At 53.4% G+C, this 140,561-nt stretch overlaps 3 protein-coding genes and 1 long non-coding RNA gene across 14 annotated transcripts; 3 read left to right on the top strand and 1 right to left on the bottom strand.

The window, feature by feature from the left end:
* The first annotated feature begins 21,066 nt into the window (after positions 1 to 21,066).
* Positions 21,067 to 42,638, top strand: LOC140897667 (butyrophilin subfamily 1 member A1). Of its 3 annotated transcripts, XM_073310571.2 has the most exons (10): positions 21,074 to 21,197; positions 27,668 to 27,798; positions 28,674 to 29,015; positions 30,092 to 30,373; positions 31,598 to 31,714; positions 34,562 to 34,582; positions 35,827 to 35,847; positions 35,930 to 35,956; positions 36,618 to 36,695; positions 41,295 to 42,638. In XM_073310571.2, exons 2-10 carry the CDS (start codon positions 27,717 to 27,719, stop codon positions 41,390 to 41,392), a joined length of 1,068 nt encoding a protein of 355 aa, XP_073166672.1. In that variant the 5' UTR covers positions 21,074 to 21,197; positions 27,668 to 27,716; the 3' UTR covers positions 41,393 to 42,638. The 3 variants fall into 3 exon arrangements, with proteins under 3 accessions (XP_073166671.1, XP_073166672.1, XP_073166669.1); XM_073310570.1 differs by lacking the exon at positions 41,295 to 42,638 and having other exon boundaries at positions 21,067 to 21,138; positions 36,618 to 37,906; XM_073310568.1 differs by lacking the exon at positions 41,295 to 42,638 and having other exon boundaries at positions 36,618 to 37,906.
* A 2,210-nt stretch (positions 42,639 to 44,848) lies between these two features.
* On the top strand, positions 44,849 to 57,995 carry LOC140897453 (butyrophilin subfamily 1 member A1). Of its 7 annotated transcripts, none has more exons than XM_073310168.1 (8): positions 44,849 to 45,123; positions 45,840 to 46,016; positions 47,289 to 47,630; positions 48,602 to 48,883; positions 49,301 to 49,414; positions 50,405 to 50,425; positions 53,020 to 53,043; positions 54,638 to 56,923. In XM_073310168.1, the coding sequence occupies exons 2-8, from the start codon at positions 45,893 to 45,895 to the stop codon at positions 55,273 to 55,275; spliced, it is 1,545 nt and encodes a 514-aa protein (XP_073166269.1). In that variant the 5' UTR covers positions 44,849 to 45,123; positions 45,840 to 45,892; the 3' UTR covers positions 55,276 to 56,923. The 7 variants fall into 7 exon arrangements, with proteins under 7 accessions (XP_073166269.1, XP_073166267.1, XP_073166273.1 ...); XM_073310166.1 differs by having other exon boundaries at positions 45,568 to 46,016; XM_073310172.2 differs by lacking the exon at positions 44,849 to 45,123 and having other exon boundaries at positions 45,130 to 46,016; positions 54,638 to 54,834; positions 56,831 to 57,995.
* A 4,660-nt stretch (positions 57,996 to 62,655) lies between these two features.
* LOC140897830 (uncharacterized) lies at positions 62,656 to 65,488 on the bottom strand. The gene is made up of 3 exons (XR_013634669.1): positions 65,026 to 65,488; positions 63,869 to 64,486; positions 62,656 to 63,289 (listed from the first exon to the last, which is right to left on the bottom strand). It is a non-coding gene; the product is annotated as an uncharacterized LOC140897830 (long non-coding RNA).
* A 5,201-nt stretch (positions 65,489 to 70,689) lies between these two features.
* Positions 70,690 to 139,511, top strand: GABBR1 (gamma-aminobutyric acid type B receptor subunit 1). 3 transcript variants are annotated; one of them, XM_073311979.2, is made up of 24 exons: positions 70,709 to 71,070; positions 76,976 to 77,090; positions 88,611 to 88,686; positions 89,080 to 89,283; positions 89,869 to 90,057; positions 94,916 to 94,936; positions 97,930 to 98,090; positions 100,885 to 101,019; positions 102,307 to 102,477; positions 103,125 to 103,226; positions 103,923 to 103,988; positions 105,875 to 105,985; positions 106,303 to 106,545; positions 118,654 to 118,717; positions 119,552 to 119,629; positions 120,268 to 120,418; positions 131,668 to 131,800; positions 132,287 to 132,403; positions 132,713 to 132,820; positions 134,446 to 134,539; positions 134,888 to 135,015; positions 137,021 to 137,149; positions 137,911 to 138,054; positions 138,308 to 139,511. In XM_073311979.2, exons 3-24 carry the CDS (start codon positions 88,611 to 88,613, stop codon positions 138,557 to 138,559), a joined length of 2,877 nt encoding a protein of 958 aa, XP_073168080.1. In that variant the 5' UTR covers positions 70,709 to 71,070; positions 76,976 to 77,090; the 3' UTR covers positions 138,560 to 139,511. The 3 variants fall into 3 exon arrangements, with proteins under 3 accessions (XP_073168081.1, XP_073168080.1, XP_073168079.1); XM_073311978.2 differs by having other exon boundaries at positions 70,710 to 71,070; positions 105,794 to 105,985; XM_073311980.2 differs by lacking the exons at positions 137,911 to 138,054; positions 138,308 to 139,511 and having other exon boundaries at positions 70,690 to 71,070; positions 105,794 to 105,985; positions 136,992 to 137,081.
* The last annotated feature ends 1,050 nt before the right edge of the window (positions 139,512 to 140,561 follow it).

Genomic DNA, 140,561 nt, shown 5'->3' with positions numbered 1-140,561 from the left:
TCTGCAAACCAACTTCCAGGAGCATCAGATGTGCATCTGACAAGGCCCTGCTCCCTCCTCATGTCCAGGCCACTTGGCCAGTGGCTTGGCATGAGTAAATCAAATGCTGGACTGCCATTTTCCTACCCCTGCCTCTATGTGCATTGTGAGCAGCTGCACTGCTGCACATCCAAGTGGCTAAAGAACCATCAACAGGCTTCACTCTTCTTTACTCTCTGGTCACATAATTACAGACATGAAAGTTGCGATAATACAACAGAAAAACTTCAGAAACAGACTCCAACCAGAGACTGCTGAATTGCAATTCATTTGCAAATTGGATACAATTAACTTAGGCCTGGGAGTGGTTGAGTCATTATGCAAGGTAACCTATTTCCCCTTGTTTATTCCTTCCCCCTCCCCCACACTGTTCCTCAGACATTCTTGTTAAACCCTGGATTTGTGCTGGAAATGGCCCACCTTGATTATCATACACATTGTAAGGAGAGTGATCACTTTAGGTAAGCTATTACCAGCAGGAGAGTGGGGTGGGGGGAGAGAAAATCTTTTGAAGTGATAAACACCCATCTTTTCATGGTCTGTGTGTATAAAAATATCCTCACTGTATTTTCCACTTTATGCATCTGATGAAGTGAGCTGTAGCTCATGAAAGCTTATGCTCAAATAAATTGGTTAGTCTCTAAGGTGCCACAAGTACTCCTTTTCTTTTTGCGAATACAGACGAACACGGCTGCTACTCTGAAACCTGACTACACAGAGTGCTGTCATTTGCACAAAGATAAAATGGAGAAATGTTGTGTGTGTTTAACCTCTTTCAAACAGCGGGCTCTTAAATGTTGCAAATAATTTCTAGCTCAACCAGAAGTTAGGGGCTTGAGGTAGGAGTCTCCCAGGCATTGTCTTCACTGCAAAAGTGTGTTTACACGGAGATAGCTAACTTGATGTAAAATCCGAGTGGAGACATAGAATAGAAACATAGAATATCAGGATTGGAAGGGACCTCAGGTGGTCATCTAGTCCAACCCCCTGCTCAAAGCAGGACCAATCCCCAATTAAATCATCCCAGCCAGGGCTTTGTCAAGCCTGACCTTAAAAACTTCTAAGGAAGGAGATTCTACCACCTCCCTAGGTAACGCATTCCAGTGTTTCACCACTCTCCTAGTGAAAAAGTTTTTCCTAATATCCAACCTAAACCTCCCCCACTGCAACTTGAGACCATTACTCCTTGTTCTGTCCTCTTCTACCACTGAGAATAGTCGAGAACCATCCTCTCTGGAACCACATCTCAGGAAGTTGAAAGCAGGTAATATCAAATCCCCCCTCATTCTTCTCTTCTGCAGACTAAACAATCCCAGTTCCCTCAGCCTCTCCTCATAACTCATGTGTTCCAGACCCATAATCATTTTTGTTGCCCTTCACTGGACTCTCTCCAATTTATCCACATCCTTCTTGTAGTGTGGGGCCCAAAACTGGACACAGTAGTCCAGATGAGGCCTCACCAATGTCGAATAGAGGGGAACGATCACGTCCCTCGATCTGCTCGCTATGCCCCTACTTATACATCCCAAAATGCCATTGACCTTCTTGGCAACAAGGGCACACTGCTGACTCATATCCAGCTTCTTGTACACTGTCACCCCTAGGTCCTTTTCCGCAGAACTGCTGCCTAGCCATTCGGTCCCTAGTCTGTAGTTGTGCATTGGGTTCTTCCGTCCTAAGTGCAGGACCCTGCACTTATCCTTATTGAACCTCATCAGATGTCTTTTGGCCCAATCCTCCAATTTGTCTAGGTCCCTCTGTATCCTATCCCTGCCCTCCAGTGTATCTGCCACTCCTCCCAGTTTAGTATCATCCGCAAATTTGCTGAGAGTGCAAGCCACACCATCCTCCAGATCATTTATGAAGATATTGAACAAAACTGGCCCAAGGACCGACCCCTGGGGCACTCCACTTGACACCGGCTGCCAACTAGACATGGAGCCATTGATCACTACCCGTTGAGCCCGACAATCTAACCAACTTTCTACCCACCTTAGAGTGCATTCATCCAGCCCATACTTCTTTAACTTGCTGACAAGAATACTGTGGGAGACCGTGTCAAAAGCTTTGCTAAAGTCAAGCAACAATACATCCACTGCTTTCCCTTCATCCACAGAACCAGTAATCTCATCATAGAAGGTGATTAGATTAGTCAGGCATGACCTTCCCTTGGTGAATCCATGCTGACTGTTCCTGATCACTTTCCTCTCATGTAAGTGCTTCAGGATAAGTGCTTCAGACAAGGCACAGGTGGCTTTAACCTCTGTGTCACTTGTCCAGGTAAATACCAGGCTGAGCGTATAGCATTCCTGGACTAGCTACATCAAGGTAAAAGACACCTCTCTCTCACCTCTACTAGTACTTTACATTGAGTTCGCCAGCTGAGTGTAAACACATACGTTTTGAGCTGGGAGGTTGACTTTTTTTGTTTGTTTTGCTGCTTTTTGGTGGTGGTGGTGCGGGGGGGAGGGCACTGAAGCCATAATAGTGACATTCTCTAGCCGTGATATTTGTATTACTGTAGCACATAGGAGCCCCAGTCATGGATCAGGACCCGATTGTGCTAGGTGCTGTACAAAATAGTACAAAAGACAGTCCCTGCCCCAAAGAGTTGACAATCTAAGTATAAGACAAGAGACAGATGGAGACAGACAGGCAGGGGAGTGCAAGGAAATAATGAGACTGTATCGGTCAGTATGATAGGCAGTGGTCTCAGCACCCCAGGAGACAGGCTGTTGAATTTTTGGTAGACACCAGGGCAAAGAAGAGCATTGATTTGGGAATTGGAGGTGGATAATGAGGTAGGTTTGCGAATGTTTAAGGGGCTCTCCTCCCAAGCATGTAGGGCATGTGGCAGAAAGCATGAAGGTGGTTGTCTGAAAATTTAACAAGTGGGTGTTGCTGGCAGCATGGACCGATTGGAGGTGGGAGTCAACACCTTGGTACGGTGAATGAAAGATGTCCAGTTGGGAGAGGACAGTACGTGAAGGGCCTTGAAAGAGAAAAGAAGCAGCTTCTGTTTGATGCAATAGAGAAGGGGGAGCCAGTGGAGGGATGCAAAGAGGGGTGACATGGTGAAAGCAGTGGGCTAGGAGAATGATCTTTGCAGCTTGCAGCAATATTCTGAATGGATCTGAGCTGGCAAGAGGGAGAAGAGAAGCATGTGGCGGTAACTGAGATGTGATGTGATCAGAGCCTCGATGGGAATTTTAGCTGTGTGGATGGAGAGGAAAGGCTGTGTCCTCTCCATCCACACAGGAAAACTCCACAAGACTTAGGCACAGTCCTGGATGTGAGGACCTAGAGCAGAGATGGGCAAACTATGTCCCGCGGGCTACATCTGGCCTGTGGGACTGTCCTGCCGGCCCCTGAGCTCCCGGCAGGGGAGGCTAGCCCGCGGTCCCTCCCCTGCTGTCCCCCCGCCCCTGCAGCCTCACCTCACTGTGCCGTCGGCGCTCTGGCCCGCTGCTCCTACCGGGCAGCGGGGTGGTGGGATTGCGAGCTCCTGCTGCTCTGAGCAGCATGGTAAGGCGGGGGGGGGTGGTGTTAGATAAGGGGCAATCAGGGGACGGGTGCAGTTGGATGGGGTGGAGGTTCTGGGGGGCGGTCAGGAGATGAGGAACAGGCGGGTTGGATAGGTGTGGGATTCCCGGGGGGGCTGTCAGGGAGCAGGGGTGTGGATAGGGGTCAGGGCACTCAGGGGACAGGGGTTGGATACGGGATGGGGTCCCAGAGGGGGCGGTTAGGGATGGGGGTCAGTCAGGGGGCCCACCTCAGGGCCAGGGGGCACAGGAGGAGGAGGAGGGGAGGGTGGCGTGGCGTTGATAGCCATGTAAACAGAGTATTAGGGAAGGTTTCTGGCTGTAACAACCGTAACACAAAATGTCCACTGGAAACCAAAGGACAGCACATTGTTCATCACAGAGAGCAGGGCTCCCCTTGAAAGCCTCCTATCCCCACACCCAGAGAACGGGCTGCATGCAGAGCAGACTCAGGAGACGGGGTGGGGAGAACACGCGGGGCGGGAGGGGAGAGATTGAAATTGAGGAGAGGAAAGGAAGGAGGGAGGATTGAGAAAAGGGGGAACAGGAGAAACGCAGGAAGGGGATGGGGAAGAGAAAGAACTAGGGTAGAAGCAGGTACTGGAGAAGGAAAGAGAGAGAAGAGAGGAGGGAGAAGAAGAAAAACCTGAAAGAATCAGGGAGGGAAGGTGGGAGCAGCTCCCAGTGACTGCGACAAAGAAAACCCAGAGGTGGGAATGAAACCCACAGTCACGGCCCCTGGAATCAAAGTGCACCTCTGAGAGATGAACCACTGAGGGGGGTTGGGGGTCAGATTGCACCCTTCAGCATGGCCCCCCTCCATGCACCATGTAACCTAAACCAGCTCCCCACATCTGCCTGGAATCAGGGAGGTGTTTGCTGCTAGCCAGAGACGCCCAGGTGGGATATGTGAGCCGTGGCTCCAGGGCTCCCTGGCTGGCCACCAACCAGTTGGTCCAGCAGCCCCGGGGCTGGATCGGTTAGCAGGAGGCGCTCGGGGGAGGGGCGGAGAGGAGCAAGTGGCAGGCGGGGGAGGGGCCTTGGGGGAGGGGATGGAGAGGAGTGAGTGGCGGCCATGCGGGGCGGGACCTCGGGGGAAGGGGGCAGGAAGAGGCGGAGCGAGGGCTGGGCCTCGGGGTGGAGCACCCACCAGGAGAAACAAAAGTCTGCACATGTGACGGGCCGGGCCTCCTCTTCGACCACACAGCCTCGTGCCTGTGTCACGCTCTGTGCTCCCCCCTTCCGGGGGACCTGCAGGCCACTGGTCAGCCACTTCCCTTAGTGGCTACTGCAGTGTATTGTCTGGCCATTTTCTCATGGCCCCAGCATCCTCTTTGCCCTCGCCTCAGGGCCTCAACCTGCAAGCCCCAGCAGCCTCTCTCACTCCCCCATTCCCCGCACACTGCCCCCTAGGTCAAGTGGCTGCAACGCGGCTGTTAGCCCATCCTGGGTCTTTGTCCCAGCCCTGCAGCCAGCCAGCCATGGGCCCTGCATAATCCAGCAGGTTTTGGTCATTGCCTGATCTGCATGCTCTGGTCCTCTTTGGCTCCTGGCAACAAGCAAGCAAGAAGTGGCCATGAGCCGCGAAGCTCCTATCATGGCTCTAAATCACGTGCTTGACCCCCTGGGTCCTTTACTGCCGTGGCAGGTTGTTAGACACTGCAATGGCCCATGCTGTCTGTTCCCTGCTGCACACGTAGGAGGGCTGAACCAAAGGGCTCTGTCCCCCTGAAGGGATTTGGCGCGCTTTGTGCTAATCTGATCAGTGCCATTACAAATGTCCCGCCACGCCGGTCAAGTTTCATTCATTTCAACAGCAGATGTAGTTAAGGCTCTTGGGGCCTTGTCCAATCCAGGATCAGGATGCTAATAGAGTATATGGCCACGCCCCTGTGTGTATTGCAGTCCCCTTGCGGCTGGCTTTTTTCGCGGGTTTTTCCTTGCCCTAGCAATGGGGGAAGACATGATGTGTGTGAAGGGGGGAGTTCGGGCTCCCCCCTCAGCGAATGCACACAGCGGGGGAGATGGAGCAGGGACCTGAGCTGCAAGGAGTGCTGCAGCCGTGAAGTCCCTGGATGAGGGAAGCTGTGATCTTCCTACGTAGCAGTGGCTTGTGACACTGACTCCCAACCCCCTGCTCTGCAAAGAGGGACATGGGCTTGGGTGGAGATCAGAGGTTCTTTGGGAGACCCTGATATTGCAGCAGCCCTATTGTTGTTTTTACAGCCCCCAAAGGTGGGCTAAAGGGCCTCCCAGGACACATGAATGATGTACTATTATTTGCAGATTTAATAATTTTATTAAAATGATGTTGAAGCAAAAAGAAAATGGTACAGAGTTTAAGCATAGAAGTTTCTGGTTATCAGGGAATAAGGTACAGATTACCAAGGGGTGCGAAATTTGATTTAGGAACAGATGGCGTAAGGAATACATAATCTGCAATCTCCCCGATTGGGGGTAAAAGTTTAACGGGTCAAAGTACAGACATTGAGATATGGGGTCATGTTGTTCATATAATGAGTATGTTCAGGTGTGGAGTATAATGAGTGGATACCATGATGAGGCTGGATTTACCCTCATTTGGTGGGATTTAATGTTCAGTGATTTATGGCTCCCAGCAGAACAGAATCCCATTGTGCTCGGTGCTGTATCTGTATGTAGTAAGAGACTGTCTCTGCCCTGAAGAGCTGTGCTAGGTGCTGTAGAGACACTTAGTTAGAACTGCATGGTCTCTATCCTGAAGCTGGTATGATCCAGTTTCACATGTGTCACCAGGAAAGGGATGAACAAAATACCTGAAAGGAGGATAGGTGTGTTACTGCCTCAGTTTCCATAGATACAGGTTTTTTAGGTCTACTTCTGAGTCTTCAGCTTGCCTAATCCCTATGGTATATCACAGCCCCAGTGCATGAAATGCAGCCACCTCTGGGTTGGGGCAGCTGGCAATAGCCATGCAGCAAGGTTGCCCAGGGATTGTGTAGGCATATTCTTTATATTTGTGATCCTGTTCATAATAAATTGTAAACCTGCAATATTGATTTATAGTATTTGTAAATCTGCATTTATAACATTTATAATTCTTCCATTTGACATAATTGTAAATCTGCAATATTGATTTACAATTCTGTGTTAAAGCTTGCAAACCGTACCTTGCAAACTGCTCAATTGGTTCTGCTTTCTCTGAAGTGATACTTTCTCTCACTTGTTATTAAGACTGACGCTTGTAAAACTAAACCGCTCAATTGATTCTGCTTTCTCTGTATTGAGGCTTTCCATTGATTGTAATTGAGATTGACGCTTATAAATGTAAACCAATCAATTAACGTGACTTTCTTAAATGGTTATGTTCAATTGGCTCTACTTTGCAAACGGATATTTTGTGATGGAGATTGACATGATTTTTTGTAACACGGCGAAGAGCCACGATTTGGAGCGGCGCTCATAGAAATGCCACATAGAGACTCCCACCCTCTATAGTTTGGATCAGGAATGTTAAAAAATGGGGAGTCTTAAATAAATAACACCTTTGTATGATAAAAGAAAGTCAATACCGAAGGAATGTTAAGAGACAGGGAGTCTCAAATAAAATAACAATAGTCGGTGAAATGAGAAATGTGTTTTTATTAAAGTAAGGAATGTATGTGAATGAATGGTGGGTTTTGAATAATCAGGGAAGTGCCAGCCTAGGAATTTAACATCAATTGGCCGAAGAAGACGCCAGGTGGAGACAACCAGAGAACCCCACCGGAGGGCAAACTAGGATCCACCCGACCAATTCAAAGGATGAAGAAAGCTGATGAGCACCTGACAGCCGTCCTGGAGCAGTCATGACTAACAATATGACAAAGCAAATTCCACGGACTGGCATAGGAAGAAATTCCTACAAAAATGGACACTAAGGACTGAGAACTTTGAGTCTCCAGTTCTGCCACTACCCTTCAGGAGCATCGGATGCGCATCTGACACGGACTCGGCTTCACTCTCGTGTACAGGTTACCTGGCCAGTACTCTGTCACGAGCAGCTTCTAGGCTGGTAACTATAACCCCTATGCAGAACTGGTATATATATATACGTAAATATATATATTTACGTAAGGAATAAGTAACAATACAACAGTGTGAGTTTTATATTTCTTTTTATTATATTTACAATAAATGTGGCATTTGGCCTTGTCCCTTTTATAAGATCCTGCTGGTTTTTATTTTATTGGTACAACAATTGCTTGCCAAGTACTGAAATATAACTGCCTCTGGGGTTGGGTGCAGCAGCTGGTTGACAGCCATATAGTAACAATGCACAGCGATCATTCATCCAGTGCTGAAATGCAGCCATCTCTGGGGTGGGACTCATCAAATGTTTAAATGTATATCAACATTTTTTGCAAAAAAATTTAGTTGCATTTTTTCCACTTAGAACAAACACAGGTTTTGGGTCAAAGGGGGTAGAGGCATGAAAGAGAGTATATAGTGAACAAAAGATTGATTTTAAAAGTGTCAGAACAATATTGTGAAAACAGGAAAGTCCTATAGTCTTGACAATCTTTCCTGAAAACCCTTGCATTCCAAAAATAGTCACTTTTCTACAGACAATCCTTCCTTTGGAAAAGATTTTCAACCGTGTCTAGAAATTGCTCCCAGGTCAGTGTCTCTCTGAGCGTGGGCTGCACTCATTTGCCCTCTCCTTTCCCTGGGGATGTGTATGAAGCACTAGTTAGAGGGGTACAGAAGAGGTATAAATAAAGATGATTAGGTCTTGATGAATACACATGTGGAGGGTGTGGGGGGAGAGAGACATGACTGATTGTATTGTCCTGAAGCAGTGCACAGCTTCCAAAGATGTGATGAATACTTCTCTGGGGGAAGCAGTGAAACTGACTACACAGAGTGCTGTCAGTTGCACAAAGATAAAATGGAGAAATGTTGTGTGTGTTTAACCTCTTTCAATCAGTGGGCTCTTAAATGTTGCAAATAATTTCTAGCTCAACCAGAAGTTCGGGGCTTGAGGTAGGAGTCTCCCAGGCATTGTCTTCACTGCAAAAGTGTATTTACAAGGAGATAGCTAACTTGATGTAAAATCCGAGTGGAGACAAGGCACAGGTGGCTTTAACCTCTGTGTCACTTGTCCAGGTAAATACCAGGCTGAGCGTATAGCATTCCTGGACTAGCTACATCAAGGTAAAAGACAACTCTCCCTCACCTCTACTAGTACTTTACATTGAGTTCGCCAGCTGAGTGTAAACACATACGTTTTGAGCTGGGAGGTTGATTTTTTTTTGTTTTGTTTTGCTGCTTTTTGGTGGGGGGGGGGGGGGGGAGGAGGGCACTGAAGCCATAATAGTGACATTCTCTAGCCAGTGTTATTTGTATTACTGTAGCACATAGGAGCCCCAGTCATGGATCAGGACCCGATTGTGCTAGGTGCTGTACAAAATAGTACAAAAGACAGTCCCTGCCCCAAAGAGTTGACAATCTAAGTATAAGACAAGAGACAGATGGAGACAGACAGACAGGGGAGTGCAAGGAAATAATGAGACTGTATCGGTCGGTATGATTTTACCTAGGGAGGTGGTAGAATCTCCTTCCTTAGAGGTTTTTAAGGTCAGGCTTGACAAAGCCCTGGCTGGGATGATTTAACTGGGAATTGGTCCTGCTTCGAGCAGGGGGTTGGACTAGATGACCTTCTGGGGTCCCTTCCAACCCTGATATTCTATGATTCTATGATTCTATGATAGGCAGTGGTCTCAGCACCCCAGGAGACAGGCTGTTGAATTTTTGGTAGACCTCAGGGCAAAGAAGAGCTTTGATTTGGGAATTGGAGATGGATAATGAGGTAGGTTTGCAAATGTTTAAGGGGCTCTCCTTCCGAGCATGAAGGGCATGTGGCAGAAAGCATGAAGGTGGTTGTCTGAAAATTTAACAAGTGGGTGTTGCTGGCAGCATAGACCGATTGGAGGTGGAAGTCAACACCTTGGTACAGTGAATGAGAGATGTCCAGTTGGGAGAAGACAGTATGTGAAGGGCTTTGAAAGAGAAGACAAGCAGCTTCTGTTTGATGCAATAGAGAAGGGGGAGCCAGTGGAGGGATGCAAAGAGGGGTGACATGGTGAAAGCAGTGGGCTAGGAGAATGATCTTTGCAGCTTGCAGCAATATTCTGAATGGATATGAGCTGGGGAAGAGGGAAAAGAGAAGCATGTGGCGGTAACTGAGATGTGATGTGATCAGAGCCTCGATGGGAATTTTAGCTGTGTGGATGGAGAGGAAAGGCTGTATCTTAGAGATGTTATGCAGGAAAACACCACAAGACTTAAGCACAGCCCTGGATGTGAGGACTTAGAGCAGAGGTGGGCAAAGTACGGCCCACGGGCCACATCCAGCCTCTTTACACAATGTCACTTTACACAAAGTCACTTTGGATGGGCTATCACCAGCAGGAGAGTGAATTTGTGTGGGGGGGTGGAGGGTGAGAAAACCTGGATTTGTGCTGGAAATGGCCCACCTGATGATCACTTTAGATAAGCTATTACCAGCAGGACAGTGGGGTGGGAGGAGGTATTTTTTCATATTCTCTGTGTATATATAAAGTCTGCTGCAGTTTCCATGGCATGCATCTGATGAAGTGAGCTGTAGCTCACGAAAGCTCATGCTCAAATAAATTGGTTAGTCTCTAAGGTGCCACAAGTACTCCTTTTCTTTTTGCGAATACAGACTAACACGGCTGTTACTCTGAAACCTGTCAAGAATGACACATTCATCCAAATAGGATGAACACACTCAGTAGATTTGTAAGGTCTCATTACAAAACTTATAGAGACCTTTTCCATAAAGCATATTCCAGTTACATCATATTCACACTTAAACATTTTTATAAAGCTTATGAAGTGCAATGTCACAGGGTCAATACCCTCAGAGGATACCTGCAGATAGAGGCTTCCCTGGCTGGTGGAAAGGCCTCAGCTGCCCTGCTTCCCATGGCCAGAAGGCATTGTAGTACAGCTATTCTCAGCTTACCCGGGCCTATGTGGAGCGGAATGTACATTAGAGCAGCCCCAAGGCTGCTCTGACTTAAACCTGGTCAGCACAAAGCCTGACGATCATTTGTCTACTCTCCGATCAGCATGGGCTGCCAGTGAGTTGGCCACCCAGGAAGCCTAGCCCCTGGCCCTTCCCCTTGTGCCTGAGGTCCCGCCATTCCCCTTCTGCCTCCCTCCCTCCCCTTCTACCTACCTCTCCCCCGCAGGAGCCCAAAGCACCATCACCACAGCCCACAGCCCCAGCACTGGACAGCAGAGGTCGGGGGGCAAGACCTCAGCCCCGGGGCACTGTAACCGCAGTGCCCACAGCCCCATGATACCTGCTGCCCATGCTGATCACGCTGTCTGGATTGAAGAGATTTGATGCACGTTACCCTACTGTTCCCGTATCGTGTCTGAATCCCAGAGCTGTTAGCATGAAGACACCACTGGAAACGGAACATTCATTCATCCCTAAATCTGCTCAAAGTTTGTAAGTGCAAAGAAGAAAGGAATAATAAAATATATATAAGAGAACCCCTGAGATGCCTAGCTCTGTAAACAGTGAGAGGTGAGGAAGCCCCTCTCGTGTGGGTGCATTGTATGGTGCCATATGCACACCCAGCACTTCTCAAATCCCAGATGTTCTAATCCACATCCATCTCCTCGCTCTCCCATTCTCCCATCTCCTCCACCTCCATCTCCTCCATGTCGCTGCTGTCAGGGTCGTCTTGGGGCTCCGTCGGAGCCCTGGCTTTTGGGCTATCTGCTGCTCCATAGAAATCCCTGGCAGCTGCAATGTGATATTCACAGCAAAGTACGAAGCATGGTTGAAATCTACAAGCACAGAGCCCCGCGGCTGGGTTAGAGGCCAAGTGCACAGAGGTTTGTGCTGCTCATGCAGGTGGAGGGATGAAGGCAAAAACATCAAACTAGGAACCGAATTGGACAACCGTTTCACTGTAGACAAAGATCTCATGCCCCTCAATCCCGACCAGCAGCTCCCTGCTAGCCCAGTTTTGTCAATATTCCTTTGCCACCCCAGAGCCCCCTGCGGTTCTGGCCTTAGGTCACCCCAGACAGCTCTCTTGATTCTCTTCACTCCTTCTGTGGCAGATACAGGATACACAGCGGGGCGGTGTGCGGGTTTCCTTGGCACTCACTTCGAGTGAGCTCCATAACTCAAGGCTTCACTGTTCATTAGTAACACTCCAACTGCAACCCCACACCAGCCAAACCCATTCCCAGCGCCAGCAGGGCTTCCTTTCTGTTCCTTACCCGCCTTACAATTCTTGTACTGATCCCCATCTTCTCTAATTTAGCTAAGAATTTCCCACGTGATACCGTATCAAATGCTTTACTGAAGTCCAAGTATATTAGATCTGCTGCATTTCCCTTCTCTAAACAACAAGTTCTCAGCTCAAAGAAAGAGCTCAGGTTAGTCTGGCCCCATCTACCTTTGGTTACATCCCCTTTTCCATTTACCTCTGTTGGAGACCCCACGGCATGGCCACTAGTTAAGTTGAGGGGATAAAAGGCCATAAGGGTCGAGGAGGTCTCTCTGCTAAAGGTCTAAGGGCTTCTTCTCAACCCCCCTTAATAGAATTTAGGCCTGGCTGGTTTGAGTAAGCTCTTTTGCTCTTAAAACAATGTTGCAGATGCAGACAATGCCCCATAGTGTAAGGTTTGCTGACGCCAAGTTAAAGATAATAGGAGAGAGAGCTACAAGGCCAGACAGGATGTGCTGGTTCTTTAAGTTGCTAGGAATGCTTGTTAGAGGTTGCAGGAAATAAACATTGTTCTAACCCATATAAGAAAGGCAGAGTATTTGTGCAAAGTTTTGATTGGCTGATGTGTAGTGCAGTAGCATTAAGGAATATAAAAGTGTGTGTAATGACCTGCTCTGATGTGCAGGATTTGAGATTCTATTCTCCCTGTACCTTGTTTGCAGCTGCAAATAAACTTTTCTGCTTCTCCACCCCGTTGTGATTATTGAGTGACGCACACCGGGTAACGAACCCCCCCTGCTGTTGTTTGCCTCTGGCACTGGGTGCCGGCAACAGCTTTTGGAGTCCCAACGTGGGCTGACGAGGATGCAATTTAGCCTTGCCCAGATCCCTTCTGGAGGTCGAGGATTGCAGCGACAACCGACGCCCAGCACACACCAGTGAGTTCATTGGGGGCCTCAGAGGAGACGCAGTTTGATCGACCCCGGAGGGCACGAAGGTGCTACGCACTCACATAGTGGAGAAGCAGCTGTGGGAGACGGTGAGGAACCAGTTCCTTGGATATAGGGGAGGAGCAGCTGCGGGCGATGTTGGGGAACCGGTCCTTTGGATAAGGTAGGAACCTTTTGAAATCCGGAAAATATGCTCTGTTGGAACCTGGGGACGCCCACAGTTACCCTGTAGGTATGGGACAGGAACAGAGCACCGGAGATACGGTACGATGCACGCCCCTAGAGTGTATTTTAGTAAATTGGAAGATATTTGGATCAGATCCAATGGCTAAGGGTAAATTGAAGCGATTTTGTACGGTTGACTGGCCTCAGTACCAATTAGAGGACCAAGAACAGTGGCCTCCCGGAGGATCACTAAATCATAATACAATCCTCCAGTTACTCCTGTTCTGTCAGCAAACGGCGAAGTAGAATAAGCATTCGTATGCTTACTTGTTTATAACCTTATAGTCTCGTACTGATATTTTACAATGCTGTAATTTAACCCCGATTGGCCCTGTAGCAATTAATGTCAGTCCCCGGATCCCCACCCCAAATGTAATGGCAGATCCGGTGTCTCCTTCGGCCCCTACACCCACACAGAGCGAGGCTCAAAGTAAGATTCCTAGTGAAGCTCATAGTGAGGTTCAGGCTCCATCTGCTGGATTATACCCCTTACTTACCAAGACTAAAATCGCCCCTAGTGCAATAGAAAGGACAAGCTCTTACCATGCAGGTCTATACTCATGCACCTTTTAATCCTATGGACCTGGCCGCTTTCAAAGCACAGGCTGGAGAATTTTCTATCAACCCAAGCAAGTTGCTATCGGTCTTTGAGGGATGTCTTAGCAGCTACAGGCCAGACTGGGATGATTGTAATGTCCTTCTGCAAACATTATTGACTGAGGTTAAACAAGAACAGGTCATAGCTAAAGCAAGGAAAAAAGCGAAAAGGCGATATGACCAAGACGATATGACCATGGCACAGATTTTGGAAGCAGCAAATCAAGTGCATAGTTTCAAAAAAGTAAAAAAAACACAGCGCGCTTCTCTCCAAGAGGAGCTTGAAGAGGGCCTCCAGCCCCAGCAGGAGGAAGCGTCTGCAACAGCCCCGGGGACCCAGCACAGAGACTCCCCCGACCCCAGTGAGCTCCCCTGGGGCAGCAGCAGCCTCGCCTGAGGGGAGAGAGGGAGAGAGACACAGCAGGGGAGAGTAATGGGATAGTTCTGGTTTTGCACCGTGCAGCGAGGAAGAGCTCAGCTGAGCACCCAGGGCAGGCAGGGTGTTAGGGCAAGGGGCTGACAAAGGAGTAACTAGAGAATGCCTGAATCCTGTACAATCCTCTAGTAAAGCTCAAATCTTGACCGCCTCAGGAAGCAAAGCATGGCTCGGAAAACTCTCCTCCCATTGCAAAGCCATTCCAGAGTTGTTAAATGAATCTCTAACCGGCTCTGTTGATCGTCTGGTGGAACTGCCCATGCCCCGTTTACACCACCAGCTTACTGCGCTTTCGTAGAGTCAGGTGACGGGGGGCTGGCCTTAGCTTTTGGTGAAGTTGCCGCCGATCTCGCCCGTTCCTTTTGCGCCTCTGCCATGCCGTGGGTCGGGGTGTTTCTGGGGCTCTTCCTTCCAGCCCGCCCCTCTGGGTTTTTGGATGGCACTTCAGGGAAGAGATTCCATCTCCCGTCTGGACTGTTCAGTGGGGCTGGAGTCCGAAGCAGAAAAGGGGAGGGGAAGGTGTGTTGTCTGGGGGTTAGAGAAGGTAGAGCTGGGGCGGGGGGGGGCATGGCGGGGGGGCAGCTGCAGGGCCCATGTGTTCCCAACACCTCCGCATGCCCCTTTCTTCAGGCCCTGTCCCGCCCAGGGGCGCTGGAACCATTTGTACAGTGAGGGGGCAGAGAGCCACTGAGCCAAACTGTAAACCCTGGATAAGATGGAAACCGCTTCAAGCCGGGGGTGGGGGTGGGGGCAGCCCCGCTAGGTCCAGCACTGGTGGTCCTGCCCATGTCGATTTTACAGAAAATATTTGGGGGCTTTTTTGTCCAGTTTTTTTATTTTTATTTATTGATTTGCAAATCCCCAGCTGCTGGCTGAGCAGGCGAGACTGAGAGGTGCAGAGAATAGGGACGGAGGGAAGAGCGCGTGGAAAGAACACACAGAGGAGGGGGGAGGGATTATTTTGTAAACTTTCTTTGAATGCAGTTTAGCAGCTGGAGACAGAGAGGATTGGCCAGCGCCTTGCATCCAGCCAGCCCCACTTGATCACAAGCAGAGAATCCCCTGGCAAGCCCCAGGTTAGGGAACTGGGGGTGCGGGGTGGGGCAGGGTTGAAGCGTGTGTCTTCTCGAGCAGGGGGAGTCGACCTTGGGTTTTAAGGTCTTGGGGCTGGGGGGAGCATGTCCTCACTGCAGAGTTAACTGGAGTTATGGACACTGGGGGTTATAATCTGCTTGCAGAGATGTGCTGTGTAAATGCATGAGATGAAATCAGATCTGGTGCCGGCGTGAGAGGTGTGCATGGCGTGATGGGGGGTGTGTGTGTGAGTATGAGAAGCAGCCCTTGTTAATTGCACGCTGCCCACTCATGGCAGGGAAACCCCAGCACTCACCTCTAGATCTTTCTGTGATCTACCTACAGGAAGGAGCAGGTGGATGTGACACCCCTTCATTCCCTGTCTCAGGATCTTCCCAGGCCTTCCTCACCTCTGACTCCGCTCTCCCGGTTGGTTGTTAGGGCTGAGCTCTGGCTCTTTGTCCGGCCAAGCCCCAGCAGAAAATGCACAAGCCCCATGCCTGTAGAACAAATTGTAAGAAGCTTGGGGTCACATTCTTTTAGATCAAAACCCCCTTTGTTCTGCCACAGCAAATATCTCAAACTTTTTGGTAGCAAGTTGTTCGTTTAAAATCATTTTGTTTAAGAAGAGTCCTACCTCTCTTCGAGCCAGCATTGTTGATGTTCCTGGAGATGTTTTGCTCAGTCATGGAATGTCGGGGTGTTGCGGTTCAGTGATGAGACAGAACACAGCTTTATGCAAGCAAACAGGCTGGTCAGCGGAGATGGGCTGTTCTGCCCCCCCTGCCTTCCACCTTCTCCTTTTATTATATTTCTCCCCCTAAGCATTACACACTGCTACACAAAGGAATGTATGACGTTGATTCATATGCTTAGTTACCATCCTCTATCTACTACAATCCTGGTTCTCAGGCCTTGAGCCCAGGCTAAAGAAACCTCCCACAGTTGCTGTCCAAACAATCAAGTTCTCAGGGTTCATATCTAGCCCTTGTCCTTGGATAGAGCAATGTGTGCATTGCTCCTAGGAAACAGTCAGGGTGTGCCCCGCCTGCTTCCAGGTGGAATAGCTAGACATTAACCCTTCATCGGGGGTTTAAAAAACGCCATGGTTTGCTTCGAAAAAGCTCTAAAAGTCTTGAGCAGGTTTTGCAAAATAATGCCCAGAGTTCGGCTCCTAAATCCAGGTATAAATGGGCAGCGCCCTGCAAATCTGCAGAGATCCGCTTCGTAGCCGTGGATCGTGTGCAGAAACAAATGTTGTACTCGCACAGGGCTCTATAAACGTGGCCTGATGCACAAGAGTGTGAGACCCTCTCGCTCTAACTGCAGCTGCTGAAGGCCTGGCACTTCAGTGTCCTTACAGGACCAAGAATGGACGGAAAGACATGAGAATGATTGCATTGCATGCTTCCCGTTGTGCTGCCCTGCAGCAGAATTGCATGAAGTGCAATGGGTGGGGAGTGGAGGGTTGTCAAGGGGAGAGGTACCTTCAGGCACAAGACCACTGATGTTCCTGGGGTACCCATGCCCTCTACCTCCACAGGGGGAAGAGCTAAAGAGCCTAACGATGCATTAATTAGAGGATTCCCTACAATTAGTTCCCTGTGACTTAGGCAAATATTCCTCATTCCCACTGTTGGCAACTCCCCTGATCTTTGTCATGCATCTCACGGTATTTGGTGTTTGATTTTGTAAAAGCCCCAGAGACTGGAGTCCTGTGATAAGCACATCCATTTGTTTAAACCAAAATATGGGGTTTATGTAGGACAACTTGAAAAAAGTGACTTATAGAATCATAGAATCATAGAATATCAGGGTTGGAAGGGACCCCTGAAGGTCATCTAGTCCAATCCCCTGCTCGAAGCAGGACCAATTCCCAGTTAAATCATCCCAGCCAGGGCTTTGTTAAGCCTGACCTTAAAAACCTCTAAGGAAGGAGATTCTACCACCTCCCTAGGTAACGCATTCCAGTGTTTCACCACCCTCTTAGTGAAAAAGTTTTTCCTAATATCCAATCTAAACCTCCCCCACTGCAACTTGAGACCATTACGCCTCGTTCTGTCATCTGCTACCATTGAGAACAGTCTAGAGCCATCCTCTTTGGAACCCCCTTTCAGGTAGTTGAAAGCAGCTATCAAATCCCCCCTCATTCTTCTCTTCTGCAGGCTAAACAATCCCAGCTCCCTCAGCCTCTCCTCATAAGTCATGTGTTCTAGACCCCTAATCATTTTTGTTGCCCTTCGCTGGACTCTCTCCAATTTATCCACATCCTTCTTGTAGTGTGGGGCCCAAAACTGGACACAGTACTCCAGATGAGGCCTCACCAATGTCGAATAGAGGGGAACGATCACGTCCCTCGATCTGCTCGCTATGCCCCTACTTATACATCCCAAAATGCCATTGGCCTTCTTGGCAACAAGGGCACACTGCTGACTCATATCCAGCATTTCCCCCTCCTGCTCTGTCAGGCAGAGTTTTTAGTAGGTATAGACTTTTGTATTGTGTAAGTCCCAGCACGAGCATGGGCACAGAAGTGTTATAGAGGTAAAAGAGATTTATAAAGAAATATGTTTAGGCGAAAGGAGTCCCCTAAGGACAAAGCTCAAGAAGCGCAGAAAAAACTACCATTCATACAGGAAATGACTTCTTTTAAGACAATTTTGGAAAAGTTTGGGCAGAGCTCATGGACTGAACAAGCATTAGCTGATGTCCATACTATAGCTGTTTTGGAAGATAGATTGGCAAAATATCTGTTGGTCTACAGGCCATCGACCCCGATAAAAAGAGACTCGACTGCAATCTGGCTATTGTGAGAAGCATGCAATGAGGCATTCCTTCGCTTGGCTAGCTGCCAGGAGGAGCACGCTGCACTGCATGAGAAAATTGATGTATCTGAAGGAGAAACTGATAAATGGAAAATACTGGCCGCTGGAGTTCAAAGCCAGTTAGACATTCCCAAAGATACCCTAAGAGAAGTTAAAATAAAAGAGAGGGGATTATCTTAACAAATAGAGGGAAAAGATAAAATACAAAGAGAGAATCAGGTTTTGTAGGGAATGAAAAAGAAATTAACATTAGAACAAGGTTGAGCCCCTGCCCATCACAACCACTGTGAATCTATTATTAAGCATCTTAAAACAAAATTGGGGTTTGCCACCCACCAAGTAGCGGCTGTGACAGTAGGAGAATGGGGCCAAGCCCAAGATAGTGAGGTCCCCGAATGGGAGGGAGAATGGGACCGTAGTAAAGCTTGGAATGGAGATATATGGGATGAGCCCCAGGGATTGAAACCTATTGAACAAAACCCTGTCACAGCCATACGACGAACTATAGTCACAACACCCGCAGAGGGAGGGGGAAGTACAACTGTTACCACTGTCCCTGTATCAGCCTGACTTAAAAGCATGGCTGTTAGTTTGGGACCCCTAAAAAAGGACAATTTCTCTGGATGGTGTTCTAATGTGTTTTTGCTTGCTATAAGGGAAGAGCTGAACGCCATTGAAGTCCGCCGCTTGATGGGCGTCTGTGTGGCTTCAGAGATTTGGCGGGTCCTAGATAGGATTAGAGTCGATGAGAATAACAGCATATTGACTCTAATGGGACTTTTTGGAGAGCAAATAGACAGGGGCAATTTTACAGCACCAGCTGTAGCCACAACCCAGGAGCCCAATGAAAACCCCGAGAATTATTTAACCCGATGGGGTCTGATGCAGATAATGGCCGGCTTAACACCGTTGGGAAAGGCCATAGCGCTGGATATAGTGGCATTCAGTGTACAGTCCTTAAGAGACTGTGCTGCTTCCCTAACCCCCTACTATTCCAGGAGACTTGGAATTTGGCAAGAGGGTCGCCACCTCACACCACCTGGGACAAAATGGCTCCTAGACCCACATCCGATGCATCAGTCTGTAGCAGGAACTCGGTGAAATCGGGGCTGTGCAAGACGGGTTCTTCAGGGCTTGAAAAGCCTCCTCACAAGCTTTGGTCCACTGGATCATGTTTGGGCTGCTGTTCTAGAGCAGATAAGTGAGAGGGGCCACAACGGTTGAGAAAACCAGAATAAATCAGCAGTAGAAACCAAGCTAGTCCTAAAAACTGGTGTACCTGTTTCCTCAAGGAAGGGGCATGGCACGTCTGGAGGGCCTGAACCTTATTGACCAAGGGTTGCACCGTACCTTTTCCTAAAGTGTACCCGAGGCAGGTTGTTTCATCCTTGCCCAAGTGACATTCAGCAGGATTTGCTGTCAGGCCAGCCTCCTGGAGGGATTGTAACATGGCCATCACATGCTCTAGGTGGTCCTGCCAGTTTCGACTGTAGATACCTGCAACATCGTCTAGGTATATGGCAGCATATTGGCTATGGGATTGGAGGATCCGGTCTGCTAGCCGCTGGAATGTTTCCAGAGCCCCATGCAACCCAAAGTGCATTGTCCAGAACTGAAAGGGGACGGAAAAAGCTGTCTTTTCCCTGGATTCTGTGAGGGGGATCTGCCATCACCCCTTTGTCAGATCCAGAGTAGTGATGTACTCTGCTTCCCCTTGCTGGTCAAGAAGTTCATCAACATAAGGCATCAGGTACGCATCAAATTTTGAGACTGCATTGAGCTTCTGGAAATTGATACATGACCAGGTGGTCCCACCAGGCTTGAGGAGCAACATTACAGGGCCTTTCCAGTTGCTGCATGATTCTTTGATTACTCCCAGTTCTAGCACTGATTGGAGTTCTCACTTCATGGTTTCCCTCAACTTCAAGGAAAATTGTCGAGGGTTTTCTCTGACTTTAAGCCCTGGTTCCATCTGACTGTTATGGGATATTAAATGGGTCCATCCAAAGTAGGTAGAAAACATGGAAGAGAAGGTGGTGATCACCTGTCGAGCCTGGGTTCTCTGGTTTGGGGTGAGGGTGTTTCCAGTCTTGACCATCCCTGGCTCCGAGTCTTCGACAACCTGCAGGCCTAATTGGGGTTCAGGTGCGTAGGGGGCAATTAGTAGACTTCCTTGGGCTTTCCATGGTTTTAAAAGATTCACGTGTGCCTGTCACTTGTCTGGTTGTCAGATTTCATAACTCACCTGCTTCACTCAGCACACCACCTCATGGGGCCCTTCCCAGCGGGCTGGGAGTTTTGATTTGGAGCTGGGTAATAACAAGAGAACATGATTGCTGGGTTGGAACTCCTGGAGGCCAACCCTTTAATGATAGGTAAGGTTAAGGTTTTATCACGGACAAACATGGGGACTGCTCCAGCCTGGGCCCACCGAGCCCTGGGGGGCTGACCTAGCCCCAGCTGCTGCTCCGGCCTAGTTCCTTCAGCTCCTCCATCCCTATACTCATCCCCAGCTACTGCTCTAGTCCTAGCTCTAGCCGCTGCTCCAGCCCCAGTGACAGACTGCTGGCCACTGCTTCAGCCCCAGCCTCTGCCCCGGCCTCTGCCCCAGCCCTGGTGGCTGACCACCAGCCACTACTCCAACCCCACTACTACTCCTGCAGCGGGGCCAAGCAGGGGGCTGAAGCCAAAGAAGTCATTGAGGTCCATTAAAGTCACAGAAGCCCGTGATCTCTGTGACAAAATCATACCCTTAATTATAGGCTGAGTCCTGGGTGCTCTGGGTCTGTAGAAGGTTCTCCCTGGCAAATGAGCCCAGGGTGTCAAGCTTCTCCCATAGGGCCAAGACATATTGTATGATGTTACTGGCCCAAGATGGTTGTTCTTCCCACATGTTTTGAATGCTGGGATCCACACTAACGCAGGTCATTGTGTCTTTGCTTTTTTCACTGTAGTATCTGAACACCTCTTACCAAAAGGTGTGTTCACTCACCACACCCCCTGTGGGGCAGGGAGCGTGCACTGTCCGCACAGAGCATTCAGGGACCTTGCCCAAGGTGATCCAGGCAGTCTGTGGCAGAGACTCAAAATGCGGGGAAATAGCCACTGGGGGGCAGCAGAGGCTAAGGAAAGCGAAAGCGAAAGTTACATTTGTAACCAGAGGGGAACCGCCCCAGGAACTGCAGTGGGGTTGCTCCTGATCTGTGCGAGGTGAGTGCGGGAGAACCAGCCCCAGGGACTCCAGTGGGGTTACTCCTGATTTACACCAGGTGAGTGCGGGAGAACCAGCCCCAAGGACTCCAGTGGGTTACTCCTCATTTAAACTGGGGGGAGCGAGAGAGGAGGGCAGGACTGCCACGGCCCAGTTGCGTTCCACCCCTGAGGGCATTTGCTGAGGCTGGAGCCCACTTTCAGGACAGGCTCAGCAGGTGCATATGATGGGAAATCCTCCACCCGGTTCACAGGGATGGAAGACAACTGGCTGAACTGGGAGTCCTGGGCCCTCGGAGTGGCTGCAGACAATAATCGCCCCAGAGCTAGGCCTGGCCAAGAGTGGCAGTGGGGGACTGGGCGCACCCTCTCACGCACTAGGGGATCAGCTCCACTGCACTGCCAGGGGCTGCAGGTGCCGAGAGGGACTCCTGGATCACTCCTGATACTGTCTGTGCATCCCATACACCCGTCTGTCTGTCTGTGAATCCCATACACCCTGTCTGTGCATCCTATACTCCCCTCTGCCTATGCATCCCATACAACCATCTTTCTGTATGTGAATCCCAAACACCCCTCTATCTGTGCATTTGAAACACCCCTCTCTCTCTGCATCCCAAACACCCCCCTGTCCATCTTTACATCCCATACACCCTGTCCCTGTTTGTTAATTGAATACACCCCTCTGTCCATCTGTTCATCCCATACACCCCTCTGTCTGTCTGTGCATCCCAGACACCCTCTGTCAGTCTGTGCATCCCATGCACCGAGTCCCTGTCTGTGCATCGAATACACCCCTCTCTCTGTGCATTCCATACAACCCTCTGTCTGTGCATACCAAACATTCTCTGTCTGTATGTATATCCTATCCAACCCTCTATCCATCTGTGCATTCCATACACCCCTCTGTCTGCATGTATATCCCATACAACCCTCTGTATGACTGTGCATCCCAGATACCCCTCTGTCCATCTGCACGTCCCATACACCCTGTCCCTGTCTCTGTATCGAATACACCCCCCGTCTGTGCATCCCATACACCCTCTGCCTCTCTGTGCATCCCATACACCCCTCTGTCTGTCTGTACATCCCATATTCCCCTCCATCTGTGCATCCCATACTCCCCTCTGCCTATGCATCCCATACAACCCTCTTTCTGTCTGTGCATCCCAAACACCCCTCTGTCTGTGCATCTGAAACTCCCCTCTGTCTGTGCATCCCAAACACCCCCCTGTCCATCTTTACACCCCATACACCCTGTCCCTGTCTGTTAATTGAATACACCCCTCTGTCTGTGCATCCCATACACCCTCTATCTGTCTGTGCATCCCAGATACCCTCTGTCGGTCTGTACATCCCGTGCACCTAGTTCCTGTCTGTGCATCGAATACACCCCTCTCTCTGTGCATTCCATACAACCCTCTGTCTGTGCATACCAAACATCCTCTGTCTGTATGTATATCCTATCCAACCCTGTATCCGTCTGTGCATCCCATACGCCCTCTCTCTGTGCATCCCATATGACCTCTCTCTGTGCATCCCATACACCCCTCTGTCTGCATGTATATCCCATACACTCTTTCCCTGTCTCTGCACTGAATACACCCCCGTCTGTGCATCCCATACACCCTCTATCTGTCTGTGCATCCTATACACTCTATGTCTGTCTGTGCATCCCATACAACTCTCTGTCTGTCTGTGCATCCCAGACATCCTCTCTCTGTCTTTATATCTCATACACCTTCTGCCTCTCTGTGTATCCCATATGCCCTCTGTCTGTGCATCCCTTACACCCATTTGTCCGTCTGTACATCCTATACACCCTCTTCCTGTCTCTGCATCCCATACACCCCTCTGCCTGTCTGTGCATCCCATACACCGTCTTTCTGTCTGTACATCCCAAACACCCTCTGTCCGTCTGTTCATCCCACACACACCCCTGTCTGTGCATCCCAAACATTCCTCTGTCTGTGCATCCCATACACCAGTTTGTCCGTCTTTACATCCAATACACCCTGTCCCTGTCTGTGCATTGAATACACCCCTCTGTCTGTGCACCATCTACACCCCTATGTCTGTCCGTGCATCCCATACTCCCCGCTGTCTGTGCATCACATATACCCTTCTGTCTGTCTGCACATCCCTCTGTTTGTCTGTGCATCCCATACACGCTCTTCCTGCCTGTGCATCCCATACAGCCTGTGTGTGTCTTTACAGCCCATGCACCCCTCTGTCTTTCTGTTCATCCCATATACCCCCGTGTTTGTCTGTGCATCTGAAACACCCCTTCTGTGCTTCCCATACACCCTTTGTCTATTTGTGCATCCCAAACACCCCTCTGCCTGTCCGTGCATCCCAAACACCCATCTGCCTGTCCGTGCATCCCAAACACCCCTCTGCCTGTCTGCGCATCCCAAACACCCCTCTGCCTGTCTGCGCATCCCAAACACCCTCTGCCTGTCTGCGCATCCCAAACACCCCTCTGCCTGTCTGCGCATCCCAAACACCCTCTGCCTGTCTGCACATCCCAAACACCCTCTGCCTGTCTGCACATCCCAAACACCCCTCTGTCTGTCTGTGCATCCCAAACACCCTCTGTCTAACTTGCATCCCGTACAACCTCTGTCCATCTGCGTATCCCATACACCTCTCTGTCTGTGCATCCCACTCACCAATCTGTCTGTCTGTTCATCCCATACAACCTCTCTCTGTCTGTCTATGCATCCCATACACCCCTCTACCTCTCTGTGCATCCCATGCACCCTCTGCCTGTCTGTGCAACCCTATATTCACCTCTGTGTCTGTCTGTTCATCCCACAGATACTCAGCCTTCACGATACCACGCTCTGCCCACACAAGGGTTGAGAATCATGGCCCCAAACACAGCCCCACACAGCAGATTTGTTCTATCCATGGCTCCTGGGCCCCGTGTGCCTTCAAAACTCTGCAGCCACTCCAGCACAAAAGGCCGTCCAGCATCAGGCCTGGCTTAGCCCTTCCTGAAATCTGGGCACGCTGACAGGCCATGCGGTGGGGCTGGTTCGGGAGCCAGAATTTCCTTTCCATGGGGAATTCTGACAGGCTGAATAATGTTTCTGATCTAAACTGGTGTGACACCCCCCATTTCTCCCCTGCCCCAAAATCCCCATGAAATGAAAATTCTGCAAAATCTCGATGTGGGACTGTTGAAATATTTTGTTTCGTTCATCATTTCTTTTCTATACAAATGCCTGCATTTGGGATGTAAACTGGTTCATTTCAACCTTATTGTTTCAATTTGTTTCATTTAGAGTGTCCTATTGTATATTAAATTGACTATTATAAATATTGTTAGATTTATTATGATATGTATACTATGGTCTAGATTATATTATATTGACTAATATATAGTGCATATTACATTGATTATTATAATAAATGCTAAGTAGGCTCAGAAGGATTTGATTTGTAACTGTAAATGTCAGTAAACGTCGATTCACTAAACACACACACACTTATGAAAAAATATTTCCCTCGATGATACTGGAAATTTGCAGATAGGCAAAATAAGAATACTGCTGCTTGAGAACTTATTAGAGTTATTTAAACATGCTTACTTTGTATGTTTTGCCAAGTGATGTGAACAGTTTGTGTTTTACCAGTTATAAAGTGTTCACTTGCTATATCTCAGTGCCTACTGTCGTTAAATAATTATCTGACCCCGTCCCCAATAATTTCCCATTGCTGTGAAAATTAAAATAAATAAAAATGGGGAAAAATGTTTAAACCCATGATTTGGCACAACTGTGAAAAGTTAAATCGATAAAAACTGAAAAAAAATGCTTAAAAGGAACTTTGATTTCATCCATCGAAATTATAAAAGCAAAAATTGAATTGTCCCAAGCCTATATAAGTATTATTTTATAATATATTACATTTATTAATCTGTATATGATATACATTATTAAATACTGTGCATTATATGGAATATTAAATAATATATATTTGATTTCAGACTTTAATGTGATAAAAGTCATAGTGAAATTAATTGAAACAAAACATTTCCAAGGCAGTATTTGACATGTTGACGTAGAATCATAGAATCATAGAATATCAGGGTTGGAAGGGACCTCAGGAGGTCATCTAGTCCAACCCCATGCTCAAAGCAGGACCAATCCCCAATTAAATCATCCCAGCCAGGGCTTTGTCAAGCCTGACCTTAAAAACTTCTAAGGAAGGAGATTCTACCACCTCCCTAGGTAACGCATTCCAGTGTTTCACCACCCTCCTAGTGAAAAAGTTTTTCCTAATATCCAACCTAAACCTCCCCCACTGCAACTTGAGACCATTACTCCTTGTCCTGTCCTCTTCTACCACTGAGAATAGTCTAGAACCATCCTCTCTGGAACCACCTCTCAGGTAGTTGAAAGCAGCTATCAAATCCCCCCTCATTCTTCTCTTCTGCAGACTAAACAATCCCAGTTCCCTCAGCCTCTCCTCATAAGTCATGTGTTCCAGACCCCTAATCATTTTTGTTGCCCTTCGCTGGACTCTCTCCAATTTATCCACATCCTTCTTGTAGTGTGGGGCCCAAAACTGGACACAGTACTCCAGATGAGGCCTCACCAATGTCGAATAGAGGGGGACGATCACGTCCCTCGATCTGCTCGCTATGCCCCTACTTATACATCCCAAAATGCCATTGGCCTTCTTGGCAACAAGGGCACACTGCTGACTCATATCCAGCTTCTCATCCACTGTCACCCCTAGGTCCTTTTCCGCAGAACTGCTGCCTAGCCATTCGGTCCCTAGTCTGTAGCTGTGCATTGGGTTCTTCCGTCCTAAGTGCAGGACCCTGCACTTATCCTTATTGAACCTCATCAGATTTCTTTTGGCCCAATCCTCCAATTTGTCTAGGTCCCTGTGTATCCTATCCCTGCCCTCCAGCGTATCTACCACTCCTCCCAGTTTAGTATCATCCGCAAATTTGCTGAGAGTGCAATCCACACCATCCTCCAGATCATTTATGAAGATATTGAACAAAACCGGCCCCAGGACCGACCCCTGGGGCACTCCACTTGATACCGGCTGCCAACTAGACATGGAGCCATTGATCACTACCCATTGAGCCCGACAATCTAGCCAACTTTCTACCCACCTTATAGTGCATTTATCCAGCCCATACTTCTTTAACATGCTGACAAGAATACTGTGGGAGACCGTGTCAAAAGCTTTGCTAAAGTCAAGAAACAGTACATCCACTGCTTTCCCTTCATCCACAGAACCAGTAATCTCATCATAGAAGGTGATTAGATTAGTCAGGCATGACCTTCCCTTGGTGAATCCATGCTGACTGTTCCTGATCACTTTCCTCTCATGTAAGTGCTTCAGGATTGATTCTTTGAGGACCTGCTCCATGATTTTTCCGGGGACTGAGGTGAGGCTGACTGGCCTGTAGTTCCCAGGATCCTCCTTCTTCCCTTTTTTAAAGATTGGCACTACATTAGCCTTTTTCCAGTCATTCGGGACTTCCCCCGTTCACCACGAGTTTTCAAAGATAATGGCCAATGGCTCTGCAATCACAGCCGCCAATTCCTTTAGCACTCTCAGATGCAACTCGTCCAGCCCATGGACTTGTGCACGTCCAGCTTTTCTAAATAGTCCCTAACCACCTCTTTCTCCACAGAGGGCTGGCCATCTATTCCCCCATGCTGTGCTGCCTAGTGCAGTAGTCTGGGAGCTGACCTTGTTCGTGAAGACAGAGGCAAAAAAAGCATTGAGTACATTAGCTTTTTCCACATCCTCCGTCACTAGGTTGCCTCCCTCATTCATTAAGGGGCCCACACTTTCCTTGGCTTTCTTCTTGTTGCCAACATACCTGAAGAAACCCTTCTTGTTACTCTTGACATCTCTAGCTAGCTGCAGCTCCAGGTGCGATTTGGCCCTCCTGATTTCATTCCTACATGCCCGAGCAATATCTTTATACTCTTCCCTGGTCATATGTCCAACCTTCCACTTCTTGTAAGCTTCTTTTTTATGTTTAAGATCCGCTAGGATTTCACCGTTAAACCAACGTTCCTGCAAAATATTTCAGTTATGATTAAACTGCTTTTTTCTATGGAAAAGGCGTCCCTCCCCACAAACTTCCCACCCACTTTTCCGCTCAGGCCCCTGATTCCTTTCTGCTTCTTTGAAACATGCAGCCCGTAGTCCCAGACATGCTGCCTGCCCAGCACGGCTGTCCAGCATCCCCCAGCATGTAAGTGGACTGTGGGGTTTGACCCCCCCGGCCTTCATTGCTCGTAGCAGGAGCCTCATTTGCTGGAGCTGAAGGAGTAGCTCCTCCAGGTGGTGGCAATAGCAGGCTATTATCCTATTCCATGAAGCGGAGCCCAAAGGGACACATGCCCAGTGCTTGTGTGGGATCCCCGTGCAGCAGCTTTCCCTTGTGGGATGAACTGCCCTCCTGGTTCCCACTGGCACAAGAAGGAGGTCTTTGGGTGAGCAGCTATTCCCCTTCTCATCCCTTGTCTCCTTGGTTTCCCTTTAGTTCATTGGCTTCTGTCCAGCCCTGAGGCCAGGAAGAGCCGCCCTGCCAGATGCTGGGAGCCCGTCGCCCACACTGCAGTGCTGCCCTGCTCTCAGCCATCCTCCTCCTGCACGTTCAGGCTGCAGCGACCGGTAAGGAGGCTTTGTCCTTAACAGTGCTGGGTGGTCACAGGGCCCCAGCTGGCTCTCACGTATGGCGGGGACAGTCTGGGGTGACTGCCCTGGTAATGCACCAGGCTCGGGGGTAAGAGCGCAGGATCTAGTGCTCACTCATATGCACAGTAACATGTGACAAATGGAGTCTCTGTCCATCCCTCCTCCCATCCCCCCCACATCCATCCCCATACACACCCCTCTATCCATCCCCCACATTCATCCCCATATACACTCCTCTATCCACCCACATCCATCCATCTCTCCATCCATCCACCCACATCCATCTCCATACATACCTCTCCATCCATCCCCCCACATCCATCCCCATACACACCCCACCATCCATCCCCCACATCCATCCCCATAGACACACCCCACATCCATTCCCATATATACCCCTCTATCTACCCACATCCATCCATCTATCCATCCATCCACCCATCCATCTCCCCACATCCATCCCCATACACCCCTCCATCCATCTCCCAACATCCATCCCCATACACACAAGCCTCCATCCATCCCCATACACACCCCTCTATCCATCCACCCGCATCCATCCCCCCATCAATCCCCCCACATCCATCCCCATACACACCCCTCCATCCATCCACTCCTTCATTTCCCATACACACACCCCTTCACCTTGGCCTCCACATACACACCATCCCTCCCTCCCTGCCTCCTTCCCCCCACTCTACCCCTCCCCCTCTTGCTCACAGCTCTCCCTGAGCCCCTCTCTCCAGGATCCGCTGGGGTGGCAGGTCTGGGGTCTGAGTTGTGTGAGAGGCAAAACCACTTCCCGCCAGTCCCCTCTGACCCCAGGCTTGTCTCTCTGCCCCTTTCCCCAGTGAGTTTCCAGGTTCTGGTTCCCGCCGGTCCCCTCTCTGCTCCACTGGGGGGCACCGTGCTGCTGCCCTGCCACCTCTCCCCCGCACTCAGTGCCCAGGCCATGCAGGTGAAATGGAGCCGGCCCCAGCTAGGCCAGGATGTCCACGTGTACCTGCCGGACGGGAGCGAGGTGCAGGGTGAGAGGTACCGGGGCAGGGCAGAGCTCCTGCGGGATGGGATCCAGAGTGGTAGCCTGGCCCTGCGGATCTGGAACCTCACCCTGCGGGACGAAGGACACTACCTCTGTGACTTCCAGTCTGACACCTACTTCAGCGTTGCTGCGTTGGAGCTCCGCCTGATGAGTGAGTGATCCTGGGGTGGGGAGAGCCGGATTCAGCCTGCGCAGCTCTGTGATAGGGAGGGGTGGCTGGCGGTGGGGACCTTCCCACGCAGCCTGCTGCAGTCACAGGCCAGAAAACTTCCCCCAGTGACTCCTCCGTCCAGCCCAGAGCAGAGTCTGTGGGGCAGAGACATCCAGGCTGCATGTAAGGACCCCGAGGTATGTGGGCTCCACCACAGCCCAGCAGAGCCTCCTTCCATAGAGGACGCGCTGCAATGGCAGATATGTGCCCCCTATTTCCAGTGTGGATGTCTCAGCTCCAGTGCCCAGTCATCGGCTCACCCTCTCCTTGTGTCTGAGGAGCCTTCTACCCTGAGAAACTCTTCCTTGGGTAGAGCCCAGCAAGAGAAGTGTTGTAAGCCACGGGAGGTAACAGTCCCGTTCTCTGTGGCGCTGGTGAGGTATCAGCTGGAGGCCTGTGTCCAGTTCAGGGCGCCGCAAAACCGTGGACAAGCTGGGGAGAGACCAGAGGAGAGCAACAAAACAATCAAAGATTTAGAAATCCAGCCCTAGGAGGAAAGGTTGAAAGAACAGGGCATGTCTGATCTTCAGAAGAGAAGACCGAGGGGGACCTGATAACAGCCTTCAGATACGTGAAGGGCTGTTACAAAGAGGACAGGGATCAAGTGTTAGCCATGGCCACTGAAGGTAGGACAAGAAGTAATGGGCTTAATCTGTAGCAAGGGAGATTAAGGTGAGATATTAGGGAAAACTTTGTAACTCTAAGGGGAGTTAAGCTCTGAACCAGGCTCCAAGGGAGGCTGCGGAAACCCCATCACTGGAGAGTTGTAAGAACAGTTGGACAAACACCTGTCAGGGATGGTCAAGGTTTGCTTGGTTCTGTCTCAGCGCAGGGGGCTGGACATGATGACCTCTCAAGATACTATCCAGCCCTACATTTCTGTGACTCTAAGTCTTCTCTTGGGTAAACTAACTTACACAGGGGTGAGCGAGAGGGGAACCAGGCCCTGGTGTGACCAGAAGGAATGAGGAGAGAATGAAATCAAGGGAGAATTCCTGTTGATTTGTTTCCCCCAGACTCTGGCTCGGATCCTCTCCTCCACGTCAGTGTGTACAAGGACAAGGGGGTCTCGGTCACATGTCTCTCTGCAGGGTGGTACCCGGAGCCCAATGTGCTCTGGAGAAACAGCCATAAAAAAATCCTGAGTCCCGAGTCCGAACAGAAACTGCGAAGTGACAATGGCTTATTCAACGTCTCCAGCACCATGGTGATGACCAAGAGCTCGGATCCAGCACTGACCTGCGCCCTCAGCCCTGGCTTGCCCGGCCCAGAGAAAGTATCGGCCATTTTCATTTCCGGTGAGCTGCTGATGGAACAAGGAAACACAGAGCTGGAGCCAGATCTCCACTGGTGGAGAATGGCATTTATAGATAGTGAGAACTTTATGGCAGGGGCAATCTCTTACTGCGTATCAGTGCAGCGCCTGGCACAACAGGGCCTTGATCTCGGTCGCTGTGTGTCTGGGCAGCATCTGGCATGACGGGGCCCCGATCTTGGTCGCTGTGTGTCTGGGCAGTGCTTGGCGTGACAGGGCCCTGATCTTGGTCACTGTGTGTCTGGGCAGCGCCCAGCACAACAGGACCCTGAGCTCAGTTAGGCTGCTGGAGCCCTGGGACCCTCATCTATCATGCTGACCACTGTTGTCTCATTGTTCCATTGTATTCCACATCTGTCTTATCCATCTGTTTTGTCCTGTCTTATTCTTAGATTGTCAGCTGTTGGGGTAGAGACCGTCTTTTGGTTCCCGAGTTTGTCCAGCCCCTAGCACAGGAGGTTCCTGGTCCATGGCTAGGGACCCGAGGTCATATGAATAATAAATAATAATAGTGGAATATCCTGATTAGAGCTGGCTTGAAAATGTTCAAGGCAGATGCATTTTTGTTGGAAGCAAACTTTTACTGGGAATGTGTCTATTTCAACCAGATATTTGACTGGAATTAGTCAAATCGAATCATTTCAACATTCTCATTTTGTTCCAAAAATGTCAAAATGTTTCATTTCAGCGTCATCCTTTGGATTCAGTTTGTTTGGACTTTGATATTATATTGGCATATTCATACTCTACTAGATTAGAGTATATTTATATATTTTATATTAAACCCATAGGATATATTTGTATTTAATAGTTTGTATTGTAACCTTTTGACATTACCAAAACCAAAATGGTTTGACGTCATTGAAATGAAACATTCTGAGGGCTCAGAACTGGATTTTTTAAAATTTTCTTTCCGACATTTCACCGTCCATTCCAACCAGGAACACCATCAAATTTTGATATATCGAAATTTCCGGTGGAATGGAAAGTCCATTTTCCAATCAGTTTGCCGATATTTCTAATGTTAACAAACAATCTCAGGGAATAAATATTAACAAAAAAACTGATTCCGGCCTTTTCTGTCTATCACAAAGGAGCTAAAAGGGTCCCACCATCTGTTACTAGGTTTGTTAATTATTTTGTGTCACATCTGCATGGGGCAGAAGGGGTCATGAGAGTTAACCTGTGTTCTTCTCTTCCCCTGCAGACACTTTCTTCCCCAGAGTTTCCTCTTGGCGGGTCCCCCTCTATCTCATCCTGACGATATGCGTTTGCTTCCTCCCCTTGGCTTCCCTCTACCTATGGAGGATTCACAAAGAGAAAGGTAAAGCCTCCTGTTTAACCCCTTTGCCACCAGAAAGAAAGAAACGAGACATCCTTCAATAGATCTGCAGGTCCTTGGTGCTGTAGACCACATAGATCCTTGGATGCTCACATGATTTGACCCTCCCTCTTTCTACCTGGGCATATTTTTCCCATTGCCGGTAATTCATGTTAAGAGAGGAAAAGAAATTAATCTTCACTTGGGTGTCAAATGTTATAACGTTTCCCAGCCCTTCCGTTATCAGTATTTTCCTTGTGTGTACCCAAAGGCACTGACTTTTGTTTTTGTTGGTGGATGCTCCACCCCCTCTCTGCCCTGAGGACCCGCCCCCACTCTGTCCCACCTCCAAGACCCCCCGCCCCCCCGTTCCTCTTCATACCTTCCCCCGAGCACCTCCTGCCCACTCGTCTCCACCATCCCCTAAGTCCCCCTGCCTGTTCCTCTCCACCCCCTCCCCCAAGTGTCCCCCTGGCCACCCAGCCACTGCTTGCTCCTCTCCGCCCCTGAGCACTTCCCACACACGCTCGCTCATCTCTTCCCCTTCCCCGAATGTCCACCCATCTGCTACTCGCTCCTCTCCGCCCCCTCCCCCAAGCGCTTCCCACCCACTCCTCTCCGCCCCCTCCCCCTAGTGACCCCCTGCCCGCCCACCCACCGCTCGCTCCTCTCCGCCCCTGAGCGCCTCCCGCTTGCGCTGGCTACTCTCCGCCCCGCCCCCTAATGTCAGCCCACCTGCCGCTCGCTCCTCTCCGCCCCTCCCCCGAGCACCTCCCACCCACTCCTCTCCACCCCCTCCCTCGAGTATCCGCCAGCCTGCTGCTCACTCCTCTCCACCCGCAAGTGCCTCCTGCCCACTCTTCTCCGCCCCCTCCCCCGACTGTCCCCCTGCCCACCCGCCACTCTCTCTTCTCCACCCCCAAGAGCCTCCAGCCTATGCCCGCTCCTCTCCACCTCCTCCCCCGTGTCCCCCCATCCACCCACCACCGCTCACTCCTCTCAGCCTCCAAGTGCCTCCTCTCTGCCCCCTCCCCGGAGTGCTTCCCCCCTGCCACCCACACGGTGCTCCTCCTTTCCATCCCTGAGTATCTCCCACCCGCGCTCACTCCTCTCCGCCCCCCTCCCCCGAGAGTCTCCAGCCCACTCCTCTCTGCCCCCTCCCCTGAGTATCCCTCTGTCCACTCACCCACCGCTCGCTCCTCTCCACCCCTGAGCACCTCCCACCCACTCCTCTCCACCCCCTCCACCGAGTGTCCCCCTGCCCTCCTGCCACTTGCTCCTCTCCACCCCCAAGTGCCTGCTGCCCGCGCTCGCTCCTCTCCACCCCTCCCCAAGTGTCCCCCTGCCCGCCCACCCACTGCTCGCTCCTCTCCGCCCCGAGTACCTCCTGCCCGCGCTCGCTCCTCTCCGCCCCTCCCCAAGTGTCCCCCTGCCCGCCCACCCACTGCTCGCTCCTCTCCGCCCCGAGTACCTCCTGCCCACGCTCACTCCACTCCGCCCCGAGTACCTCCTGCCCACGCTCACTCCTCTCCGCCCCTCCCCCAAATGTCCCCCTGCCCGCCCACCCACTGCTCGCTCCTCTCCGCCCCTCCCCAAGTGTCCCCCTGCCCGCCCACCCACTGCTCACTCCACTCTGCCCCGAGTACCTCCTGCCCACGCTCACTCCTCTCCGCCCCTCCCCAAGTGTCCCCCTGCCCACCCACCCGCTGCTCGCTCCTCTCCACCCCCGAGTGCCTCCCACCTGCGTTCACTCCTCTCCGCCCCTCCCCAAGTGTCCCCCTGCCCGCCCACCCACTGCTCGCTCCTCTCCGCCCTGAGTATCTCCTGCCCACGCTCACTCCTCTCCGCCCCTCCCCCAAGTGTCCCCCTGCCCACCCACCCACTGCTCGCTCCTCTCCGCCCCTCCCCAAGTGTCCCCCTGCCTGCCCACCACTTGCTCCTCTCCACCCCCAAGTGCCTCCTGCCTGCACTCGCTCCTCTCCGCCCCTCCCAAGTGTCCGCCCACCCGCCGCTCGCTCCTCTCCGCCCCCTACCCCGAGCACCTTTTGTTTCCCCCACATCCACCCACCACCGCTCACTCCTCTCTGCCCCTAAGCACTTCCTGCTCACTCCTTTCCATCCCCTCCCCTGAGTATTTCCTGCCTGCCACTCACTCCTCTCCACCCCGAGTGCCTCCCACCTGCGTTCACTCCTCTCCACCCCCCTCCCCTGAGCGTCCCCGCCATCCACCCACCCACTGCTCGCTCCTCTCCACCCCGAGTGCCTCCCACCTGCATTCACTCCTCTCCGCCCCTCCCCAAGTGTCCCCCTGCCCACCCACCCACTGCTCGCTCCTCTTCACCCCCAAGTGCCTCCCACCCACACTCGCTCCTTTCCGCCCCTCCCCCGAGTGTCAGCCCGCCTGCCTACCGCCACTCACTCCTCTCCGCCCCCAAATGCCTCCCGCCCACGCCTGTCTGCTCTCCTGCCATGAGGGCAAGTGACGGGGGGAGAGTGCGGAGGGGAGCGAGTGGGGAGGCAGGAAGAGGTGCAGCACAGGCGGGGCCACGGGGGAAGAGACCAAGTGGGGGGCAGGGCCTTGGGGTGGAGTGCGGGTGGGGCCTCAGGGCAGGGCCACGGTCTGTGGGTATATTTTTTTTCCGTGGGCGCTTGAGCCCCGGAGCACCCCCAGTCATCACCTATGTGCGTACCACAGTAGCCTCTAGATACCCCTCCTGAGATCTGTGCCCCCTTGTGTCGGGCGCTGCACAGACACCCCGGAAGAGATGGTCCCTGCTGTCTTGAGAGTTAACAGCACCCTCAGGTGGCCAGTGCCCTGTCGGTGAATGTGTTTCTCCGTTTGTTTTACAGGTGCCATGTACACACTGCTAAGTAAGTTTCTTCTTCACTGTCAGCCATTCCAGGGGGTTGGGCCGCGTTAGCTCAGACTGGGTAATGACTCCTTTGAATCAGGCTCCACCCGGCGAGGTTTCTGGTGGCACCGGCGCAAGTGGCTCGGGGAAGGCAAAAGCCCTAGAAAATCTGGGGCTGGGGTATTACACCCAGAGAGGCAGTGAGTGGGTCCCCTAGGGCAGGGGCGGGCAAACTTTTTGGCCTGAGGGCCGCATCAGGTTTCTAAAATTGTATGGAGGGTCAGTTAGGGGAGGCTGTGCCTCCCCAAACAGCCAGGCATGGCCCGGCCCCCACCCTCTATCTGACCACCCCCTCTGCTTCTCGCCCCCTGACGGCCCCCCGGGACTTCTGCCCCATCCAACCCTCCCATTCTCTGACGGCCCCCGGGGACCCCTGCCCCATCCACACACCCCCGGTCTCTGTCCCCTGTCCATCCCCGGACCTCCCGCCCCATTCAACCCCCCCTCTCCTTCCTGACTGCCCCCTGGGACCCCTGTCCCATCCAACCACCCCTTTTCCCTGACCGATCCCGGACCCCCCACCCCTAACTGTCCCCCACCGCCCCATGCAACCCCCCCTCCTTCCTGACTGCCACCCCTGGGACCCCTGCCTATCCACCCCCCATGCTCCCTGTCCCCTGACCACCCCCGGAACCCCTGTCTCTGACTGCCCCCCGCCGCCCCATCCAACCCCTCCTCTCCTTCCTGACTGCCCCCCCTGGAACCCCTGTTCCCCGCCTTCTGACCGCCCTGACCCCATCCACACCCCCAGCCCCTGACCAACCCCCGAATTCCCCTGCCCTCTATCCAACCCCCCACCCCCCAGCTCCCTGCCCCCTTACTGTGCTGCACAGGAGCACCGATGGCTGGCGGCACGGCTGCACCAGGACAGGCAGCGACGCTGCGCAGCACAGGTACAGACTAACACAGCTACCCCCTGATACTTCCTGATGTGATCCGCGTGGATTTTTCCTCTCAGAACTGCCTTGAATTTCAAGTATACAAAAATAAGTTCAAAAAGGCTCGAATCCGGAACTGAAGGTTTTGTTTGGGTCGAGGAGGTTCTTCTGATGGGACAAGGGAGGTGGGCAGACCTTGGCTGCCCCGGGTATCTCTGAGCATTGGTTCTCCCAGCGGGGTGGGTTTAATGCTGGGCCCAGAGCGAGAAATGAACAGGTTTGGAACCCAGGCCCCTGATAACGTGCTGTCTCTTTGTGTCCACAGAGGGAAGCCACGGTAGACCAAGTGAGTGTGGATTTGATCTCTAGACTATATGTAACTTAGCTAGGCAGCTCTGCCCTGGCCTAATGTTCTCTTCTCATTTCAGGTTGGAAAGAAGCATTTCTCAAAGCCGGTAAATCCAAAATGGAGAGTTAAGTCTAGCAGGATATGGGTGGGCAACTAGGAGTCAGGACTCCTGGGTTCTAAGATTGGCTGTGGGAGGGGAGAGGAGTCTAGTAGTTAAGAAAAAGTGGGGGCTGGGAATCAGGACTCCTGGGCTCCATCCCCAACTCTGGGAGGGAAGTGGGGTCTAGTGGGTTATGGGTGGGCAACTGGGAGTCAGGACTCCTGGGTTCTATCCCCAACTCTGGGAGGGAAGTGGGGTCTAGTGGGTTATGGGTGGGCAACTGGGAGTCAGGACTCCTGGGCTCTATCCCCAACTCTGGGAGGGGAGTGGGGTCTAGTGGGTTATGGGTGGGCAGCTGGGAGTCAGGACTCCTGGGTTCTAACATTGGCCATGGGAGGGGGGAGGTGTCTAATAGATATGGGAAAGTGGGGGCTGGGAGTCAGGACTCCTGGGTTCTGTCCCAGCTCTGGGAGGGGCATGGAGAGTCGTGGTTTAAGCAGGGTGCACCGTGCTCCTAGGCGATGTTTCTCCCTGACTCCCAGCTTTTGCTGGAGTTTTGCTTTAAAACGTCTCATTCTCCAGCTGTACCAATTTAAGTCTTTGAAATGAGCAAACTGCCTTCCCTGAAACTGTCCCCACCCCCCGTCCCGCATCTGTCTGTCTCTAGCGGACGTGACCCTGGACCCAAGAACAGCTCACCCCAGTCTGGAGCTGTCTGCAGACAGGAAAAGCCTAAAGAACATAGGTACAAGACAATCACTGCCTAATGGCCTGGGGAGATTCGACGTTTACTCGTGTGTGCTGGGCTCCGATGGCTATGAGTTGGGGACACATTACTGGGATGTGGAGGTGGCCAGCACAGGGGGCTGGGCTCTGGGTGTCACCAGGGAGTCTGTCAGCAGGAAGGGATGGTTCAATTTCAGCCCCAAGCAAGGCACGTGGGCCATCCAGCTCTCCAGGGGCCAATACCGGGTAGTCACTGCAGAATGGAGCCCACTGGACCTGCTGCAGAGCCCTGGCAAGATCAGAGTGTATCTGGACTATGAAGGAGGGGTTGTGTGCTTCTATGATTCTGACACCATGGCCCCCCTCCATGCCTTCACTGCCCTCTTTACGGGGAAGATCTACCCATTCTTCTGGGTCTGGTCTGTAGGGACCTCCCTTAGACTATGTTCCTGAGCCTCTCCCAGCCAGATCTCTGCACATGCAAACCTGCCAATGCATCACACCAGCCACCACAATTGGGGTGGGGGGGGAAGACGCATGTTGTGTCAGTATGGGCTGTTGGCCATGTTTTATTAGTGAGGATCCCTTGCTGAAAGGCAGTTTTCACACTATATGAATGGAAATAAACCTGTTCTTCAAAAAAGAAAAGCAAATTTCATCACACGCAAATTTCATCACACACACAAGGTAACATCCCCCTCTGACAAAGTGGAAATCGTCTGTGATATTTTTATGACACCTTTTTGTACTTCAGTTTCCCCTCCATGTTGCATTGTTACCCAGTGGGGGAAAAAGGCTATTTGCTCTCAGGGCAGGCTAAGAGACATAGGTGTGGGTATCGCCCGGCTGTCTGGGCCTCAGTCCACATACCAGTGGAGTATCTGGGAAGACCATGGCAAATCCAATCACCAGGACATTGGCACCTACCATCCAAGGACCCAGAGGGAGATGGATTCCGTCTCTGCAGGGAGCTGAGCAACATCCACCAGCTGGAGAACAGAGGACTGAAGAGTGGGGAGGTGTGGGTATAAGTTGGCTGCTCACCTGATGTCTGACTAAAGAGGTCAGAGGGGAGACAAATGGAACTTGACCATGGGGGTTCACTACAGCTTGGCTGGGCTCTTGGCTGACCAGAAAGGTCTATGCTTTAATGTTCAGTTCTCTGTGCTAGCCTAAGGACTTCTTAGGCTGTGTCCAGCTGACCAATAAACCCGACTTCTTTGGACAATGCTATGTGAGTGTCACTGCAAATCCTGGCTGAGGTGCATGAGTCCCTGAAGCATGGACAAGTCTCTACCACAGGGCTGGATCCAGTCCACCAGCTGTTTTAATCCGGGCCTCGATCTCCCACTGTGGTGCGGGGTCTGAGGCTTGTCGCACTCCAGCCAGTGAGCAGGGTCGGGGGCTGCTCCACACAGCTTCCAGAAGCAGCAGCATGGCCCCCCTCCAGCTCCTATGTGTAGAGGCAGTCAGGAGGCTCCACTCTTAATACTGCCCCCGCCCCAAGTGCTGCCCCCTGCAGCTCCTGTTGGCTGGGAACCACAACCAATGGGAGCTTCAGGGGCAGTGCCTGCGGACAGGGCAGTATGCAGAGCTGCCTAGCCATGCCTCTGGGTAGGAGCCAGAGAAGGAACATGCTGCTGCTTCCGGGAGCCGCTTGAGGTAAGCGCTGCCCAGTGCCTGCACCCCTGAGCCTCTCCCCGTGCCACAACCCCCTGCCCCAGCCCTGATCCCCCTCCCACCCTCCATACCCCTCGATCCCAGCCCAGAGAACCCTCCAAACCCCTCATCTCCAACCCCACCCCAGAGCCCGCACCCCTTGTACCCAACTCTCTGTCCCAGCCCTGAGCCCCCTCCCACACTCCAAACCCCTTGGCCCTACCCCAGCCACATGAATTTTGTTATCTGCACCAATATGGAGGTGATGTGTCACACATCACCTTCATATTGGTGCACATAACAAAATTCATTCCACACATGGCTGGGAAAAATTAGCGGGAATGCTGGCCAGGTGCCCAGGTAACGGGATTCAGTACCCAGACTGCAGCGGGTCTGCACTCAGTTTCTCTCTTCTTTTTGCTGCTCTGTCACTTTTCCAAAGCTGGAGAAGTTTGGTACAGAATTGACAAAGATAAAGAACACCCCTGCCGCCCAGCTATTACGTGATTATATTTATGGCTGTGTTTGTAGCATGGCAGTGCCTAGGAGCCCCTGACACAGACCAGACCCTGTGATGCTAGATGCTGTCTGCAAAAAGACAGTGGAAAGATAATCAAAGAAAGTTTTAAGTGAGTCGTTTGGGCTCTTACATTCAGTGGCAAGAGAGGTGGTGAAACCTGGGAAGAACCACCCCCCCAAAAGTCTAAAATATTTTACAAACCCAAATGAAAACCGCCATTCAACACAACAGGAAAAGGGCTTCATTCCAAAATTCCCCATGGAAAACATCAACGACGACACCTTTTTGGGTGGGTTGAAACATTCCCAGTCATGGGTTGTACTAGCCCAGCCATGGAGTGAGGCCCACCAAGGGACATCTACACTGGAATAAAAGACCCACGGCTGGCCCAGAGCAGCTGACTCACACTTGTGGGGCTCAGGCTGTGGAGCTAAAAGTTGCTGTGTAGACGTTCAGGCGGGGGCTGGAGCCTGGCCCCTGGGACCATGCAAGCAGGGAGGATCCCAGAGCCAGGACGCCAATCCAAGCCTGAACATCTACACAGCAACGTTTAACCTCCAAAGCCAAGCCCTGTGAGCCTGACTCAGCTGACCCAGGCCAGCTTCAGCCATGCAGTGGGGCTTGTATTCCAATGTAGCTGAAGTCAATGGGGCTACAGCCGGTGTCAGTGGGCTATAGCTCCATTGGAGTCATGGGGCCAGATCCCCAGCTGGGGTCATAAAATCAGAGAACTGGAAGGAACCTCGAGAGGTCATCCAGTCCCCTGCACCCATGGCAGGACTAAATATGATCTAGACCAGTGGTTCCCAAACTTGTTCCGCCACTTGTGCAGGGAAAGCCCCCGGCGGGCCCAGCTGGTTTGTTTACCTGCTGCATCCGCAGGTTCGAGCGATCACGGCTCCCTGCGGATGCAGCAGGTAAACAAATGGGCCCGGCCCACCGGGGGCTTTCCCTGCACAAGTGGCGGAACAAGTTTGGGAACCACTGATCTAGACCATCCCTGACAGGTGTTTGTCCAACCTGCTCTTAAAAATCCCCAATGATGGAGACTCCACAGCCTCCCTAGGCAATTTATTCCAGTGCTTAACCACCCTGACAGTCGCTGCAATTTAAGCCCATTGGTTCTTGTCCTATTCTCAGAGGTTAAGAACAATTTTTCTCCTTCCTCCTTGTAACAACCTTTTATGTACTTCAAAACTGTTATCATGTCCCCTCTCAGTCTTCTCTTCTCCAGACTAAAGAAATCCAATTTTTTCAATCTTCCCTCATAGGTCATGTTTACCTATGTTTCATCATTTTTGTTCTCTGGACTTTCTCCAATTTGTCCACATCTTTCCTGAAATGTGGTGCCCAGAACTGGACACAATACTCCAGTTGAGGCCTAATCAGCGCGGAGTAGAACGGAAGAATTACTTCTCATATCTTGCTTACAATACTCCTGATAATGATGTTTGCCTTTTTTGCAACAGCATTTACACTGTTGACTTATATTTAGCTTGTGATCCACTATGACCCCCAGATCCCTTTCTGCAGTACTCCTTCCTAGGCAGTCATTTCCCATTTTGTATGTGTGCAAATGATTGTTCCTTCCTAAATTGAGTACTTCGCATTTGTCCTTAATGAATTTCATTCTATTTACTTCAGACCATTTCTCCAGTTTGTCCAGATCATTTTGAATTTTAATCCTATCCTCCAAAGCACTTGCAACCCATCCCAGCTTGGTATTGTCTGCAAACTTTATAAGTGTACTCTCTATGCCATTATCTAAATCATTTATGAAGATATTGAACAGAACCGGACCCAGAACTGATCCCTGCGGGACCCCACTCATTATGCTTTTCCAGCATGACTGTGAACCACGGATAACTACTTTCTGGGAACGATTTTCCAAACAGTTATGCACCCACCTTGTCGTAGCTCCATCTAGGTTGTATTTCCCTAGTTTGTTTATGAGAAGGTTATGAGAGACAGTACCAAAAGCCTTACTAAAGTCAAGATATACCACTTCTACCGCTTCCCCCCTATCCACAAGGCTTGTTACCCTCTCAAAGAAAGCTATCAGGTTGGTTTGACATGATTTGTTCTTGACAAATCCATGATAACTGTTATTTATCACCTTTTTATCTTCTAGGTGTTTGCAAATTGATTGCTTAATTATTTGCTCCATTATCTTTCCGATTGCAGAAGTTAAGCTGACTGGTCTGTAATTCCCCAGGTTGTCCTTATTTCCCATTTTATAGATGGACATTATATTTGCCCTTTTCCAGTCTTCTGGAATGTCTCCCATCTTCCATGACTTTTCAAAGATAATTGCTAATGGCTCAGATATCGCCTCAGTCAGCTCCTTGAGTATTCTAGGATGCATTTCATCAGGCCCTGGTGATTTGAAGGCATCTAACTTGTCTAAGTAACTTTTGACTTGTTCTTTCTCTATTTTAGACTCTGATCAATGGACCGTAGCTCCATTGGAATCAATGGGGCCAGATCCCCAGCTGGGGACAATCAGCGTCACTCCACTGGAGTCAGCATCCCTCTGATCAGAGCTTCCAAGCTTGCTCTGTAAGTGAGCTGGAGCTTGCTAGCTAGCAGCCGTCTCCTTCCCACAACCCTCCACCATCCCAGCCCTGCCCCAAGATTGCCACCAAGAGAGCGAGATACCATGCCCATTGCTGCAGCAAAGGCTCAAAATTCCACTGGGCAGGGGCCGTCGGGATCCAATCCCAAGGGGGCGGTGCTGCCCGTGCCCCTGCTCCAGAGGCAGCCCACAGGGAATGGAGCTGAGAGTGTGGTGGTGCTTTGCAGGACAGTGGGAAAGGTAGGTGCATCCAGCACTATAGCGCCTGCCTTGAGGATATTGACCGGGGTCCCGGAGGGGAGAGAAATTGCCCCAGGGCTAAAACCTAGTACAAGATCTAGTCTCCATTTACATTCACTGCCCTGATACCTCCAATCTGCCCATCTAATTTGGGAGTACTCAGAAATCCCCTTTCCCTGGGCCCGCCAGAGGACCCCAAGATAATGAGTGATGCCCAAGACTGACTGCTCCCAGCCAGGAGACGGGTCGGTGGAAATGGAAGGGGGAGACATTCAAAATGCAGCCTGAGCAGATGGGGTGGCTGGCTCTCACTTTTCCCTCCTATTTCTGACATCTCCGACTCAAGGAATATTTCCAACACTCCTCTGAACAACATACTAATCCACAGAGACCTTCCTACCAACACTACAAAAAGAAGGATTCTGGGTGGACTCCTCCTGAAGGTTGAAACAACAGATTGGACTTCTACATAGAGTGCTTCCAGCGACGTGCACAGGCTGAAATAATGGAAAAGCAGCATCACTTGCCCCACAACCTCAGCTGTGCAGAATACAATGCCATCCACAGCCTCAGAAACAACTCTGACATCATAATCAAAAAGGCTGACAAAGGAGGTGCTGTTGTCATCATGAATAGGTCGGAATATGAACAAGAGGCTACTCGGCAGCTCTCCAACACCACTTTCTACAAGCCATTACCCTCTGATCCCACTGAGGGTTACCAAAAGAAACTACAGAATTTGCTCAAGATACTCCCTGAAAAAGCACAAGATCAAATCCGCACAGACACACCCCTGGAACCCCGACGTGGGATATTCTATCTACTACCCAAGATCCATAAACCTGGAAATCCTGGGCGCCCCATCATCTCAGGCATTGGCACCCTGACAGTAGGATTGTCTGGCTATGTAGACTCCCTCCTCAGGCCCTACGCTACCAGCACTCCCAGCTATCTTCGAGACACCACTGACTTCCTGAGGAAACTACGATCCATCGGTGATCTTCCTGAAAATACCATCCTGGCCACTATGGATGTAGAAGCCCTCTACACCAACATTCCACACAAAGATGGACTACAAGCCGTCAGGAACACTATCCCCGATAATGTCACGGCAAACCTGGTGGCTGAACTTTGTGACTTTGTCCTCACCCATAACTATTTCACATTTGGAGACAATGTATACCTTCAAATCAGCGGCACTGCTATGGGTACCTGCATGGCCCCACAGTATGACAACATTTTTATGGCTGACTTAGTACAACGCTTCCTCAGCTCTCGTCCCCTAATACCCCTACTCTACTTGCACTATATTGATGACATCTTCATCATCTGGACCCATGGAAAAGAAGCCCTTGAGGAATTCCACCATGATTTCAACAATTTCCATCCCACTATCAACCTCAGCCTGGACCAGTCCACACAAGAGATCCACTTCCTGGACACTACTATGCTAATAAGCGATGGTCACATAAACACCACCCTATACCGGAAACCTACTGACCGCTATTCCTACCTACATGCCTCCAGCTTTCACCCAGACCACACCACACGGTCCATCATCTACAGCCAAGCTCTATGATAGAAGCGCATTTGCTCCAACCCCTCAGACAGAGACAAACACCTACAAGTTCTCTATCAAGCATTCTTACAACTACAATACACACCTGCTGAAGTGAAGAAACAGATTGACAGAGCCAGAAGAGTACCCAGAAGTCACCTACTGCAGGACAGGCCCAACAAAGAAAATAACAGAACGCCACTAGCCATCACCTTCAGCCCCCAACTAAAACCTCTCCAACGCATTATCAAGGATCTACAACCTATCCTGAAGGACGCCCCATCACTCTCACAAGTCTTTGGAGACAGGCCAGTCCTTGCGTACAGACAGCCCCCCAACCTGAAGCAAATACTCACCGGCAACTACTACCACACAACAGAACCACTAACCCAGGAATCTATCCTTGCAACAAAGCCCATTGCCAACTGTGCCCACATATCTATTCAGGGGACACCATCACAGAGCCTAATCACATCAGCCACACTATCAGAAGCTCGTTCACCTGCACATCTACCAATGTGATATATGCCATCATGTGCCAGCAATGCCCCTCTGCCATGTACATTGGTCAAACTGGACAGTCTCTACGTAAAAGAATAAATGGACACAAATCAGATGTCAAGAATTATAATATTCAGTCAGAGAATCTCTCTGGTCACGCGATTACAGACATGAAAGTTGCGATATTACAACAGAAAAACTTCAAAACCAGACTCCAATCAGAGACTGCTGAATTGGAATTCATTTGCAAATTGGATACAATTAACTTAGGCTTGAATAGAGACTGGGAGTGGCTAAGTCATTATGCAAGGTAACCTATTTCCCCTTGTTTTTTCCTACCCCCTTCCCCCTCCCACCCTTCCTCAGACGTTCTTGTTAAACCCTGGATTTGTGCTGGAAATGGCCCACCTTGATTATCATACACATTGTAAGGAGAAAAGGAGGACTTGTGGCACCTTAGAGACTAACCAATTTATTTGAGCATGAGCTTTCGTGAGCTAGAGACGCTGTCTCATGCTGGGGAGCGAGGAAGGAATTAACCCACATGGGTGGTTTATCCTGCTAGAGCCCCGTCACCGGGCTGTTACAGCTGCCACTGCACAGCTGGCACTGTTGGAAACTAGACACCAGGCTGGCTGGACCCACTGATCTGTTCTGTGGAAGCGGAGGGTGAGATACCAGCTGGCTGGACCCACTGATCTAATGTGGGGTGGCAAGGGGGGCGGTACCAGACTGTGGGTCTGACCTAGGGTTGCCAACAGTCCCTTATTACAAGGGGCGCCCCTTACTTCGTCATCTCTGTAAAAGAAGACCGGCAGTTGCCAGCGCTGCAGAAAGCAGCAAGAAACGCCTCTGAGGAAGGGGAACGTGCTGCATCGTACACAGGGCTCACAGCTTGCTCCCTGGCTCTCAGCGCCCCCACCCCCATAGTCCCAGCGCCCCAGCTGCTCGGTATTCTCATTAATGGTCATAATCCTAGCGCGGGGAGGAGGCTAGAAAACAGGCCCTTGGTTTTGAAACCCAGCGTTGGCGCCGCTGGGGGCAGGGAGGGGGCAGAGTCCGCTGGGTGCAGCCCAGCCCCAGCCATGCGTTATCTGGCTGTCCCGGGGCGGGGCTCAGTGGCCAGGCGGGGAACGCCCCGGGGGGAGGGGAATTTCCTTGCCCTGCAGCGGAGTGGGCGGTGTCGGGGCCCTCTCCAAAATGCTCCGCCTGGTTCCCGTCCGGGTCTCGTGTTCACAAAACCCCAGGACATCCCGCCTGCTCCTGACCCCATGAAACCGCCCCCTGGCCCTGAGCACCCGGACACACTTCCTGGGCCAGCTGCTTCCAGAAAGGGGAGATTCTGAGACAACCCGGACAGCTGGCACCCCTGCTTCCCAGCCCCCCCTCCGCCGGTAGGACTGCGGGAGCCCTTCTGTCAGGCAAAGAAAGGGGGGATCGCTGCCCAGAAAGATGGGGGGCTGCGGGGGACAACGACAGGAAACGATTTGTTGCAGTGGCAACAAATGTGTCCAGTGGGGGTGCTGAGAGCTATGGAACCAAATTGTAAACCCTGAGAAACCACTTCGGGCCAGGGGTGCGGCAGACCCCCCCTCCAGTTCCAGCCCCTGTGCTTTGTTGATACATTATTCACCAGCCCCTGGGAGGAAAGGGCGATTTCTCCATTTCCCCACGTTTTAATGAGTTAATTAACTAGTTTCTCTCCTGCTGAATTATTTTTACCACCATGTTACTGTGTGTCACTTCCTCCAACTCAGAGAGGGAGATAATTAACGGCTGGGACGCAGTGCGGGGTGACTTTCACTTGAACATTTCTTCTTTCTTTCTTTCTGTACTAGGGAGGGGAAAAAGTCTGAAAAGCAGCCAAAAGCTGGGCTTTTTTTCTGCCGTTTCCAAGCAAAACACATTGTGGAAAAGCCAGGTAAACGCGGGGAGGAGGCGGTTCTTTCCTGGCAGGTTTTGGATCTGACAGTTTTATTTCCTGTGGAAAGCGAAAATAATTTCTTAGGAGAAAATGCTGATTTTGCAGGAGGCCCTGTTGTTTCAAGGAGAAAGCTTTTGGTTGAAGAACTGACCTGTTGGGGGGCTCACGGGTGTTTTGCCTTCCCAGGTCCCACGCGGATGAGGAGCCCGGAGCCCGATGCCCCCTCTGCACGGTGACCAATGTTCTGTGGTGGTGCCGGGAGACATCTCCCAGAGGCCCACAGGATGGAGAGCACCCAACGCCGCTATCAGGCCATACCAGTTGCCCTCTGCCTCCTCCTGGGCATTGGGATGGCAGCCCCAGGTGAGACTGGCGTGTGTGCAAAGGGGACACCGTCAGGATGTGATCCAGTCTGTTCCAAACCAGTGCTCCCCCACATCCGGTGCAATTTCACAACTGCTGCATCTTAGTTCCACATCCCATCGGTAGCACAGGGCACAAAACAACTCGGGTGGCCAGTGCCCACCGAGCCATGGGAGGCTCGAACCCTCACAAGGTGTTGGGTGCTAGAGAAGATGACCTGTTGGTTAACACGGGGCAGCTCGTCTACACCTGATTCACCAACGCAAATGGGTTAAAAGCTTTCTAGTTTAACTGGCCCTATCACCAGTATGGGCAACTCTCTGGTGGCTTCCCACTAGTTCTCCCAGTTGGCCTCAGGCCTGGAAATTGATGAGTGTGAGCTACGTGGCTAAGAGCCAAGTTTAAATCGGTTTAAGAGCATGAACACATGCAAACACACACCCGCTGGTCCAGTTAAAACTATTTCACATCACAGCTGTAGCTAGACCTCCTCTTTCTGGGGTTGGTCTGTAATAACACTCTTACACACTGGTTTTACACTTCTTCAGGATACGCCCAAAAGGGGAGCAGAGTTGAGGTTGTTCAAGCCTTCAGAAATCTGACAGCTCCTGGCTTTTGAATGCTTGATTAGCTACCTAGTGTTCTTTTGATGTAGTGTCATTGGAGGTAATTTCTGTTACAGTACCGCCTAGAGATGCCATAGTGTCTGGCACGGCACAGATGCACCGTGACCGAGATCAGGGCCCCATTGCACTGGGCGAGGCACAGACACACAGTGATTGAGATCAGGATCCCGTTGCTGCACAGAAACACAATGCCCTGCCCCAAAGAGCAAATGCTCTAATAATAACATCTAGTTCTTATCTAGCACTTTACATCAGTAGATCTCAGGGTGTCTTGCAGAAGAGACCAGTATCATTATCCTCACAGTACACCTGGGGAAACCGAGGCACGGACAGGGAAGTTCCTTGCCCACATTCACTCAGCAGGCCAGTGCAGAGCCAGGAATGAACCCAGGACTCCTGCCTCCCAGGCCAGCACTCTAGCAACTTGGCCACAGTGCCTCTAAAGACGCCTGGATCGTTATCCCCGTTTCCCAGCAAGGGCGTTGAGGCAGAGAGGAATGGGGTGACTGGCCCGCAGATACACCAGAGATTGGTGGCAGAGCTGGGAACTGAGCCCGTCAAGCCAGTCACCCCTTGGTGGGGACTCACTGACCATCGGCCCCCTCCCCCTCCCATGCTCTCTGACCAGATGGTGTTTCTCCCCCAGAATCATTCCATGTGCTGGGTCCCGCCAGCCCCATCTCCGCCCCACTGGGGGGCACTGTGCTGCTGCCCTGCCATCTCTCCCCCGCGCTCAGTGCCCAGGCCATGCAGGTGAAATGGAGCCGGCCCCAGTTGGGCCAGGACGTCCACGTCTACTGGCCGAACAGGAGCGAGGAGCAGGGCATGGGTTACCAGGGCAGGACGGAGCTCACCACCCAGGGCCTGGCCCATGGGAACGTCTCCCTGAGGATCCGGGACGTCCAGCCATCAGACGAAGGGCAGCACTTGTGCGAGGTCCAGTCACCCAGTCACTACAGCACGGCCCTGCTGGAGCTCAGCGTGACGGGTGAGCAGCTCCGACTGCGTGCGGCTCACTCCCATGGGAACACTAGGCGTCGCAGTGCAATGGGGGATTGTGACACATCCTCGGACCCGTGTACTTCCTGCTGCATTTCACCTGCAGATTCAGAAGCGGAGATTTCCACAGTTGGCCTGGGGATTTGGATACCCAGCTCCCATTAAAATTCCCTGGGATGCCTCCCCAGAGTGCAGCCTTTAGAATTGCCATTCCCAGAATCAAAGGCTTAAAACTGTGGGGGGCAGACCCCCAGCCGGTGTACGTAGCTCCATTGGAGTCAATGGGGCCAGATCCCCATCTGGGGCCAGTTGGCCGTAGCTCCATTGGAGTCAATGGGGCCAGATCCCCAGCCGGTGTCAGAGGGCCGTAGCTCCATTGGAGTCAGTGGGGCCAGATCCCCATCTGGGGCCAGTTGGCCGTAGCTCCATTGGAGTCAGTGGGGCCAGATCCCCATCTGGGGCCAGTTGGCCGTAGCTCCATTGGAGTCAGTGGGGCCAGATCCCCATCTGGGGCCAGTTGGCCGTAGCTCCATTGGAGTCAATGGGGCCAGATCCCCATCTGGGGCCAGTTGGCCATAGCTCCATTGGAGTCAATGGGGCCAGATCCCCAGCCGGTGTCAGAGGGCTGTAGCTCCATTAGAGTCAGTGGGGCCAGATCCAAAGCTGGTGTCAATTGTCCGTAGCTCCACTGGAATCAGTGGGGCCAGATCTGCAGCTCGGGTCAATGGACCATAGCTCCATAAGAGTCAATAGGCCAGATTCCCAGCCGGTGTCAATCATCCGTAGCTCCACTGGAGTCAATGGGGACAGATCCCCAGCTGGGGTCAATGGGTCTCAGCTCTATTGGCGTCAATGGGGCATATCCCTGGCTTTGTAAAGTGCTTTGAGATCACCGCTATCACAGATGTGTTAATCATTCTTACCGTGTTAACTTTTTGCTTCTGATTCTCCATCCCCCAGGCTCTGGCTCAGACCCTGTCCTGCACATGGCTGGGCACAAGGACTGGGGGGTGTGGGTCTTGTGTCTCTCTGCGGGGTGGTACCCAGAGCCCCACGTGCTCTGGAGGAATGGCCGTGGGGAGACCCTGAGCCCCAGGTCTGAACAGAAACCGCGCAGCGACAACGGCCTATTCAACGTCTCCAGCTCCTTGGTGGTGACTGAGAGCTCGGACCCAGCACTGACCTGCACCATCAAAGCCGGCTTCTCCAGCCCAGAGAGAGAGACGACTATTCATATCACAGGTGGGCTGCCCGCACACCTCAGGTTCCTCCCTGATGCTTATCCACATGGCTTGGCCTCATTGCAGACAGGGGGTGACTCTGGATTGACCCCAGGGAAGCTGAGATCAGAATCCGGCCCTGCCCCCAGTGCAGACAGGGGTGACTCTGGATGAACCCCAGTGGAGCTGAGATCAGAATCCAGCCCTGTCCTCATTGCAGTTGGGGAGTGACTCCAGACTGACTCAAGGCAAGCTGAGATCAGAATCTGGCCCTGCCCCCAGTGCATTTGGAGGGTGACTCCAGATTAGCCCACGGGAGCTGAGCTCAAAATCTGGCTCTCAGCCCTCAGTACCTACACTGACTTCACCTTTCCCAGCTAAGTGCTTAGGAGTGCTCTTGCTGCTCCTCTGAGAAGTTGCAATGTGTGTTCTCCCTCAGGGCTCTTCCCCAGGCATGCCCCGGAAATGTGGGCCTTTCTCATCTTTCTACCAGTATGTCTCTTCCTTGTGCCCTTGGCTGTTTATCTCTTCCGAAAGCTCCAGGTACTCAAAGGTAACAATCTCACTCCAGGCAGTGCAGTAGGGAATGTGTTTCACTGAGTGGCCAATACTTTTTTCTAAGGGAACATGTGGGTTACAGACAGAAAATTCCATACAAACTACTTCTTTCCTGGAAGGTGGAAGTCATCCCTGTGCAAACAAGATCAGGGCCCCATTGTCCTGGGTGCAGCACAGACTCACAATGACCGAGATCAGAGCCCCGTCGTGCCTGGTGCTTCACAGACACACGGTGACCGCGATCAGGGCCCTGTCAGGCCAGGCACTGCAAAGACACACGGTGACAGTCTCCCTCCCCTACAGAGCAAAATAAAATAAAGAGTCAAAATAAACAAAGGGTGTGAGGGGAAACTGAGGCAGAGAGCGTGGCAGTATCTTTCCCAAGCTCTCCAAGCAGTTCAGCAGCAAATCCAGGAACCGAAATCAGCACTTCTAATGGCCTCTTCAGTGCTCTAACCATCGGCCCATGCTGCCTCTTTGGCTTAATTGGGGGAAAGCTGAGAGGAAGGAAAGAGATAAGCCCAAATGATTGTGCCTAAGCCCTGTCCAGCACCACGGATCCCAGGGAAACTGGCCATCAGGCATGCCAGTCCCTGCACTCTCCCTGGCCAGTCACGTGTCTCTCTCGGGCTTGCTCGGCCTATACGACCTCCTGGCAATGAGGCACTTTCTGGAGGGTTTCCGGGAGCACAGACTGGGCTAAGAATTCATTCCTAGAGGGTGCAAATGGACACCCACTGGAGGCTGGGCCAATGGATTCTCCCTAGCTGCCCCCTCTAGGAAGCACATACATTCCCCCAGAGCCACAGGCGCCCCTCGGTCTGTCCCAGGAGGTGGGAATGGGATGGGAATGGCATATGTGCTCAGTGGGAGGTGAGGGAGAAACAGCCGTAGTGGGACTATAGAGATGAGCCACACAGGGCGCAGGAAATCCCCCTTGAGTGTCGCTCCTGCTCACAGCCTCACCTCTTCCTTTCTCTTCCAGGTGAGGTGTCCAAAGAGCGCGGTGAGTATTTCCAGCACACGGTAACTCGTGTCTCTATAACATCGCCTCAGCACCTATCGCGTAATAGTGTATCAGGGCAGAACCGAGAGATCCCACCCGAGATCAGGACCCCGTTGTGCTGGGTGCTGGACAGACACACAGTGACTGAGATCAGGGCCCCGTTTTGCCAGGTGCAGGACAGACACACAATGACAGAGATCAGGGCCCCGTCATGCTGGGCATGGCACAGACTCACAGTGACCGAGATCAGGGCCCTGCACACCGGGCGCTGCACAGACACAGTGACTGAGATCAGGGCCGTGTTGTGCCAGGCGCTGCACAGACACATGGTGACCAAGATCAGGGCCCCATCATGACGGGCTCTGCACAGACACACGATGACCGAGATCAGGGCCACATTGTGCCAGGTTTTACACAGACACCCACATAGCCAGGAAGGAGGCTGAGGGACCTGGAAGAGGGTGAAGGATCAGAGATGCTTCAGAGGCTGGAGTGGGGAAAGCAAAAGATGCTGCCTAGGGTCAGAGTCAGCTGAGGTGGGGAGAGATGGGAGAGAAATCTGCAGGGGATGGCACCCACCGTGGAATCATAGAATATCAGAGTTGGAAGGGACCTCAGGAGGTCATCTAGTCCAACCCCCTGCTCAAAGCAGGACCAATCCCCAATTAAATCATCCCAGCCAGGGCTTTGTCAAGTCTGACCTTAAAAACTTCTAAGGAAGGAGATTCTACCACCTCCTTAGGTAACGCATTCCAGTGTTTCACCACCCTCCTAGTGAAAAAGTTTTTCCTAATATCCAACCTAAATCTCCCCCAGTGCAGCTTGAGACCATTACTCCTTGTCCTGTCATCTGCTATCACTGAGAATAGTCTAGATCCATCCTCTTTGGAGCCCCCCCTTTCAGGTAGTTAAAAGCAGCTATCAAATCCCCCCTCATTCTTCTCTTCCATAGACTAAACAATCCCAGTTCCCTCAGCCTCTCCGCATAAGTCATGTGTTCCAGACCCCTAATCATTTTTGTTGCCCTTCGCTGGACTCTCTCCAATTTATCCACATCCTTCTTGTAGCGTGGGACCCAAAACTGGACACAGTACTCCAGATGAGGCCTCACCAATGTCGAATAGAGGGGAATGATCACGTCCCTCGATCTGCTCGCTATGCCCCTACTTATACATCCCAAAATGCCATTGGCCTTCTTGGCAACAAGGGCACACTGCTGACTCATATCCAGCTTCTCATCCACTGTCACCCCTAGGTCCTTTTCCGCAGAACTGCTGCCTAGCCATTCGGTCCCTAGTCTGTAGCTGTGCATTGGGTTCTTCCATCCTAAGTGCAGGACCCTGCACTTATCCTTATTGAACCTCATCAGATTTCTTTTGGCCCAATCCTCCAATTTGTCTAGGTCCCTCTGTATCCTATCCCTACCCTCCAGCTTATCTACCACTCCTCCCAGTTTAGTGTCATCCGCAAACTTGCTGACGGTGCAATCCACACCATCCTCCAGATCATTAATGAAGATATTGAACAAAACCGGCCCCAGGACCGACCCTTGGGACACTCCACTTGATACCGGCTGCCAACTAGATATGGAGCCATTGATCACTACCCATTGAGCCCGACAATCTAGCCAGCTTTCTATCCACTTTATAGTCCATTCATCCAGCCCATACTTCTTTAACTTGCTGACAAGAATACTGTGGGAGACCGTGTCAAAAGCTTTGCTAAAGCCAAGGAATAACACGTCCACTGCTTTCCCTTCATCCACAGAACCAGTTATCTCATCATAGAAGGCAATTAGATTAGTCAGGCATGACTTTCCCTTGGTGAATCCATGCTGACTGTTCCTGATCACTTTCCTCTTGTCTAAGTGCTTCAGAATTGATTCCTTGAGGACATGCTCCATGATTTTTCCAGGGACTGAGGTGAGGTTCAAACCCACAGCTGCAGCCAATTGCTGTGATTATGTTCATCCAAATGGAGCTACAGTCGATTGACACCAGCTGGGGGTCTGGCCTCCTTGCTCCCAGTTTTCTCCAATTGCTGGAATCAGACTCCAGCCCAATGAGTGTGCGAGCTGTGGTTCAGTATAGGGCTGCTGAGCAAATGGGAATGAATTTCCCTCAGTAACGTTTCAAAAGATTTTTTTAAAACTTTTCATAGAAATTTTCCTAGTGTTTTTTTTAGCGAACTACTGAAAATATTTGCAAACCAAAACTGTTTCTTTACTTTAAAAAATTGTGGTTTTGTGTTTAAAAAAGAATTAAAAGAATGGAGAATTTTGAACAAAATAAAAACTTTCATTGGGGAGAATCATAGAATATCAGTGTTGGAAGGGACCTCAGGAGATCATCTAGTCCAACCCCCTGCTCAAAGCAGGACCAATCCCCAATTTTTTCCCCAGATCCCTAAATGGCCCCTTCAAGGATTGAACTCACAACCCTGGGTTTAGCAGGCTAATGCTCAAACCACTGAGCTATCCCTCCCCACAAAATAGTGGAGTTTTGTTTCAAAAACCCAAAAGTTTGGATGGGATTTGTTTCATCTGCTCTCACTGCTTCCCCAGCTAATTGTGACCTTCTTTTTTATCATTGCAGAATGGAGACAATTTCTTGATAAAGGTAAAAAAAAAAAAAAAGTTTTCTACTTATCTCCGGTACTCACATGGTTTTGACTCCTGCTGTCTCTGAGCCCCCTCCCTGTCTTCCATGTATTGACTATCACAGGCCAGAGGTAGGGCTCAAAGGAACAGATCCTCGAACGTGCTTAACTCCCTTTGGTGCCTAAGTACCTTTGAGGAGCTGGGCCTAAAAGACTTGACCACAGTCATCACACTAAAAGCTTGGATCTGAGATTCCCGGCTGAGCTTAGACAATGGCTTTCCCAGGCTAGGACCATGAGGACGGTTGTTATGAACTAGGGCATGGGCAGCCAGGCCTTGTGGCTGGAGCTGGACTCAGTGGCTAGAAACAGTGCTGATGGTCAGAGCCGGAGGCAGGGCCAAGGGTCAGGAATGGAGCAGACTGGGCAGGACAGTGGACAAGGCTGGGAGCAGGTCTGGCCCAGGAGAGATCGCAGCTGGGGACGCATGGGTTGAGCAGCCTGAGATCCGATATTGCTGGCGGGCTGACATCCACGGGTGATCAGGCGGCCCTGCGGTGGATTGGCTGTGCTCACAGGCTGCCTGGAGACCAGGGGACAAGTGCCCTGGGAGCTCTGCTAGCCGCACACAGACGCTGGGTAATACAAAGCACAGGACACCACTGCGATATCCTTCAGCTTTCCCCAGCAAGGGCATGGAGATGCAGTGACCTCTGTAGATGGCCCTGGTGAGATCCTTCCTGAGCACAGGGCTGGGTGGAAAAGAGGGGTCTGTTCCCATGGAAAAATCCAAGAAGAAAGATTTTTCTCTTTTTTTCATTTTTGTTTGTACTTTCTGTGGATAATTCCGACTCTCCATCAAAACCTGAAACATTCTAGCTGAAAATCACCCTAGTTTGGTTTTTGGATGAAAATTATTTGGCTTCTGACCAAAGTATTCTGCATTTTAGATTAAAATGATCTGGTTTGGGGCCAAAATATTTTGGGCAAACACTGGTTTTGAGGCCAAAACGTTCTGGATTTGGGGTGAACGTTTTCTGTTTTTTTTGGCCAAAATATTTTAGTTTTGGAGCATCTGTTTTTTCAACAAAGCATCCACTCTGTCCCCAGAAAGCAGACATAGAGTTTTAGAACATAAGAATGGTTTATACTGGGTCAGAGCAAAGGTCTGTCTAGCCCAGTATCCTCTTCCGACAGTGGCCAATGCCAAGTGCCCCAGAGGGAATGAACAGAACAGGTGATCATCAAGTGATCCATCCCCTGTTGCCCAATTTTTCCAGCCAAAAACTGTTCCCATGGAAAATTTCCCACCAGCCCTGGTGGATCCTGTGTCCCGTTCAGGGGTCTTCCCAGAAGAGGTTGACTACTTGGGTCAGAGAAGATCCAAAGGCTCATGGTAATAATCATGCTTAGCTCCATTTTATAGCTGGGGAAAACGAGGGGGAGGGAAGGGAAGTGACTGGCTCCAGGTCAGCCAGCAGGCCTGAGCTGGGAATAGAACCCAGGTATCCTAGTGCTCTACCCACTAGGCCCCATAGCGAGAGACTTGAGGAGCTGAGCAGAGAGGAGGTACTGCGGTGTCTTGCCCTAGCACCTGTATCCATCTGCCCGTAGTGTCCCTGTCGGCAGCAGAGGTGACGCTGGACCAGAGCACTGCCAACCCCTTCCTGGTGCTCTCAGCAGATGGCAGGAGTGTGACGTGTGGCATCCTCTGGCAAGACGTCCCCAAGAGTGACCGGAGATTTGACCCCCTCCCCTGCGTCCTGGCCTCCCAGTGCTTTGCAGCCAGGCAACACTACTGGGACGTGGAGGTGAGCCAGTGGGGAGACTGGGCCATCGGGGCAGCCCAGAGCTCCATGGAGAGCATGGGGGTGTTTCAGCTGTCCCCGGATGTGGGGGTCTGGGCCCTGCAGTGCCAGGAGGGGGAGTGGAGTGCTCTCACCTGCCCTGAGACACCGCTGCAGCTGGAGTCAGCACCCAGGATGGTCCGGGTGCACCTGGACTGCGAGCAGGCAAGCCTGGCCTTCTACAACGCTGAGGGCATGGTGCACATCTTCACCTTCACTGGCTGTTCCCGGGAACCTCTCTTCCCCTTCTTCTTGCTCTGGACTTCTGGGGCGCAGCTCACCATACTGCCTCCAGGGCACAGAAAGACTGTGGAGATGGACAGGACAACACGTACAGTAACACCCAAAATGGGGAAAAGACAGGGCAGTCTTATAGAACTTCTGATCATGCCAGGGCAGAGTTAAGGATTTTTGGCTGGGAATTCCCTTGTGTTCAAACGGGCAAAATTAAGGGTGTTAAATTCCTTTGTCTTCAAAGGGGCAGAGTTAAGGGTTTTTAACCAGGAATTTCCTTGCAAAGGGACAGTGTTACGGATGTTTTCCCAGGGATTTCCTTGCTTTCAAATAGCTGCTTGGTTTAATATACATGGCAATGCTGAACAGAGTTAGATCGTGCCTGCTTTTGGCGGTTGGTGATCCTCTGACTTTTGTATTGTGCCTTAAAACATCTGCCCAAAGTAGTTATTACTGAAACGAACCTATTTTACTGAGGGCTTAGAACTTACCTATTTTTTAAAAGGCATATTTTATTGCAGTATTTGAACCAATTTTGGCTACAGTCAGGGAACCAGGCACAATCAGACTTTCCTGTGGAGATGCAACTATTACTCAATATTACCAGCCGGAAAAACTCCAAAGCTTAAATGTTTAAACAGCAAACTTTATTTGTAAACTTGTTTCATTTTTCCCCGGAACCAACCTAAGTCTACATAAAGGGTATTTAACTTTGAAATTAACATTGAGATACACAGCTCATTCTTTCTTAGCATGGGAAGTTCCCATCTGAGATCAGGGCCCCATTGTGATGGGCTCTGCACAGACACATGGTGACCCAGATCGGGGCAGAGCTGGGAACTGTCCCCATGTTTATTAAGTCCCGATCCAATGCCTTAACCGCAAGCCCAGTCAGCATGCACAGCTGGGTGCACACGCAATTCCCCTGATTATGCAGAGAACCTGAGACATTTGTGAGGAAACCTCCTGGGCAGCTGTGATAGCACGGGCTGGGGCTTTGGGGGGGCTGATTTTTAATTGTCCCCCCAAAATTGTATATGTTCATAGTGGTGGTGGTGGGTGGGAGGAAGCACAAAGTGAAGATTTGTCTACGCCTGAACAGCTTGAGTCATGGCCCCGCCGGGGAGGCCCCCTGCCCCGTTATCCTCAGTCTCCCCTCCTGGAAAGCAGTGGCCTCTCCCCGCAGCACCCAGCCACTGCTCCTGTCTCTCCCCATGGGGCACAGCTGGCAGTTCACCTGGCCTCCAAAGGGGGGCCTACTCTGAGTCAACAGGAAACCCACACACGGGAGTGAGGCAGCCCCAAACGTACCCCATGGCCCTGGTTGTGACGTTATTAATCTGAACTGGCACCATATAGATCATTGTTGCAACCAAGGTCCTGAAGTGGCACAAAATTTTGTATAAAGGGGGTCAAATAAGGTGTCTAAGACAAGGTTATGGTTTGCTGGTTACGATTATGCTGTCTATATGTATGTATCATTTTTGTATTTAAAGTTATAAGTATTGGCTCTATACTGTCTGTATTTCAAACTTATGCTATGCTTCTGGGGGAGACCCCAGACAATTTGGTGTCAGCACTGCCTAGCCTGATTGATGGCCCATTAAGGACCATCAGCTGTACAATAGACGCATTGAGAGAAGGCACATACTCCTTGAGACTCAGCAAGGTATTCAGGGACCTGCCTATGGACAGAACACTAAGGTTTTTCTATGCCATGTGCTAGGTAGCTTGTCTTTGGGACAAAGAAAGCAGAGACCACATGACAAGAGACTATAAAAAGGCTGATGCATCTCCTCCATCTTGTTTTCCGTCCTGCTTCTTACTTCTGGAAGGACTTTGCTACAAACTGAAGCTCTGAACAAAGGACTAAATGACCCATCCCCACTGTGGATGTACTCCAGAGACTTGATTTGAACCTGCAGTTTGTTCCATAACTGGTACAAGCCTGAACCAAGAACTTTGCCATTACTGTATATAATTGATTCCATTTAACCAATTCTAGCTCTCATCTATATCTTTTTCCTTTTCATAGATTCATAGATATTAAGGTCAGAAGGGACCATTATGATCATCTAGTCTGACCTCCTGCACAATGCAGGCCACCAAATCTCACCTCCCCCCCCCCCCCCCCGCAATAAACCTCTCACCTATGTCTGAGCTATTGAAGACCTCAAATCATGGTTTAAAGACTTCAAGGTGCAGAGAATCCTCCAGCAAGTGACCCATGCTGCAGAGGAAGGCGAAAAAACCCCAGGGCCTCTTCCAATCTGCCCTGGAGGAAAATTCCTTCCTGATCCCAGATATGGCGATCAGCTGAACCCTGAGCATGTGGGCAAGATTCACCAGCCAGATACCAAGGAAAGGATTCTCTGTAGTAACTCAGATCCCACCCCATCTAACATTCCATCACGGGCTATTGGGCCTGTCATAAATATAAAAGGGAAGGGTAAACACCTTTAAAATCCCTCCTGGCCATAGGAAAAATCCTTTCACCTGTAAAGGGTTAGGAAGCTAGGATAACCTCGCTGGCACCTGACCAAAATGACCAGTGAGGAGACAAGATACTTTCAAAGCTGGATGGGGGGAGAAACAAAGGTTCTCTCTGTCTGTGTGATGCTTTTGCCGGGAACAGAGCAGGAATGGAGTCTTAGAACTTAGTAAGTAATCTAGCTAGATATGTGTTAGATTCTGTTTTGGTTAAATGGCTGATAAAATAAGCTGTGCTGAATGGAATGTAGATTCCTGTTTTTGTGTCTTTTTGTAACTTAAGGTTTTGCCTAGAGGGATTCTCTGGTTTGAATCTGATTATCCTGTAAGGTATTTACCATCCTGATTTTACAGAGGTGATTCTTTTACTTTTTCTTCAATTAAAATTATTCTTTTAAGAACCTGATTGCTTTTTTCATTGTTCTTAAGATCCAAGGGTTTGGGTCTGTGTTCACCTATGCAAATTGGTGAGGATTTTTATCAAGCCTTTCCCAGGAAAGGGGGTGTAGGGTTTGGGGAGGATTTTGGGGAGAAACACGTTTCCAAGCGGGCTCTTTCCCAGTTATATATCTGTTAGACGCTTGGTGGTGGCAGCAATAAAGTCCAAGGGAAAAAGGAAAATAGTTTATACCTTGGGGAAGTTTTAACCTAAGCTGGTAAAAATAAGCTTAGGGGGTTTTCATGCAGGTCCCCACATCTGTACCCTAGAGTTCAGAGTGGGGAAGGAACCTTGACAGGGCCTATTTACCATGAATAGTTCAAGATCAATTAATTGCCAAAATCATGTTATCCCATCATACCATCTCCTCCATAAACTTATCGAGTTTAATCTTGAAGCCAGATAAGTCTTTTGCCCCCACTGCTTCCCTTGGAAGGCTGTTCCAGAACTTCACTCCTCTGATGGTTAGAAACCTTCATCTAATTTCAAGTCTAAACTTCCTGGTGGCCAGTTTATATCCATTTGTTCTTGTGTCCACATTGGTACTGAGCTTAAATAATTCCTCTCCCTCCCGGGTATTTATTCCTCTGATATATTTATAGAGGGCAAATCATATCTCCCCTCAGCCTTCTTTTGGTTAGGCTAAACAAGCCAAGCTCTTTGAGTCTCCTTTCATAAAACAGGTTTTCCATTCCTCGGATCATCCTAGTAGCCCTTCTCTGTACCTGTTCCAGTTTGAATTAATCCTTCTTTAACATGGGAGACCAGAACTGCACACAGTATTCCAGTACAAGGTCTCACCTTGTAAAACGGTACTAACAGCTCCTTATCTCTACTGGAAATACCTCGCCTGATGCGTCCCAAGACCGCATTAGCTTTTTTCACAGCCATAGCACATTGGAGGCTCATAGTCATCCTGTGGTCAACCAATATTCCAAGGTCCTTCTCCTCCGTTACTTCTAATGCATCCCCAGCTTATAACTAAAATTCTTGTTATTAATCCCTAAATGCATAACCTTATACTCTTCACTATTAAATTTCATCCTATTACTATTACTCCAGTTTACAAGGTCATCCAGATCCTCCTGTATGATATCCCGGTCCTCCTCTAAATTGGCAATACCTCCCAGCTTTGTATCATCCACAAACTTATAGCACGCTCCCACTTTTTGTGCTGAGGTCAGTAATAAAAAGATTAAATAAGATTGGTCCCAAAACCAATCCCTGAGGAACTCCACTGGTAACCTCCCTCCAGCCTGACAGTTCACCTTTCAGTAGGACCCGCTGTAGTCTCCCCATTAACCAATTCCTTATCCACCTTTCAATTTTCATATTGATCCTCATCTTTTCCAATTTAACTAATAATTCCCCATGTGGCACCATATCAAACGCCTTACTGAAATCTAGGTAAATTAGATTTTGATTGCATTTTCTTTGTCTAAAAAAATCTGTTACTTTCTCAAAGAAGGAGATCAGGTTAGTTTGGCACGATCTACCTTTTGTATTTTTTCCCATTTACCATTGATCTCAATGTCCTTAACTATTTTCTCCTTCAAAATTTTTTCCAAGACCTTGCATACTACAGATGTCAAAGTAACAGGCCTGTAGTTACTGGACCACTTTTTTTCCCTTTCTTAAAAATAGGAACTGTGTTAGCAATTCTCCAGTCATACGGTACAACCCCTGAGTTTACAGATTCATTAAAAATTCTTGCTGATGGGCTTGCAATTTCATGTGCCAATTCCTTTAATATTCTTGGATGAAGATTATCTGGGCCCCCCGATTTAGTCCCATTAAGCTGTTTGAGTTTCGCTTCTTCCTCAGATATGGTAATATCTACCTCCATATCCTCATTCCCATTTGTCATGCTACCATTATCCCTAAGATCCTCATTAGCCTCATTAAAGACTGAGGCAAAGTATTTGTTTAGATATTGGGCCATGCCTAGATTATCTTTAACCTCCACTCCATCCTCTGTGTTTAGCGGTCCCACTTCTTCTTTCTTTTTGATTCTAAAGGATTGGCAACAGCATGATTTGTGGGTAAGATCTGATTTGTATATTGACCTGGGTCTGGGGCTTGGTCCTTTGGATCGAGAGAATGTTTTTTCTTTTACTGGGGTATTGGTTTTCATAACCATTCGTCCCCATAACGAGTGGCACTGGTGTTGATACTGGGAAACTGGAGTGTCTAAGGGTATGTCTACACTATGAAATTAGGTCAAATTGATAGAAGTCGTTTTTTTAGAAATCGTTTTTAAATAGTTTATTGTGTGTGTCCCCACACAAAATGCTCTAAGTGCATTAACTCGGCAGAGTGCTTCCACAGTACCGAGGCTAGAGTCGACTTCCGGAGTGTTGCACTGTGGGTAGCTATCCCACAGTTCCCGCAATCTCCGCCGCCCATTGGAATTCTGGGTTGAGATCCCAGTGCCTGATGGGGCAAAAAACATTGTCGCGGGTGGTTCTGGGTACATGTCATCAGGCCCCCGTTCCTTCCCTCCCTCCGTGAAAGCAACGGCAGACAATCGTTTCGCTCCTTTTTTCCTGTGCAGACGCCATACCATGGCAAGCATGGAGCCTGCTCAGCTCACTGTCACCCTACGTCTCCTGGGTGCTGGCAGACGTGGTACTGCATTGCTGCGCAGCAGCAGCAACCCATTGCCTTGTGGCAGCAGACGGTACAATAGGACTGGTAGCCATCATCGTCATGTCCGAGGTGCTCCTGGCTGCACATGGGCGCAGGGACTACATTAGGAGTGACTCGACCAGGTCACTCTCTTTAGTCCTGCAGGCAGTCCTATTGTACCATCTTTTGGTGGGCAGGCAGGAGATGAGGATGGCTAGCAGTATATTGTACCATCTTCTGCCGAGCAGCCAAGAGATGTGGATGGCTTGCAGCCCTTCTGCACTGTCTGCTGCCAGCCAAAGTTGTAAAAGATAGATGGAGTGGATCAAAACAAGAAATAGACCAGATTTGTTTTGGCCTGCTAAACCCAGGGTTTTGAGTTCAATCCTTGAGGGGGCCATTCTGTGTGACAGTTGTTTTTGTTTCTCCTTGATATAAAGCCACCCTCTTTGTTGATTTTAATTCCCTGTAAGCCATGTCGTCAGTCGCCCCTCCCTCCATCAGAGCAACGGCAGACAATCGTTCCGCACCTTTTTTCTGTGCAGACGCCATACCACGGCAAGCATGGAGCCCGCTCAGATCACTTTGGCAATTAGGAGCACGTTAAACACCACACACATTATCCAGCAGTACATGCAGCACCAGAACCTGGCAAAGCGAAACCGGGCGCGTAGGCGACGTCAGCGCAGTGATGAGAGTAATGAGGACATGGACACAGACTTCTCTCAAAGCATAGGCCCTGGCAATGCAGTCATCATGGTGCTAAAGGGGCAGGTTCATGCCATGGAACACTGATTCTGGGCCCGGGAAACAAGCACAGACTGGTGGGACCGCATAGTGTTGCAGGTCTGGAACGATTCCCAGTGGCTGCGAAACTTTTGCATGTGTAAGGGCACTTTCATGGAACTTTGTGACTTGCTTTCCTCTGCCCTGAAGTGCATGAATACCAAGATGAGAGCAGCCCTCACAGTTGAGAAGCGAGTGGCAATAGCCCTGTGGAAGCTTGCAACACCAGACAGCTACCGGTCAGTCGGGAATCAATTTGGAGTGGGAAATCTACTGTGGGGCCTGCTGTGATGCAAGTAGCCAACGCAATCAAAGATCTGCTGATATCAAGGGTAGTGACCCTGGGAAATATGCAGGTCATAGTGGGTGGCTTTGCTGCAATGGGATTCCCTAACTGCGGTGGGGCCATAGACGGAACCCATATCCCTATCTTGGCACCGGAGCACCAAGCCGGCGAGTACATAAGTCACAAGGGGTACTTTTTAATAGTGCTGCAAGCACTGGTGGATCACAAGGGACATTTCACCAACATCAACTTGGGATGGCCGGGAAAGGTACATGACGCTCGCATCTTCAGGAACTCTGGTCCATTTCAAAAGCTGCAGGAAGGGACTTTATTCCCAGACCAGAAAATAACCGTTGGGGATGTTGAAATGCCTATAGTTATCCTTGGGGACCCATCTACCCCTTAATGCCATGGCTCATGAAGCTGTACACAGGCAACCTGGATAGTAGTCAGGAGCTGTTCAACTACAGGCTGAGCAAGTGCAGAATGGTGATAGAATGTGCATTTGGATGTTTAAAAGCACGTTGGCGCAGTTTACTGACTCGGTTAGACCTCAGCGAAACCAATGTTCCCACTGTTATTACTGCTTGCTGTGCGCGCCACAATATCTGTGAGAGTAAGGGTGAGACGTTTATGGTGGGGTGGGAGGTTGAGGCAAATCGCCTGGCCACTGGTTACGCGCAGCCCGACACCAGGGCGGTTAGAAGAGCACAGGAGGGCGCGGTGCGCATCAGAGAAGCTTTGAAGACCAGTTTCATGACTGGCCACGCTACGATGTGAAAGTTCTGTTTGTTTGTCCTTGATGAAACCCCCCGCCTCTTGGTTCACTCTACTTTCCTGTAAGCGAAGCACCCTCCCCTCCTCCCTTCGATCACCACTTGCAGAGGCAATAAAGTCATTGTTGCTTCACATTCATGCATTCTTTATTAATTCATCACACAAATAGGGGGATAACTGCCAAGGTAGCCTGGGAGGGGTGGTGGAGGAGAGAAGCACCGGGAGGGGTGGTGGAGGAGGAAAGGACAAGGACACACAGCACTTTAAAAGTTTAAAACTTTAAAACTTATTGAATGCCAGCCTTCTGTTGCTTGGGCAATCCTCTGGGGTGGAGTTGCTGGGTGGCCGGAGGCCCCCACACCGCATTCTTGGGCGTCTGGGTGAGGAGGCTATGGAACTTGGGGAGGAGGGCGGTTGGTTACACAGGGGCTGTAGCGGCAGTCTGTGCTCCTGCTGCCTTTCCTGCAGCTCAACCATACGCTGGAGCGCATTAGTTTGATCCTCCAGCAGCCTCAGCATTGAATCCTGCCTCCTCTCATCACGCTGCCGCCACCTTTCAGCTTCAGCCCTCTCTTCAGCCTGCCCCCTCTCCTCCTGGTCATTTTGTGCTTTCCTGCACTCTGACATTGTCTGCCTCCACGCATTCGTCTGTGCTCTGTCAGTGTGGGAGGACAGCATGAGCTCAGAGAACATTTCATCACAAGTGCGTTTTTTTCACCTTCTAATCTTCACTAGCCTCTGGGAAGGAGAAGATCCTGTGATCATTGAAACACATGCAGCTGGTGGAGGAAAAAAAAGGGACAGTGGTATTTAAAAAGACACATTTTATAGAACAATGGGTACACTCTTTCACGGTAAACCTTGCTGTTAACATTACATACATAGCACATGTGCTTTCGTTCCAAGGTCGCATTTTGCCTCCCCCCACCACATGCCTAGTCCCTCCCCCCTCCCTGTGGCTAACAGCGGGGAACATTTCTGTTCAGCCACAGGCAAACAGCCCAGCAGGAACGGGCACCTCTGAATGTCCCCTTAAGAAATGCACCCTATTTCAACCAGGAGACCATGAATGATATCACTCTCCTGAGGATAACACAGAGAGATAAAGAACGGATGTTGTTTGAACGCCAGCAAACATACACTGCAATGCTTCGTTCTGCAATGATTCCCGAGTACGTGCTACTGGCCTGGTGTGGTAAAGTGTCCTACCATGAAGGACACAATAAGGCTGCCCTCCCCAGAAACCTTTTGCAAAGGCTTTGGGAGTACATCCAGAAGAGCCACAAATGCCAGGGCAAATTAATCATTAAACATGCTTGCTTTTAAACAATGTATAGTATTTTAAAAGGTACACTCACCAGAGGTCCCTTCTCCTCCTGGCGTGTCCGGGAGGCAGCCTTGGGTGGGTTCGGCGGGTACTGGCTCCAGGTCCAGAGTGAGAAACAGTTCCTGGCTGTCGGGAATACCGATTTCTCCGCTTGCTTGCTGTGAGCTATCTACAACTTCATCATCATCATCTTCCTCGTCCCCAAAACCTGCTTTTGTGTTGCCTCCATCTCCATTGAAGGAGTCAAACAACACAGCTGGGGTAGTGGTGGCTGAACCCCCTAAAATGGCATGCAGCTCATCATAGAAGCAGCATGTTTGGGGCTCTGACCCGGAGCGGCCGTTTGCCTTTCTGGTTTTCTGGTAGGCTTGCCTCAACTCCTTAAGTTTTACGTGGCACTGCTTTGGGTTCCTGTTATGGCCTCTGTCCTTCATGCCCTGGGAGATTTTGACAAATGTTTTGGAATTTCGAAAACTGGAACGGAGTTCTGATAGCACGGATTCCTCTCCCCATACAGCGATCAGATCCCGTACCTCCCGTTCGTTCCATGCTGGAGCTCTTTTGCAATTCTGGGACTCCATCATGGTCACCTCTGCTGATGAGCTCTGCATGGTCACCTCTGCTGATGAGCTCTGGCCAGCGTGGCAAGCTGCAGGTGACCATGCAAACAGGAAATTGAAATTCAAGAGTTTGCGGGCTTTTTCCTGTCTACCTGGCCAGTGCATCTGAGTTGAGAGCGCTGTCCAGAGCGGTCACAATAGAGCACTCTGGGATAGCTCACGGAGGCCAATATCATCTAATTGAGTCCACAGTACCCCAAATTCGACCCGGTAAGGCCGATTTAAGCACTAATCCCCTTGTCGGAGGTGGAATACGGAAATCTATTTTAAGAGCCCTTTAAGTCGAAAAAAAGGGCTTCATCATGTGGACGGGTGCAGGGTTAAATCGATTTAACACTGCTAAATTCGACCTCAACTCCCAGTGTAGACCAGGGCTATGGGAATTGCTTGTGTGACTTGTGGTTAGCCAGTGGGCTAAAACTGAAGTCTTTTCTGTTTGGCTGGTTTGGTCAGCCTTGGGCTGTAACTGCCCTGCTTTATGCAATTTGTCCTGAATTGACACTCTCAGTTGGGTCCCACCAAAACCAACATCGTTACACTGGTTAAATTCCCCTCACCCTCCGCTTACCTGTGCAAGATCTGAACAGATACCAGGACAGGCGCCCAGCACAGCAGTGACCCTCTGCCGGCCCAGCCCTACAGGCCTTGGACAAGCTCGCAATTTGCCCCCCTACACGCAGCCCTGGTGGCCTGACTGGAGCTGCCCCCATACAGAAGTCAATCTAGGCCTATGTGTGCGCTCCCCAGGCCAGGAAATGGGGGGTGGAGATGGAGGATGGGGGGGCTGTGCGTATAGAAAGCCAGATTGCGCAGCACAGCCCAAGCCCGCCTGCCCCTGGCCATGAGCCACAATGGGGCAGCAGCTGCTAAGGGATGCGGGAGGGGCTGAGTTACTGGCGGCCAGGTGGGGAGGGCAGATGGAAGTGTGGGGAGGGGCCGGTCTGACGGAAGCAGCCACCCATCTCTGCTGAGCTGGGGCCAGTCAGGCTCCACTCTCAGACCCCCCTTCCCATATGTCACGCTAGGGCTCTCAACTCAGGGAACAGCCTGAGTGGGGTCGGAATCCAGGAGTCCTGCCTCCCAGCCCCCATCCCCCATTCTAACCCACCAGACTCCACTGCCCTCCCAGTGCCAGGCATAGAACCCAGGAGTCCTGCCTCCCAGCTTCCCCCGCTCTACCCACTAGACCCCACTGCCCTCCCAGAGCCAGGGATAGAACCCAGAAGTCCTGCCCCCCCATGCTATAACCACTAGACCCCACTGCCCTCCCACTGCCAGGGATAGAACCCAGGAGTCCTCACTCCCCGTCCCTGCCCCTGCTGTAACCTCTGGACCCTACTTCAGCAGCCCCTGGTCCTGCACCCAGGCTTACATTTCTCCTGGACTCTGCTCCCAGCCCTGGAGGGAACGGCCAACCCAGTAGCCTCCCACAGCAAATGGGTGGAGAAGGGGGAAACCTGCCATGCAGTCTAGCATATGCATACACCCCCCACACACACACATAAAAAGACCTGCACCAACCAAGGCAGAGACCCAGCAGGGCACTGGGGTGCGGGGAATGCTTGGGGGTTGTGTGACAGGGAGACCTGGAGCCAGCTGAAGGGATGGTGAGAGACGGGAAGGATGTGTATGGGGAGAAGGAGTGATTGGCTGAGTTGCTGACCAGACCCCCCCACCCCACAAATACAGCCCCCCAACAACTGAAGCAGACCCTCCCCTCCCAGAGTCCATCCCCAGCCCTTCCCCAGAGGCCCTGCCTGTCCCTTGTCCAGGCACCTCTGCGTGCCGGGTCTCTTCTCTCCTCACGTCCCTGCATGGAGCTCAGAGCTCTGTACAATGGAGGCCAGCAGAGCTATGAGGACACTGAGGCACAGGGCAGGGAAGTGACTGGCCAAAGGTCACCTAGCAGCCAAATGGGGAACAGACTCCCAGGGTCCCAGGTCCATGCTCTAGTCCTGTCACCCCCTTCTCTCTATGATCTGTCCAGCCCACACTGAATCTGGGGGTCCCATCCCAGTGTGGGGGGGGGGCGGATCTGTGGCCATATCTCCCTGTGGGGCAGGTGAGGGGGCCAAATCCCTGGGGACTGGGCATCCCCGATGCCCCCGGCACCATGGGCAGCTGAGCTGGGCTTCTCTGGCAGGGGCACAGGGACCTCCCTAGCATGGCTCTGTGCGTTCCCACCCGCCCGCCTGGCCTCTCCAAGGAGCCTGTCTCCCAGGCGGCTGGGGGAGCTGCCATGGGGCCCGCAGCCCATCAGTGCAGCCTGCGCAGTGTGATGTGGCAGGTGAGAGCATCTCTGGCCTGGGGCCCTCCGCATCTGGGAACACAGCAGGGACTCGTGTGTGTGTGTGCGTGTGCGTGTGCACGAGCATGTGCATGTCCCTGCTTGCGCTGCGGGTAGAGCCAGCATTCACAAGTGTGCAAGTATCTGTCTGGCTGGTGCTGAATTTGTGGCTGTGTGCATGTGTCAGTGTGTTTGTGAATGGTTGTGTGTGTGTGTGCAAATGGTTGTGGGGGATGGTATGTACGAGCGATTGTTGTTTCCTGAGCACAGGCAGTGTGTGTGGTTTGTGCAATGCGTGCTGAAGAAGATGTGGTGCAGTGTGTGAGCGTGCACGGTGTGCAGAGGGTGAGTACAATGGGATGTGTGTGTGCAGAGGCTGTGTGATGAGTATGTGTGCACGCACAGTGTACAATGCGATGAGTGTGCTGCAGTATGTGTATACAGTGTGTGCGCGCAGATCAAGAGGTCTCTGAGGCCAGGGCACGTGGACCGGGCTGTCACCCCCTGTGCCCAGCACATCCAGGGTCACTCACCCACTGGGGCGAGACGCAGACTCTGGGGACTGGCTAGACCTGGTGGGTCAGGGAGGGAGAGACCCCAGCTAACTCTGCAAAACCATCACTCCCCACCCCCAGGCTTCCCCCAGCACTCACCCAGGGACAGGACCCGGACTTGGGTATCAGGGGGCTGCAGGTGGGGAGTGAGGGGCACTGGCAGAGCTGGGGGGGAGAAGGGCTGGGGAAGCAGCGGCTGTGGGTGAGGGATAGGGGGGCACTGGTAGGGCAGAGGGCTGGGGTAGCAGGGGCTGCGGGTGAGGGTTGGGGGCACTGGTAGGGCAGAGGGCTGGGGTAACAGTGGCTGCGGGTGAGGGTTGGGGGCACTGGTAGGGCAGAGGACTGGGGTAGCAGGGGCTGCGGGTGAGGGTTGGGGGCACTGGTAGGGCAGAGGGCTGGGGTAGCAGGGGCTGCGGGTGAGGGTTGCGGGGCACCGGCAGAGCTGGGGCGGGGATCAAGGCTGGGCTAGCAGGGGCTGCGGGTCAGGGTTGTGGGGCACCGGCAGAGCCGATCTCTGGGCCCACAGGACAGGCCTCCCCTGCTCACCCCGCCGCTGAGCTCAGCGGGCGCCAGGAAGGCAGATCAGAGCCGCTGCCTGTTCCCAGATCAAAGGCCCTTGGGCTCCTGCAGCTGAACAGGGCCCAGCGGGGAGTGGGGCTGGCAGCTGCGGCTCGGATTAACCCTGCGCTGCCCAGGGCCTCTGCCACTCCACCCTGGCATGGGGGCAGGGAGGAGGAGTTAACCCTTGCATGTGGTGAGGGGAAGAAGGATCCCAGCACTGGGCACTGCAGTGGCCAGGCCACAGTTGGGCTCGGTGTGCATCGTGGGGAGTCCCACAGAGGTCTCTTTGGGGCAGGGTCATGGAGGGGAGGGGTGGGATGTACCGGGTGGGAGGGTGTCAGGGTTTCTGAGCCTCCCTATGTCCCTCCAGGCCCAACACAGCAGCATCTGGGCCCCCTGCACTGGCCCCTCAGTGAACACTCTGGGGCATGGCCCCACCAAGATAGAGAGGGGAAACTGAGGCACAGGGAATGGGGCAATGTCTGGCCCAAGGTCACACTGGGTGTCTGGGACAGTGCTGGAGATAGAACCCAGGAGTCTGGCTCCCCAGCCTCTCTGGGCTCAGGTTGGTGGGCATGGGGCTGTAGCCATGGGGCATAGGTGCTGGGTGGGCAGGGGTGGGGGCAAGGATTGAGGGAGAGGCATTGCGTCCATGGGTGGGAAGGGAGTTGGGAGTGAGGAGTGGGGTGGGGGAAGGGTAGGGGGATGCTGTTGGGCAGACTGGGGAGCATCTCTGATATGAGGGAGGGGGGAACAAGGGCTGGGGGTGGGGATGGCTAGGAAGTGCCCCTAGATCCTCTGCAGAGCGCCAGTGGTAGGAGGGGGAGGAGGGGGAGCCGAACGTGAGGCTGGTGTGGGACCATGTGTGGGGAAGGGGGTGGAGCTGATGCGGAGGGAGAGGGGCTGGGGGTGGAGGTGGGGCAGGCTGGGAGAGGGGTTGGTGTGGATGGGGGGCTGACTAGGAGTGGGGGAGGGGATTGCGGTGGGGGAGGGACAGGGCCATCCTTGTGTCTCTTCTCTCTCCTCTGGGTGAGCGGTGCCAGGAGGGGATAATCCAGCGATCGCACTAATCCCCACCGCGGGCCAGGGGGAGGGGCGGAAAGGCCAGACACACAGACACAGGCGGACACACAGACACAGGCGGACGCACAGACATAGTCGGATACCTACACAGACACACAGACACAGGCGGACGCACAGACATAGTCGGATACCTACACAGACACACAGACACAGGCGGACACACAGGCACAGGCGGACACACAGACATGCACACATAAACACAGACACAGGCGGACACACAGAAACAGGCAGATGCATAGACACAGACGGACACCCAGGGGCATACCCAGACCCCAAGGGGTTGCAGATGTCATTGGGGGAGGGGAGGTGGAGACACACAGGACCTGTCCCCGCCATCTGATCCCCATACCAAGGGCTGTGGGCTACCTGGGCCACCTGGGAAGGCCGTGTGTGTGTGTGTGTGTGTGTGTCCCTGCTGCCCCTTGTTGGAGGTGATGTGTGTATGTTTTTAGGGGAGAGGATTGTGTGTGCAGGATGGGAGATTGTATGGATGTGTGTGTGCATGTGTGGGATGGGTGTGTGTGGGACAAGTTGTGTGTGTGTGTGTGATAGGTTGTATGTGTGCATGCCTGTCTGTGTGTGTGCATGTGTGATGGTGTGTGTGTGACCGGGTTGTGTGTAAGAGATTGTGTGTGTGCCTGTGTGATGGTGTGTGTGAGCACATGTGACAGTGCATCATGTGGAGGCTCTATATTTGTGTGGGTGCACATGTATGTGTGATGGTGTGAGTGTGTGTGTGCATGTGACAGTGACTGGTGTGTGCACATGCATTTGAGTGTGATGGTGTGTGTGTTTTTGTGTGTGCAGACTGTGAGTGTGCACATGTGTGATGGGCTGTGTGTGTTTCTCTGAGTGTAGGCTCTGTGTGGGAGTGTTACAGAGTGTGTGTGTAGGCTGTGCGTGTGTGACAGTGTGTGTGTGTGACAGTGTATGACAGGGAGGTGATTCTGTGTGTGTAAGCTCTGTGTTTGTGTGTGTGTATGACAGTGTATGATGTGTGTAGGCTCTCAGTGTGTGTGTGTGACAGTGTGTGATGATGTTTGTGTGTTTCTCTGTGTGTAGGCTGTGTGTGTGTGTGAGTGTGTGACACTTAGGGCTCAGGCCCAGCCATGTGTAGCTTTGTCCCTGGTGATTCTATCTGCATGGTTGTGTCACCCTGGCTGACACCAGCTGGGTGTGTGTGGGGGTAGGGTTGTGTGGGGATGGGGGTGCAGGGGCTGATGGAGACGGGGCTGAGCTGGGAGTGGCTGGGTGCATGGGCAAGATGGGTGGGAGGTGGGGCAGAGGTTTGGTGCGTGTGGTCATACGGCGGGAGGGGGGTGTGGTAGAGGTATGGGGCGGGAACTGCATGTGTTGGTGGGCGGGTCAGCGGCAGCTTCTGGCCCACCAGCCCCCCCCCCAATACCCCTCCCCCACCAGCACCTCAACCGCCTGCAGTATCACAACACAGCCCTCCCCACTAACCCCTTCCCCTCACCCCCTGCCCCATTGCCTCCCCCTCCCCCTCTGCCCCATCGCCACCCCTCCCCTCACCCCCTGCCCCTTCGCCTCCCCTCCCCTCACCCCCGGCCCCATTACATCTTCTCCCCCCCTGCTCCACTGCCTCCCTTCCCCTCGTCCACCCCTGCCCTCCTCCCCGCCCCGCGCCCAGCGCGCTCAGCACCATGGCCAGCTCTCGGCCGCAGCGCGGGGCTGGCCGGGGGCGGCCGGTCGGTGGCTCCCCGGCGCGGCGGGCGCAGTGAGCTGCTGGGAGCGGCCCCCTCGGGCCGGGCGTCTGGGCAGAGAGGGAGGGAGGGAGGCTCCCCCGCCCCCACCACTCCACTCCCGCCGTCTCCGCCGCCTCCCCCGCCGGAGAGAGCAGGCGCCCGGCGCGGGCTGGGGAGGGACCGAGAGACCCACCGAGCCGGCTCCGCCCTCCCGGCCCGGCCCCTGCCCCGGCCGAGCGCCGAGCCCAGCAGCCCGCGTGAGTCCCGGAGCGCTTGGGCGCTGCGACCCCGTCCTCCGGGTCCCTGCGCCCCCCGGCCCCGGATCTCCCGGGTCCCGCATCCCCTGATCCCTCTCCGGGACCGCGCCGCTTCCCCCGGGCACCATCGGCGCCTTCCATCGCTGCAGCCGGCCCCGAGCCCAGGTAGGGACACGCCGGCCCCGCGCCCCCGATCCTGCAGCCGGGAGGGACAGGGGGGCAGGCGGGGAGGGAGATCCGGGTACCCCCTCCCAGGAAAGAGGGGGGAGGGGAAGGCTCCTACCGGGGCGCGCTGGCTGAGATGGGGAGGAATGGGGCGCGGGGGGGGGAACCTGGTGGAGGAGCTTGGGGAGAGGAGAAGGGAGGAGGCGGTGGGGAGAGCAGGGGCCAGGCCCTGGTGGGGAGAAGGAGGGGGAGGCCAACCAGGCCTGTGGGGGAGAGCGTGGGAGGGAGGAGGCCGAAGGAGGGGACAGCCCAGGGAGGGGAGCTGGGGTGGGGGAGAGCCCAGGTGGGGGAACCCTCCCCGATCCCCCCCGACCTGCGCTCCCCCAAGTCATCCATCACCCCCACTGCTGGAATCCCTCCCCCAATCCTCCCACCCAGCCTGTGCTCCCCACGCCGCCCACCTCCCTCTCTGCTGGAATCCCTCCCCCGATCCCCCCCAGCCCGTACTCCTCACGCCACCCACTTCCCCCACTGCTGGGAGCGCTCCCCACCCCACCCGCCCCCCTCTCTGCTGGGATCCCTCCCCCAATCCTCCTGACCTGTGCTCTCCCACGTCACCCCCCACACCCACTGCTGGGATCCCTTCCCCAATCCCCCTGCCCCAGCCTGCGTTCCCCCAAGTCGCCCCCCATGCCAACTACTGGGATCCCTCCGCTGACCCTTCTGGCCTGCACTCCCCACATTACCCACCTCCTGCTCTGCTGGGATCCCTCCCCTGACCCCCCTGGCCAACACTCCCCACACCGCCTGCCTCCCCCACTGCCAGGAACACTCCCACAATCCCCTCTGGCCTGCACTCCCCATACCGCCTGCCTCCCCCACAGCTGGGATCCATCCCCCAAGCCCCCCGACCTGGGCTCCCACATGTTGCCCCCCCACCCCAATTGCTGGGATCCCTCTCCCGACCCTCCCAGCCTGCACTCACCACACTGCCTGCCTCCCCATCTGCTGGGATCCCTCTCCTGATCCCAGCAGATCGCCCACCTCCCCCACTGCCGGGATCCCTCCTCTGTCCCCCCTGGCCTGTGCTCCCCACACCACCCTCCTCCTCCATTGCCAGGATCCCTCCCCCAATTTCTCCCCTCGGCCTGCGCTCCCCACGTTGCATGTCTCCCCCACTGCCAGGATCCCTCCCCTGACCGCCCCCACAGCCTGTGCTCCCCCATGCCGTCCGCCTCCCTCACTGCCGGAATCCCTCCCCCGATCCTCCCACCCGGCTTGTGCTCCCCACACTGCCCACCTCCCCCACTGCCAGAATCCCTCCCCCGATTCCCCCACCCGGCCTGTGCTCCCCACGCCACCCACCTCCCCCTCTGCTGGGATCCCTCCCCTAATCCTCCCAGGCCTGCGCTCCCCACGCCACCTGCCTCCCCCACTGCTGGGATCCCTCTGCCATCCCCCCCGGCTTGCACTCCCCATGCTGCCCGCCTCCCCCACTACCGGGATCCCTTCTCTGATCCCCCCAGCATGTGCTCCCCACACCACCTGCCTCCCCCACTGCCAGAATCCCTCCCCCGATCCCCCTACCCGGCCTGTGCCCCCCATGCCACCCACCTCCCCCTCTGCTGGGATTCCTCCCCCAATCCTCCCCGGCCTGCGCTCTCCACACTGACTGCCTACTCCACTGCTAGGATCCCTCCCCCGATCTCCCCCTGATCTGCGCTCCCCACTCCACCTGCCTCCCCCTGTGCCAGGATCCGTCCCTCAACCCCCCAGGCCTGGGCTCTGCATGCTGCCTGCTTCTCCCACTGCTGGGATCCCTCCCTCTCCCGCCTTCCCTCCCACCCAGCCTTCACTTCCTACGATGCCCACCTCTCCCTCTGCTGGGGTCCCTCCCTGATCTCCTCGCCCCTGACAATCACTCCCCGTGCCCCCCACCTCCCCCACTGCCGGGATCCCTTCTCTCCTTCCCCTGCCCTGCCCTCACCTGCCAACTTGCACTCCCCACGCCACCTAGCTTCCCCACTGCTGGGATCCCACCTAGTATCCCCCCTGTCCTGTGCTCCCCAGGCCACCCACGGATGCTGGGGGTACCAGGAGGACAATGTGCGAACAGCCCAGGGCTGGGCTAACTGGGGGCTGAAGGTCAGGACTGAGAGGCAAAGTGGGGGTGGGGGTGTAGATCTATTTTTTGGGTGGGGGAGCGCAGCACTCAGGTGATGAAGACACTGAGTCCTGGCGAATTATTTATTCCTTTCCAAAGTGCTGAGTCCCACGTCTCTATAAATATCCTGTAGTGGATCTGTCTGCTCTCACAGGTCCTGAAGGGCAGGTGTGGGCATGGAGAGAGCAATGCCCTGTGGGGGTGCCATGCTGCGAGCTTCCTCGCTGCAGCAGTGCCCTGAGGGGGCATCATGCTGCAAGCTTCCTCACCTCAGTGCCCGGATGGGGTCCAGTGCTGTGAGTTTCCACACAGCAGCGCCTTGCCTGTGCCTAGCTGGGACTCCAGTGCACAGGGTTTGTTGAGGGGGGGGAACCCCCGGCAGGTGTGGTGGGAGGGGCCAGAGGCTGTGGGAGGAGCCTGTGTCCTGTGCTCAGGCCTGGGGCTGGCTGAGCTGGTAACTAGGCAACCAGCTTAGGGATTGTTGTCAACTTTGATTAGTACCTCGGCTAATTACCCCACTGGGGCTGGGAGGAAACAAACAGTGTGGGAGGAGGGGCATTGCCCCCCAGCTCTGCCAGTGCCCAACCCACAGCCCCTGCTAGCCCAGCCCTGGGATCCCCCCAGCTCTGCCAGTGCGCCTCACTCCTGACCCACAGCCCCCTGCTAGCCCAGCCCTGTCCCCCAGCTCTGCTGGTGCCCCCAAAACCCACGTTCTCAGGATTTATTCAGTGCAATAAAAAATTCATGAGCCACAATTGCTTCCATCCCAGTTTATCAGGGACTCCACTCACCCACTCCCCTTGCCCACCCCTGCCCTCAGCTCCTCCCAGCCCCCCCGCTCCCCTCGCCCCTCCCCTCCACCCACTGCGCTCATCTCCCCCCGCCCGCTCCCCTCAGCTTCCCCCAACCCCCCACTCCCCTCAGCTCCCCCCATTTCCCTCAGCTCCCCCCATTCCCCTCAACCCTTCCCGCCCAGCGCCCTCAGCTCCCCCCTGCCCCCCTCAGCTGTGGGAGTGTGTGTGGTGTGTACAGTGTGTGTTTGTGTGACTCTGGATTAACTCCTGGGAGCTGAACTTAGGGTGATCAGATGTCCTGATTTTATAGGGACTGTCTCCATATTTGGGTCTTTGTCTTATATAGGTGCCTATTACCCCCCACACCCTGTCCTGATTTTTCACACTTGCTATCTGGTCACCCTTGCTGAGCTCAGAGCCCGGCCCTACCCCCATTTCAGTCAGGGGTGACTCCGGATTGACTCCTAGATGGGCCAGCTGAGCTGAAAGCCTGGCCAAGGTACCCTGCATTCCAGGCTGGGCCCCACCCAGCCATGGTGTGGTATCAATAATAAATGCTGGGGCTGACCCGCTGCAGGCCACACCCATCCGGGCTCTGGGATTTCCTGTGCAGTGTCTGACCTTTCTTCTCTCGCCCTGGGCCCGGCCCCGTGGCATTAACTGCTTCACTGCCCAGCCCCTCAGCACCCCGCCCTGGATCCACCACAGCACAGAGCCAGCCAGAGCAAGAGCACAGCGTGGACTGCTCCTCCCTGGCCAGCTGCGTCCAGCTTGGCAGGCAGCCAGCACCATCCCAGCAGTCGCCACAGTTCAGCACGTCACTCCTTGCTGCACCAGCCCAGCTCATCCCTGTGCTAGGTGGGGCCGCTGCTGAGATCCTGGGGGGTTATATTCCCCCTGGAACCAGGGTTCAGCCTGCACTGGCCTCAGCCTGCTACCCAGCTGCGATGCTGGCGGGAGCCCAGCCTTCAATTCCCAGCCCTGCATTCAGCCCAGGGCCACCTGGCTGCCCCAGATGCCCTGGTGGCTCCCTCTACTGGTGTGACTGTAGCACTGCAGCTGTCGTGCTGGCCCAGGACGGCTGGCCGAGTCGTGTGCCACCCTGATGAACCCAGCAGGGTTTCGGTTGCCTGCTGCTTCCCACCCTAATCCCCAGCTCCCCTGCCTGGCTCCCCCCTAGCTCCCCTGCCTCACTCCCCCCGGTTCCCCTGAATGGCTCCCCACCCCCGGTTCCCCTGCCTGGCTCCCCCTGGCTCCTGTGCCCAACTCCCCTTTGGCTCCCCTGCCAGACTCCCCCCCTGCTCCCCTGCCTGGCTCCCCACAGGTCCCCTGCCCTGGTTCCCCCCCAGCTCCCCTGCCTGGCTCTCCCCAGCTCTCCAGAGCTGGCTGCTCTGAAGTACCAGGGGGCCCCATGTCCGCAGCCCAGCAGGTTGCCTGCTTGGCTGGGGCCTGTGCCCTCAGCAGCGTAGGGCACACCTTTCGCCCACACCTGTTCATTTTCGCACAGCCTATCCGTGGCCCCATGAAGTGGCGAGACCTACTCGTCAACTTCCTCCTGGCTCTGGCCAAAGTCTCCACCTATAACACCAGGAGGAGGATGCTGGATGAGGGGGCATGCTGCGACTGTGGGGCCTATTTCCATTCCTCCCTCGTCTCGCCTCCGGGCAGAGTTCCACTGGGCCGCGTCCACTGGCTCCTGAGACGCCTTTGAGGAGCAGTGGGCGCTGTCCGGGGTCCTCTGCTCGGTGTCCCCGCCCAGTACCCTTGTTTTGAACCTCTGACCACCACTCCGGACCCTGTTTTTTAATTAGTTGTGTCCTGTCTTCATCTGATTCCCGGGTCCAGTGGTCCCTCCTGCGAGGCTGGGGGAGGCGCCTTTCAGAAGTGGGCGGCTTGGGCCCACCCAGCTCCCAGGATTCCCATAAGGCAAAGGGCACATGCCTCTGCTGCCTGGGCTAAACAGCCCTCGGCCTGCCCGTGGTTCATCCACAGGCCTGGGGCGCATGCTGGGCTGGGCTGCACAGGGGAAGCCCCCATTGCCATGGTAATGGGGAACAACAAACCAGCAACCTCTCTGGGTGTGCGCTGTAACACAGGGTGGATGGGGGGCAGGACTCCTGGGTTCTGTCCCTGGCTCGGGAAGAGCAGAGGAGATTTAGTGGTTAGAGCGAGGACTGGGGCAGCAGGTGGCCTGGGTTCTGCTATGGATTTTCTGAGTCGCTGTGCCTCAGTTTCCCCCGCTGTGAAATGGGGGGAGTGCCCCTTGCAGGCTGTCTCTGCAGTCTCCAGAGGGCCTCTGATTAGAGCTGGCTGAATGTTTCTGCCTTTGGTGTGAGAACCCACAGCAGCCACTGGGCGTAACCTGCCCCCACGCTGGGCTCCTGAAGCAGGAGTCTCACCACCCTTCTCCAAATGTTGTGCTCATTCCTGCAGGTCATGCCACATGTTGCCCTCTGAGGAACCTGCCCGTCACCCATGGACTCCTGCCCAGCTCTTGGCCTCGGCTGTGTCCTGTGGCAGTGGGTTCCACAGGCTCATTGCGCCCAGCAGGAAAAGCTTGGGATCCCCCCATCTTACAGTCATTGGGCCCCCTCTGGTTGTGATGTGGCCATGTGTTGGGCTGTTGCAGCCAGCTCTGGGCAGCGACCCTCAGAGTGTTCACCACCGCCGCCCCATCATCTAGGAGCCAGTGCGGCTGTGCCCCAGGCTCACACAGTGTGAGCTCAGGCTAGTGGCTGGGCCATGTGTGAAGGTAGTGCAGGTAGTGGGGGGTCCAAATACCCTGGGCTGATCCCGCCCCCTCAGGGATATTGCTCACTTTGCACCCAACCCCAAAGGAGGCCATGTGGTGAAATATGCAGGGGTTGGGGAAGCCATTTCTGGGGGGCTGGTGGAGCAGGTGGGGGGGAGGCCAGGTCATTTCTAAGAGGGGTTTTTGTGTTTCCAGCTTTCAGGTCTGGTTGGTGGGTGCTGCGGTGTTGAGCGATTGCCCTGTGTACGGATCCAGCCCTAGGCTGCGAAAGAGAACAGGCTGGCACTGCCCACCACACGCCTGCCGCAAGGTATGGAGGGACTGCGCCAGTCCGCCCCAGGGAGGGCTGGCTCGGGGCTGTCCCTGCTGCTCCCTGCTGGAGGGAATGAGTCCTGGGGTGTGCCTGTCTGTCTGTCTGTCCGTCCCTGCTTCCCCCTGCTGGATGAGAGGAGTACTGCTGCTCTGTGTGTGTGTGTGTGTGTGTGTGCGCGCGCAGAAAGTAACGCTGCTGCCTGTCCTCTGCTGGCATGGGTTGCTCCCCCTGTTGGACGAGATGAATCGTATACTCTGTGTGTGTGTGTTGTGTGTGTGTGTTTCTGCTGCCCCCTGCTGGAGGCAATGAGATTTACTCAGCATGTGTTTGTCCCTCCTGTAGAATGAGTCCTGCTGTGTGTGTGTGTGTGTGTGTGTGTGTGTGTGTGTGTGTGTGTGTGTCCATCCCTGCTGCCCCCTGCTGGATGAGATAAGTCATGTACTCTGTGTGTGTGTCCCTGCTGGAAGAGAGGAGTCCTTCTGAGTGTCCGGTGGCACCTTAAAGACTAAGAGATTTATTTGGGCATGAGCTTTCATGGGTAAAAAACACCACTTCTTCAGATGCATGGAGTGAAAATTACAGATACAGGCATAAATATACTGACACATGAAGAGAAGGAAGTTACCTTACAAGTGGAGAACCAGTGCTGACAAGACCAATTCACTCAGGGTGGATGTGATCCACTCCCAATAACTGAGGAGGAGGTGTCAATACCAAGAGAGGAAAAATTGCTTTTGTAGTGAGGCAGCCACTCCCAGTCCCTATTCAAGCCCAAATTAATGATGTTAAGTTTGCAAATGAATTGTAGCCCTGCAGTTTCTCTTTGAAGTCTGTTTTCAAAGTTTTTTTTTGTTGAAGGATGGCTACTTTTGAATCTGTTATTGAATGTCCAGGGAGATTGAAGTGTTCTCCTACTGGCTTTTATACGTTACCATTCCTGATGTCAGATTTGTGTCCATTTATTCTTTTACATAGAGACTGTCTGGTTTGGCCAATGTCCATGGCAGAGGGGCATTGCTGGCACATGATGGCATATATCACATTAGTAGATGTGCAGGTGAATGAGCCCCTGATGGTATAGCTCATGTGGTTGGGTCCTCTGATGGTGTCGCTAGAGTAGATATGGGGACAGAGTTGGCAATGGGGTTTGTTACAGGGATTGGTTCCTGGGTTAGTGTTTCTGTGGTGTGGTGTGTGGTTGCTGGTGAGTATTTGCTTCAGGCTGGGGGGCTGTCTGTAAGCGAGGACTGGCCTGTCTCCCAAGGTCTGTGAAAGTGAGGTATTGTTTTCCAGGATAGGTTGTAGAATTGACTGAATTGGCTTTGTCAGCACTAGTTCTCCACTTGTAAGGTAACTCCCTTCTCTTCATGTACAGGTATATTTATGCCTGTATCTGTAATTTTCACTCCATGCATCTGAAGTGGGGTTTTTACTCATGAAAGCATATGCCCAAATAAATCTCTTAAGTCTTTAAGGTGCCACCGGACTCCTCATTGTTTTTATGGATACAGAGTAACACAGCTACCCTCTGATACTTCTGAGGGTGTGTGTGTGTGTGTGCAGAAAGTGACGCTGCTGCTTACCCTCCGCTGGCATGGGTTGTCTATGTGAATTCCTGCTGCCCCCGCTGGATGAGATGAGTCCTGTACTCTGTTTGTGTGTGTCCCTTCTGGAGAAGATGAGTGCTGCTGCTGTGCATTGGCAAAGGCGGGGGCATGTGTGCCCCCCTGCTGGAGGGGATGAGCCCTGCATTGTGTGTGTCTGCTGTCCCCTGCTGGAGGCTGTCACAGGGTCCCCGGGCGATGCTCTGGAACTACTCCCTACAAAGCCAGTCAGGACTCTGGTGAAGTCTCCTCTCTGTGAGCAGACTGTCTTCAGGGCAAGAAGCTCACACAACTTCCACCTTCCTGGATCTGACCTTGGAGCATTCAGCATCCTCTGCCCCTCCGAGCGCTGCCCACAGTGAGTCTGCCCAGGCGGAGTCCTGGGGAAGCCAGAGGGTCCTGCACCCCAACTCCGCAGTCAGACGTGACTCTTAGCCAGACAGTAAAACAGAGGTTTATTAGATGACAGGAACACGGTCTAAAACAGAGCTTGTAGGTACAGAGAACAGGGCCCCTCAGCTGGGTCCATTTTGGGGGGCAGTGAGCCAGACAACCACGTCTGCAATTCACTCCACATCCCCAGCCAGCCCCAAACTGACTCACCCTCCAGCCTCTCCTCCTCTGGGCTTTGTCCCTTTCCCAGGCCAGGAGGTCTCCTGATTCCTTTGTTCTCCAACACCTTTAGCTATCACCTTGCAGGGGGTAAGGGCCCAGGCCATCCATTGCCAGAGAACAGAGTGTCGGCCATTTATGTACACTGGCCCTTTGCTCTGCAACAATTACACACCCTTATCCCACCACCTAGAGACTTAAGAAATGCATAGGGGAAACTGGGGCACCCCTACAGTATTCAGAGGAAACACTGAGAACAGTCCCACTTCGTCACATCTGTCCCCCCTTCGTGACCGAACTGAGTGAGGTCACTTTGGCCAGTGACCTGGGGAAAGTTCGAACCCACCAACGTTCCCATGGATGCTCCAGCATCTCTCTCATTCCTTGGGGGGAGTTACACCAGGCCCTTCCAGTTTTACACGCTTCCTTGGGTCGGGTGTGCTTGATGGCACTTGCTGGCGTGGCGTGTGGGAAGGTTTATGCGGCCCATGCCCTTTTGCCATCCCAAAACCCCTGGGGTTCAAACTGAGATTGGGTCTTCTCCCAGCTGTCCAGTTTGGAGGGCTGTGATTTGAGCTCTCTTGGTTAACAGCCCCCATCTTGACCTTGGCCACCCTTTGACCAGGTGTCTCTGTCATCCACTGCTTGGCATCAGCCCCTTTCATTGGATGCAGCCATTTTCAGGGCAGAGGGGTCAGTATACACTGCAAAACACCACCCAGATAGATACGGCTGCAGCTTTTTAAGGGCCCGCATCATGGCCAGGCATTTCTTCTTTATGGCCATATAGTTCTGCTCCTGGGGCAGCAGCTTCTTGCTTGGGCACTCAATGGGGTGTCTCCCCACCTTAACATCGACCTGCATTAGCATTGTGCCCAGCCTTGCGTCTGAGGCGTCGGTTAACACTGTAAAGGGCATGGCACTGTCCGGGTTTACCAGATTTACCGGGCCCTGGATTAGAGCCTCCTTCCATGCACAGAGAGCCCTCTGGCGCTGCTCAGTCCAGACCACCTCGTCTGGCTTCTCCTTCTTACATAGCTCAGTGATGGGAGTAGCTAGGGAGCTAAAGTGGGGTACAAACACCCAGTAGTACCTCGCCATCCCTATAAAGGCCTGGACCTGTTTCTTGGTCTGGAGAATGGGCCAATCTCTGATCCTCTTCATCAGCCCGTTGGACTGAGGGTGATATGTAGAGGTCCAGGGCCAGACCCCACATTTCTCCTGCAAGCCTTGGAGCCGAGCTGACATGAAATTTGACCCCTGGTCTGTAAGGACCTCGCTGGGGACCCCTTCTTTGCTGAAGATGGTCAGCAGTGTGTCTGCCTCAGTGGAGGGCAGATCCCCCACCCCTGGGTAGCAGTTGGTGAAATCCATCACTCGCCTTGCTAAGGGGCCCCACTATATCCAGAGCCCCCTTCCCTGCCATGGGATCACTTCCCAGCAGCTTGTCTGGACCAGGAAAACCTGGTTGGCAGTCGTCCTGCCCTGCCTGTGTCCCCACCCACTCAGCTGGGGTCTTATCTCCCGCCTTGCTCAGCGCTCTCCTTGCTGTCCCAGTGGGGGCAGACAGCGAGCTCTCTGCTCTCCTTACAGCAACAGAGCCAGTGTGAGCCCCTTCTCCAGTGTGCAGTGGGGCAGGGAACATCTCTTTGCCCCACCCAGTCCCAGGGGTCTGCTTACAGGCAGGCAGGTAGAATCATAGAGAATCATAGAATATCAGGGTTGGAAGGGACCCCAGAAGGTCATCTAGTCCAACCCCCTGCTCAAAGCAGGACCAATTCCCAGTTAAATCATCCCAGCCAGGGCTTTGTCAAGCCTGACCTTAAAAACCTCTAAGGAAGGAGATTCTACCACCTCCCTAGGTAACGCATTCCAGTGTTTCACCACCCTCTTAGTGAAAAAGTTTTTCCTAATATCCAATCTAAACCTCCCCCACTGCAACTTGAGACCATTACTCCTCGTTCTGTCATCTGCTACCATTGAGAACAGTCTAGAGCCATCCTCTTTGGAACCCCCTTTCAGGTAGTTGAAAGCAGCTATCAAATCCCCCCTCATTCTTCTCTTCTGCAGGCTAAACAATCCCAGCTCCCTCAGCCTCTCCTCATAACTCATGTGTTCCAGTCCCCTAATCATTTTTGTTGCCCTTCGCTGGACTCTCTCCAATTTATCCACATCCTTCTTGAAGTGTGGGGCCCAAAACTGGACACAGTACTCCAGATGAGGCCTCACCAATGTCGAATAGAGGGGAACGATCACGTCCCTCGATCTGCTCGCTATGCCCCTACTTATACATCCCAAAATGCCATTGGCCTTCTTGGCAACAAGGGCACACTGCTGACTCATATCCAGCTTCTCGTCCACTGTCACCCCTAGGTCCTTTTCTGCAGAACTGCTGCCTAGCCATTCGGTCCCTAGTCTGTAGCTGTGCATTGGGTTCTTCCGTCCTAAGTGCAGGACCCTGCACTTATCCTTATTGAACCTCATCAGATTCCTTTTGGCCCAATCTTCCAATTGGTCTAGGTCCTTCTGTATCCTATCCCTCCCCTCCAGCGTATCTACCACTCCTCCCAGTTTAGTATCATCCGCAAATTTGCTGAGAGTGCAATCCACACCATCCTCCAGATCATTTATGAAGATATTGAATAAAACCGGCCCCAGGACCGACCCCTGGGGCACTCCACTTGATACCGGCTGCCAACTAGACATGGAGCCATTGATCACTACCCGTTGAGCCCGACAATTTAGCCAGCTTTCTACCCACCTTATGGTGCATTCATCCAGCCCATACTTCCTTAACTTGCTGACAAGAATACTATGGGAGACCGTGTCAAAAGCTTTGCTAAAGTCAAGAAACAATACATCCACTGCTTTCCCTTCATCCACAGAACCAGTAATCTCATCATAAAAGGCGATTAGATTAGTCAGGCATGACCTTCCCTTGGTGAATCCATGCTGGCTGTTCCTGATCACTTTCCTCTCATGCAAGTGCTTCAGGATTGATTCTTTGAGGACCTGCTCCATGATTTTTCCAGGGACTGAGGTGAGGCTGACTGGCCTGTAGTTCCCAGGATCTTCCTTCTTCCCTTTTTTAAAGATTGGCACTACATTAGCCTTTTTCCAGTCATCCGGGACTTCCCCGGTTCGCCACGAGTTTTCAAAGATAATGGCCAGTGGCTCTGCAATCACAGCCGCCAATTCCTTCAGCACTCTCGGATGCAACTCGTCCGGCCCCATGGACTTGTGCACGTCCAGCTTTTCTAAATAGTCCCTAACCGCCTCTATCTCCACAGAGGGCTGGCCATCTCTTCCGCATTTTGTGATGCCCAGCGCAGCAGTCTGGGAGCTGACCTTGTTAGTGAAAACAGAGGCAAAAAAAGCATTGAGTACATTAGCTTTTTCCACATCCTCTGTCACTAGGTTGCCTCCCTCATTCAGTAAGGGGCCCACACATTCCTTGGCTTTCTTCTTGTTGCCAACATACCTGAAGAAACCCTTCTTGTTACTCTTGACATCTCTGGCTAGCTGCAGCTCCAGGTGCGATTTGGCCCTCCTGATAACATTCCTACATGCCCGAGCAATATTTTTATACTCTTCCCTGGTCATATGTCCAACCTTCCACTTCTTGTAAGCTTCTTTTTTATGTTTAAGATCCGCTAGGATTTCACCATTAAGCCAAGTTGGTCGCCTGCCATATTTACTATTCTTTCGACTCATCGGGATGGTTTGTCCCTGTAACCTCAACAGGGATTCCTTGAAATACAGCCAGCTCTCCTGGACTCCTTTCCCCTTCAAGTTAGTCCCCCAGGGGATCCTGGCCATCCGTTCCCTGAGGGAGTCGAAGTCTGCTTTCCTGAAGTCCAGGTTCCGTATCCTGCTACTTACCTTTGTTCCCTGCGTCAGGATCCTGAACTCAACCAACTCATGGTCACTGCCTCCCAGATTCCCATCCACTTTTGCTTCCCCCACTAATTCTACCCGGTTTGTGAGCAGCAGGTCAAGAAAAGCACCCCCCCTAGTTGGCTCCTCTAGCACTTGCGCCAGGAAATTGTCCCCTACGCTTTCCAAAAACTTCCTGGATTGTCTATGCACCGCTGTATTGCTCTCCCAGCAGATATCAGGAAAATTAAAGTCACCCATGAGAATCAGGGCATGCGATCTAGTAGCTTCCGTGAGCTGCCGGAAGAAAGCCTCATCCACCTCATCCCCCTGGTCCGGTGGTCTATAGCAGACTCCCACCACTACATCACTCTTGTTGCACACACTTCTAAACTTAATCCAGAGACACTCAGGTTTTTCTGCAGTTTCGTACCGGAGCTCTGAGCAGTCATACTGCTCCCTTACATACAGTGCTACTCCCCCACCTTTTCTGCCCTGCCTGTCCTTCCTGAACAGTTTATAACCATCCATGACAGTACTCCAGTCATATGAGTTATCCCACCAAGTCTCTGTTATTCCGATCACGTCATAGTTCCTTGACATCACCAGGACCTCCAGTTCTCCCTGCTTGTTTCCAAGGCTTTGTGCATTTGTATATAAGCACTTGAGATAACCTGTTGATCGCCCCTCATTGCCATTATGAGGCAGGAGCCCTCCCCTCACAGACATTCCTGCCTGTGCTTCCTCCCACTATCCCGCTTTCCCACTTACCTCAGGGCTTTGGTCTCCTTCCCCCGGTGAACCTAGTTTAAAGCCCTCCTCACTAGGTTAGCCAGCCTGCTGGCAAAGATGCTCTTCCCTCTCTTCGTAAGATGGAGCCCGTCTCTACCCAGCACTCCTCCTTCATGGAACACCATCCCATGGTCAAAGAAACCAAAGCCTTCTCTCCGACACCATCTGCGTAGCCATTCGTTGACTTCCACGATTCGACGCTCCCTACCTAGGCCTTTTCCTTCCACGGGGAGGATGGACGAGAACACCACTTGCGCCTCCAACTCCTTTATTCTTCTTCCTAGAGCCACATAGTCCGCAGTGATCCGCTCAAGGTCATGCTTGGCAGTATCATTGGTGCCCACGTGGAGAAGCAGGAAGGGGTAGCGATCCGAGGGCTTGATGAGTCTCGGCAGTCTCACCGTCACATCACGAATCTTAGCCCCTGGCAAGCAGCAGACTTCTCGGTTTTCCCGGTCAGGGCGGCAGATAGATGACTCAGTCCCCCGGAGGAGAGAGTCCCCGACCACCACCACCCGCCTTCTCCTCTTGGGGGTGGTGGTCGTGGAACCCCCAACCTCAGGACAGCACATCTCATGCCTTCCAACCAGCGGAGTCTCCTTCTGCTTTCTCGCCCCAGACATATCATCTGGTCCACTCTCCGCAACGATACCTGTGGAGAGAACATGAAAGCGGTTAGTTACCTGTGTCTGTGTTACTGGAACCCGGACATTCCGCTTACCTCTTCTGGAGGTCACATGTTGCCAAGCTTCTTCACTAGCCTCTTGGCTCCTCTGTGCAACCTGCTCTATATCTGTAGAGCTTTGTGCCCCTAGAAGCCTATCCTGAGTTTCGTCCAGGAAATCCTCAGTTTCCCGTATGCAACGCAGGGTTGTTATCTGTTGCTCCAGACCTTCAATCTTCTCATCCAATATGGAGACCAGCTTGCACTTTGTACAGACAAAGTCGCTTCTGTCCTGTGGAAGAAAGACAAACATGGCACATCCAGTGCAGGTCACAACAGCTGAACCCCCCCCTTCCATATCACCTTCCTACTATCAGCTTCCTCAGAGCAGTTTGCAAGACGTAAGCCTCACTGGGCTCCCTCCAGGCGAACTCCCAGGCAAACTCCTGCTGTGTGCTGCTCTGCTGTCCCCGCTGCTCAGCTGGTTCTCCGCCGCTCAGCTGGTTCGCGAAGCTCTGGCTATTTTTAAACAGCCAGGCTTCCCTGTCGCAAACAAACAGACACCCTACTGCCCGCCCCCTGCAGGCTAGCAGCCAATCAGACACTCACTCAGGCTCCTTATAGTATTCAGAGGTAGTCTGAGCCTAGCAGCTCCTCCCCACCCCGTGCCAGCCAGGTCATCTGCATTTTCACTGACCATTTCTGTTTCAGCCGATTGGTTCCCTGGATTCAAATTCAAACCCTCAGCCATTACAGGAGCAGGGCCTGGATCCTGTCCCAAAGAGACACCGTCACCCCCCAACAGGAGGTCACAGCTGATATCCTGGAGAACCCCAACAACCAGCCAGCCCAACCCCTCCTGGGTCTGCACAGGGATCTGGGCCATAGGCAGGGTGAATGGTTCCATCCCTAGGACACACAGCCCCTCAGCGTCTGAGGCTGCACCACCCGGGGCCTGACAACAGTTCTCTCAGCAAGGGAGCTAGATACCAGGGCTTTTCTGCAGTGTCTCCCTGGTTCAAATCGCCAGCCTGCTCAAAGGCAGTGAGGTGGGCATCCACATCCCTCCACCTCCTTAACCAGGGGCAGCAATTCTCGAGGTTCCCTGCAGAACTGGCACTCCAGGGTCTATCCCCACTCACCCCTAGGAAGTCTCCTGTGCCTCTCCGCTCCACCATCGCCAGTTCATGCTGCTGCTGCTTCTGCAGTTCTTTCTTGGGCTCTCGCTGTCTCTTGCTCTCTCGGACTCAGCTCCAATCCCATCCGTCTCTGATCCCCTGCTGGGGAACCCAATCATGAAGACCCCCATCTGGTCGGGACAGGAGTCTTGGGGATGCCTGGCTACCACTCCAGCTGCTCCCAGATCCTGCTGTAGCCCCATTTGGGTCAGGAATCTGCTCCTTAGAGTGGTCATCATCCTCCAGCTGCACAATTAACTGTGCTTTGGTGAACTTTCCAATGTGTAACCCTCTCTTTTTGCACGGGGTTACAATGTCCTTCTTAAGAAGATGGTGACAGGCCATCACTCCACTGTTCCCAAGTTGTTGCGGACTCACAGGCCTGTGTGCTCTCAGCTCCCCATGGTTTCAAGGGAGAACCCCTCGTGTGCTAGCCCTTCTCGAGGTCACCACCTCTTTGCCAGGGTCGAGCTGCAGACTCCTCCGCCCCTGGGACCACTTGCTGCAATCCCCAGGGGACCCTCTTACTGCAAAAGTCCTTCTCACTGGTCACACACTCCCAGGGGTTACCAGCTCCCCAAAACCGCTCCTCTCTGAGCCTTCAGCATGCCTGGTCCTCATCAATCCCGCTTTTTACTGCTCCCCAGTCACTTACTGCAGGAAGCACCGTTCACGGGGTGCAGTGCATCCCACCGCTACCACCAGTTGTCACGGAGTCCCCGGGCGATGCTCTGGAACTACTCCCTACAAAGCCAGTCAGGACTCTGGTGAAGTCTCCTCTCTGTGAGCAGGTTTCAGAGTAACAGCCGTGTTAGTCTGTATTCGCAAAAAGAAAAGGAGTACTTGTGGCACCTTAGAGACTAACCAATTTATTTGAGCATAAGCTTTCGTGAGCTACAGCTCACTTCATCGATGAAGTGAGCTGTAGCTCACGAAAGCTTATGCTCAAATAAATAAGTTAGTCTCTAAGGTGCCACAAGTACTCCTTTTCTTTTTACACCCTTATCCCACCACCTAGAGACTTAAGAAATGCATAGGAAAAACTGAGGCATCCTTATAGTATTCAGAGGAAACATTAAGAACAGTCCCACTTCATCACAGAGGCAATGAGATTTACTCAGCATGTGTCTGTCCCTCCTGTAGAATGAGTCCTGCTGTGTGTGTGTGTGTGTGTGTGTGTGTGTGTGTGTGTGTGTGTGTGTGTGTGTGTGTGTGTGCATGTCCCTCCCGGCTGCCCCAGTGGGAGGGAACAAGCCATGCGCTTTGTGTGTTTGTGTATGTCACCCTCAGCAGCCTTTGTGGTTACTGCTGTCTCTGTTCTTGCTGGGACAGGGCATATCACACATTATCACTGCCACAGACATTTGGGATACTCTGGCAAGTACCCCTCCCCCCAACCACTAGACCACACTCCCCTCCAAAGAGCCAGAGCTAGAACCCAGGAGTCCTGGCTCTAAGACGTCCTGGGTCTCACCCACTAGATCCAATTCACAAACTGACAGGAGGGGCACTGATTGGATATGGTAGGCTCAGGGACAGGGACAGCTCTTCCCTTGTAGTGGGCATATAGGGGGTGGGGATCAGCAGTGGGGGCAGCTATTCCTATGTAATGGCCACATGGGGGCGCTGGGGACCAGGAATATTGTAGGTATTCACAGGATCTTCCGGAGCTTATTCTCTAACTCTGCCATTATGCCCAGAATCTTTAGCCTTTCCCTCTGTGGTGCTTACTGCGTCATTCAGACCTTTTTAAAGACCTGGGAGTGGGGTCTAGTGGTTAGAGAAGGCGGGCTGGGAGCCAGGACTCCTGGTCCTATCTAGCTGTGGTCTTTCAGAAAGGCTCCAGAGGTGATCTGGTAATTACAGGCCAGTGAGCCTAACCTCAGTACCAGGCAAATTGGTTGAAACTATAGTAAAGAACAGAACTGCCAGACACACAGATGAACATGACTCGTTGGGGAAGAGTCAACATGGCTTTTGTCCAGGGAAATCATGCCTCACCAATCTACTAAAATTTTTTAAGGGGGTCAGGAAGCATGTGAACAAGGGTGACCCAATGTATACAGTGTATATGACAGGGATCTGTAAAATCATGATGGGTGTGGAGAAAGTAAATAAGGAAGTGTTATTTACCCCATCACATAACACAAAAGCTAGTGTCACTTGGTGGAATGAATAGGCAGGAGGTTTAAAACAAACAAAAGGAAGTGTTTCTTCACACAACGCACAGTCAACTTGTGGAACTCTTTGCCAGAGGCTGTTGTGAAGGCCAAAACTATAACAAGGTTCAAAAAAGAACTAGATACATTCATGGAGGACAGGTCCATCAATGGCTATTAGCCAGGATGGGCAGGGATGGTGTCCCTAGCCTCTGTTGGCCGGAAGCTGGGAATGGACGACAGGGGATGGATCATTCGATGATTGCCTGTTCTGTTCATTCTCTCTGGGGCCCCTGGCACTGGCCGTTGGAAGACAGGATACTGGGCTAGATGGACCCTTATTTTGGTCCAGTCTGGCCGTTCTCATGTTCTTACCCCTGGCTCTGTGGGGAGGAGTGTGATCTAGTGGGTTAGAGCAGGGGGGCTGGGAGCCAGGACTCCTGGGTTCCCTACTGGTTCTGGGAGGGCAATGAGGTCTAGGGGGTTAGAGCAGGAGTAAGGTCTTTGGGAGCAAGGACTCCTGGGTTCTTGCCTTGTCATAACCCTGTGGCAGTTGGCCCTCTGTGTAATCATGTGGGGGAAGGTTGTATCCCCATCCCCATTCTCATTGCCTTTTTCCTCCACCCCTGCAGATGCTGCTCCTGCTGTTGAGCGCTGTGCTAATTCCAGATCCTGGCTCTGGGGCACTGGGACTCAACAGCACGACAGGTAAGCTCCGCCTCCAGCCTCGCATGCTAGGTCAGACCCACCAGGCTTCTCTGCTCACCCCACCCCCCGAAAACCCCATAATCTATGCCAGGGCCTCCTCGTGCCAGCGGTGCTCAGTCCCCAAGGAGCCCCCCCCAGACTCCCATGTATACCCCAACGTGTACCCCCGTGTGCACGCAGACACGCTCAGCTCTGCACTCCTCTCCTCTGAGCACACGCATGCATGCGCTCACACACACTTGGCGACGCATGGGGAACCCAACAAAAGTATACATGTGCGAGGATGCCTCCCCCTGCACACACACTTGCTCTTCCCCCACCCACCCCACTCCTGTCCCCCCAGCTCAGCCGGAGGCCCCCCAACCTGACGGTGCCCCGCTCTGCGCCCCCCAGGCTGTGAGATCATCCACCCACCACGGGACGGGGGGATCCGGTACCGGGGCCTCACCCCAGACCAGGTGCAGACAGTGCGCTTCCTGCCCTTCGACTATGAGATTGAGTATGTGTGCCGGCCTGACCGTGAGATCGTGGGGCCCAAAGTGCGCAAGTGTCTGCCCAACGGGACCTGGACTGAGATGGGCCATGCCAGCCGCTGCCGTGAGTCACCACCGGCCCCCATGCCCACCTGGGGATGGGACACAGGGCCTTTCCACCCTAAGGGGCACCAGCTCCAATCTGACCCCAGGGTGGGTGGATTGGCTGGCTCAGAGGGGATAGGGAATGGGGCACAGGGCCTTTCCCCTCCAGGGAGTGCTGTGTCCAACCCAGGCCCATGGCAGGGACTGACTGGCTGGCTTGCGGGGGCAGGGGGTGTGGCAGGGAATGGAGCATGGGGCCTTTCCCCTCTAGGAGGCATTGGCTCCCATCTGGCCCCAGGCTGGGGGACTGGCTGGCTCAGGGGGCAGGGAATGGGGCAAAAGGCCTTTCCCCTCTAGGGGGTGCCGGCTCCCATCTGGCCCCAAGGCAGGGGCTGGCTGGCTCTGGGGAGCAGGGAATGGTGCACGGGGCCTTTCCCCTCTAGGAGTCACCAGCTCCAATCTGGCCCCAGGGCGGGACAGCTCAGGGGGTGGGGAATGGGGCCCAGGGCCTTTCCCTTCTCGGAGGCACTGGCTCCAACCCAGGCCGAGGGTGGGGTGTCTTAGGGGGTGGGGCTCTGGCTCTGACCATCCCCCACCCCGACAGTGCGGACCTGTCCCAAGATACACCTGAGCCTGGAGAACGGGCAGGCGGTGCCACGTGGCATGGAGCGGGTGCCCGTGGAGGGCACCTGGGTGGAGTATCATTGCAACCCTGGCTTCCGCCTGGTGGGTAGTGCCCGCAGCAACTGCACCAAGGTGGGGCGCTGGAGCTTCCCCAAACCTATCTGTGAACGTGAGTCAGGGCACAGGGGGGAGGTGAACAGAGGGGGCCCCTTAGGGGCATGTCTGGGGTGAGTGAGGCAGGGTCCATGTGTGTGGGTGTCTGGAGAGAGGGGTGTGTGGGGCAGGGTCCATGTGAGGGTCTCTGGAGAGAGGAGTGTGTGGGCCAGGGTCCGTGGGGTGGACCAGTGTCTATGGGAGATGTCTCTGGGGCAGGGTCTATGTGTGTGGGGGGTCTCTGGGGTGAGGGACATGTCGGGCAGGGTCCATGGGGTGGGGCAGGGTCCGTGTGTGAGGGTCTCTGAAGAGAGGGGAGTGTGGGGCAGGGTTTGTGGGGTGGGCCAGGGTCTGTGTGTGGGGGTCTCTGGAGTGAGGGGTGTGTGGGCCAGGGTCCGTGGGGTGGGACAGTATCTATATGAGATGTCTCTAGGGCAGGGTCTATGTGGCAGGGGGGGTCTCTGGGGTGAGGGGTATGTAGGGCAGGGTCCATTTGGCAGCCCAGAAGCTATGTGTGGGGGTCTATGGGGAGAGGGGTGTGTGGGGCAGCGTCCATATGTGGGGGTCTCTGGGGAGAGGGATGTGTGGAGCAGGGTCCATGGGGTGGGGCAGGGTCTGTGTGTGTGGATCTGTGGGGAGAGGGGTGTGTGGGGCAGGCAGGCCCTCTCAGAGGTCCAGAGAGGCCCTGGCCAATTTCCAGCTTTTGAGGCCCCTAGCCATAATAAAAATTAAAAAATGATGACACATGAAAACAAAATAAGGCACCAAAAAAAGAATGAGACATAATTTTTGAACATTTTTTATTTAACAAATGCTTTTCTAGCCTTTGTCTGTGCAAATGCACTAATTACTGAGGAAAAATCTAGCTCTCATGTAATGTCACAGTTGATATTAAGCATGGCGAGCCCATTGAAACGCTCTTGTCCCATAGTTGAATGGTGGTAGTTCTTTACCTGCTTCAACACGTGGAAGGTGAGTTCACCTGAAGCCATGATGCAGGCAAACTGACAAAAATACGCAATGCAATTGTGATATTAGGAAACACCCCAGAGACTCCAGGTTCGAGTATTTCTTGAAGCAATTCCTTTGGCTTGCAATCCAATTTAAAGTTTGTGGAATATACTCGTCTGAGGAAGATGACCTCGTCACTGAGATCTTTTGAGATTTCTTTGTTGTATTGTTGTTGAAATTGTTCAGCTGCAGAAAGTAGATCTTCATTACTCAGTCTGTTGAACTGCCACAGAAACCCAAAAAGGTACAAATTAGTCGCAGTGACTCAAATCAACGTGTAAGACCTCATTGAATAGAGTCAATGATGACAGGGGAGACATTGACCCTATAATGTTGCTTGGCATCAGATTCAGTAGATAAGTTGCAATCGGTGAAGAACTCATATGAAATGCCAATATTCTGTGTTACTAATCTGGACTCAGTCAGGATCACATCCCATTGTTCACAAATCTGTTGAATGTCATTGATAATGTTATCGCTCTCAACATCAAGTGCAGCATTGCGTGCTTCAATTACCAGATTAGTTTAGTGGATCATTGTAAGTAGCTTCCTTCACAAAGATGACACCAGAATGTATTCAAATTTGGACATATGCTTCTGAATAGACTGAAGTTCAGTTTGAGCTTGTTCAGTTAGATTGAGAGATTCAAGCTCATTTAAATCCTTTCTCACTGAATTCAAATGCTGCGCAACTCGCTGAATGCCATCAATCCTTGCAGACCATCTAGTTTTGGACATCACATGCAGTGAAATAGAAAGATATTGCTTCAGAATTTCCCACCTCTGTGGACTGCTACTGAAGAGATTGTACATTTGCTGAACAGTTCCAAAGTAATTGCCTCCTTGCATGATTCAGCACAGTCAACACCTACAAGGTTTAGTGTGTGGTTTCTACAGCTGGAGAAAATACAGTTTGAAGTATGCTCAAGCAGAACTGCTTGTACACCTTTGTACTTCCCAGCCATATTAGATCCATTGTCATAGGCTTGACCAGTGCAGACTTGAAAATCTAACTTAAAACCTTCTAGAATTGCTAGTACTCGAGCAGCAATTTCTTTTCCAGTTTTTCTCGTGAAATTATCAAACAAAATAAACCTTTCTTCAATTGAAAATTTTGAGCTGTCTACAATCTTAATATATCAAATAACCATAGTCATCCGTTCCTTGTGAGAACAATCTGGAGTGGCATCAACAATGATTGAAAATACTTGGCATTTTGAATATCATCAAAATTGTTGTTTGTACAAATGACAGACATAGCTCAATAAACTCATTTTGTCTGCGTGTGGAGAGATAATGGACTTGCATGCGCTTTTGACTCTCTTGCGATTCTTGAACACGTTTAACATGCTCTGATAAAAGTGGGTCATATTTGCTGAGGAGCTCAACTATGCCTGGAAAGTTTCCATTTGCATGATCACCAATACCTTGACTGGAACCAAAGAAAGCCAATCCCTGCTCAGAAAGAAAAAGGATGACATTCAGGATGCGCTCAAGAAGTTTTTTCCAGTTTTTAGTTTCTGTAGAGAGTTCAGTCAAGAGTAAATTCTCAACTGAACTTTCGGATGCTGCTGCCCTGCTGGCTGATTTCCATGCAACATAGTTTTCTTTGTGTGACATTGAACTCTCATGTGATGGTATTCGGCCTTTCAACTTCCTCCAACCTCTGCTGATGCTCCATCCCGATTGATCAGAGAGAACTAATGCATTTGCAGCACTTTTGTTCAAAATGAAGCTGGGTGCACAGTACAGAGATTGTTTTTCCGTACTCCAGCATAACCAGTCTCCTGTGCAGGTCTTACTATTTGGAAGAGTTTTTGTCAGAAGACGAGTAGGGAAAGCATGATTATCAGCATCTTGTGGAATGTTACTTGGAATTTCAAAACAACTAATTTGAAGAAAAGATTGCATTTGGGCAGCATTGCTCTTGTCACTAATTCCAATGTCAGTCATAGTCAAACCTGTAGTACTCAGGAATTGCTCTTGCTGCATAAGATCTACATCTTTCTGTTGCTGTTGAGTTTCTTGATCATACACAGGATCTTCTGCTGCATCTGTTACTGTTGGCACATCTCCTTCTTGACTACTGTCTTCATGTTCAGGTATTGGCACTGAAATAACACCTATTGCAGTTGCAGAGTTTTCATTATCTGTAGCATTGTTTTGTTGGGTAAGGTGTGTTTTCCAGTGATTTGAGAAATGAAGTTATTGGCTTTGAGCTCTTAGCTGCTGTGTCACTCAGTTGTTTTCACTGTCTCTTGCTTGCACCACTTTCAAATCTCCTCTTCATAGTGATTTATCTGGTCAATATATAACCTATCCATACTTGAAATAGTCTGCTGTAAATAAGTATCTTATCTACACTTGAAATCTTCTATTGTAAACATGTACATAAATGCTGAATGGTACACAAATGCTTAAAAGACTTAAAACGAAGAAATACTAATTAAGAACACAAAATGAAACAGTCAGACAAGTTATTATCCTTATCACTGAATCAAAACTCAAGCATGCAAGGTATAATATAACAGGCTGAGCTGAAGACAAAGGGATGACATGTATATAGTAAACACAGACATGGATACAGACAGTGGAATAACGTACAAAAATTTCAAATGTGTGCCCTCACGAAACTCACTGTACAAGACTGTCACAAATTTTCACCTTGAATCTGGGCCTATAGACTATGAAAGCCTATGATGATGACCAAGCTACTGAGCTAGGGGTCAACCAACCAACCAACCAGTCACCTCTTTTAGCTACTATATGAAGATAATAATGAGGAATTCTCACACATAAATAATTCCTTAGGCAACTAGATGTAAAACTATAAAGACACTAAAATGTAACAATTCTCCACCTTTCAACATGCACTTGATCTAGCACCAGCCACTAGTAGTGGTTTGTTTATATAATCAGCTGATCTGAGAGGACATGTTCATCACGGTCTAATTTGTGCCATCAGAACCAATATATTTTTATTAATATTTATGAACATTTTAAACTCTTTAATATGACAAAGTCTATATCAGTTAACAAAAAATTATGTCTTTTACCAAATCACATCTCTTATTTGCTTAAATTTGCAGCTCTAAGCTGAGAGAGTGTGTCACATTTTGGTCCAATAGGGATGCGCATAAAAATAAGCTGCAAAACTTATCAAATGCCAAAAAATTAACAAGTGTCTACATTTGAGGCCCCCTTTGAGCTTGAGGCCCAGGCCAATTGACTCTCCTGGCCCCCCCTCTGATTGGCCCTGGGGCCAGGATCTGTGGGGTGGGTCAGCAGCCATGTGTGTAGGTCTGTGGGGACAGAGGTGCATTGGGCAGGGTCAATGGAGTGGGCCAGGTATATATGTGGGGGTCTCTGGGGAGAGGGGTGTGTGGGGCAGGATCTGTGGGGTGGGCCAGGGTCTGTGTGTAGGCAGGTCTCTGGGATAAGGGGTGTATGGGGCAGTGTCCATGGGGTGGGCTGGGGTCTGTGTGTGTGTGGGTCTCTGGGGAGAGCTGTGGGGGGGCAGGGTCTGTGGGGTGGGCCAGGGTCCGTGTGTGTGGGTCTCTGGGGTGAGGGGTGTGTGGGGCAGGGTCCGTGGAGTGGGTCAGAATCTGTGTATGGTGGTCTCTGGGGTGAGGGGTATGTAGAGCAGGGTCCATGGAGTGGGCCAGGGTCCGTGTGTAGGGGTGTCTCTGGGTGGAAGGGTGTGTGGGACAGGGTCTGTGAGGTGGGACAGAGTCCATGGGCAGTGTCTCGGGGCAGGGCTATGGGTGGGGCTGGGTCCTCTGGGCCATCTCTGGGGGGGGAGGTGGGTTCCTGTGGCATCTCCCTCTCCCATCAGTCTCAGCCCTCTCTCCTTCCCCCCACAGTGCGACGCCCCATCTCCACAGGTGAGTGGCTCTTGGGAGGTCCCCTTCCTCCATCTCCCCTACCCCCCGGGGCGGGTGCTGAGCTCTGCCCATTCTCAGCCGTGCACTTGGGCCTGTGGGCAGCTCCCCTGCTGCCCATGCCAGGTACCCCGAGGCTCTGAGCCTGGCACTGGTCACTCCAGGACATTTACATTCCTTGGTTCCCCCAGCCAGCTGCAGAACCAGGGGCTGGGACCCTCACTTCCCAGCCCCCCAGAGAGATCGGTGACCCCCTCAGGTTCCAGAGCCAACTGGCTCCTTCCCCTGCGCTCTCTCCCCTTACGTGCTCATTGTGCGGCAGGGGGGTGGACTCCTGGGGCCATCCTATAGCCAGTACCACGCTGCTGGTTGGGGGAGGATGAGCCCCACGTTCCCTTCCCCCACCCTGTCTTAACGGCCCTGCCAGTCGACCCATCAGGGCGATGCTGAGCCTCGCCTGAAACCTGCAGCCAAATGCCTCTGTCCCGGAGTCTGGCAGCCAGCTCGAGGGGGCTCAGGACTCCTGGGTTCCATTTGCAGTCCTGCTACAGGCCCCACATGAGAGAAAGTGACTTCCCCTGCTGGTACTTCAGTTTCCCCATCTGTAAATGGGCTCTACAGGGCAGGGAATGACTCCAAGTGCATTGCCGAGCACAACAAGACCCTGATCTCGGTCACTGTGTATCTGGGTTGCATCCGGCATGACAGGGCCCCAACCTCAGGATGTTCATTTGACTTTTATCTGGGTCACTCCGAATGCCCCTTGGGGTGGGGGAGGTTCTCCAGCAGACCCTGCATGTCCTGACTTGCACAAGCCCTCTGGGGATGGGCAGTGGAGTCCAGGAACTGGGAGATAGAACCCACGGGGCCAATCTTTGCCAAGGGACCTGGCTACGGTTAACTTCAGCCCCTTTTGTGTGTGGCAGATGTCCACATATGGTTCCAGGCTGGCGAAGGGCCTGGAACTTACCCCCTCCCACCCCCCCACACACACACTGCTGCCTGAGTGAGGGCAGGTGGAGCTGGGCAAAGTCTGCATTTCTATCTATCTATCTATCTATCTATCTATCTATCTATCTATCTATCTATCTATCTATCTATCTATCTATCTATTTCCTTATTCATTTTCCCAGCTATCTGTGTATCCCTATTATCTGTGCATCCTGTTGCCCAACTCTGTCCCTCCTTCCCATCCCGTTATCCATCCATCCATCCATCCATCCTTCCATCCATCACTCTGTTTCTTGCTGTCTATCCATCTGTCAATTTATCTGTCCATCTGTCGGTCCATCCCCTTGTCTCTCTAGCCACCTGCTCATCCCTGCATCCACCCGGCCTTCCAGTCATCTTTTGACCCATCCATTTCCCTAGCTGTTCATCCCTCTACCTGTTCATCCATTCATTCTCCTGTCTCCATCCATCCATATTTCTTTATCCATCCCTCACATCCATCTAGCCATCTCTCTCCATCCATTTTTCTAGCATCCATCCATCCACCCTCCCATCCATCTCGCTCTCTCCCTCCATCCATTTCTCTAGCTAGCTAGCCCTCCCTCTATCTAGACACCCACCTGTCCTCTGGTCCAGCTGAGGCCGCAGGAAGTGGGGTGGGTGAGGCCTGGGTGAAGAGCACCCCCTGTTGCTCCAAGCGTCCATGGTCCCTACACCCCTGGAAGATAGGTAGAGGCCAGCACTCTGCCATGTGCACACCCCGTGCCCCTCGCCTGCTCCGCAGGGGAGCTGCCCTCCTCCACACCCAGGGAGCTCCTGTCATGTGTCTTTGGGGTATGCCGTACCCCAAGTTCTGCTTCCCTCCAAGCATGCCCCCGCTGGTGTCCATCCAAGCGCAGCTGTGGGTTGTTACCTGGGCTAAGAGTGGGAGGGGGAGGGTGCTGCTCTTAGAGCGTGTTGATCTGGGGAAGGGGTGTCCCCACACTGTCCCTCCCCCACTCCCTGCGGGGATCCCTGCCCCGGTCTGTGGCCCCACTGGGTGTGAATGCAGCCAAATGCCAGGGGATGGTGGGAGGGAACCTCTGCCCTGCCCTTCCCTGACAGCCCTCTTCCCCACTCAACCCCCTCCCTGCCCCTCCCCCACAACCCCCCACCAACTGCTTCCGCCACTCCTCCCCCCACAACACACCCTCCCCCACCAACCCCCCTGCCCCACTCCCCCGTTGCTTTTCACCACACCCCCATCCTACCATCATTCAGTCTCTCCCCTCCCTTGCTCCTCCCCTCCATCCTTCTTTTCCCTCTACCCTCCCTTCCTATCCCTACATCTTCCCCCTCCCAGCGCCTCCCCTCTCTGTCCCTCTCCTCTCCACTCTCATCCTTCCTCCTCCCCTCCCCCTCCCATCCCTGTATCCTTCCCTCCCCCACATCCCTCCCCTGCCCACTCTCATCCTTCCAGCTCCCTCCCTCCATCCTTTCCCTCCCCTCTCATTTCTCCATCCCCTCTCCCCTCCATCCCTCTTCCCCTCCCCATCCCATCCCCTATTCTTCCATCCTTCCTTCCCCTCGCTCCTCTCCTGCCCACGCTCATCCTTCCCCTTCCCTCCCTCAATATTCTCCCTCCCCTTTCCATCCCTGCATCCCTCCCCCTTCCCTCCCTTTGCTCCTCCCCCACCTCTCCATCCTTCCCCCTCCCATACCTGTATCCCTGAATCCTCTTCCTCCTCCCCTCCATACTTCCATCCTTCCGCTCCATCTCTCCCCCTCCCTGCATCCCTCCATCCGTCCCCCTTCCCTCCCTCGCTCCTCCCACTCCCCTCCCCCCCTGCCTCCCTCCCCCTCGCTGCATCACCGCATCCCCCGCCCCCGCGCCGCGTCCCTCCCGGCCGGTCCCCCCGCCGCCGCAGAGCCGCGCGCCATGGCCGGGCCCCGGGCCGCCGCCGCCCCCCGCGCGCCCCAGCCCTGAGCGGCCCGGCCCGGCCCGGCCATGCGCCCCGCCGCGCTGCTGCCGCTGCTGCTGCTGACGGGCTGGCCGCTGGCCGCAGGCAGGCGGGCGGTGCACATCGGGGCGCTCTTCCCCATGAGCGGCGGCTGGCCGGGGGGCCAGGCCTGTCTGCCCGCCGTGCGCATGGCGCTGGAGGACGTGAACCGCCGCCGGGACATCCTGCCGGACCACGAGCTGCGTCTCATCCACCACGACAGCAAGGTGCGGGGGGCGCCCGTGGGGGGCGCAGGGCTGGGCACGGGGGGAGCCGGCAGGGGGCGCGGGGGTCGGCACCAGTGGGGGGCGAGGGGCTGGGCACGGGGGGCCCCTGCGGGGGGCGCGGGGCACCGGTGCGGGGCTGGGCACGGAGGGCACCAGCGGGAGGCACGGGCCTGGGCGCTGGACTGGCATGGGGGTGTGCGGCTGGGCACGGGGAGCCCCTGCGGGGGGCGCGAGGCTCGGCACCTGTGGGGGTCAAGGAGCTGGGCACGGGGGGTACCGGCTGGGGGTGCAAAGCACCGGCAGGGGTGTGGGGCTGGGCACGGAGGGCACCAGCGGGAGACACGGGGCTGGGCACAGGGGTCACGGGACTGGGCATGAAGGTTGAGGGGCTGGGCATGGGGGCACCGGTGGGGGCCACAGGGATGGGTTTGGGGGTGGGGCACTGGCGGGGGCAAGGGGCTGGGTATGGGGGGGTGCAGGACTGGGCACAGGAGGTGCAGGGCTGAGTATAGGGGGCGTGGAGCTGGGGAGCACAGATGACACGGGGCATATCGGGCACCAACAGCACAGGGAGCAAGGGGGCACCAACAGGGCTGGGCACACAGAGCACCAAATGGGGGGCATCAGCAGGGAGTGGAGGGCTAGCCATGGGGGGTACTGACAGCACAGGGACCTGGGGGGTAAGGGGGACACCAATGGGGTTGGGCACAGGGCTGGGCATGGGGGGCACCAACATCAAGGTGAGCTCAGGGGCACTGGGCTGGGCACATGGGATACCAGGGGTACAGAACCGGACAGTGGGGTACCCACAGCAAGGTGAGCAGGGCTCAGGTGGCACCATCAGGAGGGAGGTGGGCCTGGGGGGCACTGGTGAGGGGCAATGGGAGGAGGAGGCGGCATTCCAGAAGTGGGTGGGGGGGGCTGTGCTGGGGAGGCAAATGGCTGGAGGGGAGACACTGAAAGTTGCATGCCCCCTGTGCTGTGTCTCTTGCACACTCATCCTGCCCCTCTCACACTGCCCTGTGCTGCCCCTTGCACACTCACCCTGCTCCTCTCACACTCCCTGAGCTGCCTTTGGCGCATTCACCCTGCCCCTTCACACACACCCTTTGCTGCGGGGCCCCTCCCCCCCATTCCCTTGTGCTGCCCCTCCCACACTCACCCTGCCCCTCTCATACTCTCCTGTGCTCCCACACTCAGGTCTGCCCTTGCTGGCTCTGGTTCACACTCACTCCACTCCATGTACACCTGGCCTGTTACACACTCACTGGCTTTTTGTGCACTCGGTGCTCAGCCCTTCTCTTACACGCCCACTCCCTGGTTCCCTGGGGCACTCAGAGTCACTCTGTCCTGGCACACTCATCCCTGCTCACTCCATCCCTCACACCCACCTCCTTTATTCCAGTCCCTTCTTCAGGGACTGCCTTTAGGAGGGGAGTGGGGTCTAGTGGGGTAGAGAAGGGCTGGGAGTCAGGACACCTGGGTTCTATCCCTGACTTGGGGAGGGGAGTGGGATCTGGTGGGCTAGAAGTGGGGAGGGGGCTGGGAGCGACGACTCCCAGGTTCTATCCCTGCCTCTGGGAGGGTAGTGGTGTCTAGTGGGTTAGAGCAGGGAGGATGGGAGCCAGGACTCCTGGGTTCTATCCCTGACTGTGGAAGGGGAATGGGGTCTGGTGAGGTAGAATGGGTAGGATGGGAGCCAGGACTCCCACTCTGCCCCCTCATGCTCCCCAGCCATGCTCCCTCTTTGTGTCTGTCACCAGGAGAGCTGTCTAAAGTGTACCCAAGGAATTGGCTGGAGTGGGAAAGTCTGCAGAATATTCCTGTGGGAGGGGGTGGTTGTTGCTATTCTCTGCTCGGAAAGGTGGGATCTCGGTAGGGTGTGGGTGAACTGCTTTTCTCTCCCCCCTTTTTGTTCCCTGGGGAGCAAATATTTCAATAACATTTGGAAAAAAAATTCCCAAGAAACTAAAACTTCTCTTCTCAAAACGCACAGTATTAAGAGTGAAACCTGATGTCCCCTTACAGCTTTATTCCCTATACGCATCTATCTATCTATCTATCTATCTATCTATCTATCTATCTATCTATCTATCTATCTATCTATCTATCTATCTATCTATCTATCCCCACCTCCTTCTCTCTCTGATCTCTCTGCCTGTCCCCATGTCTCAGTATCTCCCCTGCCTTTGTGTCCTTACCTCTCTGTGTCTCCCTGCTCCCCCTTAGCTCCCCAGCTGCCCCCCCCATGTCCCCTGCTCCCTGTGGCTGACAGGTTGCCATGGCAGCACAAGCTGCTTCTCCTGCTGATAGGGTTGTCATGGAAACTGATCTCTCCCACAGCTGCCATGCCCTGAATAATTCATGGGCCCCTCCTGGTGTCCAGCCAGGATAGGGAAGGTGGGCTGTGACGTCCAGAGAGGAGTTGGGGCAGGGGGCAGAGGGCCAGGACTCCTGGATTCCATCCCTGGCTCTGGGAGGGCTGTGGGGTCTAGTGGTTAGAGCAGGGGGGCTTGGAGACAGGACTCCTTGGTTCTATCCCCAGGTCTGGTGTGGAGGGAGTGGGGTCTAGTGGATTAGAGCAGGGGGGATTCCTGGGTTGTATATCTGGCTGTGGGAGGGAAATGGGATCTAGTGGGGAGTCTGGGAGTCAGGACTCTTGGTATAGAGCTGGGTGAATTGGCAGTCAGGACTCCTGGGTTCTATCCTGGGGGTGGGAGCAGCATGGTGGGGTATGGGGTTAGAGCTGGGGTAGGGTATACAATGGGCGTGATGTTGGGTCTGTGCCCCACAGTGCGACCCAGGCCAGGCCACCAAGTACCTGTACGAACTGCTCTACAATGACCCCATCAAGATCATCCTTATGCCCGGCTGCAGCAGCGTCTCCACTCTGGTGGCCGAGGCCGCCCGCATGTGGAACCTCATCGTGGTGAGAGGGGCTGGGGGATTGGTGCGGGTGTGTCTCTGGGGTGTGAAGGGGCAAGGGGAGGTTACATCATGGGGAAGGGTTGTAAGGATTCGTATGTGTGAGTGTGGTGGTTGTGTGAGGGTTGGTGTGTGTGTGGGGAAGTTTCATGGATCTCACAAAGCTCTGGAATAGCCCCTGGGAGGACCCCTCCAGTGCGGCAGCCCCCTTAGGGTCATTCTCTCTCCCCTGGGTGAGCCCCTTGGCTTCAGTGCCTCCTGGCACTGAACCTCAGAGCCTGGAATACCCCTGCCTTGCACCGTGAGCTCCCTGCGGCGAGTCCACCTGGATTGGCTCCCCGACAGAGGGATACTCCTTCCCCTCAAAGGGAGCTATGCACCTCTGGTGTCCTTAAGCTGCAGTGCCTCCCCGCCAGCGTTGTGAATGCAGGAGGGTTGTTAGACATCCGGAACATAGCATGCCAAGTCTTTGGGTAGCACAGAGAACAGCACGGTCCATCTGGGTCAGTTCAGAGCCTAGAGCTCTCCTCTGACCCCTTCTTTGGCCCTGTCCAGAAACTTCTCCCGCTTCTCGCAACCCCACCGGGCCCATCCTCTGTCCTTTGTGCTTGTTCCCGGGCAAACATTGTCCTCCGGCCCTTTGTTCTCCAGCTGGTCAAACCTGGTTGGCTTCCTGCGGAGGGTCAGCCATGGTTGGTAGTCGCTAGGTACCGAATATCCAGGCAGTTGTCTTCTGTGACTCTTCCTGGCATGGGGCAGCCAGGTGTCAGTCATCCCTGGATCTCTGCAAAGAGTAAACAACTTTTTCCCCCACCTAGTCAACTGTGCAGCATATGGGGGAAACTGAGGCACACACTGTATTCATGCAAAACATTATGAAATATTCCCACTTGATCACAGGAAGTCGTGTCTTGGGATGTTGTGTGTGTTGGGGTAGGAGATGTTGTATGTACTGTATTTTGTGGGGAATAAGTGTCAGGATATGGTGTGGGTGTGTTGGAGGAGTGTTTGGGTGGGGGGCTGGGTGTTGGGGTATTGTGTGTGTGTGTTGTGGTGAGTGTGTTAGCGTGGGGGACTGGGTGTCGGGGTATTGTATTGGAGTGGGTGTGTTGGGGGACTGTTGGGGGAGGGGGCTGGGTGTTGGGGTATTGTGGGGGGGGGCTGAGTGTCAGGGTATTGTTGGTGCGTGGGTTAGGGGGGTGTTGGGGTGGCAGGGCTGGGCATTGGGGTGTTGTGGGGGCATGTGCTGGGGTGCCCGCCCTGAGTCAGCTCTTCCCCCCACCCCCCATAGCTGTCATATGGCTCCAGCTCCCCAGCGCTCTCCAATCGCCAGCGCTTCCCCACCTTTTTCCGCACCCACCCCTCGGCCACGCTGCACAACCCCACGCGCGTCCAGCTCTTCAAGAAGTGGGGCTGGACCAAGATCGCGACCATCCAGCAGACCACGGAGGTCTTCACCTCGGTATGGCTGTGGCGCCCCAGCCCCCTGATCCCCACGGAGCCCCGGGCCCCTGACCCCCACAGGGATCTGCCTCCCACATCCTCCCAGACCCCCATGGCACCCTGGGCCCCTGACCCGCACAGGGATCTGCCCCCCACATCTTCCGTGACCCCCATGGTGCCCTGGACCATTGATCGCCGCAGGAGTCTGCCCCCAACAACCTCCTTGACTCCCATGAAGCACCGGGCCCCGACCCCCACGGTGCCCCAGATCCTGGTCCCCACCCCACCACATCCTCCCTGCCCCCCTCGGGGCATAGGACCCCTGCCCCTGCAGCCACCCTGGGCTCCCGATTCCCACAGTGACCCAGACCCCCAGCCCCCACAACACCGTGACCCACACAGCGCCCCTGACCTCGCAACCACCCCAGACTCCTGTGCCCGGTGCTTCTGACTCCTACAGCCACCCTGGATCCCACGGTGCCCCCTGCCCAATGCCCCTCATCCCCCCCCAGTACCCTCCCGGTGCCCCCAGCTCCCTTCTGACCCTCACTCCCTGTCCCCACCATGCCGCAGAGCTTCCTGCTCTCCCTCATATGCCCCCTCCCACTAGCTCCCCAGCTCTCCCTGACCCTCTCTGCTCTTTCTCCATGCCCCCTCCCCTCGCAGACCCTAGATGACCTGGACCAGCGGGTGAAGGAGGCTGGCATCGAGATCACCTTCCGCCAGAGCTTCTTCTCCGACCCTGCCGCACCCGTCCGCAGCCTCAAGGTGAGAGACCCCCGAGCTGGGGCTTGGGGGGATCTGGGGGAGGAGGGGCCTAGGGTTGGAGCGGGGTACCTAAGGGTAAGATGGTGGGGGCTTGGGCTCCTGGAGTGGGGGGAAGCTCAGAGCACGGTGAGGATGAGCCGATGGCTGGCGGGTGCCTGGGGCTGGGCTAGGCAGATGGGGGGCTCTCCCTATCTTCCCTGGTGGGAAACCCTGCCCCACCCCCATCCCCCCTGTGCTCCCCACGCCCCCTCCCAGCCGGGCACTCTGTCCATCCATCTGTCCATCTGCTGCTGGTTTGCCCTGGGACAGCACCCAGACACACAACAGGGCTCCCCTGGGATCTGGGGATCAGGGAGGGGGGGAAAGTGGTCAGGGACCCAGGGTGCCCCCAGGTTTGGCAGGACCCATAGGACACCTTCCATCCTCCCATGGAGGTTGTCACAGCCTCACATGGGGGTGGGGAATGCTCGGAGCCGTGCAAAGATATGAAAACGTATGCAAATGGGCAACTGCCTGTCAAGTGGTGAGTGAGGGTCTGGGGAGTGGAGTGAGCGGCAGTGAGTTGTTGTGGAGGTACATGGGGTTGGGGTCTGTGCTGGCGTGTCTGGAGGTAGAGCAGGGGTGTAACCGTGTCTACCCCCGGTTCACGTGGGTTGTGACAGTTCCCCCCCTCCCCCTTGGTGGCCTTCCCCACAGCGCCAGGACGCCCGCATCATCGTGGGGCTCTTCTATGAGACTGAAGCACGCAAGGTCTTCTGTGAGGTGAGACCTGGGGGTGGGGTTAAGTGCTGGGGGGCAGCCAGGTGGGGGGGGTGGGCTCTGTTCTAGGGGGGCAGCCACGGGAGAAGCGGGGCTGGGCTGGACTCAATACTGGGGGGCAGCCAGGGTGGAAGAGGTGGGGTCAGCACTGGGGCGGGGCAGCTGGGATGGGGGAGTCAGGCTCAGTGCTGGGGTGCAGCCATTGGGGGATGCCCCAGGTCTGGGGAGGAGCTGGGGGGCAGAGGAGCAAGGATGGCTACCTCCCATAGTACCAGACACCGGGGCCCTGTCCCCTCCAGTCCCCCAGAGGCCAGCACCAGAATTGCTGGGCTGTGTATGGTCCAAGTCAGGGGTCCCCCCTTCCCTGGGGAGACACTGCAGCCGCCCCACAAAGCCCTGCTGGGATGGGCCCCTGACTCAGCCTCGCCCCTCCTGCCCCATTGTGTGCCAGATAACTGCAGGGAGACACCCCACATCCCTACACACATCCACAGCACACACAAGCCCTGCAACAAATGCAAGCCCCACGCCCCGCAACACACGCACGCCCCGCAAAATGCATACACCCTGCAAAGCATGCGTGCCCTGCAGCACGCCCGCCCCACCCCCTGCAGTGCATGCACACACGCCCCACCCCCCGCAGCGTGCATGTGCCCCACAGCGCACACACACCCCATAACGCGCACGCCTCACAACGCCTCAACGCACAGGCCCCATCTCCCACAATGCACACGCTGCACAACACACACACCACACAACACACACAACAGGAGACTGCTGAGCCTAGCCAGCCAGATCTGTCTCTGCTCTCTCTCTTGCTCCTCACCCAGCTCCCCGAACATCTCTGGGGCTCCCCCTAGCGTCTCCATGGCTCTCTGGTGATGTGGGGCGAAGCCCCACGGCCTCCCATGACACCCCCAGTGCCACCCCCCAGTCCGAGATCTTGTCTGTGCCACTTCTGCTGTCGCAGCCTGTGGCCTGCATGTCTCTGCTGTAGGGACCCAGGCCTGCACTGCCGGGTGTCAGTGCCTATGTGTAATAGTGTCTCTTATGGGTGGTTTGATACTGGGTCAGTCACAGTTGCGCAGCCCCTCACCTGGCCCAGTTGTACTGGTCTCCAAGTGCCCTGTCTCAGTGGAGGTGATTCCCTTCCCCATCCGGGAGTCTGGGAACAGCCAGACTAGCCTCAGACCCTTGATAGCGGTGTAACTGTCCACCTAGTGGGCTGTACAGATAACTACCACCATAGAGAGACAGATGGACAGCATGTGTGTGTGTGTGTGAACAAGGCCTGGGGGGTGGGGAGGGGATGTGTGGAAAGTGACAGGTGGATCCAAACATAGAGGTACAGAGCTTAGCTAGATCAGAGGGGGGGCGGGGATAGATGGATGGAGAGGGGGTGTATGGGGATGGATGGATGGAGGGGGGCGCATGGGGATGGATGGATAATGGAGAGGGGGTGCATGGGGATGGATGGATGGATGGATGGAGAGGGGGCACATGGGAATGGATGGATGGATGGAGAGGGGGTGCATGGGGAAGGATGGACGGACGGAGAGGGGGCGCATGGGGAAGGATGGATGGATGGAGGGGGGCATATGGTGATGGATGGATGGATGGATGGAGGGGGCGCATGGGGATGGATGGATGGAGAGGGGGCGCATGGGGATGGGTGGATGGAGGGGGGCGCATGGGGACAGATGGATGGATGGAGGGGAAGTAGGGGATGGAGGGTTGGTTGGGTGGCTGGATGGAGCAGCGTGCTGGTCTGAGCTGGGAGCACGTCTCTCGGACGTGCCTCCCTGCAGGTGTACAAGGAGAAGCTGTATGGGAAGCGGTACGTCTGGTTCCTGATTGGCTGGTATGCCGACAATTGGTTTCGCATCAAGGACCCTGCCATTAACTGCACAGAGGCAGAGATGGCGGAGGCGGTGGAGGGGCATGTCACCACCGAGATCGTCATGCTGAACCCTGAGAACACCCGAAGCATCTCCAACATGGTGAGGGCAGGGAGACCCGGGCACCTGGGAGGCCCGGGGGTGGGGACGACACAGGAGGGGGCAGTTGCGGGGCATGAGGGACTAGAGGGGTGGGGGGGCCAAGGGGGACGCGAGAGCACGGGAGCTGGGGTGGAGGGGCAGCAGAGACTGGGAAGGAGAGGGGGATCAGAGAAGACCTTGGAGGAGGGCAATGGGACTGGGGGTCAATATGGGACAGGAAGACCTGGGGTGACTGATGAAGAGAGACGGAGGGGGCAGTGGGCCCCCATATCACTTCCGTTCCTTTGGCTCACTGTTCCCACCCCTTGGCCCTGCAGACCTCCCAGGAGTTCATTGAGAAGCTGCAGAAGCGGCTGGGCAAGAACCCGGAGGAGACGGGGGGTTTCCAGGAGGCGCCGCTGGCCTATGATGCCATCTGGGCCCTGGCCCTGGCGCTTAACAAGACCTCGGCCGAGCTGGTGAAGAAGGGACTGCGACTGGAGGACTTCAACTACAACAACAAGAACATCACCGACGAGATCTACCGCGCCCTTAACTCCTCCGCCTTTGAGGGGGTGTCGGTGAGTGACCCCTGTGCCCCTGACCCTGTGCAACCACAACCCTACGACCCCCTGATCCCGGACACCTATGCCCCCTACTACCCATCCCACGCCCCCTAATGCCCATCCCATCACCGACAAGATCTACCGCGCCATCAATTCCTCTGCCTTTGAGCGGGTGTCGGTGAGTGTCCCCTGCGTCTCTTGACCCTGACCCCATGCGACCCTGAGCCCACATGACCCCGCAAACCCCTGACCCCGACCCCATACCCCCTAATGCGCATCCCGCGCCCCCTAACGCCCACCCCATCACCGACGAAGTCTACCGGGCCCTCAACTCCTCCGCCTTTGAGGGGGTGTCAGTGAGTGACCCCCTCTGCCCCTGATCCTGCAACACCAACCCTGCGACCCCGCACCCCCCTGACCCCGACCCAACAACCTCTGATCTGACCCTGCGCCCCCAACCCAAATGCCTGCCCTGTCACCGACGAGATCTACTGCTCCCTCAACTCCTCTGCCTTCGAGAGGATGTTGGTGAGTGACCCCCGCACCCCCTGACCCTGCACCCCCGACCCTGCTGACCCCAACCCGGCCCCCTGACGCTGAACCCCTTAACGCCCACCGCATCACCAACGAGATCTACCGTGCCCTCAACTCCTCCACTTTTGAGGGGGTGTCAGTGAGTGACCCCCGCACCTTTTCTTGACCTGCTTCTCACAAACCGGGAAGAATTAGTGGGGAAAGCAAAAGTGGATGGGAATCTGGGAGGCAGTGACCATGAGTTGGTTGAGTTCAGGATCCTGACACAAGGAAGAAAGGTAAGCAGCAGGATACGGACCCTAGACTTCAGGAAAGCAGATTTCGACTCCCTCAGGGAACGGATGGGTAGGATCCCTTGGGGGACTAACATGAAGGGGAAAGGAGTCCAGGAGAGCTGGCTGTATTTCAAGGAAACCCTGTTGAGGTTACAGGGACAAACCATCCCGATGAGTCGAAAGAATAGTAAATATGGCAGGCGACCAGCTTGGCTTAACGGTGAAATCCTAGCGGATCTTAAACATAAAAAAGAAGCTTACAAGAAGTGGAAGGTTGGACATATGACCAGGGAAGAGTATAAAAATATTGCTCGGGCACGTAGGAATGAAATCAGGAGGGTCAAATCGCACCTGGAGCTGCAACTATCAAGAGATGTCAAGAGTAACAAGAAGGGTTTCTTCAGGTATGTTGGCAACAAGAAGAAAGCCAGGGAAAGTGTGGGCCCCTTACTGAATGAGGGAGGCAACTTAGTGACAGAGGATGTGGAAGAAGCTAATGTACTCAATGCTTTTTTTGCCTCTGTCTTCACTAACAAGGTCAGCTCCCAGACTGCTGCGCTGGGCATCACAACATGGGGAATAGATGGCCAGCCCTTTGTGGAGAAAGAGGTGGTTCAGGACTATTTAGAAAAGCTGGACATGCACAAGTCCATGGGGCCGGACGAGTTGCATCCGAGAGTGCTGAAGGAATTGGCGGCTGTGATTGCAGAGCCATTGGCCATTATCTTTGAAAACTCGTGGCGAATGGGGGAAGTCCCGGATGACTGGAAAAAGGCTAATGTAGTGCCAATCTTTAAAAAAGGGAAGAAGGAGGATCCTGGGAACTACAGGCCAGTCAGCCTCACCTCAGTCCCTGGAAAAATCATGGAGCAGGTCCTCAAAGAATCAATCCTGAAGCACTTACATGAGACAAAAGTGATCAGGAACAGTCAGCATGGATTCACCAAGGGAAGGTCATGCCTGACTAATCTAATCGCCTTCTCTGATGAGATTACTGGTTCTGTGGATGAAGGGAAAGCAGTGGATGTATTGTTTCTTGACTTTAGCAAAGCTTTTGACACGGTCTCCCACAGTATTCTTGTCAGCAAGTTAAAGAAGTATGGGCTGGATGAATGCACTCTAAGGTGGGTAGAAAGCTGGCTAGATTGTCGGGCTCAACGGGTAGTGATCAATGGCTCCATGTCTAGTTGGCAGCCAGTGTCAAGTGGAGTGCCCCAGGGGTCGTTCCTGGGGCCGGTTTTGTTCAATATCTTCATAAATGATCTGGAGGATGGTGTGGATTGCACTCTCAGCAAATTTGCGGATGACACTAAACTGGGAGGAGTGGTAGATACGCTGGAGGGCAGGGATAGGATACAGAGGGACCTAGACAAATTGGAGGATTGGGCCAAAAGAAATCTGATGAGGTTCAATAAGGATAAGTGCAGGGTCCTGCACTTAGGACGGAAGAACCCAATGCACAGCTACAGACTAGGGACCGAATGGCTAGGCAGCAGTTCTGCGGAAAAGGACCTAGGGGTGACAGTGGACGAGAAGCTGGATATGAGTCAGCAGTGTGCCCTTGTTGCCAAGAAGGCCAATGGCATTTTGGAATGTATAAGTAGGGGCATAGCGAGTAGATCGAGGGACGTGATCGTCCCCCTCTATTCGACATTGGTGAGGCCTCATCTGGAGTACTGTGTCCAGTTTTGGGCCCCACACTACAAGAAGGATGTGGATAAATTGGAGAGAGTCCAGCGAAGGGCAACAAAAATGATTAGGGGTCTGGAACACATGACTTATGGGGAGAGGCTGAGGGAACTGGGATTGTTTAGTCTGCAGAAGAGAAGAATGAGGGGGGATTTGATAGCTGCTTTCAACTACCTGAGAGATGGTTCCAGAGAGGAAGGTACTAGACTATTCTCAGTGGTAGAAGAGGACAGGACAAGGAGTAATGGTCTCAAGTTGCAGTGAGGGAGGTTTAGGTTGGATATTAGGAAAAACTTTTTCACTAGGAGGGTGGTGAAACACTGGAATGCGTTACCTAGGGAGGTGGTAGAATCTCCTTCCTTAGAAGTTTTTAAAGTCAGACTTGACAAAGCCCTGGCTGGGATGATTTAATTGGGGATTGGTCCTGCTTTGAGCAGGGGGTTGGACTAGATGACCTCCTGAGGTCCCTTCCAACCCTGATATTCTATGATTCTGTGATTCCTTACCGTGATCCTCTGCCCCTGGCCCTGCGCACCGTGACTCTGCGCCCCCTGACCCAACCCCTGTGACGTAGTAGGGAGTATTAACCTGGTAATGTTGCACTGGAGTTTTATTAGTTTATTGTCTTCTGCTAACAAGGGGCGTGCCTCCGTTTCCCTGGGGTACTTCACCAATAGTAGATGGTGATGGGAAATAAGGGTGTGACTTCACTGAGGGATAATACTTGATGGGCAGCATGAACGATGGCAATGGTGGCTGCCCTTCGTAACCTGAGCCCAGGAGGGGGATGGGGCCAGGTGACACCTTCTGCCCTGGAGGAAACTGGACAAAGGCTGGAGGAGGAGCTGGGGGTGTGTCTGGTGGAGGCAGCGGGAAGGTGTTTCAGTTTGGAGGTGGCTGGGGAGATTGGGGGAGGCCCAGAACCTGGATCTGGGCTCCCTGCCCCAAGATGGACCTGTCTGAGGGGGTCCTGTTTTCTGTACCTACAAGCTCTGTTTTAGACTATGTTCCTGTCATCTAATAAACCTCCTGTTTTACTGGGTGACTGAGAGTCATGGTGAACTGCAGGAAGTGGGGGGTGCAGGGCCCTGACTCCCCCACACTCCGTGACAACTGGTGGGAGAAGTGAGATGTACTTTGTCTCATGGATGGCGCTTCCTGCAGTAAGTGACTGGGGAGCAGCAAAATGAAAGGGGGATTAACGAGGACCAGGTGTGCTGAAGGCTCAGAAAGGAGTGGTTTCAGAAGGCAGAGGAGCTACGCTTAGGCCCTTGGGAGTGTGTGACCAGCGAGAAGGACTGTTGCAGTAATGGGGTCCCCCTGGGGACTGCAGTGAGCAGTTTCAGGGCCAGAGGAGTCTGTGGCTTGACCCTGGGAGTGAGGTGGTGAGCTGGAAAAGGGCTGGCACAGTAGGGGTTCTTCCGGGAAACTGTGGAGAGCTGAGAGCACACAGGACTGCGAGTCCACAACAACTTGGGAACAGCGGGGAGATGTATAACCGTTTCCTTAAGAGGGACATTTTAGAGCTGTGCAAGGAGAGGGGGCTTCGCAGAGGGAAAGGCATCAAAGCATAGCTGATTGCCCAGCTGGAGGAGGAGGATCGCTAGGTGGAGCTGATCCCTGTCCCTGAGGGAAGCAGCCCAGCAGATGCAGCGATGGCACTGGTATCTGTACCGGCTGGGAGTGGTCAGACTGCTGCCAAGGGCACTCCGAGGCCCTTCCTACCTATGGCTAGGGGAGGAGCTAGAAGCAGCCAGGCAAGTCCCAGGGGCACTGTGACCCCCATGGCCAGCAGGGGATCCTCACGGCCAAGCTCCCCATAGCTGGAGCTGAGGCAGCTGGAATGGAAGAGGGAGATAAAACTGAAAGAGCTGGAGAATCGGGAGAAACAGCTGCAGCATGAACTGGAGTTGGCAAAGCTGAGGAGCAGAGAGCCCCCTGCTGCAGTGAGTGAGGGGGGACCCAGGACTGCATGGAGCTTTGATAAGCACATCCTGTCCCAGTTTAAGGAAGGGGAGGACATAAATGAATTCCTGATGGCCTTTGAGAAGGCCTGTGGGCTGCACAGAGTTGACCCTGCAGACAGGCTCCGGTTTCTCACCCCCTTACTGGACCTCAAAGCCGCAGGGATGTACAGTCAAATGGAAGGGTGGAGGCAAGGGACTATGAACTATTCAAAAAGGCCCTGTTACGTAAGTTTGGGATGACTCTTGAGGCATACTGGAAAAAGTTCCAGAGACAGTGTAAAACCCCTGAGGACATATATCTGGAACTGTTCCTCCGAATGGATGGCTATGTCAACAAGTGCGCAGATGGAGCCCAGACTAAGGAGGACATGGTTAAATTGGTTGTACTGGAGCACCTGTATGAACATTGCCCATCTGACCTGAGGACAAAAAGCCGGAGGACCTGCAGAGCAGAGGGCAGCTGGCCAACAATTTTGTGGACAACCGGTCGGGGTGGAACGGAGGAGTCCCAAAAGAGTAAGCCCACCACGGTGCAGAGAGAGAGTTATCCCGGGACCCCACAAAGGGGGAATGTGAAGAACCCCCTCTCAAGGGGAACAACCGGTATCAGGACCAACCGACTGGCTCGAGGGGACCAACCGAACGTGAATTGTTATTACTGTGGGCAGAGAAGCCACATATAGCTCCAGTGCCCCAAGCTTAAGGACAGACTGAGCAAATCGAACCCTCACAGGGTTAACTGGGTAGGGACACAGTCGGAGGAGAGGCAGGCTTCCCAGGCAGTTGGGGCTGGCAGCTTACCAACTGCTCAGGAGGAGGAGTTTCCCAGATCCACTTCTCTGAGGGGCTTGATGCTCCGGACTCAAGGTTCTCAGTTTACAGGGTGGGCTCAGGGTTGTCCCTGCGGAGCGAGTGCCTTGTTCCCCTGGAGGTGGACGGGAGGAAGATAAGTGGATACTGGGACATGGGCACTGAGGTGACGCTGGCCCGGCCCGAGGTGGTGGCCCCAGATCGGGTAGTGCCCGATACCTACCTGACCCTGATGGGTGTGAGCGGGACCCCATTCAAGGTGCTCATGGCGTGGGTACATCTGAAATGGAGGGCCAAGGAGGGTCCCAAGGACATGGGGGTGCACCATCATTTGCCCACTGAGGTGTTGATGTGGGCTGACCTAGAGGATTGGCCAAGCAACCCTCAGAACGTCCTAGTCGTGACCCATAGCCAGAGCTGGCAAGGGGCACTACACCCTGACATTCGGGAGGGTACCTCACCAGAGGCGCAGGACACTACCCTGGAGGGGAGGGAGTGTCCAGGGACAAAGTTCAGAGGGGCTGAGGCTTCAGACCCAGCCAGTGAGAGAAAGCAGAGATCCATACCTTCCCCAGCTGATGAATTCCAGGCTGAGTTGCAGAAAGATCACTCCTTGCAAAAGCTAAGGGACCTGGCTGGCCTCAGTGCGGGAAAGGCTGCCAGGAGAGGTTTTTGTGGGAGAAGGGATTCCTGTACCGAGAATGGTCTCCCCCAGGGGATGTGGAGTTGTGAGGGATCCGGAGGCAGCTGGTGGTCCCCCAGAAGTATCACCGCAAGCTACTGTACCTGGCCCATGACATCCCTCTCTCAGGCCACCAGGGAATCTGGCGCACCAGGCAGAGGCTGCTACAAAACTTTTACTGGCCTGGAGTCTTTAATACTGTCCAACAGTATTGCAGATCCTGTGACCCTTGTCAGACAGTGGGGTAGCCCCGGGACAAGGGGAAAGCGGCTTTGAGACCTTTGCCCATGATAGAGGAGCCTGTTCAGAAGGTGGCTGTGGACATAGTGGGGCTTCTCAGCAAGACAACCCGGTCGGGGAAGAAATACATTCTGGTGGTGGTAGATTTCGCTACTTGTTACCCCAAGGCAGTGGCCTTGTCGTCTATCGAAGCAGACACAGTGGCAGATGCACTCCTTACCATTTTCAGCCAAGTGGTGTTCCCCAAGGAAGTCTTGACAGACCAGAGATCCAACTTCATGTCAGCCCTGCTCTGATGATTGTGGGAGAAATGTGGGGTCTGGCACATCTGGGCCTCAGCATATCACCCCCAGTCCAATGGGCTGGTGGAGAGGTTCAATGGAACTTTAAAGATGATGATGAAAACCTTTATGAACCAGCACCAGCAGGATTGGGGACAAGTATTTACCTCACCTGCTGTTCCCGTGCAGGGAAGTACCCCAGGAGTCTGCCAGATTTTCGCCTTTTGAACTGTTATATGGAAGAAGGATAAGGGGGCCCCTGGACCTGATGAGAGACAAATGGGAGGGGAAAGCCACTCCCGATGGAGAATCAGTGGTGGTGTATATCTTGACCTTCTGAGAAAGACTTGCTGAGCTCATGGGCCAGAGCCCAGAGGAAGCAGAAGGTCTAGTATGACTGCATGGCGCAGGCCCGCGCCTATGCCACCGGGGACCAGGTGATGGTTCTCATTCCTGTGAGAAAAAATGAACTACAAGCCTCCTGGGAAGGCCCTTTCAAAGTTGTCAAGCAACTAAATGAGGTAAACTATATGGTGAAGCTGTCTAACCAGGCACACCGCCACCGGGTGTACCGCGTTAACATGATGAAGCCGTATTATGACGGGGAATATGGTCTTGGCCGTGTGTGGGCATTGGGAGGAGCAGGGAGATGACCCTTTAGTGCATCTATTCCCTGAGACAGGAGCTGGCTCCTCCCTGGAAACAATTCCCCTCTCTGATCAGCTAACACCTGTCCAGCAAGCTGAGATCAGAGGGGTGCTGCATCATTACCGACAGCTGTTTTCCAACCAGCCTGGACGCACTAATCTGACTGTCCACCGGGTGCAGACAGGGTCGCATCTTCCTATAGGATGCTCCCCCTTCCGAGTCACAAAACTGCTCAGGACCTGGAAAGAGAGGTCAGTGACATGCTGGCTTTGGGGGTGATCCAGCCATCGGCCAGCCCTTGGGCCTCTCCTGTAGTGTTACTGTAGTCCCCAAAAAGGATGAGTCAATCCGGTTCTGTGGACTATCGGAAGCTTAATGCCATCACCATATCTGATGCCTACCCCATGCCAAGGCCTGACGAGCTCCTAGACAAGCTGGGAGGAGCTCACTACCTTACCACTGTGGATCTTACAAAGGGCTACTGGCAGGTGCTGCTGGATGCAGATGCCAGGCTGAAATCTGCCTTTATCACGCCTCTAGGGCTCTATGAGTTCCTGGCCCTGCCTTTCGGATTCAAGGGGGCATCTGCTACCTTCCAGCGCCGGGTGGGTCAGCTGCTGAGGGGAATGGAGAGTTTTGCTGTGACGTACATTGATGACATCTGCATCTTTAGCCAGACCTGGGAGGACCATGTGTCCCAGGTTAAACAGGTGCTGGACCGACTCCAGGAGGCTGGCCTGACCATAAAAGCTGAGAAGTGCAAGGTGGGGATGGCTGAAGTATCTTACCTGGGCCACCGGGTGGGGAGCAGCTGCCTAAAGCTAGAACTTGCAATGGTGGAGGCGATCAGAGACTGTTCTCCAAACCAAAAAGCAGGTTCAGGCCTTTGTTGGAATGGCTGGGTATTATCGAAAGTTTGTGCCACCCTTTAGCTCCATAGCCATCCCCATCACTGAGCTATGCAAGAAGGAAAAGCCAGACAAGGTGGTCTGGACCGAGCAGTGCCAGATGGCTCTCTGTGCACTGAAGGAGGCTCTGGTCAGAGGCCCAGTTCTGGTAAACCCAGACTTTAACAAGCCCTTTATAGTGTTCACCGACGCCTCAGACATGGGGCTGGGTGCAGTGTTAATGCAGGAGGAAGAAAAGGGGGAGAGACATCCCATCGTGTACCTGAGCCAGAAGTTGTTACCTCGGGAGCAAAACTATGCGGCCGTAGAAAAGGAATGCCGGGCTATGGTATGGGCCCTTAAGAAACTACAGCTATATCTATTTGGGCAACACTTCACTGTGTACACTGACCAGTATCCCTTGACCTGGCTACACCTGATGAAAGGAGCCAATGCCAAGCATCTTTTTTGCCTCCGTCTTCACGAACAAGGTCAGCTCCCAGACTGCTGCGCTGGGCATCACAACATGGGGAATAGATGGCCAGCCCTCTGTGGAGAAAGAGGTGGTTAGGGACTATTTAGAAAAGCTGGACATGCACAAGTCCATGGGGCCGGACGAGTTGCATCTGAGAGTGCTAAAGGAACTGGCGGCTGTGATTGCAGAGCCATTGGCCATTATCTTTGAAAACTCGTGGCGAACGGGGGAAGTCCCGGATGACTGGAAAAAGGCTAATGTAGTGCCAATCTTTAAAAAAGGGAAGAAGGAGGATCCTGGGAACTACAGGCCAGTCAGCCTCACCTCAGTCCCCGGAAAAATCATGGAGCAGGTCCTCAAAGAATCAATCCTGAAGCACTTACATGAGAGAAAAGTGATCAGGAACAGTCAGCATGGATTCACCAAGGGAAGGTCATGCCTGACTAATCTAATCACCTTCTATGATGAGATTACTGGTTCTGTGGATGAAGGGAAAGTAGTGGATGTATTGTTTCTTGACTTTAGCAAAGCTTTTGACACGGTCTCCCACAGTATTCTTGTCAGCAAGTTAAAGAAGTATGGGCTGGATGAATGCACTCTAAGGTGGGTAGAAAGTTGGCTAGATTGTCGGGCTCAACAGGTAGTGATCAATGGCTCCATGTCTAGTTGGCAGCCGGTATCAAGTGGAGTGCCCCAGGGGTCGTTCCTGGGGCCGGTTTTGTTCAATATCTTCATAAATGATCTGGAGGATGGTGTGGATTGTACTCTCAGCAAATTTGCGGATGATACTAAACTGGGAGAAGTGGTAGATACGCTGGAGGGCAGGAATAGGATACAGAGGGACCTAGACAAATTGGAGGATTGGGCCAAAAGAAATCTGATGAGGTTCAATAAGGATAAGTGCAGGGTCCTGCACTTGGGACGGAAGAACCCAATGCACCGCTACAGACTAGGGACCGAATGGCTACGCAGCAGTTCTGCGGAAAAGGACCTAGGGGTGACAGTGGACGAGAAGCTGGATATGAGTCAGCAGTATGCCCTTGTTGCCAAGAAGGCCAATGGCATTTTGGGATGTATAAGTAGGGGCATAGCGAGCAGATCGAGGGACGTGATCGTCCCCCTCTGTTCGACATTGGTGAGGCCTCATCTGGAGTACTGTGTCCAGTTTTGGGCCCCACACTACAAGAAGGATGTGGATAAATTGGAGAGAGTCCAGCGAAGGGCAACAAAAATGATTAGGGGTCTGGAACACACGACTTATGAGGAGAGGCTGAGGGAACTGGGATTGTTTAGTCTGCAGAAGAGAAGAATGAGGGGGGATTTGATAGCTGCTTTCAACTACCTGAGAGATGGTTCCAGAGAGGATGGATCTAGACTATTCTCAGTGGTAGAAGAGGACAGGACAAGGAGTAATGGTCTCAAGTTGCAGTGGGGGAGGTTTAGGTTGGATATTAGGAAAAACTTTTTCACTAGGAGGGTGGTGAAACACTGGAATGCGTTACCTAGGGAGGTGGTAGAATCTCCTTCCTTAGAAGTTTTTAAGGTCAGACTTGACAAAGCTCTGGCTGGGATGATTTAACTGGGGATTGGTCCTGCTTTGAGCAGGGAGTTGGACTAGATGACCTCCTGAGGTCCCTTCTAACCCTGATATTCTATGATTTTATTCTATGATTCTATGATTCCTGAGATGGAGCCTGCTCCTGCAGGATTACGATATGGAGGTGGTCCATGTGAAGGGGAGTGCCAACGTGATAGCTGATGTGTTGTCCCGGAGAGGGGGCCCTGAACTTCCCCAGGTCACTGGTTAGAGTGACCCCGCTCAGTTCAGTCTTGAAGGGGGGAGAGTTGTGACGGAGTGGGGAGTATTAACCTGGTAATGTTGCATGGGAGTTTTACTAGTTTACTATCTTCTGCTTACACAAGACATGCCTCCGTTTCCCTGGGGTACTGCACCAATACTCGATGGTGATGGGAAATAAGGGTGTGACTTCACTGAGGGATGATACTTGACGGCCAGCACGTAAAGAATGGCGGCTGCCTTCATAATCTGAGCCCAGGAGAGGGTTGGGGCCAGGTGACACCTTCTTCCTAGAAACTGGACAAAGGCTGAAGACGGGGCCGGGGGTGTGGCTGGTGGAGACAGCGGGAAGGTGTTTCAGTTTGGAGCTGGCTGGGGAGATGGTGGGAGGCCCAGAACCTGGGTCTGAGCTCCTCACCCCTCAAAAGAGAGTTGACTGAGGGGTCTTGTTTTCTGTACCTACAAGCCCTGTTTTGGATTGTGTTCCTGTCATCTAATAAACCTTTTGTTTTACTGGGTGGCTGAGAGTCGTGGTGAATTGCAGGAAGTGGGGGGTGCAGGGCCCTGACTCCCCCACACTCGGTAACAACCCAGCACCCCCAATCCCATGCCCCCTGACCGCAACCCTACACCCCTAACGCCCACCTCAGCACCGAGATCTATCATACCCTCAACTCCGCCTCTGAGGGGGTGTCGGTGAGTGACCCCTGCACCCCCTAATTCACACCCCACCCCCCGACCCTGCACCCCCTATTGTCTGCCCCATCACTGACGAGATCTACCATGCCCTCAACTGCTCCGCCATCGAGGGGGTGTCAACGACTGACCCTGTGACCCTGTGTCCCCTGACTCTGCACCACTGTCCCCTCTAAGCTGTGCGCATGCACACAGACCCGAAACTCCACGCACACGGTGAAACACCGCGCGCACAAAAGTTTGCACAGAAGCACAAAAATTTGCACAGAAGAAATTTTTTGCACACACGGCCTGTCAGAAATTAGAGGGAACATTGCCCTGCACCCTCTGACCCTGACTGCACCCGCTGTCCCTGACCCTGCGCCCCTAACACCCACCCTATCACCAATGAGATCTACTGTGCCCTCAACTCCTCTGCCTTTGAAGGGGTGCCGGTGAGTGACCCCCTCGCCCCCCGACTCTGCGCCCCCGACCTTGCACCCCCTGAATCTGATCCTGCACCCCTAACGCCCACCCCATCACTGAGATCTATCGCGCCCTCAACTCCTCCACCCTCGAGAGGGTGTTGGTTAGTGACCCCCCCCCGTGCTCTCTTACCCCAACCCCGCGCTCCCAACCCCCATCCTGTGCCTCTAACACCTACCCCATCACTGACAGGATCTGCCATGCCCTCTACTCCTCCGCCTTCGAGGGGGTGTCAGTGAGTGACCCCTGTGACCCCTAATTCACACCCTGTGACCCCAACCCTGACCCTGCACCCCCAACCTTAATGTCATTCCCTGCACCCATAATTCTAACCAACTCCATAACCCCACTCCCTGCACCCCTAACCACTATCCCTAACCCCTGCACTCTCTTTAGCGCCCCCCATCCCCAGCAAGGCCCTAGTCCCATCCCCCAGCCTGTAGGCCCAGGGCTCAGCCTGGCTCTGTGGGCATTGAGCTCCATGCCAGGAAGCCAGTGTCCCTGCTCCCCAGCGCCCAGGTTCCCCAGCCCCCCAGCACAGCACGCCCTGCACATTGCTGCCAGCTCAGCAGGGCAGTCCCCCGTCAGTGAGCGCTGCCCACCAGGCGACAGCCCTAGTGCTGCTGCCAGCAAGGAGCGCCTGGTGACGCTGGTCTGTGTGTATTTCCCCCGCCAGGGTCACGTGGTATTCGACGCCAGTGGCTCCCGCATGGCCTGGACCCTCATTGAACAGCTGCAGGGTGAGTGACAACCCCGCCCTGCGCAACAGCTCGACAACCCCTGCCCCACACAACAGCTCAACAACCCTATCACTGTGCAACACCACAACACTACAGTCCCCTGCACAACATCGCACAGCTACCCCACCCAACACACCACACAGCACAACAACCCTCCACACTGCACAACACAACACCACGCCATGAAACAGCACCACAGACACAACAAACCCACCCCACAGAACAGCCCTCTGCTCACACCACACAGGGATTCACCACAGAGCAACACATGAATCCCGCACACACCACGCAGCACAGCACAATCACCCAGCACAACACAACAGCACTCCCCCAAGCACACCACACCACACAACAACTCCTGAACACACCACACTACACTAGGACACCCAAGACAACAATGCCTTTCTCCCACACGTCCTGGCATGCCAACCCCAGGACACTACACAACAACCCCTAGTTCCAGGATGACAGACAGCCTAGCGCTCTCCAACCCTCCTGCCTGGCAGCTCTCTTGGTCTTCAGCAGCACTTCGCTGACGGGTCCTTCACTCGCTCCGGTCTTCGGCACTGAAGGACCCTTCCGCCCTCGCAACGCCGCCGAAGGCTGGAAAGAGTGAAGGACCCGATGCCGAAGGGCTGCTGAAGACCCGGAGCGCCGCTGGGTGAGTCAAAATTGAAAAGGCGCCAAAGAATTAAAAAGGCGCCACTTCTGCTCAGTGGGGGAGCAGCCCCCGCCCCGCTCCCCTGCTAGCTACACTACAGGGTGGTGGCAGGGGGGAGCTCTGTGCACTTGGAGCTCGTCCCCCTGGTCTGACCCATCCCCCTCTCCCAGCAGGAGGGGTCTACAAGAAGATCGGCTACTACGACAGCACCAAGGACAACCTGTCCTGGTACAACAACGACAAGTGGATTGGTGAGCCAGGGCTGCTCACACCGCCAGGGGTTATGGGAACCGCCCCCCTGGGGTTCCTGTTCCTTGGCGTCCGGCACCTCCCGCCGCTGGGAGTTATGGGAACCGCCCCCCTGGGGTTTCCATTCCTGGGCATCTGGCACCTGCTGCTGGGGATTGTGGGAACCACCCCCCTGGGGTTCCCGTTCCTGGGCATCCGGCACCTCCTGCCGCCAGGGGTTGTGGGAACTGCCCCCTTGGGGTTCTTGTTGCCAGGATCTCTGGTCCTGCCCACTGCCAAGGATTGTGGGAACTGCCACCCTGGGGTTCTTGTCACCAGGGTCTCTGGCCCTGCGTGCCACTGGGGATTGTGGGAACTTCCCCCCAGGGGTTCCTGTCACCAAGGGATCTGGCCCCACTGCCGTCGGGAGTTTTGGGAATTGCTCCCAGTGGGGGTGGGGACAGACATGGGTCCCTGTGGATTCGAGGGCTTGTCTGGATGCTGGGACTGTGTGGGTCACTGAGGGCGTGAACCTCCCCCTGCCTTGAGCCAGGGCCTGATCTTGCGCTTGAGGCCCCTTTCCCTCCTCCGGGGCTGGGGGGACATGGGGGCGGTGCTGTGCTTAGGTCAGTCCCCCCTCTTACTGTGCTCTTTGCTGCAGGGGATGCTCCCCCGGCTGACTACACCAAGGTGATCACCACCTTCCGTTTCCTATCGCAGAAGCTCTTCATTTCAGTGTCGGTGCTTGCGAGCCTGGGCATCCTGCTGGCCATCATCTGCCTGGCCTTCAACATCTACAACGGGCACGTCCGGTCAGTGACCCCCACCCACCTGCCCAATGCCAACTCCCCACCTCCCCCAGCCTGGGCATCCTGCTGGCCATTGCCTGCCTGGCCTTCAACATCTACAACAGACACGTCCATTCAGTGCCCCCCACATCCCTAACCCATGGCTACCCCCCCACTCCCTGGACTGGGCATACTGCTGGCCATCATCTGCCTAGCCTTTAACACTTACAATGGGCACGTCCAGTCAGCGGCCCCCGACCCCCTGCCCCACGGCTACCCCCACTCCCCAGCCTGGGCATCCTGCTGGCCATCTTCTGCCTGGCCTTCAGCATCTACAATGGGCAAGTCTGGTCCATGCCCTCCTATGACTTTCCTCTCTGGTGTTATCTGGACCAGTGATCTGCTAGGTCACTCCAATCCTTGTCTCTGGGAGCCAGCCTTACCCTGCACTGCTGTGAGAACCCCCATTCCTGGGTTGTTCACATACAGCCTCTAGCATGTAAGCTGCTCCTTGGATTGTGCACCCAAATGAAGTGGGATACCAGGAGAAAGCATGAGCAGGAGCGCGTGAGAGGGGAAGGCTCCTGCCTCATACTGAGAAAGCGGGACAATCAGTGAGTTACTCAAGTGCCTATACACAAATGCAAGAAACCTGGGAAACAAGCAGGGCAAACTGGAAGTCCTGGCATAGTCATAGAATCATAGAATCATAGAATATCAGGGTTGGAAGGGACCCCAGAAGGTCATCTAGTCCAACCCCCTGCTCGAAGCAGGACCAATTCTCAGTTAAATCATCCCAGCCGGGGCTTTGTCAAGCCTGACCTTAAAAACCTCTAAGGAAGGAGATTCTACCACCTCCCTAGGTAACGCATTCCAGTGTTTCACCACCCTCTTAGTGAAAAAGTTTTTCCTAATATCCAATCTAAACCTCCCCCACTGCAACTTGAGACCATTACTCCTCGTTCTGCCATCTGCTATCATTGAGAACAGTCTAGAGCCATCCTCTTTGGAACCCCCTTTCAGGTAGTTGAAAGCAGCTATCAAATCCCCCCTCATTCTTCTCTTCTGCAGGCTAAACAATCCCAGCTCCCTCAGCCTCTCCTCATAAGTCATTTGTTCCAGACCCCTAATCATTTTTGTTGCCCTTCGCTGGACTCTCTCCAATTTATCCACATCCTTCTTGAAGTGTGGGGCCCAAAACTGGACACAGTACTCCAGATGAGGCCTCACCAATGTCGAATAGAGCGGAACGATCACGTCCCTCGATCTGCTCGCTATGCCCCTACTTATACATCCCAAAATACCATTGGCCTTCTTGGCAACAAGGGCACACTGCTGACTCATATCCAGCTTCTCGTCCACTGTCACCCCTAGGTCCTTTTCCGCAGAACTGCTGCCTAGCCATTCGGTCCCTAGTCTGTAGCTGTGCATTGGGTTCTTCCGTCCTAAGTGCAGGACCCTGCACTTATCCTTATTGAACCTCATCAGATTTCTTTTGGCCCAATCCTCCAATTTGTCTAGGTCCTTCTGTATCCTATCCCTCCCCTCCAGTGTATCTACCACTCCTCCCAGTTTAGTATCATCTGCAAATTTGCTGAGAGTGCAGTCCACACCATCCTCCAGATCATTTATGAAGATATTGAACAAAACCGGCCCCAGGACCGACCCTTGGGGCACTCCACTTGATACCGGTTGCCAACTAGACATGGAGCCATTGATCACTACCCATTGAGCCCAACAATCTAGCCAGCTTTCTACCCACCTTATAGTGCATTCATCCAGCCCATACTTCCTTAACTTGCTGACAAGAATACTGTGGGAGACCGTGTCAAAAGCTTTGCTAAAGTCAAGAAACAATACATCCACTGCTTTCCCTTCATCCACAGAACCAGTAATCTCATCATAGAAGGTGATTAGATTAGTCAGGCATGACCTTCCCTTGGTGAATCCATGCTGGCTGTTCCTGATCACTTTCCTCTCATGCAAGTGCTTCAGGATTGATTCTTTGAGGACCTGCTCCATGATTTTTCCAGGGACTGAGGTGAGGCTGACTGGCGTGTAGTTCCCAGGATCCTCCTTCTTCCCTTTTTTAAAGATTGGCACTACATTAGCCTTTTTCCAGTCATCCGGGACTTCCCCGGTTCGCCACGAGTTTTCAAAGATAATGGCCAATGGCTCTGCAATCACAGCCGCCAATTCCTTCAGCACTCTCGGATGCAACTCGTCCGGCCCCATGGACTTGTGCACGTCCAGCCTTTCTAAATAGTCCCTAACCACCTCTATCTCCACAGAGTGCTGGCCATCTCTTCCCCATTTTGTGATGCCCAGCGCAGCAGTCTGGGAGCTGACCTTGTTAGTGAAAACAGAGGCAAAAAAAGCATTGAGTACATTAGCTTTTTCCACATCCTCTGTCACTAGGTTGCCTCCCTCATTCAGTAAGGGGCCCACACTTTCCTTGGCTTTCTTCTTGTTGCCAACATACCTGTAGAAACCCTTCTTATTACTCTTAACATCTCTGGCTAGCTGCAGCTCCAGGTGTGATTTGGCCCTCCTGATATCATTCCTACATGCCCGAGCAATATTTTTATACTCTTCCCTGGTCATATGTCCAACCTTACACTTCTTGTAAGCTTCTTTTTTATGTTTAAGATCCGGTAGGATTTCACCATTAAGCCAAAGAATTATGATGTGTTTGGAATAACAGAGACTTGGTGGGTTAACTCACATGACTGGAGTACTGTTATGGATGGATATAAACTGTTCAGGAAGGGCAGGCGGGGCAGTAAAGGTGGGAGAGTTGCACTGTATGTAAGAGAGCAGAATGACTGCTCAGAGCTCCGGTATGAAACTGCAGAGAAACCTGAGAGTCTCTGGATTAAATTTAGACGTGTGAACAACAAGAGTGATGTCATGATGGGAGTCTGCTATAGACCACCAGACCAGGGGGATGAGGTGGACGAGGCTTTCTTCTGGCAACTAACGGAAGTTACTAGATCGCAGGCCCTGGTTCTCATGGGAGACTTCAATCACTCTGATATCTGCTGGCAGAGCAATACAGCAGTGCACAGACAATCCAAGAAGTTTTTGGAAAGTGTAGGGGACAATTTCATGGTGCAAGTGCTGAAGGAACCATCCAGGGGCAGAGCTCTTCTTGACCTGCTGCTCACAAACCGGGAAGATTTAGTAGGGGAAGCAAAAGTGGATGGGAACCAGGGAGGCAGTGACCATGAGATGGTTGAGTTCATGATCCTGGCAAAAGGAAGAAAGGAGAGCAGCAGAATACGGGGACCCTGGACTTCAGAAAAGCAGACTTTGACTCCCTCAGGGAACTGATGGGCAGGATCCCCTGGGAGAATAACATGGGGGGAAAGGAGTCCAGGAGAGCTGGCTGTATTTTAAAGAATCCTTATTGAGGTTACAGAAAGAAACCATCCCGATGTGTAGAAAGAATAGTAAATATGGCAGGCGACCCCAGCTTTGCTTAACAGTGAAATCCTTGCTGATCTTAAACACAAAGAAGAAGCTTACAAGAAGTGGAAGATTGGACAAATGACCAGGGAGGTGTATAAAAATATTGCTCAGGCATGCAGGAGTGAAATCAGGAAGGACAAATCACACTTGGATTTACAGCTAGCAAGAGATGTTAAGAGTAACAAGAAGGGTTTCTTCAGGTATGTTGGCAACAAGAAGAAAGTCAAGGAAAGTGTGGGCCCCTTACTGAATGGGGGAGGCACCCTAGTGATAGAGGATGTGGAAAAAGCTAATGTACTCAATGCTTTTTTCCCCTCTGTCTTCACGAGCAAGGTCAGCTCCCAGACTACTGCACTGGGCAGCACAGCATGGGGAGGAGGCGACCAGCCCTCTGTGAAGAAAGAAGTGGTTCGGGACTATTTAGAAAAGCTGGATGAGCACAAGTCCATGATGCTGGATGCACTGCATCCAAGGGTTCTAAAGGAGTTGGCGAATGTGAGTGCAGAGCCATTGGCCATATCTTTGAAAACTCATGGTGAGGGGGGGAGGTCCCGTATGACTGGGAAAAGGCTAATGTAGTGCCCATCTTCTAAAAAGGGCAGAAGGAGGATCCAGGGAACTACAGGCCAGTCAGCCTTACTTCAGTCCCTGGAAAAATCATGGAGCAGGTCCTCAGGGGGTCAATTCTGAAGCACTTCGAGGAGATCAGGAACAGTCAGCATGGATTCACCAAGGGCAAATCATGCCTGACTAATCTAATTGCCTTCTATGACGAGATAACTGACTCTGAGGGGAAAGCAGTGGACATGTTATTCCTTGACTTTAGCAAAGCTTTTGATATGGTTTCCCACAGTATTCTTGCCAGCAAGTTAAAGAAGTATGGGCTGGATGAATGGACTATAAGGTGGATAGAAAACTGGCTAGATCGTAAGGCTCAACAGATAGTGATCAATAGCTCCATGTCTAGTTGGCAGCCGCTGTCAAGCAGAGTGCGCCAAGGGTCAGTCCTGGGGCCGGTTTTGTTCAATATCTTCATTAATGATCTGGAGGATGGTGTGGATTGCACCCTCAGCAAGTTTGCAGATGACACTAAACTCGGAGGAGTGGTAGATACACTGGAGGGTAGGGGTAGGATACAGAGGGACCTAGACAAATTGGAGGATTGGGCCAAAAGAAATCTGATGAGGTTCAACAAGGACAAGTGCAGAGTCCTGCACTTAGGATGGAAGAATCGCATGCACCGCTACAGACTAGGGACCGAATGGCTCAGCAGCAGTTCTGCAGAAAAGGACCTAGGGGTGACAGTGGATGAGAAGCTGGATATGAGTCAACAGTGTGCCCTTGTTGCCAAGAAGGCCAATGGCATTTTGGGATGTATAAGTAGGGACATTGCCAGCAGATCGAGGGATGTGATCGTTCCCCTCTATTCGACATTGGTGAGGCCTTATCTGGAGTACTGCGTCCAGTTTTGGGACCCACACTACAAGAAGGGCATGGAAAAACTGGAAAGAGTCCAGCGGAGGGCAACAAAAATCATTAGGGGACTCGAACACATGACATATGAGGAGAAACTGCGGGAATTGGGATTGTTTAGTCCGCAGAAGAGAAGAGTGAGGGAGGATTTGATAGCTGTTTTCAACTAGCTGAAAGGGGGCTCCAAAGAGGATGGATCTAGACTGTTCTCAGTGGTAGCTGATGACAGAACAAGGAGTAATGGTCTCAAGTTGCAGTGGGGGAGGTTTAGGGTGGATATTAGGAAAAACTTTTTCACTAGGAGGGTGGTGAAGCACTGGAATGTGTTACCTTGGGAGGTGGTGGAATCTCCTTCCTTCGAGGTTTTTCAGGTCAGGCTTGATAAAGCCCTGGCTGGGATGATTTAGTTGGGGATTGGTCCTGCTTTGAGCAGGGGGTTGGACTAGATGGCCTCCTGAGGTCCCTTCCAACCCTGATATTCTATGGTTCTATGATCTCTGGTCCCAGACACAACCCTAGGAACCTCTGTCTTGCCATGTCCAGTTATGCCCACTGGACCCTGCAAGCTTATATGAGTTCATCAATTTAACAAAGAAATTGATATGTACCAGGCTTGTTATCCCAAGGGAAGTCTCTGACATGCTTCAAACCAAATGCACTGCTTCAGATAGAATAAACAAACAGATTTATTTACTACAAAGATAAATTTTAAGTGATTATAAGTCAAAGCATAACAAGTCAGATTTGGTCAAATGAAATTCCTATTCTAAGCTGATCTTAACACTTTCAGTGCCCTTACAAACTTAGATGCTTCTCACCACAGGCTGACTGGTTGCTCTTCAGCCAGGTTCTCCCCTTTGATCAGCGCTTCAGTCGCTTGGTGTGGTGTCTGTAGATGGAGGTGGAAGAAAGAGGAAGAGCATGGCAAAGTCTCTCCCTTTTATCATGTTCTTTCTTCCCTCTTGGCTTTGCCCCTCCCTTCAGAATCAGGTGAGCATTACTTCATCGCAGTCCCAAACTGACCAAAGGAAGAGTGGTGACTCATTGGAGAGTCCAACAGATCCTTTGTTGTTGCCTCGGCCAGTGTCCTTTGTTCCTGTGAGGCTGGGCTGGGTTTGTCTCATCCATGCCCTGATGAGGTGTGAACTGCCCCTGTTTTGCCTGGGCTTGCTTTAAGCCATGAGGATATATTTTCAGCCTCATAACTATATACATGACATTATAACCTATAACATCCCTATAACATTACTGTAACAGTTACTAGAACATCACTATAACAACAGTGCTCAGTGCATCATGAGCCTTCCGAAGACACCCAACATGACAAACTTTGCATTAGATACTACACAATCATATTATAAGGATGAACATGGGGGTGTATGGTGTTCCCACGAGGTACAGAACATCACACCTCTGCCCTTAGTTTACTTCAAGAGGGTTAGTCACTGACTAGCTTGAAGGCAGTTTGTGTTATAGTTCTCTTGGCATCCAGCCATTAAGGCCATGAGGCAGTGTGCCTCAGTTTCCCCATTCACACACAGAAAACCAGGGTTTTTTATGGTTTTTCTGCTGTGATAAGCTTTAAATCTGTTTACAGGTATTAATTGAAAATAGCATCATAAGGTTTAACATCCGTGTCAAAATTCTTATCCCCAAAACGTAACATTAATACCAAATTTTTTATCACAGATGTGTGTTTACAAGTATCTTTATGATACCACGCCCTCTGTTCAGATAGTGTAGTTTGAGGTTAGTTTGTTCATTACCCATGATGTCCTTTGACTCTCTTCCATGTAATCAGTCACTAGCCTTTCTTTCCCTCCAGTGTTCCCCTCTGTGTGGGTTCTTAATTTAATCATGTTTCTGGCATTTTGATATCTCAGGGTCTGGCAAGATAAGGGTCCAAGGGGGATCCTGCACATTGGCTGGCCCTTTGGGGAACAGTTTCCCAACCCCAGGACTGTACATACGCAGCAGATCCAGCTCGCCTTTTGGGTTTACCCTGTGTGTCCCCTCCCAGCACTGAGTCCTTCCCTGCCCCCTAGAGGGCTGTGATCTGGGCTCTCTGGGCGAGGGATGTTTACCCTTTGATCAGATGCACCTTTTCCCAGCAGCTTTTCCATAACTGCTCTCTGTGTCTCACCTGCCTGGGGGATCATGCCCCACCCCCATCAGTTGTGTCATTTGTGTTCTCACAAACTACCACCTGGCAATTTCCTGGTCTCAACTCCTCTGCTGTCACAGGTGTTGGAGCTGCATCTTGATGTAAAGAGAGACAGTTACTTTCCAAAAACTGATCAGAAATAGCATCCTGAAAAACTGGGACCTGGAATAGGGTACCCTCCATCACCCCTTTCTCTGTCCCTGAGAAGTCAGCTATGTGACGGCTCCCTTCCAGGAGGTCAGTGACACAGTCCTTCTCAAAACCTGGGTCACAGGCTGAGTGCCTGGGTGCACAGATGCTGACCCAGCCATCCTCCTAGTGTCCTGGGCATCCTGCCCCAAGTGACTAGTGAGGAGACATTCCTGTACCCCCACTATTCCTTCCCCAGTTTCCTCTTCTGGGCCCCCTGCTCAGACACATTTCTCTGTGCCCCCTAGGAAAGGTTCTATCTCTTGTTCAGCTGTAAAACTCTGCCAGCTAACCACTGGGACAGTTTCCTTAATCACCAACAACACCTCTCCTGCGCCTGAGGGCATGTTGCCTTCTGCTGGAAAGGAGCTAGTCTCAGCCCCCCATACTTGGAAGCACTCTGCTTCCCTGTGTTACAAAGCCACAGGAACCCTCACCACCTCAGTGGTTTCTGAGATCCCCTACCCCTTCTCTGGGCTCTCCTCTGGGACACATTGCTCTATGCTCCCTAGAGCCGGTTTTGCCTCTGGTTCAGCCGCAACCTGCTGGCAGCTAACAACCTGGACAGTTATTTCTCTGGCGGACATTACACCCCCATCCCTTCCTGATGTGGTGTTGCTTCCAGCTGCAGTGCAGGAGATGGTCTCACCCACCCTCCCACCTGGAAGCATGTGGCTTCTCCCTGCTGCAGAAGAATCAAGGAGACTCTCTCCCATTCTCTCAGCAGTTCCTGAGACCTTACCCTTTCCCTCGGGGATCCCAGCATAAAACTCCCTCCTGCTGCAGGCAAATACTTTAACCTGAGCTACACGGAAAAAATCGTTACCAAGGAGCAGGTCAAATAGGAGGTGTTCTATTACCCCCCCCAGTCAAAACACTTTCCAAACCTTCCCACACCACATGGATTTTAGCTAGTGGTATGAGGAATCTGCTTTTGCCCACCCCCACAATCTCTGCCATTTGTCCAGGCAACATAGTGGCCTTCGGGACCACACTCTGCTAACCAGAGAGATCTGGGCCCTGTATCCCTCTGCCCCAAGTATTCCCTGCCATCAATTTGGACAGCCTTAATATGCTCCAAATCTGGTTCTGCAGAGGCTAACCTCACAAAACCAATATGATAGGTTTCAATTGCTTGGGGGGTTTCTGTGTTGAGGACAGCAGAACTAACAAAAACTTCACAAAACAGTATCTTTACATTTACAACAGTCTAAAGCATCTTCAATAGGCATTCCATTGAATACATTTTGAGATTTACCAGTTAATTTTGCAGTCCGGGTAGGAACTCTCTTATCATCAGGGATTTCATGTATTACACACAGCCTTTCAAAGGTAGTCAGATATTCAGCAATATCATCCTCTCACTGTATGCAGGACATAAGTATTCCCAATTGTGGATTTTTGGAGTGTTGGGAGTCATTTGGGTCAGGGGGTTCTGGTTCTGCTTCTCTAGCAAGTCCAGTTGGTGTTTTCGCTCTCTCTCTCTTTCCCTTTCTTTCTTCTTTTTCTCCCCGCTCTCTTCCTCTTTCTTCTCTCTCTTTCTCTTTCTTTCCCATAGCTCTTCTGTGTGCAGCCTCCTCTCTGGCTGCCTCCCTGGCTGCCTCTGCCTCCATAGTTTCCCTGGCCGCAGCTCATTTCTGCCTGCCACATTTGAAACTCACAGTCCTTTTCCTTCTCTACTGCTTCCAGTCTGGCCAGCTCTAGTTGTGTAGCTGCCTCACTGCTAGTCATTTTTCTGCTTTCTTGTGCTTATTCCTCTCACCCGAAATAAACAAACAGAAAATAACAAAACTGTGACATCCTCCTGACTGTTCTTAGGCACTGCACTGAAGAATCACTTAAAATCACAAATATCAGTGCTTAAAGTGTAAACTTGGAGTAACAAGCCGCACATACACACCCTGCTCTCTGAGCCACTGTGACATTCCCCTCTGGTGTTATCTGGACCGGTGATCTGCTAGGCCACTCTGATCCTTGACTCTGGGAGCCAGCCTTACCCTGCTCTGCTGTGAGAACCCCCACTCCTGGGCTGTTCACGCACAACCTCTGACATGTAAGCTGCTCCTTGGATTGTGAACCGAATGACACTAGCCAATGTCTATGGTCCTAGGAACCCTAGGAACCTCCGTCTTGCAGTGTCCAGTTATGCCCAATGGATACTGCAAACTTATGAGTTCATCAATTTAACAAAGACATTGATATGTACCAGGCTTGTTATCCCAAGGGGAGTCTCTGACATGCTTCAAACCAAACACTCTGTTTCAGGTAGAATAAACAAACAGATTTATTAACTACGAACGTAAATTTTACATTATTATAAGTCAAAGCATAACAAGTCAGATTTGGTCAAATAAAATAAAAGCAAAATGCATTCTAAGCTGATCTTAACACTTTCAGTGCCCTTACAAACTTAGATGCTTCGCATCACAGGCTGGCTGGCTGCCCTTCAGCCAGGCTCTCCCCTTTGATCAGCGCTTCAGTCGCTTTGTGGTGATGTCTGTAGGTGGAGGTGGAAGAGAGAGGAAGAGCATGGCAAACATCTCTCCCTTTTATCATGTTCTTTCTTCCCTCTTGGCTTTGTGCCCCCCCCCCCTTCAGAGACAGGTGAGCTTTACCTCATCACAATCCCAAACTGACCAAAGGAAGGGGAGTGACTCACTAGAGAGTCCAACAGATCCTTTTGTTGCTGCCTAGTCCTTTGTTCCTGTGAGTCTGGACTGGGTTTGTCCCATATGTTCCCTGATGAGGTGTGAACTGCCTCTCCGCTCTTGGAGAGTTTTTGCCTGGGCTTATTTTAGGCCATGAGGACCCACTTTCAACCTCATAACTATATACATGAAATTATAACCTATAACATTACTGTAACATCACTATAACGACAATGCTCAGTGCATCATGAGCCTTCTGAAGACATCCAACATGGCAAACTTTGCTTTGGATACCACACAGTCATATTATAAGGATGAACATGGGGGTTTAGGGTGTTCCCACAAGATACAGAACATCACACCCCGTGCTCCATCCCCCCCCCACACACACACACCGGGCATCCTGCTGGCCATCTGCCTAGCCTTCAATACCTACAAGGGGCACTTTCGAACAGTGGTGCCCATGACTCATGGCTACCCACCACTCCCCTGCAGCGTGGGCATCCTGATGTCCATTGTGTGCCTGGCCTTCAACAGCTACAACGGGCACGTCTGGTTAGTGCCCCCCTCCTCCAGCCCACTGCCCCATGGCTACCCCCCACCCTGCATCTGGACACCCTGCTGGACACCTTCTGCCTGGTCTTCAATACCTACAAGGGGCATGTCCCATCAGTGCCGCCCCATGACCCACGGCTACTTCCCACCACCCCCAGCCTGGGCATCTTGATGTCCATCGTGTGCCTCGCCATCAAAATCTACAACGGGCATGTGTGGCTAGTGCCTGCAGCCCCACAGCTACCTCCCACCCCCCGGCCTGGGCATCCTGCTTGGCATCATCTGTCTGTCCTTCTACACCTACAACAGGCACGTCCAGTGAGTGCCCCCCTCCACCACCTCCCTGCCCCATGTTTACCCCCCACCCTCTGCCTGGGCATCAGGCTGACCATCATCTGCCTGCCGTTCAACCTCTACAATGGGCACGTCCGGTCAGTGCCTTCCACTCCCCTGCCCCACGGCTATCCTCCACCCCTCCTGTCTTGGGGCGGGATCTGGGCTGTGGCCCCCACCCTCCAGGTGATGGCTGCGTCTGCAGGGGCTGGTCTTTGGGAGCAGGAAGGGGGAGCCGGTCTTTGGGAGCAGGAAGGGGGAGCCAGGCTTTGGGTCTGCTCCCAGGTGATGGAGGGGCTGGTCTTGGGGGTGGGGGGCGGGAGCCAGGCTGCGGGACACCCCCCAGGTGATGGCTACGTCTGGAGGGGCTGATCTCTGGGGTAGGGGGCGGGAGCTGGCCTGTGGGACACCCTCAGGTGATGGCTGTGTCTGCTCTGCAGGTACATCCAGAACTCCCAGCCCTATCTCAACAACATGACGGCCGTGGGCTGCACGCTGGCTCTGGCGGCTGTCTTCCCCCTGGGGCTGGATGGCTACCACATCAGGGCTGGGCTCTTCCCCTTTGTCTGCCAGGTGGGGCAGGGCACTAGGGCTGCGGGTGCAGCAGGGCGGGGAGGGCCCAGGACCAAGAATGGGGGGATGAGGGAAAAGAGCGATGGGGAGGAGGGAGGGCTAGAGTTGGGGTGCTGGCAGGGTGCGGGGGGGCATGGCTGAAGATGGGGGGCCGGGCAGAGGGTGCTGGCATGGGGCAGGGCTGAAGACGGGCCCAACAGGGCGCGGGGTGGGGGTGCAGGGCTGAAGACCGGCGACCCGGCAGGGGGCAGGGCTGAAGGTGCGGAGCAGAGCACAAGATGGGGGGCCCAACAGGGCTGAAGATGGAGCCCCAGCAGGAGGCAGGGCTGAAGATGGGGGGCCCAGCAGGGGCAGAGGCAGGGCCGAAGATGGGCCCAGCAGGGCATGGGGGGGACAGGGCTGAAGATGGGGGGCCCAGCAGGGGCAGGGCTGAAGATGGGGGGCCCAGCAGGGGGCGCTCTCACTCTGGTCTCTGCTTCCTGGCAGGCCCGGCTCTGGCTGCTGGGGCTGGGGTTCAGCCTGGCCTATGGCAGCATGTTCACTAAGATCTGGTGGGTGCACACCGTCTTCACCAAGAAAGAGGAGAAGAAGGAGAAACGCAAGGTGAGGGTCGCTTGGGGTGCTGGGCTGCAGGGAGTGGGGTGCTATGTTGGGGGGCACTGTGGAGTAAAGGGGTCCTGGGGGTGCTGGGGGCACTGGGAGGTGCTGTGTGGAGGCACTGGGGGTGCTAGGGGTCACTAGGGTGCACTATGGGCGGTGCTAGGAGGCGCTGGGGGGAAGTGTGTGGGGTGCTAAGGGTTGCTGGGGGGTGCTGGGGGGGCAGTGTGTGGGGGCACTAGGGGTTGCTGGGAGGCACTTTGGGGGGGTGCCAGGGGGCACTGGACTGCGGCGCTAACTCTGCATGCTTGGCAGACCCTGGAGCCCTGGAAGCTGTATGCCACTGTGGGGCTGCTGGTGGGGCTGGACGTGGTCATGCTGGCCATCTGGCAAATCATCGACCCACTGCATCGCACCATCGAGGTACAGCCCTGACATGGCACTGCTGTGGGGAAGCTCGCAGCCCCGGGGGCCCTGTGTCAGGGGCACACATTGGGGAAGTGATCAGGAACAGTCAGCATGGATTCACCAAGGGCAAGTCATGCCTGACTAATCTAATTGCCTTCTATGACGAGATAACTGGCTCTGTGGATGAAGGGAAAGCAGTGGACGTGTTATTTCTTGACTTTAGCAAAGCTTCTGACACGGTCTCCCACAGTATTCTTGCCAGCAAGTTAAAGAAGTATGGGCTGGATGAATGGACTATAAGGTGGATAGAAAGCTGGCTAGATTGTCGGGCTCAGCGGGTAGTGATCAATGGCTCCATGTCTGAGTGGAGTGCCCCAAGGGTCGGTCCTGGGGCTGGTTTTGTTCAATATCTTCATTAACGATCTGGAGGATGGTGTGGATTGCAAGTTTGCAGATGACACTAAACGGGGAGGAGTGGTAGATACGCTGGAGGGTAGGGATAGGGTACAGAGGGACCTAGACAAATTGGAGGATTGGGCCAAAAGAAATCTGATGAGGTTCAACAAGGACAACTACAGAGTCCTGCACTTAGGACAGAAGAATCCAATGCACCACTACAGACTAGGGACCAGACTAGCAGCAGTTCTGCAGAAAAGGACCTAGGGGTTACAGTGGACGAGAAGTTGGATAGGAGTCAACAGTGTGCCCTTGTTGCCAAGAAGGCCAATGGCATTTTGGGATGTATAAGTAGGGGCATAGCCAGCAGATTGAGGGACGTGATCGTTCCCCTCTATTCGACATTGGTGAGGCCTCATCTGGAGTACTGTGTCCAGTTTTGGGCCCCACACTACAAGAACGATGTGGAAAAATTGGAAAGATTCCAGCGGAGGGCAACAAAAATTATTAGGGGGCTGGAACACATGACTTATGGGGAGAGGCTGAGGGAACTGGGGATGTTTAGTCTTCAGAAGAGAAGAATGAGGGGGGATTTGATAGCTGCTTTCAACTACCTGAAAGGGGGTTCCAAAGAGGATGGCTCTAGACTGTTCTCAGTGGTAGCAGATGACAGGACAAGGAGTAATGGTCTCAAGTTGCAGTGGGGGAGATTTAGGTTGGATATTAGGAAAAACTTTTTCACTAGGAGGGTGGTGAAACACTGGAATGTGTTACCTAGGGAGGTGGTGGAATCTCCTTCCTATGAGGTTTTTCAGGTCAGGCTTGATAAAGCCCTGGCTAGGGTGATTTAATTGGGGATCGGTCCTGCTTTGAGCAGGAGGTTGGACTAGATGACCTCCTGAGGTCCCTTCCAACCCTGATATTCTATGATTCTATGAAGCTCGTGGCCCCGGGGTCCCCATGTCGGGGGCGTGCGTCAGGGAAGCTTGCGGCCCCGGGATCCCCATGTCAGAGGCGTGTGTGGCGGGGAAGTTCGTGACCCCAGGATCCCTGTGTCGGGGGCGCGTGGTGGGGAAGTTCATGGCCCCGGAATCCCCATGTCGGGGACGTGCATCGGGGAAGCTCACAGCCCCGGGTTCCCCGTGTTGGGAGCGCATGGTGGGGAAGCTCGCAACCCTGGGGGCCCTGACTGGGGGCTCTGACCTGCCCCCCAGCGTTCATCCCTCTGCCATCCATTGCTGTAGGAATTCACCAAAGAGGAACCGAAAACTGACATTGACGTCTCGATCCTGCCCCAGCTGGAGCACTGCAGCTCCACCAAGATGAACACCTGGCTGGGTAAGCAGGGGCACAGGCACAGGCAGTGGGGGGCAGGGGGATGGGCAGTATCTGTGGGGAGGGTTGCTGACTTGGTGTGGGGGAGGGGCCCAGATTCAGGTGGGGGATAGGCAGTGTTTGGGGGAGAGGGGCCCTGGCTCGGTGGCAAGGGAAGTGTCTGCGGGGAGTGATCCTGGGATAGTCAACCCACAGCTGCCTGCCCCCTGGGGCGGGGGCCACTTTTGTCCTGTCCTCTCCCACCCACATCCCTCCCTTTGCAGGTCTCCCTCACACCCCCCCAGTTTCTCGCGTTCCCATCCCGTCTCTAGCCCCCCAACAGGTCTGACCCATCCCCTGTGCCCCACGCAGGGATTTTCTATGGGTTCAAGGGACTGCTGCTGCTGCTGGGCATCTTCCTGGCCTACGAGACCAAGAGCGTCTCCACCGAGAAGATAAATGACCACCGGGCCGTGGGCATGGCCATCTACAACGTGGCGGTGAGTGAGTGCGCCCCGCTGTGACCCACTGCCCCCCAAACTTCCCCCCCACCTCACCATCACAGCGGTGAGTGGGTGCGCCCCGCTGTGACCCACTGCCCCCCAAGCCCCCCCCCCACCTCACCATCACGGCGGTGTAAAGGAGTGCTGGGGGCTCCCTGCTGTACTGCCCCCCAAACTCCCCCCCCCAAACCTCACCATCACAGCGGTGAGTGAGTGCACCTCGCTGTACTGCCCCCCCAAGTTCCCCCCCCCAAACCTCACCATCACGGCAGTGAGTGAGGGTGCCCTGCTGTGATCCACTGCTCCCCCAAACTCCCCCCCACCAACCTCACCATCACGGCGGTGAGTGAGTGCGCCCCGCTGTACTGCCCCCCAAACTTCCCCCCCCAAACCTCACCATCACGGTGGTGAGTGAGGGTGCCCCGCTGTGACCCACTGCCCCCCAAACTTCCCCCTCTGAACCTCACCATCATGGCGGTGAGTGTGCCCCACTATGCCCCACTGCCCCCCAAACTTCCCCCCCACCTCACCATCATGGCAGTGAGTGCGCCCCGCTGTACTGCCCCGCAAACTTCCCCCCAAAAACCTTATCATCACGGCGGCCCCACTGAGACACACTTCCCCCCAAACCTCCCCACTGTCACAGAGTCACCGGGCCAGTGCTCTGGAACTATTCCATATGAAGCCAGTCAGGACTCTGGGGAGCCTCCTCTCTCTGAGCATCCTGTCTCCAGGGTAAGAAGCTTACACAGCTTCAACCTTCCTGGGTCTGACCTCGGAGCATTCAGCATCCCCTGCCCCACCGTACGCTTCCCACAGCGAGTCTGCACGGACAGGGCTCCTGGGGAAGCCAGAGGGTCCTGCACCCCAACTCCTCAGTCAGACGTGACTCTCAGCCAGATGGTAAAACAGAAGGTTTATTAGTCGACAGGTACACAGCATAGGACAGAACTTGTGAGCACAGAAATCAGTGACTTTCAGCCAAGTCCATCTTGGGGAGTCCTGGGCCAGAAGCCCTGGACTCCCCCTCTTCCAGTCCCCCCAAGCAGACTGTAAGCTTCCAGCCACCTGACCTCTGACACCCCACCCCGCTCTTTGTTTCACTTCCCGGGCAGTCACCTGGTTGTCACCTGGTTGCATCCCCCTCCTGCGTCTCAGGTTACAAAGGGCACCTGTCATAACATATGTGCAGGCAGCTGGAGCAGCTTCACCCGTCCTAGAGGTCTAAGCCAAATTCACACACCCCTATTCCCACCACAAAGGTATTGGTGCAGCACACAGGGAAACTGAGGCACACACAGTATTCATGCAAAACAGTAAAACTCACATAGGCTCAACAGTAAGACACATACAACATAACAAGGGAAAATCCCCACTTTGTCACACCCATTGCCCCCAACCTCCGACCGCCCCCTCAGACCTCCCCACCACGGCACTGAGTGCATCCCGCTCTGACCCACCGCCCCCCACAAACCTTCCCACTACGGTGGTGAGTATATACCCCATGGTGACCCACTGCCCCCCCAAACTTCCCCACCATGGCGGTGATTGCACTCCCCTGTGACCCACTGCCCGCCAAGCCTCCCCACCATGGCAGTGAGTGAGTGTGCTCTGCTGTGACCCACTGCCCCTCCAAACCTCCTCACTGCCCCTCAACCTCCACACCACAACGGTGAGTGAGTGCACCCTGCCGTGACCCACTGCACACCAGCCCTCTAGCGTACCCCCAAACGTCCCCACTGTGCTGTGGCTATGGCCATTTACAACATGGCAGTGAGTGTGCTCCACTGCACCCCAACGCCTGACTGTACCCCACTGTGGCCCCCAAGCACCCCTTTGGGCTATGACAGTGCACGTGCATCCAGTATCCCCACATTGTGCCACAGTCATGTGAGGTCTGGGGGTGGGAGTGGCTACATGGACCAGGTTTGGGGTGTTGGGGCAGGTCTCTCTGTCTCCCCCTCTCCGCACAGTGACGCCGCTGGCTCCGGCTGTGCCGCAGGTGCTGTGTCTGATCACCGCCCCCGTCACCATGATCCTGAACAGCCAGCAGGATGCCGCCTTTGCCTTCGCCTCACTGGCTGTCGTCTTCTCCTCCTACATCACCCTGGTGGTACTCTTCGTGCCCAAGGTAGAACCCCCCCATCCCCGCACCCACCTGCACGGACAGGAGTCAGGATCTCCGCATTGGGAAAGTGCTGGGCTGTTCTCTCCCTGTCTGGTTGTTGGTGCAGGGAGCACCGGGGGGCTCAGAATCTTTGGTCTGGAGTTAGCATTGTGATGTTGTCTCTGACACTGAGGGGAGGGAGATGGAGGTCTGTGCTGTGGGTATAGCATTGGGGTGTTTTCTATGACTCAGTCAGTTGAGGGGGTAACTGGAGGTGTGGGGTCTCAGTGCCAGGTGCACTACTGGCTTGTTGGTTCTTGTCTGATAGCAGAGTGGGTAGTTGGGTTTTCAGGATATTTTCTGGGTATAGCATTGAGGTGATTGTCTCTGACAGTCAGGGGGCAGGTGTAGTATTGGGGTATTGTATCTGCGTGTCAGCCAGGGGATATAGTTGGGAGTCAACACTTTGGGTGTAGTATTATTTCTGTCAGTTAGGGGGTAGTTGGGAGTCAGTGATCCAGGTGTAGTCTTGTCTCAAACAGTTGGTGGGGGGTAGTTGGGAGTCAGTGGTCCAGGTGTAGTCATGTCTCTGACAGTCAGCAGGGGGGAGTTGGGAGTCACTGCTCTGGGTGTAGTCTTGTCTCCGACCGTCAGCGGGGGTGGAGGGGTTGGGAGTCGGTGCTCCAGGTGTAGTCTTGTCTCTGACAGTTGGCGGGGTGGTGGTTGGGAGTCAGTGCTCTTGGTGTACTGTTGTCCCTGATAGTCACTGGGGGCACTTGTTGCAGATGCGACGTCTCATCACCAGGGGCGAGTGGCAGTCGGAGCAGCAGGACACCATGAAAACGGGCTCATCCACCAACAACAATGAGGAGGAGAAATCCCGGCTGCTGGAGAAGGAGAACAGGGAGCTGGAGAAGATCATTGCGGAGGTGAGGCAGACATGCCTCCATCCCACGTCTTTGGGGGGCGGCTGGGACCTGATGGAGTGCTCCCATACTGTGATTATGGGGTGCAGGGTATAAAGTGGGAGTGAGACAGTAGAACCCTACACTGGTGGCGTCCTCTCCTCCACCTCCCTCTGAAGCTGGGGACTTTGGGGGGTGGGAGGGAAGGGGGCTCATCACCCACTCGGGGGTGGGGGAGGCGTTACACTCATTCACTCCTTCCCCTTCTTTCTGGCAGAAGGAGGAGCGTGTCTCCGAGCTCCGCCAGCAGCTCCAGGACCGGCAACAGCTGCGCTCCCGGCGCCGCCCCTCCAACCCCTCCTCGCGGGACGGGTGTGCCGCCGACAACCACTTCACCAATGCGGCCGGGCCCATGCCCACCCTCTACCAGCCTAGCCTGCCCCTGGTGCGCTGCCTTGTCTCCGAGCAGGCTGACAAGCTGGGCCGCAGCAACTGCGACGGAAGCCGCGTCCACCTGCTCTACAAGTGACCACCGTGGGGGCGGGGCCTGAGAAGAGGGTGGGGCCCGGGAAGGGGTGGAGTGGAGCTAAATAAGGTCTCTTTTTCCCCCCAATCACATCTCTTAGCTTTGTAAAATCTCTCTGTATCCATCCATCTTCCCTTCTCCCATCCAAGCTCTGAGTGCCAATTGACATCCAGGTGCAGAGTAAAATGTGCACCTTGCCTGATCTATCCTGAGTGTCTCTAGCTGGAGCAGTGTCAGGCGGGAGGGGGCAGCTGCTTGTAACCAAGGTGATGTGGGGAGGGCAGAGTGAATCGAGAAGGGAAAGTTACCCCTTGAGCATGCCAGCCAGGCGTGCAGTCTCACTGTAGCACAGAGTCAGACCTGGTGGCCCCCAAGGTACAGTCATGCACAGACGGATCTAGTTACTGGGACATACAATCAAGGTGTAGTGCAAAACTGGATTTAGTTATTCATATATACAGTATTATTGTAGCCTAGAACCAGGTTTGGGTACATGTAAGTACAATCAGACTGTAACACACAGCCAGATCTGGTGACTTGGATGTACGATCAAACTGTTGTGCACAGGTGAGTCTGATTACTGTAATGTACTGTCAGACTGTAGTGTAAAACTAGGTCTGGTTTACTTGTAAGTACAGTCAGACTGTAGTGCACAGCTGGGTCTGGTACAGTTGGACTGTAGTACAACACCAGACCCGGTTACTTGTATGTTTAAACTAGTGAACAGCTGGGGCTGGTTCTGTGTGAGCGCAGTCTGACTGTAGCACACAACCAGATCTGGTTGCTTGTATGTACAATCAGACTGTAGCACACAACTGGGTCTGGTTACTTGTCTGTACTATCAAAATGTAATGCACAGTCAGGTCTGGTTACTGTAATGTACTGTCAGACTGTAGTGTACAACCGGGTCTGGTTTCTCAGTTGCACTTTAGTGAACAACTGGATCTGGTTACTATTGGGTGCAGTTGTGTTGTTTATGTGCAAAATCCATCTGTTTCCTTTTGCGTACATTGGGCCTGGAGGTCACAGCCGCTCCTGGAGGCCCCGCAGTCAGATCACAGTGTAACACCAGTTCTAGCAACTCCCAGATACAGTAGGAGCATCATGCATAGAACGAGCTAGTGACTTTCATGTACTGACAGCCTGTATAGCACAATCAGCAGTGGATGTTGTCATCTGGCGGCGTACCGGCTGTAGGGGATGACCAGCCCTGGTTACCCATAAGAAGGGCCATGCAGACCTGGATATCTTGTGCACAGGGTCAGGTCAGGTTACTCTGGCTACACCCAACTGACTGGAAGTGGGGATACAGCTGCCTGAGGCAGGGTCACACTCTCCCAAAGATGGACGGGGCTTTCGCAGGGGGATGGGATTAACCTTATCTGAGCCCTGCTCTGACCAGGTGGGTCTGGGTGGAGAGCCCCGCTGGGGGCCAGTCTGCAATCTGACTGTAGCGTACAGCCATTTCCCCAGTCACAGCCGCCCCTGAGGGTCTCTTCCTGCCTGAATAGACGCGGCCTCAGCCATGTGATTTCACCGGGGGCGGTGGGGGATGGGGAGTGCTCCAGCTGGCTACAATGGACCCTGGAGGCCCAGAGCCGAGAGTCTGGACCCAGGGTGGTCCCCATGGCTCTCCTGACAGCTCCTGTCTGAGCTGGGCCCAGAGCTGCTGGAATGGGGGCCGGGGGAGGTTCCCTGGCTAGAACCCATCAGTGTTCAGATTGCCCCCATCTGAGTCCCAGGGACAGGCACCATGAGAATGGCAGGAGAGAGCAGCCCCACACGGGGAGTGAGTGTACCAGGGAGCACTGGTGTTTGTAAGACACAGCACCGGGCAGCTGCTCTGCGGGGGCAGCATAATGTGAGAACATGCAGCACACACAGCACAACACATGCATGGGTCACAACATGCAGGACAGCACAGTGTGTGCACAGCCCCATGTGAGCACACGCAGCACCGCACGGACCCACAGCACAGTGTGAGCACAACGCAGCATGCAGAACA

Source organism: Lepidochelys kempii, chromosome 14 (assembly GCF_965140285.1).
Source record: "Lepidochelys kempii isolate rLepKem1 chromosome 14, rLepKem1.hap1, whole genome shotgun sequence".
Taxonomy (NCBI): Eukaryota; Metazoa; Chordata; order Testudines; family Cheloniidae; genus Lepidochelys; species Lepidochelys kempii.
The sequence above is the reverse complement of the archived record's forward strand: the minus strand, read 5'-3'. Positions and strand labels throughout refer to the sequence as shown.

What these genes read in the sequence shown, in the direction of transcription:
- GABBR1 (XM_073311978.2), top strand. Translation starts at nt 88,611, where the DNA reads ATGCTGCTCCTGCTGTTGAGCGCTGTGCTAATTCCAGATCCTGGCTCT. An exon ending in CCCGAAGCATCTCCAACATG is followed by an intron (nt 105,986 to 106,302) that starts GTGAGGGCAGGG and finishes TTGGCCCTGCAG; the next exon opens with ACCTCCCAGGAGTTCATTGA. An exon ending in CAACAACGACAAGTGGATTG is followed by an intron (nt 119,630 to 120,267) that starts GTGAGCCAGGGC and finishes TCTTTGCTGCAG; the next exon opens with GGGATGCTCCCCCGGCTGAC.
- LOC140897453 (XM_073310168.1), top strand. Translation starts at nt 45,893, where the DNA reads ATGTTCTGTGGTGGTGCCGGGAGACATCTCCCAGAGGCCCACAGGATG. An exon ending in GACGACTATTCATATCACAG is followed by an intron (nt 48,884 to 49,300) that starts GTGGGCTGCCCG and finishes GTTCTCCCTCAG; the next exon opens with GGCTCTTCCCCAGGCATGCC. An exon ending in TGAGGTGTCCAAAGAGCGCG is followed by an intron (nt 50,426 to 53,019) that starts GTGAGTATTTCC and finishes TTATCATTGCAG; the next exon opens with AATGGAGACAATTTCTTGAT.
- LOC140897667 (XM_073310570.1), top strand. Translation starts at nt 27,717, where the DNA reads ATGCTGGGAGCCCGTCGCCCACACTGCAGTGCTGCCCTGCTCTCAGCC. An exon ending in GTTGGAGCTCCGCCTGATGA is followed by an intron (nt 29,016 to 30,091) that starts GTGAGTGATCCT and finishes TGTTTCCCCCAG; the next exon opens with ACTCTGGCTCGGATCCTCTC. An exon ending in TGCCATGTACACACTGCTAA is followed by an intron (nt 34,583 to 35,826) that starts GTAAGTTTCTTC and finishes TTGTGTCCACAG; the next exon opens with AGGGAAGCCACGGTAGACCA.